This window comes from Mus caroli, unplaced genomic scaffold, assembly GCF_978045245.1.
Source record: "Mus caroli unplaced genomic scaffold, Mus_caroli_1 scaffold_7, whole genome shotgun sequence".
NCBI lineage: Eukaryota > Metazoa > Chordata > Mammalia > Rodentia > Muridae > Mus > Mus caroli.
In genome coordinates, this window is record NW_028227262.1 from 11,731,897 (window position 1) to 11,875,523 (window position 143,627).

Sequence of the window (143,627 nt, forward strand, 5' to 3'; positions counted from 1 at the left end):
TATCCCAAATGTAAGTTGAAGAATGGCGTCTGTTACAATAAGGCTCGGCTTTAAGCACCTGACTGCACTTGAATCATCAAAAGCTAAAGCATTCCAAATCGGTAAAAGGAAGTGCAGCTGGGTCTCACCACGCTTGTTTGCTGGAATTCGTCGGAGATTTCAAGGGTAATGATTCTAAAGACTTCTAAAGTGTTTATTCTCGGTTCTAACACTTGCTTTGAAAGCCCAAAGTGGAATCAAGTTCATTGCCCACTGTGAAGGGATTAAGGGATGGTGTCACGGCCATCTTTCCTACTCCTACTCTAGGATATGAAGACCAGAGTAACACATAACACTCCTGGGGTTGCACAGGGATACAGCCCTGTGGCCAGTGGGTTTGACCGGCTCAAGGATGCACTCATAGAGTTGAGGACAAGTCTTCCTTCACAGGCATGGTTCCAGTATCCCAATCTGTATCTTGATATAAGGTCTCAATTTCCAGTCTTAAACTGCAGACTCTTTAGTTTGGCAGCCTAAAGCAACCCAATCAAAGGGTGATCTACTCAGGGCACAAGATCAGCTTGAGACACCCCCTTGATGGCATGTTTCAGGACTGAATTGGCTCACAATTCACCTAACTTCCCTTTGCTAAGTTGAATACAGAAGTCTCCTGGGATGATCAGATGTGAAGGAAATTTGGGTCTTCCTAGGTAAAAAAAAAAACAAAAAAACAAAAAAAAAAACACTAACAGATTTTTCTTCACTCTGAGACAGTCTCATCTAATCCAGGAGGGCATCAAACCCCATATGTGGCCAAAGATAACCTTCCTCTTGCCTCTTCTTCCGCAAGTGTTAGGACTATAGATGGATACCACCATTCTTGGTGTATGTGGTACTGGGAATCCAATCAAGGGTTTATGCTTGCTAGGCAAATGCACTTCCAACCGGGCTACTTACCCAGTTCCTTTACATACAGTGAATTTTTCAAGCTTTACCTCATTCCTGTCAATCTTGGGAGTAAAGTACAATGTTATGTTACTACAGCATCATATTACTGATCAAATTAATTGAAAACATTTCCCAAAATTCCTCCAGAGAAATTAGTGCCATAAAACTAATGATTTGAGCTTGTTTTGTTTTAAATTTAATGTATAAGTGCATTTTGCTTAATGTGTATCTGCTCATGTGGAAGCCACATGCTGGTACCCACAGAAGCCAGAAGAGGGCATTGGATCCCTTGGAACAGGAGTTACAGGTGCTTGTGACATGGGTACTGGAAATCAAACCTGGGTCCTCTCCAAGAACAGCAAGTGCTCTTAACTGTTAAGCCATCTCTCCAGCCCCAAGATTTAGTTTCTATAAAACAAATTTTAGGCCTGTCTTTTCTCCAGATTCCTCTTTGTTCTTACTGCTTTTTGTTTGAAAAAGTTTTAGTTCGTTGTAAGGTCACCGTCTTTCACATATCTTGCATTAAGCCTTTGGTCCTCATTTGTCCCATTAAATAAGATCTGACCAGATGGATACCCCTCCACTTTCTCTCCTGAGCAGGTTTTGAGCAATTAAATATGATTATTTTTACTGCATATTTTATGTATCAGCCAGATGTTATCTGTGGTCATTTCTGGAAGAGATCACTCTATGGAGGTTATAAAATACTTATTTTCTTTTGGGAGACAGAACTCCTGAGTATGATCAGGAAACCACATGAAATTGATTTACTCTTGTATAGCTTGTTCCAGGGACAAAATAGGCCAAATAGCTCAGCATCTGTGAAAGCAAAGGTCTATTCAAAATTCCCTTCTTCATAGCTTTGCATTCTGCTTGCGTTGTGTGAGAAACAGAAAACAAACAGACCCCGTCTGTGTGAATATCTGTTTCCCACTGTACTTTGCAGCTTCCCAAAGAATTGATTTGGCCTCTGGAAGCTGTCTGCTTACGACACAGTAAAGTGGTGGCTCACGCAAGACCTTGCGTGCAATGACTTGCCACGTGGACACGCTCCCAGATGTCCCTGACAGTTTCTGCACAGCGCTTTCTGTTTTTTTCATGCAAGCTAATTCATCTGCATTTCTCATTAGCGTCGAAATGATCCAGAATTAAGCCAAGAATCCGTAATTGTAAAACCGCTCTGTGATTACACAAGTCATTTTCTCCCCATGTGGACACAAATTAGAACTCAAATAATTTTTCCTAAAACAAATATAATCTCTTAAAAAATTGTAGAACTTCAGGTCATCTAAAATTATGACATTATAATCAACAGAAACACTCAACCACGTTTATCAAATGGCTAGGCAGAGGCGGCCTCTAACACACTAAGTCAAACCGAAGTTACTGCACAATCATAATTTTGAATAGTAGGGTAAATCTAAAGACAAGAAGAGCATTTCAGTTTGAAAAACCAGACCATGTCCTGTCAAATACCTCAAGATGTGCTGGTGTGGATTCTGGCTTCAGCTCAAGACTGCATCTCACTGTGTAGCCCATACTGGCCTGGAATGCTCTGTGTAGTCTCCTTGTAGACTAGGATGGGTCCGATGTCATTGAGACGTGCCTCCTAAGTCCCTTTAAGCCCCCATTTCATATGAGTGCATTAAGAGTAAAGCTTAGGCCTATCATGTTTAACTGCAACACTGTGACCATTTGAAGGGGAAGAGAAAGCTTGTCCCTATTAAACTGAATCTTTTCACACAGAACATGGCAGTCATTCCCAGCCTGGGTAAAACATCTCTTCCCAGGACTCAGAAGTACACAGGTCTCCTTATAGGAAAACATGGTCACCTTAGAAATGACCTGTTCCCGAGTTTAATAGCAACGGCCATCAGCTAGGACCCATTACAGTCATCTGCGCAACATGTCGATAAACAGTTAGGTAAGAAGGACCAAGCATGTCTCATGAAGTGTCCCAAAGTCCTTAGGACAAATTGTCCCTGAAAATATAACATTATTTACCTCTGGGCCAGGCCATACTCAGCAGCTTCTGAGAGGGTTGAGAGACTCACCAGTCTTAGTTTCCTGCACACATCACAATTGTCCACAGGGGTCAGTTCCAGTGGATGCCTCACATAAATTAAAATTGAAGATAATGATGCCCGTTCACTTGATCAACTAAAATGACCAGCTGGGTTTAATGGGAGGAAAACAGAAACCCCACTGAAATTAGAATAGTTCTGAAGGTGATGGGTGTAATTATTTTCCATAATGATTCTTCTCCAAAGGTGACTGACCACTGTGCTGGCGAGCACCAGGGCCGGATGGAACATGACGAATCTGGATGCCGCACTCAGAGCTAAGGCACAAGCCAGGCGTCAACGCTGCGCCTCGGTGCTGGGGAAAGCAGGCCTTCTTTTCCGCTCTTGTGTTAGTTGTTTCCTTTAGTTAGCGAGGTGCTTTGTGGAAATTGCTTAATTGACTCCCGAGAGGCAAATTCTAATTTAGATCGGTACAAAGTGTTTTCTCTTTCTAGCCATAAAACATTTTCTTGGATTTGTTCTAATTATCCTTGGGGGTGACATGATCTTGGGTCTGAAAGCTGTGTTATGTCATCTGCCCTCACCCCTTCCCTTCACAGAGGCAGACACAGGGCAAAGGATGCATAGACTGGACTGAGGTCTTAGAGAGAAGCAGAGGCTGGGCTGGACATGAGTGCAGGAGAGGATGGACAAGACTGACTAAAGCCGGTGTGCTTCTGCTCATGACACCAGCAGAGGCATTCAGAGGAGGGAGAGGAGGGAGGGAGGGAGGGGAGGAAGGGAAAGAAGAGGAAGAGGAGGGAAGGAAGGAGAGAGAGAGACAGAGAGACTCAATGAAGAGACTCCTTTTCCAAGGCTCAGCTTCTGCAGGTGGTAGAGATGTCACAAGCTGACAAAAGCTAGGGGGAAGAAGGAGCCACAGAGCAAAGGGACATGCAGAACATGAAGCCAGTCACATGTCACAGCTGTTTGTGAGTCCCTAGCTGCATGAAGGTGACCCTCAAAAGTAACTGCCGGCGCAGCAGGATTCCCATCTAGCTTGCTGACAACCTGTTTGCTTACTTTTGGAGTCCTGGGTATCAAAGTCCAAGGCTTCTCTCACAGGCCACACAAGCATGCCATCCCTAGACTGTGGCTACTTCTCCAAGCTTGGCCTTACCTGTGTATGTGCACACACACACACACACACATGTATGTATATGTGCATATGTGTGTGGGGGAAGCGGAGACCAGCCATTGTGTCCTTCCTTAGATGCAGTTTGACTGGTTTTTAGACAAGAGCCTGTGACTCACTGCAAAGAAAGATGCCTGGCCACGGCTGGAGTTACAGGCAGATGCCACCACATGCCCAGCTTTTATTTTTCTTCATTAAAAGAAATAATTTAAAGAGATAAAGACAACAAAGACCACCAAGCCAGGCAGGAGGTGCTCCCAAGCCAGGCAGGAGGTGCTCCCAAGCCAGGCAGGTTGATGCTCCCAAGCCAGGCAGGAGGTGCTCCCAAGCCAGGCAGGAGGTGCTCCCAAGCAGGGCAGGAGGTGCTCCCAAGCCAGGCAGGAGGTCCTCCCAAGCCAGGCAGGAGATGCTCCCAAGCAGGGCAGGAGGTGCTCCCAAGCCAGGCAGGAGGTCCTCCCAAGCCAGGCAGGAGGTGCTCCCAGAATTTTTTTTTTTTTTTCATTTTTTGAGACAGGATTTCTCTGTAGACCAGGCTGGCCTTGATCTCATAGTGATCCACCTGGCTCTACACCTGAGTTCTGGAATTAAAGATGTATCAACACTACCAACACTACCAACGCCTCCCCCTGCTGGAAGGATTTTTTAAGCTCCAGCCCATACGACCCACCCCCAGGGCACCACCGAAAATACACAAAATAAATAAATAAGCACAGAGATTTTTTGTATTTAAAAATTCAGCGATATCCACATTTTCTTGCAACATCACAATCTCATTATCAAAACAATTACTAAATGTTTAGTATAGCACAGAGAGTCAGGTGGACACCCGGGGCAGGGCTCCACATTGGTAGGCAGCACAGGGGGGCAGAGTATCCCCTTGCAATAGCACCCATTCTCATTTTTATCACAGTTTTAAATGTATTTATTATGTGTCAGAGGTAGGGGACACGAATGTGTGGATGTCGGAGGCCAGCCTTTGGAGCCGGCTCTCCCCGTCCACCCTGTAGTTGCTCAGAGCTGAACAGGTGTGCCAGGTTTGGTGACAAGCACCCTTCCCTCCATGGCCCTGCCTGCCCTAGGATCTCAGGTCTCAGGCAACTTCACTTCACTGTACATTCAGAATTTTCTGCAGTACAGGCTACTAGAAACATTTTATTCTGAGTTTTTTCAGAGGAAATCTTCACAAAATTAATAAATGCGGACCTCCTGGTAGTGAAGACCATTTCAGCCTTTCCTGATCTGAATCCACATTTAGATTCAGCTGGTTTGTTTCCCTTTATTGTTTTGAGTTGATTTCAGGGGAGATCTTAATGGGGAAAGTCAGTTAGCTGTTCCGAAATTACATAACCTTAGCAATTATGCAAAAACATTTTTTTTTGAACAATTTGTTGTAAGATGCTTTTCTGGGCTGGCTGCTGACCTAAGACATCGGAAGATCATGATAAGCCGCGTAGCGTCCAGTCACGTGATGGTAAATCTGTGAGGAAAGCCAGTTTCATTAATTAATAATTAAGCAAGCATACACATTAAGTAGTAATTACACTATTGCACAATAGTAACTTCCCTCTGTGCTGCGTTAGCATGCCTTTCAGCAGAATTTACACCTGATCTATATAACCGGTGCAGCTTCCTTTGCAGGAGGTGGCGACTCGCTCAGTTCTGACGTGGTCAGTCTCCACTCCTTCCAAGGACAGTATGTCTTCACTCACCTGTCTCTCGATGTCTAAGAGCAGAGAACTGGCCCCTATCCGGAAGAGGTCAGGCGTCAGCCACTCGTCCCCTAGTTCCTCCTTGACCAGGGAGAGCCACGCCAGGGACTCCTTTGCAGTGCGGATGCCTCCTGCAGGCTTGAAGCCCACCTAAGGAGGAGAGAAGAGCAGCCACTGTCACCAGACCGATTTCAAAAGTGTCCCCACGAATAATGAGTCTTGCGTCACCCTTTCCTTCTTAGACTTTTTCACCTCAGCAAAGGGAGGGGCCTATTTCAGCAGAGCCTTACCTGAGCAAACTTCAAAATAACTTTTCCAAGACAAATGGGAACTGGGCCATTGCTTCTGAAGGGGCAAGAATGAGGGTGCATGTCACGCCATAAACCCCACTGTCTAAATCTGAAGAAGCCAAGGGAAGGGTCAACAGATAAAATACACCACAGGTGTCCATCCAGTCTACACTGATCCAGTGAGCTTTCACCTGGAGGTGCAAAGTACGTGAGTACTTAAGATGGGATCCGTGTGGCCACAAGGTCAACCTGATCAAACTGCCAGCTGTCAGCAGAAAGAACTGACAGTTGCTTCAGTCAACTGAGGTGCAGGCGTCTTCTCTGAGGCTGTACGCTCATGGAGTTCTATAGAGCAGGCCGACCATTAGTGTAGGCATGGGAGAAGGTATATGGGGATGGTCATAAGCCAGCCCAGTTCATGGCTGTGAGTGATCTTGAGCCCATGCTTTTTCATAGGACGTGTGTTCAGTTCTCAGCACTCATGTTGAGGGGCTCTAGCTCCAGGGGTTCTGGTGCCCTTTTCTGGCTTCCTCAGGCACCCACACATACAGGATGCATACAGACACACAGGTATGTATGCACACATGCACACATAAATCTTTTAAGAAAAACAGGAAGACATAGCAGAAATCAGCCAATTTAAGTTGTTTCTACATTATGTCTGATATCCATTAGAAAAGAACAGGTTATCAGGCTCCTGTCAGCCTGCACTTCTTGACATCCACAATAGTGTCTGGGTTTGGTAACTGTCCTGGCTGGTTTTGTGTCAACTTGACACAGCTGGAGTTATCACAGAGAAAGGAGCATCAGTTGGGGAAAGGCCTCCACGAGATCAAGCTGTGGGGCATTTTCTCAACTAGTGATCAAGGGGGAAGGGCCCCTTGTGGGTGGTGCCATCTCTGGGCTCGTAGTCCTGGGTTCTATAAGAGAGCAAGCTGAGCAAGCCAGTGGAAGCAAGCCAGTAAAGAATATCTCTCCATGGTCTCTGCATCAGCTCCTGCTTCCTGACCTGTTTGAGTTCCAGTCCTGACTTCCTTTGGTGATGAACAGCAATGTAGAAGTGTAAGCTGAATAACCCCTTTCCTCCCCAAGTGCTTCTTGGTCACGATGTTTGTGCAGGAATAGAAACCCTGACTAAGACACTGTGTATGGGATGAATCCCAGGTAGGACAGTCTCTGGATGGCCTTTCCTTCAGTCTCTGCTCTACCCTTTATCTCTATATTTGCTCCTGTGAGTATTTTGTTCTCCTTCTAAGAAGGACCGAAGCACCCACACTTTGGTTTTCCTTCTTCTTGAGCTTCATGTGGTCTGTGAATTGTATCTTGAGTATTTGGAGCTTTGGGGCTAATACTCACTTATCAGTAAGTGCATACCATGTGTGTTCTTTTTTTTCTTTCACTCAGGATGGTATTTTCTAGTTCCATCCAATTGCCCTGCAAGAGCCTTACAAATACAGAGACAGGTGCTCACAGTGAACCATTGGACTGAGTGTGGGGTGCCCGTTAGAGGAGTTAGAGAAAGGACTGAAGGAGTTGAAGGGGTTTACAACCCCATAGGAAGAACAACAATATCAACCAACCAGACCCTGCAGAACGCCCAGGGACTAAGCCATCGACCAAGGAGTACACATGGCTCTATCTATATGTAGCAGAGGATGGCCTTGTCAGTCATCAATGGGAGGAGAGATTCTTGGTCCTATGAAGGCTGGATAGATGCCCCAGTGTAGGGGAATCGGGGGCAGGGAGGTGGGAGTGGGTGCGTGAATGGAGAAACCCCCTCATAGAAGCAGGGGGAGGGAGGATGGGATAGGCAGTTTCCCTTGCGGGGGGGGGGGGGGGCTGAGAAAGGGGATAACATTTGAAATGTAAGTAAAGAAAATATCCAAGAAAAAGCAAAAGAAAAGAACAGGTCCCATGTATAATAATCTCATGATGCCCTGGATTCGCCTGTCCTAGGAGTATAACCATCCAAACGAGTGGACAAATCTATACCCACAAGCTGCCAAGCCACACTGGGGCTTTCTTCAGATACATCACACTAGCAGGAGGCACCACGAATAGCATGGAGCAAGGAGCCAAGGAAGCAACAGGGAGCTTCCCTGTGAACTTGACCACTGCCGCAGAGCAACCAGAAGCCTCCCTATGAATCTGACCACTGTCCCGGAGTAGTGTCACGAATGGAGCGAAGTGGTTCCCTGCCTCAGTAACACACAGACAGCTAGCTCAGCAGGCGTAGGGCACTTGTAGCCATTGTTGAGGAATGGCAAACAACCAAATCACATGAAGCCTTGAGCCGACAGCAGCATGCATGGCGACAGAGGAGACTCTGCAGGTTGGACAGTCCTCCTAAGAGATTTTCTATAAATATATTCCAATGTCAACAACACTGTTCAGTTATTCTTTTCAGAAAGAAGTTCTTATATAAGTTAATATTCTTTAAGGGAGAGAATATAGAAAGCATAAATCTGTGATGAACTCAGTCATGAAATATTAAACTGTAGCTTCTCAGGGGCAGCGCCAAGTGCAGTCTGGGAAGGTGGGCTTTTGTCCCATACCACGGGGCCTTTCTCTTAGCCTTGCTGTCAACAACTTAAAGGCCATGCCTGGCTCCCAGGTGTATAAACAGGTTCTCCTTGCTGGGTATCGAATGTTACAAAGCAAACGGGATGTGTCCTGTGCTTGGTCTTTGCTTAACATTAAGGAGGGCAAGAACAACCATAAAGAAAGTATATAAAGACAAGCCAAATAGCTCTCCAAACTCCAGCCTGGACCACTTGCTCTTGCCTTGCTCTCTGATGCCTGTTTTGTGCTGTCTGAAAGCTGTCCTGGGAAGGGACATGACGTTTACACCTGAGAATTCCCACAGGTCAGCATCGCCCGTGATCACCCACTCAAGAACTATTCCTTTAGTTCCCAAAAATATGCTTTACCTCTAAGATGCTCATGAAAACACATGGACACCAAGGGAATACTGCAGCCCCATGGCCACTAAGGCTGAGAGCCTGGGAACCCACGTGCATAGGCAGCTGAATATCTGATTTTGACATCCTTAGGCCAACGCTTTATCAGAAACCTTCTGTGACCCAGCAGAAATAGCTTGCTGAACGACCTTAGCAAGGAGTCCCCTGGGCCTAACTGGTGGTGACAGTTACAACTGGAGGGAAAAGATGAATCTCTCCTCACACAGCTTCTCTTTGAAACCAAACCAAACCAACAATAACAGGAAAACATTCAGTAAACTGACAGATCTGTACCAATGCTGGAAGACCACCAAGTAGCGTGCAGGTGGGATCGGTGTCCTCTGCAGACAACAACGGCTACTTCTCCTACCTGTGCATACATGTGAGTTCTTTTAGAGAAAATTCTAGGAGAGATTTCCTCTCACAAGGAGCACATTCCATGGCAGTCTCTAATTCCAAAATAATTCTAAGCTGTAGTCACTTATAGAGTCCTAAAGACATTCTGTCCGCAGGTAAAGCATTAAAGGTCTGCTTGAGGGGAGGTCTAGGTGGCAGAAATCAAGATACTGGTTTTTAAAAGATGCCCCTCATGAAGGGAAGTCTCATTATATTAAACGCACACACACACACACACACACACACACACGAATGCACACATAGACACCTATTCAACTATGAAAAAAATTTCTTAGATAATTTGTGACTAGGCAAGCAACTTGAAGTGAAAAATCCAAATTCTGTTTTTAAGAAACACCTCGTATGCATTTTCCCTTTTACTTCGTACATTTCAAAAAATCCTGTGTTATTCTTCGAAAAGCTGACAAAAGGTAGCATATACCCTCCTCAGCTCGACACTCTTCCAAACAGCACGTCCTCCTTCCATAAAACACACACACACACACAAAAATGGATATTTAATTCAAGAGCTACAGGACGGAAGCTAGCTTTTCCCTGCTGTTATGCGGCATTTCATTATTCTGTTTAATAAGTTCATCTCCTCGAGAATTTTCTCTTCACCTCATATTATTAAAAGTAATAAGTTTTTCTGGACCGGGGGTTTCCCAACAGAAAAACCAATTTACGTGTGTCCTTCAATAATGACAGGAGAAGATGATTTCCCATTATCCTGCCTACTTTTCCTATCACCACCACAGCTTATCATTCAATAAATGTTACCCCACGATTCTTTCCATTCCGGGAGGAAGTTAAATCTCTATATTAACCTGTTTTCGCCAGCCAACGCCTTGCCAGAAAACCTCTGTGTCGCTGCACAATTAGTTCCTTAAAGAAGGCATTTAGGAACCTCTTGTCAGTGCTGAAACTGTCTTCAGTTAATAAAAGGACACAGAGTGAGTTTACCTCTTGATCACACAGTGCTCCCACACTCATACTCACACTCACTACGTTAATCACACGCCTTCCCCCATTGAGTTGTTCTTTTGTAATGAAAGATAAATTAAACATTTATCTTAATAAAGGCGACTCATTCACACCTTCGGCATAGGGAGCCCGTTATCCTGTGGGCTGTGAGAGGAGGGTTATAAATAGCATCCTCTTCACTTTGAAGGAAGGTTTGCTGGCAACAACTTACCTTGTTTCCAGTTTTCCAGAAGAAATCTCTAATGGCCCGCAGCATCACGATGGCGACCGGGAAGGTGGCGTTTACTGTTTCCTTTCCGGTAGAGGTCTTAATAAAATCTGATCCTAAGACAAAAGCAAGGAAAACTCCCAGGTTAATTAGGAGCTTACTCTTTACACTTAAGTCACTGAAGGAAATGAGTTGTGTGCAGCCCATCCCCAACTCCCTAACCCCCCAGTTCCCCCCCCCCACCATGGAACACTTTATTTTTTTGGTAATTATGTGAAAATACTAAAATGAAAAGCTCCCTTTAAAATAACTCTGTTTCTATGTAAAAGCCAGAAGAAAGGGAGAAGACATGTACATTGCTGTCTCTGGGCACACACAGCCACTGCAATTATACCCCTCAGCAGCAGAAGCTGTCACGACCAGGCCTGTGCAAGACTGAGCCGTCATTCCTCAGTTATGGATGAGACCCTACTCTTCCTGCTAAACTTCTTGCTGCTGGGTCAGTTCTGGGGAGGGGCAGTCATTGTCATTGGTTTAATACCCATGGCTGTGCCCAGCAGGCACTGAGGGACAGTTCTAAACCCAAAGTTACATGACCCTGGTCAAAATTTGTGGGTCACAAACAAAACCTGGAAGACACTAACGTATGAAAGGGAGGAACAGATGGTTGACAGAGGGTGTAGGGCAAGAAGCAGGTAATAGAAGGGTGGGTGGGGTTTAGGAGGTGGGTGGGGTATAGGGATGGTGGGCAGGGTTTGGGAGGTAGACAGGGCATAGGAAGGTGGGTGGGGTATAGGAAGGGTGGAGAAAGAGTAATAATACATCACACACTTGTATAAAATGAAAAAACATTCTGTAAGAATTTTGTCTTTCACCACCAGATAAATTAAATTAGTCACTCGATGGATTCTCATAGACTCTGGTACTCTTGCCTCTATATTTCACAGCTAATTAAAATCAAGTTGGTTTGTTTAATGCATAACTGAGATGAATAAAAACAATTTTATGCCCTGTGCTCACTACCATGTATCTTGACATGTCCCACGGCACTGTGGCATGCTTCCTCACTCCCGCTCATTCTCTCACACTCGGAGGAGAGCACACACGCAGCACACACACAGAACAAATGCAGCACACACACGTGTGACAGCCCCAGAACTGTCACCCACCGGCTGATTTCTGTTGCACTAACAAAGCAGACCTCCCACACAGATGAGGATTTCACGGAAGATAGGGACCCTTTCATAGCTGGCAGATGTTCCCCACAACTCCCTTCTCTTGAGTCTTAAACCTGTTTGTGTAGTTTCCAGGAACAGCAGGAGACACATGATAACAGCAGCAGGGATCAGCACCCCAGTGCTCCATGGGGGTCAGGAGCACAGCAGAGCCTCAGCACTGTTACCAGGCACTGATACAAGAACGATCTTCAAAGAGGCCACTGGGACATGGAGAAGCTAAGTAGCTCTTTTGAAGTCACATGGTACAAAGTCTGTCTGTCTCACTCTGTTTCTATCTCTGTTTCTGTCTCTGGCTCTGTCTGTCTCTCTCTCTCTCCCCCTCTCTCCCTCTCTCCCTTTCTCTATGGGTGTGTATGAGTGATTTCAGCTAAACCAGTGTACCTTAGTTTATCTGTTAGAATTGTCCCATTTATCTGGGGCCACACAGTCAGTCAAAACGGAAACACCTTCCTTCACGTGGTACCTAGCTCAGCAGTGCTCAAAACCCAACTCATCCATGCACAGTATAGGACCACCATATATGGCTAGAGAAGAAAGTTCTGGGTGCTACTTCCTAGAAGGGTGAAAACCAATCACGATGCTGTATACTGTATCACACACACACACACACACACACACACCACACAAACACACATACACACACATTTAAAAAGCTAGAGTGTGAGCTCTGAATGCTTTTATTCACCAGGAGAAATGACAAATGACTGAATACATATATTCACACAGATCTGAATATCCCAAGGAGTATGACTACTGAAATGTCACATGGTCATTCTATGTTCATTTGTCTCATCTTAACTGAATTGCATTTTTAGATGAAAGAAGCCCATGTTCTGGATCCCCAACAAAGACCAACTGAATCAGACTTTGAGAAACACACACATACACTTGGGTGCAAGTTCACAGCTCTGTCCAAGGAATCTGTGCAACAATGCTTACAATTAATTTGAGTCTCTCCAAGTCTATCGAAGAAATGTGGGACAGAACATGAAAAACAACCTAAATCTTCCCTTATAGTTGTTTTGAAAAGATACTTCCAGAGCTATTCTGTACACTGGAAGACTCAATTAGACACACCTTTATTATACATGCTGGGAAATGTCCAAGCAAATGCACACTCTTCCCTCTAAAACCATGGCAACCCTGGAGTATGACACGAAGGGTTGGGAGTCAGCCTGGTGTCCAGCTCTGGCTTACACAGTAGCCATGCAACTTCAATCTTCCTCCTTTCTAGAATGGGTCTGAAAATCCCTACTGCTTCAGAGAGTTACACGAGGCATCAGAAGGGATAATATATGTAAAAGCACCCAAGTCCCTCAAGGACTACAACACACAAACGAAGCAGAGGCCTTAGGTAGGGCCTCTGTGTTAGCATCTGGGCAGTGGCCCCCAATCTTTCTAAGCAGCAGAGATTATGGGTCATTCTGCAGGGAGAACAGAAAACCAGAATGCCACGAGAAATTTAGACAGGAAAGAGTGTGTTCATGAGGGTTTGGAGGTCACAAAGACTCTTGGGAATCGAGCCAGAATAGCATGCAGAGTGTGGCAGGGCTCTTGCTCACTGTGCTGACTCCGATCTGCAGGGAGAAGGGAAGAAGAAAGAACAGTGGGGAGATAAGGAGCGAGGCACAGTGTTGGCAATGAAGGAGCCCTTTACTTCAACCTTCCAGCCTTTATTGTGGATTTCTCATGAACATTCCTTAGGAGCTCAGTGTGCGTGTGTGTGTGTGTGTATGTGTGTGTTTAAGACTCTCCTTTTAATAGGTATATTTAGACCATTAACATTTAAAATGATCATTGATTCTGTTGGATTAATATCTACCATGTTATATCTCTTCCATTTGTTACATTTTTTTAAATTTTCATACCCCCTTTTGGGTCTTCTCTGACTTCTTTGAAGATTCTACATGATTCCATTTCATTTCCTCTCATCATACCAATGATACTTCTCTCATATACTATTTAGAGACTGCCCCAGAGTAGTTAATACACACTTCATCCCAGTCCATAGTCCACACTACTATGCCTTTGCCTTTTAATAAAGAGTTCCTAAATTGTTTCTTCTGTCTGTCAAAGTCCTGCTGTTGCTCACTAGAGTTCCGAGTTTCCCCCGGAAGGCCTTCCTTTAACACTTCTGTGGGGAAGGTCAGCTAGCACTGCCTCCCTCAAGATCAGAGAAGAGGGACAGCACCACTGTTACAGAGCTCCACTGTTACGGACTTCTTTCCCTCACTCATTGCTGACCTGGTTTCTGATGAGAAGTGTGCTGAGGAAATTTCTTGTCTGTTGGGGTCATTTCCTTTGTCTGTTGGGGTCATTTCCTTTGTCTGTTGGGGTTATTTCCTTTGTCTGTTGGGGTCATTTCCTTTGTCTGTTGGGGTCATTTCCTTTGTCTGTTGGGGTCATTTCCTTTGTCTGTTGGGGTCATTTCCTTTGGCTTGGGTAGGTAATGTGTTTTCTTTCTCTGGCTTTAGGTTTTCAAGGTTCCCTGCTGCCTTTGATTTTCCCCTATTTGTATATGCCATGGCTAGGAACAATTTTCTTTGTCAGTCTCTGGCTTTCTTAAATCTGTGATTTATGGCCTGTCCTTAATTTTGGAACATTTCTAGCCATTATACTCCCTCTATACAGTTCCTCCCTTTCTCTATTCTCTTTCTCTTTCTGATACTGGAATTACACCAGCATTATAACTTCTGAAGTTCTCCCCACGTTTTTGGAGCTTTTGTCTTTCCTAAGGACTCTGTCTCTTTACAGTTTAGTCTCAGAAGCATCCATCAACCTATTGTCACAGTCACATGGAAAAGCAAGATCTGGAAGTATTAAGGACCATGCTAGGTCCTTCCTTCCTAGACATCAGGTGCGAACTGAAATTAGAATGCATAACACATATGGTATATATAAGGAATGCTACGGAATATGTCAGATAAATATGATGGTCAGAAAGAACTGCAATGTTTGAATTAATCCCTTCAACTAGACTGATGCAGGGACGATGCATGGGCGCCATTTGTTACAGACAAAACTGAAAGAGAAGGTCTGTGGGAGGGCCTGGCCATCAGACATAACCACTGAAATACACAGAGATGGCACTGCCTCCACGTAAGCAAGCTGTTAGGGGACACAGTGATTATATAAACATATGTTTTAGGGGGTGCTACTACTGGCCTAGGGACAACTCCGCATATGTGAAGCCCAGGGTTTCATCAAAGCTTCTGTTATGTTTCTTACATTAAAACCACTATAAAGGGTTTTGAACCTGCAAACATCTGGCTTCTGTCCTGAGGGCAACATGAGGTCTGATCACATGACTCCAGGGTTTTCCAATGCTGCATTCACTGTCTGTCTTGGAAATCAGGAAGAAGAATGGCAGAGAATCACACAGCATACAGTTCAGGCATTTAGGAACTGGCTTTCATTAGATTTCAGGAAGAAAAAAAAAAATCAAGATTTGATTACACCGAATATTTTAGAAAATACATTCTGTCAGTGCTTTCCCACTGCTGAAGAACACTGGACTCTCTAGTGAGACTAGGGAGCCACACTTTAGTTTCATTTCTCATTTTAATATCATTTCTCCTGCCCTTTGCTAAACAAAACTACCTCAGAGAAATACATGCTGCTTTCAGAATCATCAAAAGCCCTAAACACAATCAACTCTCCTCAGAGCACATGTGAACCCAGACACAGCCAAACCTACCTCAGTGTGAGTTTAAACCCAGCCACAGCCAACTGTACCTCAGAGCACTGTGAACCCAGCCACAGTCAACCCACCTCAGAGTGAGTGTGAACCCAGCCACAGCCAAACCTACCTCAGTGTGAGTTTAAACCCAGGTACAGCCAACCCTACCTCAGAGTGAGTGTGAACCCAGCCACAGCCAACTGTACCTCAGAGCACTGTGAACCCAGCCAGTCAACCCACCTCAGAGTGAGTGTGAACCCAGTCACAGCCAAACCCACCTCAGTGTGAGTTTAAACCCAGCCACAGCCAACCCTACCTCAGAGTGAGTGTGAACCCAGCCACAGCCAAACCTACCTCAGTGTGAGTTTGAACCCAGCCATAGCCAACCCTTCCTCAGAGCTAGTGTGAACCTAGTCATAGCCAACTCTACTTCAGAGCGTGTATGAATCTGGCCAACCAGACCTCCCTCATGCTGAGTTTAGGAGCCAAAACCTTAAGAGAAAATACCTCCCCATCAGCATAAGCTATCCTACAGTTGGTCCACAAGTTTAATGACATGAACTAATGCCAAAACTAGGTGGGAAAGGCCTGAGACGGTCAGGAGTGGTCCAATCAATGGACCAGTGCTCAACTGTGAGTAGCTGAAATTAAAATTAATAATAAATACACTGCTTTACATAAAACTGTATTTCTTATTTTTCTCATTTGGCACCTTTAGCTCAGCTCTCTTCTTGTGGTCTAAGGCTACTCAAAGCTTTCCTGCAGCCTGTAATTACAAGTCTCCATGGTACTGTTTCATTAAAAACTTCCATTAAACAACAGCTGCCCCTGTATATGGTCTTCTAATCAATTTGGTCAAAGACAATGACTTCTAATCAGCTGTTGATAAAAATAGAAGATGAAATTTTAATTCTAATAGATTAACCACAAACTCAAGACAGTCTTCAAAATCCATCTAACTCGACCCTCCAGTGGATTTAATGACTATTCAGCAACTCATTACTAAATAGAACAAGACGAACATTTTCCAGTTCATTAAAGAAATGTACTATGTATTTTTGCATTGTCCTCATGATTCGTTACAGGGAGTCTTAATTACAAGATAATGGATAATGGTTATTAAATGCAGACTGCAGTAATGAAGCCCTATTCATTTGCGAGCCTCAGAGACTGCAAAGGGAGGAAAATAAAATTACTAGCTTCAAAAGATTAACGGATCAAATTATTATTCAATTTTCAAAATCTCATTCAGACTTCATAGAAACAAGAAGAGATTAAAAACTAGTATTAAGACCAAAGTAGTACATTTACAAAAATAATATCTTAGGGCTATTGCTGCATAATAAGCTTCAGATGTGATTATTTTTTAAAGTATAACTAACAATGGGAAAACATACATTTTTATTTCCTGAACAAATCTTATTTATGATCCAGGCAGTTTCTAGTAAGACCTGAAAGCCTGGGTGCCCATGGAAAATGTGCTTCAATGCACAAAGGGGAACACAATGGGAGCTGTTATTAACAATGTGTGCTTTACTAATGAAAAATAGGGTTTAAACTCGACTACTGCCGGAGAACGCCTGTCCCTAAGCGAAGTCGCATGGACCCTACAATAAGAGCCGCTGAGCACGCTGTTCATTAGCTTTGTGCTTCCTGTGGCTCCCTGAGAAGTTACCCATTAGAGGAAGTGGGAAAGGTTGTTTTTTTTTTTTTTAATGGTGATTTTTTTAACACTAATTTACACTTACAATCCACAATGAGATACTTTTTAAAATAAACAGGATGTATAAAAATATGAGGCACCAGATTAAAACCTATTAGACTCGTTTGTTCCATATGAGCTTAAAAATAATTTAGGGTGAGAGATAAAGATCCAATTTCATGGTTGAAAAATGTCTAAAGAAGGAAGTTGGAAGCAGCAGTGGAATGCAAATCTTCAATCTAAGAACAGTCGTTCCACCAAGATGTGGGCACGTGATCCATAAAATGTCTTCCCGTGGGAGAAAGGGGAAATGTCTGGAGAGAAAGACAGACAGATGGACAGATGGACAGACAGACAGACAAGCAGGCAGGCTGGATGGCAGGCAGAAAAGGAGAAGGTAGAGGAGAAGAAAAAGGGAGTGGAAGAAAGGGAGGGGAGGATCTTTTCTCTTCAGTTCACTCTCTCTCTCTCTGCAGACACAGCAGTGACAATGCTTCTCCCTGGGTCCAGTCCATCGTATGAGTGAGGCGGCCCCGTAAGAAGTCAGGCGTACCCAAACAGAATGGGAACCAGAAAGCAACTACAATGTCAGGGTTTGAAATCTCTCTAAAACACCAAGGGTGTGCTTGGCTCATGGAAACCACATGCCTTGAAGTTGGTCTCCTCCAAATAAAAATGAAGATGTGGTCACTGAGAATAATACAAGACAGCGTGATTCAAAACAGACTGTGGAGTAGAGGCCCAGCCTGCATTGTTCTTGGTAACTAGTAGTAGTGTTGTGGGGACATTGAACCGTATCAGCAGCAGTCTAGACGGGCTCGTGGCTCAGCGGGTCAAGTGACTGCCTAGCATGGGGGATCCCCAGTACCACATCGGGCCAGGCTCACACCTGCAGCGCCAGCATTTGGGAAGTGAGCCGGGAGCATCATGGGAAGGCCCTCTCTGACTTCACAGCCATTCTGGCTAACATGAAATCCCACTATCCAGCCCCACATGGGAGTGGGGGCTTTCAGGGATAGCTTTATACTCCAGAAGTTCCTTTTAAAATATTTTGTTTAAAATAAATTTTGGAACCGTGACTACACTAGAAACTAGTGAATGACCAATGCTGCAGCGTAAGTCCTAAGAGTGGACGTTGGCTGCATAAGTCCTAGGAGGGACATCAGCTGTGCTGTAATCTTGTAAACACACTAAGCTTTATTGTCATGGCTGGTTTGCAAATTTCAAAACAGACAAGCTTTACTTAACTCAAGTGGCCAGTCTGATTTGTTCAGCATTTTGAACTATGAATCACAATAGTGAATGTCTGAGGTCTCAAACTTTTCTGTCCATAGTCTCTATTGTTATATATTGTTAGTTGTCCAGAAAATAGGTGTAAAAATCTACAAAGAATTTCCAAACTAAAATGTTGGGGTCCCCACCCCCGCCCCCCATTTTAGGGTTTCTCCCTCTCCTTGCCCTGTCCTTGCCCTCTCCTGTGTGAGGCTGAGGAAGGAGAGCCATGGGGACATCTGGGACAAGAACAAAGGCCCTGCCATAGGCACCGAGTGGACTACAAGAAAATTATGAGGTCACAGGAACGAAAGAGGAGACAACGGAAACTAACTGCAGAGCCAGAAGTGGTTACCCAGCCCTGTGATCCTCGTACTCAGGAGGCTGAGGCAGGAGGACTGCATGTTTGAGGCTACTCTGAGTTAGGTAGTGTGAGAACCAGCTGAAGAGAGAGGGAGGGAAGGAGGGACAGAGGAGGAGCTGGGGTGTCTCCACTATCTGACAAAGGAGAAGCACACACAGTGATGAGCTACATAGTTATCTGATCTCGCATTTTAAACTGTATCTAGTATTCTCTGAAATTTCCTACTGATTCCAAATATTGATCCCAGAATGCAGTTTGATTTACCTATTTTATTGATCTAGATATTTGGAATTGTGTAATGTTTGCTCCAGGTAGAAAGGGGTCAGAATTTGAAAACATTTACCCATAGGAGACTAGGAGCCCCTGACAGCATCTAACTAAGCTCTCTGTCCAGGAATTGGATTCTGTTCTCTGTGTGCAGTGGCCACAGAGCCCTGTGTCAGATTCCCTTGGACCTGGAGTTACAGGAGTATGAGCTGTCCAACATGGGTGCTGGGAATTGAACTCAGGTCCTCTGAAAATACAGTGTATGCTCTTAACTGCTGTGCCATCTCACCAGACCATCTTCTTTTTTGAAAACTTACTTTGTATGCCTCTGTGTGTGTGTGTGTGTGTGTGTGTGTGTGTGTGTGCCTCTGTGTGTGTGTGTGTGAGTGTGTGTGTGTGTGTGAGAGAGAGAGTGTGTGTGAGTATTTGAGTGAGTGTGTGTGTGTGTGTGTGTGTGTGTGTGTGTAGGTTGGTGGACAACATTGAGAGCTGTTTGTCTCTTCCCACCATGGGTTCCCAGACCAGGAGCCCATGGTGTGTGTGGCAAGGCTTACACGCCCTCAGCCATCTTGCCAGCCCCACGAGACGCTTCTTTACAGATCTCCGCTCTATCAGCGGACGGCCTGACTCGAGTTATATACATTGTCTTTTCCCTTGTAATAACCACATAGGTTAGATAGAATCTTTATCTGTCTCTGTCATATTACCTTTTATTTTTTTTCCAAAGAGCCCACAGCATTACAGGGAAGAGGCAACAAGAGTCACAGTGATTAGATCAGTACCCCCTGGTTGTAAGGAAAGGCCTGGGTACCCACAGCTTTATTATACAGGTGCAAGAGTCTGGATGACATGGAAGCGTTGGGTACTGGAGAGATGGCTCAGTAGTTAAGTACTCCCTGGAGAGATGGCTCAGTAGTTAAGTACTCCCTGGAGAGATGGTTCAGTAGTTAAGTACTCCCTGGAGAGATGGCTCAGTAGTTAAGTACTCCCTGGAGAGATGGTTCAGTAGTTAAGTACTCCCTGGAGAGATGGCTCAGTAGTTAAGTACTCCACTGCTCTTCTAGAGGACCTGAGTTATGTTCTCCGCACCTGTATCTGTCACTCACAATTGCCTGTTAATGTCAACTCCAAGGGAGCTGATGCTGTCTTCTGGCTGGGATGGGACCTACACTCATATGTACTATAAAGACAGATGACTAACAAGAGAAACTAATTCTTTAAAAACAACAAAGTGTTTTGCACCATCAGAGAATAAAAGCACTGGTCGACATACACCAAATGACAGCAAGCAAAGCACCGGCGTCAGCATGCTTTGTCGCTGGCCATCCCTCCAGCTGACCCTCTAGCTCTGAGGACTCACTGGATCAGGTGATGTCCCCAGCGATAAGATGACTCTGAAGACATCTTAAAATGATAAGACTATACCTGGCATAGGCTTTCTCTGCCCTCACGTTTGTGGTGACGGGAGAGGGAGAAGGAACCCCCACGCGAGGTGGAAAACTCACTGGGTTATCACTATGCTTCGGAGAAGGAGAGTGAAAGAGAAGTGCCTTTTAACAAACTAACAAGTAAGGTGTGCTTTAGACAGCTGAACTTCATTTTGATTGTGCTTGCGACTGTCATGAGCGAGTTTGGAATGTATAGTATATATTAGCATTAAAAGTCAGGTATGCTTGTGTGGAATCTATTAACTCGAGAGAAAATTACTCAAATTGAAGGAATAGCTGCTTAAAATGGATTTAGAAATACATTTTACTGAACAAAGCCAGCTGGAAAATTAGGCTACTTTATCAGGATTAGAAAGTGCTATGAATTTTAAACACAAAGCTTTTAAAAACAATGCACTACATATTTGAGATTATCATACCTCAATGTCATCATGAATCTTTTTTTCCCCAACAATTGATGATGAGTCTGGAGAGTTGCTTTGCGCAGTGGCCTGCCTTTCACAAAGGAAGCTGTGTTAATTTTTCTGTGGGGAGCTTTATCTCCGGGCGATGGCTCTGAGGCACCTAGAGAACTTGTCGGCCTCGCATTAGCAGATCTGGAGATGGGTGATGCCTGCGGAGCTCTCAGTGTAAGGCCTTTACTGTACACAGCTCCCCGGTGGCCATCTGCTGCGGGGACCGTTCACCAGCCACTCACAGAGACAATGCTAATTCCAAGTTATTTTCAAGTCAGAATCATGTCTCTTACCTTACGGCTTGTCACACCCCCCTTTTATCTGCATTCCTTCCTACTCAGCTACCACCAGCGACTATGGTTCTCCAAAAGTGGGGCTGGCAGATAAAGAAAGAAGGGGAAGGGCTCTGAAAACCTCACCTAGTGGATGAGTGCAACCAGCAAAGGTCACCTGAAGCTTGAGACAGTGTGTCAGGTGGATCATTCACAATTCCTGAAGACAGGGCCGGAGAGATGGCTCAGCAGTTCAGAATACATCTCGCCCTTGCCGAGGCCTCAAGGTTAGCTCCCAGCAGCCATGCCAAGGAATTCACAGCCATCTGTAACTCAGCTCCAGCAGATACAATACTCCATTCTTTTCAAGCCTCCAGTTAATTTTTGATATGTATTTAATATTGTGAAGACTACCTGTAAGGACTGCTGTTGAACGCAGGCATTATCTCTCCCGCTAAGGTACATGTATTCAGAGGGTACGTTTCGTGCACTTAAGTGACATTATGCAATATCAAGACCCGAAGGGCATACACAGAGGACTTAAACATGTAAAACCCAGTGAAGAAATAGCAACTCAACTGTTACATTTGTTATTGAGACGGGAAGCAAGATTTGCAGTGATAGACCCATAAAGGAAAAAAGACACCTGGGGTGACAGACAAGCAGTAATGTCCCCACATCTGGAAGCCACAGACTCGCTCTTCACTCACAAAAGGCCTTGAGTGGGTTTTGGTTTTGTTTATGTTTTTTTTTAATCTAATGCCTGGGAACTAATGATTACAAACTTTTTTAAACATGAAGATCTGATGAGCATCAAAAGCGGGCTCTGATGAGCATTAGAAGATGGACAGAGGTAAGTGGTTCCATTGTGAGCTGTGCTGTGTGGCTGGGGAAGCGGCTCAGTCAGTGAGGTGCTCACAGGCAGGCACAGGGACCCAAGGTTCATCCCTGAGCACCCACACTGACAAGTAAGCTGGGTGGAGACCCGCACCTACAGGTCAGCGCTGAGAGAGCAGAGACAGGCAGAGCGATCACTGAGGCCCACTGGAGCCAGCCTAGCAGAACTGGGAAAATGCAGGTAGAAAATGAGAGACTGCCACACAAGAACATGGTGGGAATGACTGAGGAAGATACTCGAGGTTTACTTGTGGCCTTCACACAAACACATGCCCTCACAGATGCATGCATACTCATCAACACACACACACACACACACACGTGTACACACAGGCACACCTGGGGTCTGCCCAGTCTGAGATATGAATTCCACCTAATAATATTTGACTGTTCCAACATACTGTTCTCAAAAGCATCTCCAGCCTCAGCTGGCTCTGACAGTGGTGATCAAGATTTATCAACATGCAGGTTCATATACGTAGGAGTAGCACACCATGCGCGTCTTCTGAGAGCTACTTCAGAGCCAAGCTTTACCTGAGCGTGTTCCACATCTATCACTAAATCCTGTAGGTACCTCAGCCGCCATCACTGATGAAGATGCAAACATCCCCAGACACTACAGCTGAACAACAGTGCATTCTTGTCATGAGATTCGAACAGCGCCTTCTTTAATGCAACACCCAGGCTTTTTAATACCATAGTTCTCTCTGTTCCGTAAACCAGATAACTCACTGTTCTGCAGAAATGATCTCTGCTGTATCAACTCTGCCCCTATCCCCCACTTCCCTGTCAGAACTCTACCTGGGCCAGGCCAGCTGCCATTACTGTGGCTCTCCCCCTGTTAGGAGCATACACACAGGATTAGAACTATGGCAGCCTGCTTACCAGCATGGGAGAATTACCTACAGAGTTAGAGCACTGCCACACCCGACACGGGCAAAGCACCAGTGACTGCCGCATCTCCAGGCTAGCTCTGAAGCTGCTATGGTCAGGATCTGTGCCACACCAAACCCTACGAGACTGTCTACTGGACTGTCCACTTTTCTTCTCCAGATCTGGAAGTTCAGTGACTCTACAGCTATTCACTTTCAATGGGTGTCACATTCTGTGACTGTATTCACACATACCACGCACAATCACACACACAAGCACGCATGTCCTGTTCTGCCTCACTCATGCCCATGCAGGCCCGCAACTCTCCACTCTGTCTTCACTGGGAAATCATTGAAGCAGCACGGTCCAACTGAATATACTGTGGAAGGAAATGCTGGTACGTGGATGTGAGAGCGCTAACATAGTATTGGGAAAAAACGGACAGGTAGAAGCCAAGTGCAGCAGGACCTCACAGGAACTGCTGGAGAGTCAAGGAGGAACAGTTCCACATCCCTGTCTGGACAGCTCCTCCAGGACAACAGGGACTCTGTCTCTTTTTGGGCGGCTCCTCCAGAAACACAGAGCAGCTGATGAAGAGAGGATATGAGTAAGACTCTGCATCAGCAGAAAATGGAGGAACCATGTGCATTCACGTCTGCAGAAGCCACTAGACCAGAAAGAGCTGAGCGACAAGGACACTTGAGGCTAGTGATGACTCACCATCCTGCCGTGATGCACAAGGGGCCCAGGGACAGGATAACCTTAGTGATAACTCACAGGGAGAGTCTAAATGGCTCACACCGGGAGGGCTTCCATCAATACTATGTAAGCCAAGAAAGCTGGACTTGGAAAAACTAATATCCCATGTCTTCCTTCACACATAATATCTAGACTTGAATTTAGACACCTGTGTGTGCATGCGTCCTCACATGTGTGTGTTATGTGTGTCCATGCATGCATGTGTCTGTCTGTCTGTGTGTGTATGCAGGCATGTGTATGTCTGTATGAGTGCTTGCATGTGTGTGCACATGTGTCTGTCTCTGTGTGTGTGCAAGTGTGTATGTGCATGTGTGTGCATGTGTGTGTACGCATATACTTGTGTATATGTGTGCTCAGGACCTGAAAGTAGAGGGGACACTGAAAGGAAGAGAGGTTTGGGGAGAGAGCTATCATCTATCAAACACGCACTATGACAGCAGGAGGAACTTGGGGAGAGGAACTAGAAAGAGAGGGAGACAGACAGGACAGTAATGATGGAGAGGATAAAGTGTCACCAGGTACACCAGCTTAAAACACAAATGGCCATAAGGGACACAACTTCCTGACCTACATTCCATACGTCCAGCTGTGCACTTCCATAAGCATGAGCTTTTGTTTAATTACTTTATTTAATAAGCATTCAGCATCCATTATGGAACAAGCCCTACTTGAAAAGCTTTATAAATCACCTGAAAGACCTTCAAACAACAACGAAAGCAGTCCTGGGCCACTCTGGGGCTCTACCAGGGCCATCTTCCTAGAAAAGTCTATAAGCAGCCAAGGGGAAAGTCTTATTTTAAGGCTGACGTAGTCAAGAGGAATTTCTAGAAAGCCTGGGTGCAGCAGCAGGAGAGCATTCCCAGGTTTGGGGATGGTCCAAGACCGCCTCTGCCTTGCTAGCAGGATTTGTGAGGAGCTGTTACTTGAGCCTGTGTCGTGTACTTCACTATGATCAGTCAGCCTCTGGCCCTGGCTGGAGACAAGTGAGGGACACTGTGCCAGGCCATGAAGAGCTGGAAAGGAGGAGTCAGGAGCCACCGTTGAGACTCCATGGCAGGTTTCTGATCCACCAGGGCCAGCAGGAGTTCCTGACTGAAGAGGGCTGGGGTGGCCCCCCACACAACCAGGCCTGCTCACGCAGAGACCACAGTTCTGACTCTGCATTCATGATCCTCCTCATGGTTCCAGTCAGTGGAACTGAACAAACCTGGGGTATATCATCTCTGTTCTCCTTTTCCTAACATTACCTTTCTGTGGTCAGTGCAAGGACAAATGATATCTGTTGCTGATGTGAAGAAGGGGCAGGAAGAAGGAAGGGGCAGAACCTAGGCTCTCCACTTACCAGGTTTTGGTTTTATGAGACAGGTCTCCAACTGTAACAAAGGTTGACCCAGAGCTAATTATTACAGCCCAGACTGGCCTCAAACTCCTGACAATCCTCCTGCATCAGCCTCCCAAATCCTAGCATTACACATTGAGCCTCCATGCTTGCCCAGCGTGGACTTTATTGAAATATTAATAAGCGATCCTCAGAATGCACGCAGGCTGAGCATGGTGTCTCCTCCAAGCTGGGGTGAAGCTCGACAGCCTTCGGTTGTGTGGCTCTGACACGTGGGACTGCAGACACCAGCCACACGAAGAGGGAGCAATATTGAAAGTGACTCCAGGGGAGAGTTTCCAACACTGTCCTACCCACGTATACCCACATTACACTCGGAAGAGTTCTGAGTGCATTGCAATGGCGCCTGCTCAAACACTCATCCTCGCATGGAGCACATCTGTGTACAGGGCCTGGCAGGACTAGTAAGCTTGGGCTCTCCTCTTGGGTCTGGTATTAATGAGGATGAGAGAAACTCTGCCAGTCTAATGTGAGTTTGGAATAACAGGCTTAGACAGACACGTGGAGATCAGAGGACAATTCGAAAGAATCAATTCCTTCCTTCCAATATGTGTGTTCTGAGGATTGAACTCGGGCCATCAGCCTTGGCAGCAAACACCCTTACCCACTAAGCCTTTTCACAGGCCCATAAGCCACATTCTTTCAGGGAAGGGAGGACACCCCGGCTGGCAGGGCTCAGGATCCCCCGAAGTTCTTAGACCGTGACAGCCCTTTGTTAGAATGGATGGTGCTGAAATATTGCTTACCAGAACACAACCCAGTAATGGGATTTTAGCTGGAAGGAGCTCCCCAGGTACACGAGCTTCCACTCTCCACTCCACTGCACTTCACTCCAGGGACACATGCTTCCGTCCTCCACTGCACTGTACTCCACTGCACTCCCCAGGTACACGAGCTTCCGTTCTCCACTCCACTGCACTTCACTCCAGGGACACACGCTTCCGCTCTCCACTCCACTGCACTTCACTCCAGGGACACACGCTTCCATTCTCCACTCCACTGCACTTCATTCCAGGGACACACGCTTCCATTCTCCACTCCATTGCACTTCACTCCAGGGACACACGCTTCCATTCTCCACTCCACTGCACTTCACTCCAGGCACACACGCTTCCGCTCTCCACTCCACTGCACTTCACTCCAGGCACACGAGCTTCCGCTCTCCATTCCACTGCACTTCACTCCAGGGACACACGCTTCCGTTCTCCACTGCACTTCACTCCAGGCACACGAGCTTCCGCTCTCCACTCCACTGCACTTCACTCCAGGCACACACGCTTCCGTTCTCCACTGCACTTCACTCCAGGCACACAAGCTTCCATTCTCCACTCCACTGCACTTCACTCCAGGGACACACACTTCCATTCTCCACTCCATTGCACTTCACTCCAGGGACACACGCTTCCATTCTCCACTCCACTGCACTTCACTCCAGGCACACACGCTTCCGCTCTCCACTCCACTGCACTTCACTCCAGGCACACGAGCTTCCGCTCTCCATTCCACTGCACTTCACTCCAGGGACACACGCTTCCGTTCTCCACTGCACTTCACTCCAGGCACACACGCTTCCGTTCTCCACTGCACTTCACTCCAGGCACACAAGCTTCCATTCTCCACTCCACTGCACTTCACTCCAGGGACACACGCTTCCATTCTCCACTCCATTGCACTTCACTCCAGGGACACACGCTTCCATTCTCCACTCCACTGCACTTCACTCCAGGCACACACGCTTCCGCTCTCCACTCCACTGCACTTCACTCCAGGCACACGAGCTTCCGCTCTCCATTCCACTGCACTTCACTCCAGGGACACACGCTTCCGTTCTCCACTGCACTTCACTCCAGGCACACGAGCTTCCGCTCTCCACTCCACTGCACTTCACTCCAGGCACACACGCTTCCGTTCTCCACTGCACTTCACTCCAGGCACACAAGCTTCCATTCTCCACTCCACTGCACTTCACTCCAGGGACACACACTTCCATTCTCCACTCCATTGCACTTCACTCCAGGGACACACGCTTCCATTCTCCACTCCACTGCACTTCACTCCAGGGACACGAGCTTCCGTCCTCCACTGCACTGCACTCCACTGCACTTCACTCCAGGGACACACGCTTCTATTCTCCGCTCCACTGTGGAGCTTCAGGAGAGTCTCTCTCTGATTTTGACGTTGCTTTCCTCTGACCAATCCCAGGCCATCCCCAACACATGCCGCTGACTTTATACCAAGCTTGTAGAAACGTGTTCTACTGATGAAAAGAAAGAAACTTGACTGATACTTCAACTCTGTCTTTTCGTCAAATTTAATTTGAGCTCCGTAGAGCAGGAAACCAAACCCTCGGCTCTTCTGTTTCTTCTTTAACTCTAAGTCCTAAAACAGCATCACGCATCGCAACAGCTTACCAAAAGTCCCCGGAACCCCTGCACTAAGAGATGCTATGCTAGGAGACGATCCTTACAAACCAATGGTTCAAATCTCGATCCTACAGTCTCCAGCCGCAGCTCAATCCTCATTTATAGTACCATTTCTTTAATTAAAACAAAAACAAAACCACCTTGCTCTTCTGAAGTAGAACTATTATGAGGGGAGTTCTACTACTTCTTGTTACCATATGCAGAGCGCATTTGTAGACATCCTGTTGTTTTAAAGAAAAACAAGTATGGCGGTGGGCAGAAGTTAAAGTGACCAGTGATAAAGACCAAGGGAAGACGGTCCTCTGCTTCCTTGGTGCAGAGACACTGGAGGCTGTCATCTTTGCAAGCTTCCACGTTCCCTTTTTAATGTATTAACAAAGAAGAAAACCCACAGTATTTACCCATAATCTCCCAATAATGGTTCCAGAAAGCAAGAGACATCTGGGTTTATAAAGGAGAGGAGGAAATAAGATGTGGTGGGAACTAGGTTGTCACCAGGCAGGAAAGAGTTCTCTGATTTTATTTGGATTTGTTTCTGCAGTGGCGCCCTTCGTCTTACGTGAGGTCTCTGGGGGAATTATGTGAGGATTTTTTGTTGTTGTTGTTTTATCTTTTCTCTATTTGTATCTTTGAACATTTGGTTTTAAACTCAGATCCAAGTTATCTGCATGCATTAAACTGCTAGTTGACAGCACAGATAAACCAAGTGCATTTTCCTCTCTTTAATTATTAAATTGAACAGTTTAATAATGCAATTCTCCAACCGAAAAATGGATTGTATTCCAAAGCTCATAAATGCATGGTTGGCTGAAATCAAAATGTATTTCTCCAGACTGAGGTTGGCAATAAATGCCAAGCAACCCAGAACCCAAGTTTCACTCCTGCGGAATGTTCAGGCCTCCGAGCCCTGTAAACTTTGGACAAAGAGTTTACTGGGGACACAGGAGTGTCAGCAGGCCCATCTCTGCAGCTCATTAAGCCACTGTCTCCTACGAGGCTAGGGCTGGGACATTCTGAGATTTATAATCCCAGCATCTGGGAGACTGAGGTGAAGGCCAGCCCAGGTTACATCACCCAACACAAATACTTCTGTAGCCTGCAAGCCACTTCTGGCTCTGGGGACAGGAAACGGACACTTGGTCTTTGAGACCCCCTCGGCTCACTGCCTGGCCCTTCTCAGGCACTTCTCTCTCTGATGCCAGCCACCCCATTGTCCTCCTACCCCAGAGCTGTTACTGCACTACATGCAGGCTCAGCTCATTCAGAAATTGCTAATAACTGCTGGGTTCCTGGGGTCTCAAATGCCTTGAGCTCCTCTAACAGGGTCCTTTAAGAGGATCAAACCATGTGGCTACCACATCACATGTCTCCCTCTGTGTCCCTAAATACATGTTCCCTTCTGGCCTCTGTATGAGCTGCTCTTTCTCAGAACCATTTGTCTTGGATTAAATAAACAAATAAATAGTAAAAACAAAACAAACAAACAACAGCAATAAAAGAAAAAAAAATCATGGAACTTTTTCATTCTACCCTTGAAGGAACAAACAAGATTAATGGTAAAGTATGTTTGATTATAGGGAGGAACCAGCAAGAACATGAAATGAGAACTGAACTTCAAAAATAACCAGCAGAAAAACATACTTAATAGCCTTTCAATTTAGGACACGCCAACTCTACTGGAAATACCTAAAGGTGGTTTTACAGATTTTTATTTTACGGCTTGGAAAGGCATTAAGATATTGAGTACTGTAGAATAAAGCCGACTGCTTTCTAGTCATCCGATATACAAGCTAAGAAAAGGCCTCGGCGTATGACGGATGTAGTGATGGGGATCATTGCGAACGCAGAGGTAACTTGCATGCTTTTCCTTTCTATTAAAAAATAAACAGGCACACTTTAATTATTCACTAGGCATGCTAATATCAAACTGTGATGACAGTGAATATCCTACCAACAGCTTTGTGCCACTTCGGTGCAACATGATCTATGTTCCCTCCCAACCCGTGGACTCTTTGGAGCCTCCTCGGCTGTCCCTGCCCAATTTAGCAGCTTATAAGCACAGGAAGCTGACTTTCCCATGCCCCACTTGGTGATAAATTTTTCACAAAAAGCAAATGAGCACACTCATCCCTGGGTCGCAGTGAGGAAGCATCATCCCAAGAACTGGAGTCAGAACCAGGCGGGCCTCTCCCTCCTCCTTCAGCACCGGCAGCAGATCTTCCCTTGAATGCATATGCTGAACCTCATTCACGTATTCTAACTAGAAAAACGGCCTCCTACTTACCCTCGTGGCTTTTGCTAGAATTTATTTTTTTAATGTATTGTTTTCCCTTGTTACATAAACAGAAAAGTAAAAAGTGGGCCAGTCTATGCCTCATTCTGTAATAAACCCAACCACCTTGGGCTGCGGATGTTCTTACATGGGGAAGCAGAGGCCTTGGTTCTTAGACAGTAAACAATCTGGTTTCTCCCAAATCCCACGTCCCAACAAAATCACTCTCGGCTCTCTTGCCTCTGCTCCCCTATGGCCATTCCTAGCTACTATTGTTTTTGCTTCTAACATGTTTTGGACGGTTAGTTTTCAACTGCCGATTTGACATACCCTAAAACCACCTGGGAAGAAAATCTTAAGGAATTGTCTAGCTCATGTTGGCCTGTGGGCATGTCTGTGGGGGTCTGTCTTGATTGTTAATTGATGTGAAAAGTCAGAGCCCACTGTGGGCAGCGCCATTCCTAGGCAGGTGATTACACACTGCAGACGGGAATGTAAACACATGGGCCAGCATGCACTTATTCAACTACTCTTGACTGTGATGGACAGCAGCCTAGAACTGTAAGCTGAATAACCCTTCTCTCCTCAGTTGTTCGCTATCAGGGTATTTTATCACAGCAACAGAAATACAAGCAGGACAACGCCCCAAGTCACTCCTGCTCTGCAGGGCTTTCTTAGCTTCATCTCCTGGCCAGCCACACTGTTACCTCCGTTTCCTCAGCTCCCATCTCCAACAGAAACACACGTCACTGCCAAAATGCCAATGCAACCATTGTCCACCATCACGAAGAGTCTGGAGTTAGGGGATTGCATCTTTGTCCCAGGTGCTGGGCACAGGAGACATTCTATAGACCCCACTGACCGAAAGAATAAATGGAGGAGGGATGACTTGCTAGTCCAGTGCTCAGTCCTCAAGCTAAAAGCTTTCCCTGCCCCTACTCTGAGGAGCCTGATTCCTCAGATAGTTCTCAGTTGTAAAATGCTTTCTGGCTGACCTCCCACTCTCTAGCCACACCTTCACCTCTTCCCCACACACACTGGAGGGACATGCTGCCTCTGTATATCTCTGCAACATAGATCCAGTGACTTTCCAGCCAAAAGGCCTTCCTTCACATCTGTCCCCAACAAGAGTCATAAGAGTTAACAGCTTTGTGAGTTCTTCCTTCCGACTCCCTCCCAGTGGGTTAGCAGGAAGAGATGCAGGAAAACAATGGCCCTGTGGCCCCTTCCTTCCCACAGAGCAAACCACTCTCTCTGCTTTTATCTTGTATACAAGACCTAAGAGATGGCTAACACCTCACCTCACGTGCTGGCTGCCCAGTCTCCATTTACCCATTTTCTGTCTCCCTTCTCTCTCATAAGCCTTCTCAGTCCACATAGCCCAGAATGGAGCAGGACCCCAAACAAACCCCACACCCAACATGGAGAAGACAGGAAAAAAAACAATGGTCTGTTTGTATTGCAGTGAAGGACAACAACTAGGTAAAGATGAGTGTCAGCTTGTGGTTCAGAGTCTACACTGTACTACAGCATGGCTGATGTAGGCCAAGCCCTTGGACTGGCCTAGAGACCAGCTGACCCGCAGGATGGGATCTCTCAGGGAAAACAGGTTCAGCCTGCCAAGCAGGCCACTTACAAAAGCAGCTTGGGAAACAGATTTGTTCCGTGCGGGCTACCGAGAGTCCTCCTGTTCAAGCTTGAGACTTTTATTGGTTATTTTATGTATTTACATTTCAAATGTTATCCCCTTTCCCGGTTTCCCCTCTGCACCTCCCCCATACTCCTCCCCTTGCTTCTATGCCGATGCTCCCCCTCCCACCTCACCGCCTGGCATCTCCCTACACTGGGGCATCGAGCCTTCCTTCACAGGACCAAGGAATTCTCCTTCTGATGTCAGGCTCTTTTTAAATGACTATTAAACTGCAGGGCTTGGAAGAAGGAGTCCTGTCCTGACCAGCGGTTCAGGATCCTGCCTGCTAAACAGACGTACTCATGGCCATTTCTGAAGTACTTCAGAAAAAGCACTAACCGCCCCCTGCCACGCCCACCCTGGTAACTACACCCAGCCACGCCCACCGAGGACCCACGGGAACACTAACGATCCCACTGCCATGTCCACCCAGGACCGGCTGACACCTGATTCTCTGGCAGTTGGATTTATCAACAGTGTAGCTATGAAGCTCTTGAGGAAATCCTCATAAAAGTCTCGCTAAAGAGTGTTGGCCTAGCCTGTCCCCCTCAGCAGCGCTTTCACCGCCTACACGGGCTTGATATTTTAGTCCCTCCTGAGCTCGGACACTTTTGTATTTCAGGTTTTCTCGTGGTAGAGTGAGAGGTTTGAGGTCAGTGAACTCTTTAAAAACAAGCAAAACAACATTATTTAGACATTTTTCCATTTTAAAGATTCATTCTTATTTTGCGTGCATGAGGAGATAGACACGTGTCTATGTACCACGAACATGCCTGGTGGCCTTGGAGGTCAGAAAACAGTATCAGGTCCCCTGGAACTGCAACCACAGATGGCTGTAAACTGCCATGTGGACCGTGACAACAGGGCAAGTGTCCTCTGCCGGAGCAAATGGCTCTCTTGATGGCTGAGCTACCTACCTCTCCAGCCCGCCTGTTTGTTTGTTTGTTTGCTTGCTTGCTTGCTTAACAGTTTACAATCCTAACAGTTTTCTAGGCACTTCAGCGTTAATTATCTATCTACTTATTTAACTCTGGCTAGGGACTGAACCCAGGGTCTTGGACATGACAGACAGGCCCTCCACCACTGAGCTGCACCCCCAGGCCTCCACCATCTACCTACAAACATCCACTTAGACTCTGTGACTGGCAAGTAACAGGGAAATCGATGAGTAAGCGAAGATCTCTTTAGTGACTTACACACAGAAAACGTGGCAGGCGGGATTCCAACTTGAAGACCCCATTTCCCACTTGCCTAACTAGCTCCCGGGAAGACAAAAATTACATAGGAGATCACTGAAGTTTATGGGCTTTTAAAAAGCCATGTTAACATTTAAAAAGAAAAGGGGCTCACGCGGTACCTCCCTCCCTCTGCTTCGCAGCTTCCCTTGGCTAGCATGACTTTGTTTGTATTCACTTGCATTAGGGCCAGGGTCACAGACAGAAACTGTGGATTTCCGGAATGCCCCTTCGCTACCTAAGTTGTTTCACTGAATGGCTTGCTGAGCAATTTAATACAGAGGGTCTCTCTCTTCTTTATTCTAGAAATGGCAGTACAACCTTCCGCTTGTGTCAGCCAGTTTTTCCTCCAGTTAACATAACTTTCTACATTTAAAAAAAAAATACATCTTTCTTCATTTATTTGTTCTTATGAAGTAAACCTAGAAGCCTTCAAATATTTTTTCTTTGAAATCAAATAAAGAAATATTCATCCATGCAGAAGAAAAGAGAGCACAGGAGAGTCCCCGGCTCTGCTTTATAATATTACGGCACGTGGTGCAGTCTCGTGTCTGTATTTATTTCCAGTCATTTAGTTTATGATGGAGAATAACTTTTGATTACTGATGCTCGCAGTATTATTCTCTCTGTCTTGGACTGTTTGAAGACCTGTATTTTATTACAAAGTCCAATAAAAATAAAGTGAAAAGCCCACAGGTCCCCAAACTGCTTCCTGGCCGGGGCTGTACGTCATTCGTTTCCAATCTGGAAGGAATTTCCTTCCCCTGTAAGTCTCTGTCGCTTGCTCATAAGCAAATTTATCTCCTAATGCCTCCTTCTTTATTTTAGCCATTAATCTCCCATTGAGAGTCCTACGAAATGCTTTCTGCAGATAAAAATATTTAATGTTTACTAGATTTCCCCATTCCACACAACATATATTGCTTAAAGGGGGCAAAATCAATCTTTTCTACCTGAGTTCAAGTTTGTTAGTTTGATGCCGCATGTTTCCCTTGGAAGTAAGAAATCCTATTTCTTTTGCTACAGGTTGAATTATGTCCAAACAAAAGATGTCAAAATTGTAACCTTAGACTCCTCTTCTAGAAGGTGAGCTTATTTGGAAATGGGGTGGTTGAGTTGGTAATCACTTAAGAAGAAAGCACACTGAGTCAAGTGTCCATTGTCTGGCTGGAATCCACAGAAGAGGCTCAGGCACACAGAGAGAAGCCGCCTGACGGCAGAGGTCAGGCCAGGGAAGCTGAGTGTGACCTTATCTCCTTCCTGGAGTTCTTTATTTCATTCAGCAAAAGTCAGCAAGGAAATGAGTGAGACTGAACCTGCGGAAATGCCTGTTGTAGGAGTGGACGGCAGGCAGGGCGTACGTGGCGGGCGGGGCGCACATGGCGCGCCTGCATGCTCCCCAGATGGGATAGCAGGTTGGTGTTCACCCTATAAGAGGTTTAACTTCCTGGCCTAGTTTAAGGACGTATAAACAAAGTTACACTTCAAAGCCCAGTCCCCCAGGCCCTCATACTTCCGCACCTCTCTCCCTGTGTCTTCCCTGAACCACACATCAGCTTGAGCCTTTTTCTTTCCATCAAAAACCCAAATCAAAAGTTCTTCATGCCCTCCCCTCCCCTCTGCATCTACCTGTGAGTCTTACAAAGTTCCACGACACTCCACTGCTTTGCAGTGCTTCAAAGCTGTCTTGGAAATACAACCTCTGGGTCAGAGTTTCAGGCTGCTAGCCGGGGCCGTGCCATTATGAAAGGCCACTCCATTATAATGGAACTGTGACCATTGCCAGAAGTACGGTAACTTAATGCCCTAAATTATGATTATGTGGAGTAACTACGTCTAGATTCTTTCCCCCGCCCCCAGAGCTGTTTTGGGCACAACCTGCCCTGTGACTACTTATCAATCACGTGATCTGCACAGAGACCCTACTTTTCCTCTGAAACCTACAAGGAGGAGGCCCACCTCCTGCCATGTGGGCTGCACTGTCCTGTGAGCCCCTGCAATGTTCTCTGTCTGTCTGTCCATACCACTAATAACTGCTCTAAGAAATCTCTTACCCCAAAGGGCAATCTGCCTCAGTGTCCTCCCTGACTCTCTCACCCGGCCTTTAACCCAACACAGCTATATTCTTATGCTTTCTCCAGTGGTGGAGTCTCACTAACAACTCTTCGTTTTATAAGTTAAACATTTTTACTTAGAAAACATGCGACCTTGTTTTAAAAAGACATTAAAACAAACCAGGCTGCCCCACCATGGGGATCAGAATGCACCATCTGGAACAATACTCCTTGAGCAAGGAAAACTTGCAGTACATGACAGGGGGGCTCAGGGTAGCTTGTGACAATCTTCTGGTGTCACTCGCCATTTGAATCATATTAAAGCTTTAGGTAGTAATTGGCTCTTAGTCACGGCACGGTTTTGGTTTTTGTTTCTTGTGGTCCAAGTTAATCTCCCGGGACTTTCCCGGTTCTTTTAAGATTGAATGACCTCACATATTTATTTTCCTATTTCTCCGCTTCATCTCACTGTCCCTGCACTACTCTCTTCTTAGTAGGTTGGATTTCAGATCAGCTAACCCCTGGCTCCTGCTCCTCCCTGACCCCATTTTTATTTCCTCTGCTTTGCAAAATTCTAGCCGAGTTCAAAACTCCTTGCCAGTTCTGTCAAGGTGCACCCTCCTGCGGGCCCAGGTTCCTCCAGCAACAGGTTTTTACGAGTGCTTCTCTGCACAGATCGGCATCAGCAGTTCAAGCCTGATGACTTTACGACTGCATCTCCACGCTTATTTATCACGTCTGTATTATTCCTGAAGATAAGGTCTAGAATAACCTGGAGGAGAGCGTGTTAGCTGTTGCCAGGGAGCAGACGGCCCCTACCTTCCCAAAGATAAAGGCAGTTCTGCATCTTCGCCTTCTCAAAGTGTGCAGCGTGCAGCTGCTGGGCTAGAATCCCTTCACCTAAGCACATCAGCTTGCTTCCTGCGTCTGTTTTCTCTAAGCATGACACTTCCTATCTTGCCATCCTTTAGGGACTCGATGAAAGCCAACACAGCCCCTCTTCCCCCACTCCCATGTTTCTTATATTCCCTCACCCGGGATCTTCCCTAACTCCCACTTCTCTCACCAGATTCCCACTCATTCAATCAAAGGTCCCTGCACATCACCCCCTCCAGAAGCACCCTCAATTCTCATCTTCAGACCTTGGGCTGGGACCAATGAACCTCTGGTGCAGCTGTAAACGAACTGTCCTTTTCACCTGCTTCGTGTGTGTGTGTGTGTGTGTGTGTGTGTGTGTGTGTGTGTGTGTGTTTTCAAGACAGGGTTCCTCTGTGTAGTCTTGGCTGTCCTGGAACTCACTCTGTAGACCACGCTGGTCTCAAACTCAGAAATCCACCTGCCTCTGCCTCCCAAGTGCTGGGATTAAAGGTGTGCCGCCGCCACTGCCCGGCCCTTCACCTGCTTCTTAAAAATCCATTTCCACTTCCCTTTCCTGTGCCCGGCTGAGCCAAAGCTGCCCAACAACCGAGAGCTATATGCCGTTCTGTTTGGCTACATATCTGAAGAGCTTGTACGGCTGCCATCATTTCTGGGATTCAGGAAGAGACTTGATAGGTTTGCAAGTGCAGAAACCTGGATGATAACTAATGGTGATTCGTAACCAGATTCATTTTATAGATCTCTTTTCTAGTGAGTTCATATCTAACATTTTCATCAACCCTCAAAGCTCTGGGGCGGATACAGAAGAGCACAGCTGAGCATCACGTACACATCTCCTGGAGCTTCAGTCAGCAGCTTCTGAAAAGTGTCGCTCTGAACAACACCGGCCACAGCCTAGCAGGAAGAGTCAGCTGTGTCCCCTTTCTTACAATAGGATAGCGTGGGAGTCATGCTGAGGTCAGTGGCTTGCAAGGTTACTGTCTTAGAGTTTACAATGTATTCTCACACCTTAATTGTTGGATAACACGTAATTTAATTGCACAAGGTCAGGTCATGCAGGGAAAAACAAGAGCCCTGATCTCCCCCTGACTGCACTCCTTCCCGGGACTATTCTGACAGAATACTAACGAAGAGCCACACAAAAGTAGGCCTTGAGTCACTTAGGCGACTCTTGCTCTGCTCTCTGAGGTCATCACGAGATCCTGCACACAGCACAAACTAAATGCACGCTATTTTGGCTCACGGGCCTGGAGGCTGGAGCGTCCAAGAACACAGCATTGGTGAGGACCACTGTGCTGCTTCATGGCAAGGCAGAAGAAAGCACACAGGCAACATAGACAGAGAAGAAAAGTCAGCAGACACACAGCAGGCTGCTCATGCCTGTGAAAATGGCATTCATCTACACATAAGGGCCTATGTGGGAGCCTCTTAATACTAGCAGCTAGGAGGTTCAACTTCTGCCCAAATGTGACAGGAGGCACTTAGGTCACAGCAGTGCTGTCCAACACGCACATGCCTTGGCTAACTAAGGTATTATTTGTAATGACGACCAGCACCACACTAACACAGTTAGTTCCATTTCTCTGCCATAACCTGAATGGTGCAAGTCACAGACTTGTAACAGTTTAATTTAAAGTAACGGTCAAAGCTGTTGACGGAGGATTCCAGACATATCAGAGTACCGATGGACTTGCTCACCAGTTAGTTATAGCTAGAAAATGGCAGGAGATGTGTTCAGGCACTGGGAAGTTGGGAGCTGAAGACACAGCCCCTGAGATAACTCAGATGTGCAAGTTAACTGAGAGGCTCTTTACATCAGCTGCTGTAAATATGTTCAGATATATACACAGGAAATACGATTCAGTGAGTTTAAAGACAAGGGCTCAGCAGAAGAGTGAAATGTTGTAGTTCAATGATAATTCCAAAATAAACAAAGAGAAAAACAAACAAACAAACAACTATTCCAAACCCCAACATATACACTGGCATAAATTTTACCTGGCGGATTGAAAAGCAAACTTGAGAATCAAAATAAAGGGCAAGGCACATGAATAAATAAACATGCTTTCGTAATTCCTAATTTTCTGTTTGGAGAACAAAATGATAATGATGGTGAGGATGGTGATGGCGGTGATGATGGTGATGGTGATTGAAAGTTAACCACGTAGGACTTGAGCAGCCTATGGGACAATACCAGTCTGTCTTACACTTACACACTTAGGATCCTTGAAGGAAAGACAGATACCATGGGGCAGATATTTCTTAACAAAATAGTTCTAGGGGTGAGAGATATGTCACAGTGACTACACACATACACTGCTCTCATAGACGACCCAAGTTCAGTTACCAGAAAAGCACTCAAAATTTAGACACCAAAGATCTCAATCTAAAGGACACTTTAACATTCTAAATGATAAGAGAACTTATGAAGGAAGCTAGAAAACACTTTACCTCATGATGAACAAAAGGAAAAAGTTAGGTCTTTGGAAAGACTAATAAAATCGACAAAACTCCTGCAAGACTCTATCAGGAGAGGAGAAAAATAAAAATTAAAAAGCAGCTGTCAGGGTGAAGAATGAGCTGTGACTACAGACCCTACAGACATCAGACTAGGACCACGGTATGAACAACTTCACAACCACAATCCTAGCAGCTCAACGCATCTCGGTGGCAATGGAGCAGGTGTCTGTAAGAAAGCTTGCAGTCTCTCGGTTTTTCATTTGGTGGAGCAGCAAACAAAATGGTAGCTACAGTGTGAGTTACAGGATGTTCTAAACTGACGAAGCCCGTGGATGTCCATACGGCCAGCTTGTGCTGCTGGCGAGCAGGTGAACCGCATCACACTGACCTTAGAGGGTCTATGGTGCTTTGAATGGGAACGGCCGCAAAGGTTCAGTGATGTGACTGATGAACCCCCGATGACGAACAGTTTAGCAAGGAGGAGGAGATACAGCCTTGACAGAGGAGGTGTGTGCCTGGATGTGGGGTCTGAGGTTTCCCAAGCCCTTGCCAGGCCCAGACTTAAGCTCTTCCTCTGGACTTCTGTCCCCACAGCTGCCGTCACACACCCAGCCAAGGCAGGAGTGGACTCCCCCTCTGAAACTGGAATCCCCAGGTAAGTGCTGCGTCTTATGAATTACCTTGGTTGTGGCATCCTCTCATGGCACTAGAACAGTAACTAAGAGAGTCACTCAGAATCTGCCGGATGACAGCAACGTTACCTCCTGACTGCAGTAGTCAGATGCAGGTGACTGCACACGGTCTAAGCTTCTCACACCGGATGGACACTTAACACATTCCAGTGAATGTAAGCTCAGCTCAATGAGATTGATTTTTTTTTTTAGTCAGAAAAAATAAAGTATTTTTATTTGGGATTAGTCTGTGCATTATATAGAAAACTAAAACAAAAATACAGAAACTCACTGAATTTGGAAAATACTTCAGTTCCATTATACGTAGCAGCAGGATAAATACAGACTGGGAAGCAGGCTAGACGCTGTAAACCATAAAGTTCACAAAGACAACGAACGTCCTTCCTGAGAGCCGCTGCTTCTGAAGAAGAAGCTGCATTGCAGTGGACGTGAGCCAAGCAGAGGTCAAACGCGGACTGCGGGCCTGCTCGAGCTCTGGGACCTTAAGAAAATCTCCATCAACTCGGGGGTGATGACAAGATCAAGGGGCATTAAAAGCATTCGTCAGCAACGGGGACATGGAACTCAGTGGCAGAGCACTTGTTCAGCAGGTGCATGTGCACACAAACAGAAAACTTAGTGTGGCCCTGGAGGACCAGAAAGAAGGGTCCCAGGAAACTGAAAACAGACCTACTGTGCAGTCAAGCACCATAACTTCTGGGTATACAGCCAAAGAAATCAAAGCCAGCACAGACAGAGAAACCAACATGGTCATGTTTACTGAAAGACCGGAGCCATACTAGATGTAAAAAAACAAAACATGGAAAGCAGGGTATATACACACACTGTAAGGCTATTCGGCCACACCCTCTCCTATGTGGAGTCATGTGCTTCTCCTATGAAATCAGAAGAGAAACTATTAATGTGGGGGAGGGAAGACCAGAGGAAGAGACAGTAATTCTCACATATAGAACACACACACACACAAGGCAGAGGGAAGCCACCTGTGAGGAGGTAGGAGGACCACGAGAAACGACAGGGAGGGAGGCCAATGTGAACAGAGCCCACTGGTAACGTGTCTGCAGCTTCACCACAAAGCCTGGTATTTTTCGACACTAGCTAAACTCTAAACTAACAATGTAAGAAGACCAAACTGAGAATGAATCTGTTGATGTACCCCACAGCTACAGGCTCAACAGGCCAGTTAAATGGTGAGGCAGAGCCCATAAACACAGCAGAGGGCAAACTGCACAGAAGGCAAGGGCAGCAGCAGCTTCCAGCCAGTTTTCTCTGGGCACAGCGGATGGAGACAGCCTAACGCCACCTTCCCTCTGGGAGCTGCTTGTGCAGAGGGTCCACAGCTGACCTTTCAGAAAGCCCATACTTTCTTCTGGATGGTGTTATACCTGTGGTAAGAGACACCTCAGGCCAGCTCAGTTGTGGCCCCATCAAGTGCCTCGGCCTTGCGAGCATGCTGACACGGCAGCACCCTCAGGGGTGTCCCACAAATGGTTACTGCCATGTTTGGCTGCAGCTCCTTGAAGATGGCCTCAACTTTTAGTTTGTTGCCCAGACTAGCAGTCTCTTCCTTGGCTAAGAACCAGAAGGGGACCACATGTCTAGCTAACACAATGAATGGCCTGAACCAGGGAAGCCAGGCACCTTCATCCCAGTGTTAGGGCCCCTAGGGGGCACCTCAAAATCAGCACAGTGAGGCGTGTCATCGAATAGAGAATTAATCAATTAATCGAAAGGATATGGAGTTCTCAAGAAGATGAATCAAGCGGTGGGGAAGGAAGTGATGCCGGACACTGTCGTGGCTGTGCTGAAGTCAAGCGTGCTGAGGACAGAGGCCTTCGAGGCAGGGGCCCAACATGCACAAGGACACAAAGGAAGCTGAGTCCAGGGGTGAAGGGGAAGGAAACAGGAGAAGACACAGACAGAGAGCCGGGAAGTTACACTCCATGGGGGAGGGGGGGCATTTAACAGCACAGAGGAGAGAAGACTAGAAAGGGCCAAAAGTAGGGACGGAGAACTAAGCTGAAGTAACCCACTCGGGAGGGTTTGCCCAGGACAGCAGCTGCAGCGTGGAGAGAGATGCAGCAGGCCACAAGAGTGTCTGAGGAATCCCTGGTACAGTGGAGGTGAGAAAGAGGCCGGCGGAGCTCCAACCAGAGCGAATGTGTCTGCTCTGTGCAAAGCAACAGGTCAACCTCTCTCTGAAAGTAAGAAGAACGCCCCCTGGATTCTTCTTTATATTAGCAGGAACAAAAGCAGGGGCCACTTGAGAAAGCACAGACAGGTCTCAGAAAGATGCAATGCTAAACTAAATCCTCTCCAGCACACACTGAGGAACAATCAACAAGCACAAAAGGCAATTTGCTAACAAGAGCGCCATCTACTGCTACATAGGGAGAGCGCAGCAAAAGAAAAATGCTACAAACAAACAGAAAAGTGGACAGAGGCCCAAAGTCTCCATTCACAAATCAAGGGTTTACGGTAGCACTTGCAATACCATCCAAATGCTTGTCTTTCCTTGTTTCTCCTAAAACCGTCGACCCAGTGGGAAGCGGGTCTGAAGACACGAAGCTTACCTGCCATCATCGCTACCAGGCTGGCTTTGTAGACGTTGGTGAGAGAGCCCAGTTCGCCCGTAGCTAGGATGGTTTTGAGATGGGCCTCGCCGCAGGCCTTTCGAAACTGAGTGACCTCATCGTAGAGAGCTGTGAAGGAAACAATTGCAGCGTTACAAAGCAGGCAGGCGGGAACAGCATGGTGGCTCTTTAGAGCCAGGAGGAACCCACTTCGGATTTATGAAACATAAGACATTTGCCACTCACTTACTAAACATCACCCCAATTTAATATCACCTAGAGCACTCTGCTACAGTTCACATTCTGCTTTGAGCAGTGCCTGGTTTGCCACCATAAAACTGTTCCCAAGCTCTGGGCCTGGGGTCAAGAGTCATAAAGCCTCTTAAATACCATTATGAAGACATGCAAATTACAAATAATTTCTACTTTTTTCCACGTGATTAGGACCTGAGGGAGAAAGTAAAAGCAAATTTATCTGCCATACATCTAGCATCCAGTTACTATAGCACGAGGAAAAGATATCCTGCGGTTCCTATCCATTCTCCTCCAGAGGCAGCAGGCTCTCTTGTTAGTGGATAAAGCAGACCTTTTCTGATACAGGATACAGGAAGAGCTCATTGGCTACCACTGTAGACAGTAAGTACATGAAAACAGGAGGAGGAGATGGGCTGGCAGGTGCACTGCAGGTATGTGAGGAAAGCTCACCCTAGGGGTGTGCACTGAGGTAGCTGTCAATCACCCAAGCCCTACGTCACTTCCAGAGCTCCAGACAGAGCCTGCGACCAGACCAGCCTGGTAAGTAGACTAGACAGAGATGGGTCGACAAAGCAGCCAAAAACACATGGCAAATCCAAACTGAGGGAAGCGGCTGAAGGAAAACCAAACAGTTCAAAGAAACCAAAGCAAGCGAACACCAACTCGGAAACAAAACACAAACGAAATACACACAAAATTAAAAACATGTAAAAGAAAGAAAAGAAATATCAGTAAAGAGGCAAAAATGTTAGAAAACAAAACCAATGTGTTTCAAAAGCTACTTAAGAGGCATCTGTCAATGACAGCATGGGCTTTAGCCTTCTCCCCCTAGCCTACCATCTATCTGATTCCCCAAACTCAGGAATCAGAAAATCTGCCACGATGACCAGGGTGGCTTGTGTGTGTCTTAGGGGAAGCTGGTTTTACACACAGGATATCTGGTGTTTGTCACCACCAGATTGTCCTCATAGAAGGTCTGAGGTGACAGCCCTGTCTACCTCCCTTCCCCTGCCCACGTAACCTGACTCGTGGGAAAGCCATGTGACCTAAGTGCCCACCGTGACAGTGGAGTGTCTTAAATCATAACCCTGAGCAGGCAGTAACAATTTACATCCTTTCCACTCAGGAAGGGGAGTCTAGGGTGCAAGGACCTTTCTGGAAACTAAATCTAATGAGAACATTGTTCTTCTAGAAAAAGTGACAGGATGACTTCTGGTCTAAAAACCCAAGAATGCTAACCCGGTTAACCTGTGACTTGAAATTCTGTGGTAAGCAAGTAACAGTGGGCTCCCTGCTCCACAGCCTGACAGAGGTGAGCGGAAGACTGCAGATGTATCATTTCCTGTAGGACTCAGGCAATATTGTATTCAGTCTCGGTCCTATCCTTAGAGTACACTAACCTTATAGTTATTATAAAGATGAGGAAGAGGGAGAGAGAGAGAGAGAGAGAGAGAGAGAGAGTGCTGTGAAGTTTAGTATTAAAGTATTTTGGTGAAATAAGTTTCCATCTTGTCTGATAAAAATCAAATCTAATTTCATAACCTAACCCATTCCCCTTGAAGAGACAAGAAATTCTGCTGTATGGGTAAAAATCTTTAAAGATATTTAACTATAGCTTTTGTTACAGTGAACTTTGATCTGAATAACAAATTCTTCAACTATTGATTATGATCATATTTATGGAAAAAAAGCACTGCAATTCTTTTAGTGACCATTGGATTTATTTACTGTAGTAAACAAACCAGAAGAACAAGATGTGGTTTTATGACCAGCAGCTAGAGGGTGTGGGGGAGCCCTGCTGTTGAGGTTGTAGTCCACCATGTAGGGATAGCTCTCTGAGCTTAGTGCAAAACCGAGAACTCCCTTTCGGGGCGGGACTTCCCTTCTTCTGCTTGGCCTTGGCTGGACAGTGTCTCTGAGCAGGTACGGGGCCTTATGCGGAGAATGACCCCGGGCAGAGCTCTCTGCACGTACTGCACACAAGTCCCGCTCTAGCCTCCCACCCACGCGATAATTAGCTGCTGTGTTATGGCCAATCAGCCCTTTCCACCCATACCTCTAAAAGCCTCATATCCCTGCCCCTGGAAAGATGAAGTAGAGCTGTCTCACTGAAGCTGTCTCCCTTCTGTTACACTCACGATGCCACTTCTGCCCTCACAGGCTGGTGGCCCATGACCCCGGAGGAAAGGGAGACCCACAAGAGGGTATGTTCTTTAACTCAGAACCCAAACAGAAGGGATGTAAAGGGGCCACCTCCGCATCCGCGCCCTTCATTCTCAACGTGCTAATTTCATGACGTTAGCCGTATCATGTGTTCCTGAGAAAGCATCTATAGCTTGGCTTTATTCTATTATTCTGTGTACTCAGAACATATGCAGGACCGTGGAGACCCTGTCCCAAGGGAATAAGACAGAGAGTGATGAACACGGTCTCTCATGGAGCCTGCAACTCACTCCCTGGCTAGCCTGGCTGGCCAGTGATGCCCAGGTATCTTGCATGGGTCCGTCCATCCATCCAGAGCTGGAACTGCAGTGGGGAACACCAAGGCTTGCTTTACTATGTGGGTTCCAGGGCTCAAACTCATACCCTTGTGTTCAAGCCCTTACTGTCTGAGCTCTCCCTCCCTCTTCCTGCTCCAATCTGGATTCCTTGAATAGAAAACACAACCTCTTTGGAAAGAGCCTCAGGAAGCAGCCTCGGGAAGTTCACCATATTATCCCTTTCTTCTGTGTGTTTATTATGCTTCCGTCTATCATGCACCCGTGCACAGGTACATGTGAGCCTCAAAAGACAACTATTCGTTCTTTATTTCCTCAGAAAAGACAAGACTCTAGAGCTAGCACAGCTGCTGCTCTTTATGGGTTGTGGAATTGAGTTAAGAGTTTCCTGCATTTCTCTAGCCTATTTAGAGGGGCTAGCTTTTTTCACATACCTTTGGGAAGAGTCAGTAAAATAATCCATGTGACTGCAAGAGAATGGGGCAATTCATAGGTATTTATTCTTTAATAATAGCTCCCCGTATGTTTTCTTATATACGTCCAGAAATGCAACAATAACTTTACAGATGAAAATAAACTAAGAATTGTCCTAAGATTTACGAAAGTATAGTGAGAATTTACAAGTGTTACGTACAAGAAAACCAACCACTTCACCACAGCGCAAGCCAAAAACACCCAGAAGATGCATAGCTAGTGTTCATGTAGCTTATGGGCTGCACACTGATATTAGTGAGAGACACTGGGAAACCATGACACTTGTCAATAAGAGACCCTGACGGCTGAAATATAGCCCAGCCACACTCAAACTATGCCTCTTACCACACTCAGCAGATACTTATCTCAGGGTGCAAATGAGGAAAACAAGCGGGGGGAGGGGGGATGGATGCCCCTCCCCATGCCACCCCCCAAGGAAAGGACAGAGTAGGGGACCGGTCTACTGTAATTGCTACTTGACTATGTGAGAAGATGTTACATGATTAACAGATAAAGAGAAGAGATGATTCTCTGTGAGGTTCGATTAAAGAATAAGAAGCCTTAAGTTTCAAAGCATCATCCTTTCAAAACGCTGAGGGTTTCCTGTGCATCACTGGAATGACCCCAGTATGACAGCTGACCGTTTCTGAAATGTAGAGGGATCCTAAAATGTTATCACTAGTCCATAATGGGACAGATGAAAACTGTGTCTTCAGATTCTAAATAAGATTGTACTGCCTCAGGCTGGAGAAATGGCTCTGTGGTTCAGAGTCCTGGGTGCTCTTGCAAAGGACGCAACACCCATACGGTGTTCCAGCATCCATAGGGTGGTTCCCAAGCATGCATAAGAGGATCTGATGGTCTCTCCTGACATCCATGGGCACTAGACATGCATATAATACACAGACATACATGTAACCACAATACTCATAAACATAAAAATTAAAAATTAAAGAACACGCTTCCTCAAATACTTCCAGCAGAGAGCCCAGTACACATGGACACACACACACACACATGCACACCCCACAAGTGCATTCTACAAATGAAATTCATTTTCCAGAAACACACTGAAGAACTTCCCAAAGTAACAGAGCAAGCAAACTTAGACTCTAAGAAGAGGCTGGCCCTCATCCAATTGTAAATTATTCACTTTATAGTTGTGCACTGGAATCCTAACTCCCATTCCAGGGTGCAAAAAGTTTAAAGGTCATTCAGGAACATAAAACACTTATTTTTTTTCATCCTATATAAACTTTTGAAGGCTAAAGAGTCAGCTCCCCTGATAATGTGTACGCTACAGACGCTTGAGGAACCGAACTCCTGAATACACATAAAAAAACAAGCCAGGGGTGGGCCTTCCCCCAGTAATCATCACAGCACTGGTAAAGACTGGAGGGTCCCCAGGGTCGCTGCCCAACTAACCAAGAACAATCAGCAAGCCAATGCCAGAGAGGGGCCCTGTTTCAATACATAAAGTGGATGGCATCTGAAGAGAGACACCTCGGGTCGTCCTCTGGCCTCCATATGTACACACAGGAAAGCACAGATGTGTCCCTCACTGCAGAGAGAGAGAGAGAGAGAGAGAGTGTGTGTGTTTTTGAATCCCTCTGCCAGCCCTCTGGCAGAACAATGCACTGCAGTGCTCAGAGTTTCTATCAGGCCTTCCCAGGCCCCTGTCTCTAACTAGTTACGTCACTTGACAAAGCTATTGAACATCCCAGGGCTCCATTTTTCTTCACTCCACAGCCATTGTTCAAGTTGTGAGAATAGATGTAAAAGTAATTGTTCGGATGATTATGAGGGTAATCAACTAATTATGCTTCTCTCACATCCACCTTTAATAACAGGCACGTGGAAAATGAAGATTAAACTCTGCCTTACTCTAAAAGCTAAAGTCTTAGAACTGAGGGCACTGGCTCGGAAAGACAACTCGGAAACTGCCTTGTAGCAGATCTCTGCAGAGATGGCAGACACGAGACAGTCCCAACTACCCAGCGCCTTGAGAGCAGAGACAGGCAGGAAAACTAGAATTTCACAGCAGGTATGGGACACCCCTGAAGGATGCGGAGGGACTTAGTTTGCCATGGAGAGTGATGGACACTCTACCTAGTGAGTTCTGGGAACTCCAGTAGGATTTGTTGACTGCAGTCAGCAGTATTAGGCCAGGGAGATGTCCAAAGAGCTTCAAACAAGTTATATACAATGGCACTGACCATGTGAAGGTTGACCAAACAGACGGCCATACTGAAGGTCATGGGAACAAGGTTTCTTGTAACATTAAAGGACATAAATATGGGAGGGTATGTGCATGAGGACAATACCTCAGATATGAGATCATAATAGATTTTTCTGTGAATTAGAGGCCTCTAAGATAGATAGATAGATAGATAGATAGATAGATAGATAGATGGATAGATAGATAGGTGGATACATGGATAGATCGGTAATACATAGATAGACAGACACACACACACATACACAGAGGAATAGGCAGACAGACAGAGAAGAAACAGCTATAGATATGTGCTTATGAATGTTGTGACTATGAATGTATTCACACAGTTGCTAGATCTGGCCACTGAGTGTGCACAGAACATCAGCATCTGAACAGTGGTCAGTGTATCTGGTAACAGTGGTACCCAGATAAGAGGACCCAGGCTTCTTGGAAAACAGCTGTTTCCAGGCTCAAGGCTTTAAAGAAAGTCAACGACGAGCCTGAATCACCTTTTATAACAAAGAGAAGTTCTGCAGAACGAGGGGAACATTGAAAGGACACAGCAGCCAGTCTGAAGTGGCTTCCACTGGACAACTTTCAGACAGCTTGAGTCTGAAAGTGATAACAACACTATGACTGGGAAATGGAAAGACGACAACGAGGGGAGGGAGAGAGGAACGGGGGAGAGTGCAGGGGAGAAGGTGTCTGCATAGTCATACCCATGGCCCAAGAGCAGAGGAGAGACTGAGGGAGGGAGTGGCCAATGGGGGCTTATTGTTTGTCAGTATGAATGAACTGTGTGTGTGGGGGGGGTGAGTGTGTGTGGTGTGTGTGTGTGTGGTGTATGTGGGTGTACATGTGTGTGCATGCGTGTGTGTTTGTGTGTGCATGTGTGTGCATGTGTGTATGTGTGTATGTGTGTGTGCATGCGTGTGTGTATGTGTGTGCATGTGTGTGTGTGTGCGTATGTGTGTGCATGCGTATGTGTGTATGTGTGTATGTGTGTGTGCGTGCATGTGTGTATGTGTGTGCATGTGTGTAAGTGTGTGCATGCGTGTGTGCATGCATGTATGCATGTGTGTGCATGTGTGTGCATGCATGTATGCATGTGTGCGTATGTGTGTGCATGTGTGTGTTATGAAAATGCCATGGTTTACCTGCACTATTATGTTTGTCAATTAAAATTTTAAAACTGCAAAAGGATCAAAAAAGATTTAAAAACTGATAGTAAAAGATTACTACCAAGCTAGTTCAACAGAAATCTATGAGCCTTATGAAAGGGAAGGAGAGAAGGGACAGGGAGGGGGACAGAAAGAGAGGCCGGAAGGGAGGGAAGCAGGCAGGAGGAGGACGAGTGTAGGAGGAATGATACAACTGGGGAATTGCCACTTGGAGACAACTACTAGAATAATAACTGAATAATTATCAAGGGATGGTAAAATGCTGGATAAAAGCTGGATTAGAGGTGGGCTATTAACATAGTCTGGGACGATAGCTATTCATTGTCTATATTTACATATTTACATATTAAAATGAAAAATGCTGATTTTATGATGTAGAAACTTGACAGAAGTCATCCTAGCTCAGTAAAACTTAACATCCTCAAGAGCCAGACAGATTAACATCCTGTGACTCTCAAAGAACAGTGGAAACCTCAGGCACTTATTCACAAATACTTAACTTGAACCTAATAAGAAGAAAACACTAAGCAAGTCTGACTTTGGGGTGTATGTGTTTGAAATAGTCTCATGTAGCCCATGCTGGACTCCAACTTGTTATATAGCTGAGGATATCCTTGAACTCTCAATCCTCCTGCCACCCACCTCCCATGGGCTGGGACTGCGTGGAAAAAATCACCACGTTTTATGAGAGACAGGAGCTCAAAGCTAGGGCTTTATGCATGCTGGACAAGCACTTTACCAACCAAGCTACATCTGGAGTCCCTGAAAGACAGCTTGTAAATTACTAACAACAGGCCTGGCCTCCTCAAAAAATAATAATAATAATAATAATAATAATAATAATAATAATAAATAAAAATTAAAAAATAAAAATAAATAAATAAAAACAAAAAAACAAAACTGTCAGGGGCGGGGGGTGCTGACTCACAATAAAGAAGGAAAAACAGAGGTATAATGACTGACGTAGATCTAATCTTGCCACTGGGCACCTAAAACTCTGAACAGAGCCTGTGCATCTAATGTTGGACGTGAAAGAGCGCTTTGCTCTGGCTGGGTGTGATCTTGCCATCACTTCTTGAGAATATACAGTGACGTATTTAAGGGTAATAAGTCAACAGGAATACAAATTAGTCTCAAATAGTTCATAAAAATTATAGTTATGTAACACACACACATGTAAAAAAACAAAACAAAAAAAAGCCAAAAAAACAAGAACACTTTTAGGACAGGAGAGGCTGGCTTTACACTTGAGCTCTGCACACTATTTTTGTGATTTTTCTATATGGTTTAATAAAATCACTCAGAACTAAAACTTAAAACAACATACGATATTTTCTATGGCTTGCAAAGAACCTAAGTATTTTTCTGACACAGGGGGGCTTTTGTGACCATCAACTAGTCTATGGTGCTCCAAGTTCTTAAAACAGGGTTTTATATGGGACATATTTTATAATCTACTTACATATATATATATATGAATATATGCATATATATACATATACACATAGATAAGATAGATGATGATGATAGATAGATATGTTTATGACATAATTTTCATGACCGTACAGTCTTCCATTATACAGATATAAAATTGTACTCAGTCAACCCCTGTCGTTGTTTTTGGCCGTGATAAGCAATCCTGCAGCGACGTCCCCACAGGAAGGTCTCTGCACAGCTCGTCATGCTATCCCCTAGAGTCTTTATTATTTTTTTCTGCTCACACACTTCCAAGTAAAATATGTTCATTGTTAAAAATTCAAACATTACAAAACTGAGAATTCCTCATTTAAAGAGAAAAGAAGAAAAGAATGATTCTTGCCACGTACCAGAAAAATAATAATTTGGAAGGTTATTATAAAAGATGACTGACAAATGAAAATGGAATTCAAACACCCCAACTGCAAATTAGTCAGGATAATGCAAAATTTAACAAAACACACACAGCAGAAGCACTGGCAGAGTGATGTCACATAAAACCCCATAAGAAATGTTTTGACTTATAATGAGGCCTTCAGGATTTTGAAGGGGGTGTACCAGAAGCCCAGGATATATCACACTGCTGATACTTAATCAATATTGTTGCACAACTCACGGGAGTCTGCAGCCTGGCCCTGGGGCCCCTCCCACCTCCACCAAGCTGGTGAGAAGTAGAAGTCAGAACCTAACCTCTGCCCAACAGGTGAGGCTGTGTGGGTGGAGTCAGAGTCAGAGGCCGGCCTGCCTGCGTATGTGCATCTACAGATTGGGGCCGGGGGTAGACAGAAAGCAGAGGGTTAGGCTGCAGGGTGATTTTGTTTTCCTTTTTTCTTGCTTACATCTATTTTTCAAACCGATAAATAAAAATACAAAAACTGTACCAGTTAATGGGGTGCCATGAGATATTCTGATGTATGCATGTTCTGTTTGATATTTATGTCCATGCAGACATAGCTATGTCCTCAGACACTTGCCATCTTCTCTTTTAGCTTTTTGAGATGCAGAACTTAAATGTTGTCTACAGGCGCCTGACCATGCAGCCACTTCCTCAGCTTCCTGCTCCTAACTCCCTAACCACTGAGGGGCCTTTCCTTCAGCTCCAGGACAAGGACTCTATTTCGGCAAGGCAGTGACCCCCCCACCCTAGCCCTGCCCAGCCCTGCCCCTCCACCAGGAATATAGCATTTTCTTTTCTAGTGTCAATCTCACAGCAGCTGGGAATGCACAACATTTTCTGGAAGAGCATAGCTCTAGCTGTAGAAAGCAGCGCTAGTGTGTCCTGCACATCTGGAGCCGTGATGTGGGTAAGACCCCAAAGCTTCAGACGTTGTGATTCCTGTCATAAAGTCATAAAGCTCTGTCCTTTTGTTTCCTGTGATTCAAAGGCAGTTTAAAAAATAATTGCTAGTGAACACATCTAAGCAATTATTTTTTTGAGTGCCAGAGAGATGTTCAACACTGCATAAGAATGTCCTGAAAATAATGCTTCAGATAATTATATGTACAGTAAAACACTTAATATAAAACTGTACAGAAACCTTTCATACCAAAAAAAAAAAAAAAAGTCACAAGATGTTCAAGAACATGGTTTCATTCGCCAGAGCAATTAATTAAACTTGTAAGGGTAAAATGGAGATGGGCTTACTAAATCACCCAGCAGTAAAATAACCTAGAAGAAATAAAACACACACATTTTTGCCAGCACTATTGAAGTGCCAAAGACTCATAGCGTAAAAATAAAACCCATAAAAGCCTCTGGCTCTCTATCTCCCGACTCTCTCCGTTATAAACAACTGGAAACAGAGGAGCTCGAGTAAGGATTATGTGACTCTACTCCCGAGAAGAGTCTATAGATTTAGAAATAGCTTTTCTGGTGAGCTATTATTATTAATAGCTCTATAAAGGAAACAAGAATAATTTCTTTTCGGGGATCCCCGTTCTTCTGTGAAAACCTAAAAATAAGTAAATCACAAAAAGCAGATTGATTACTGCTCAGATTTCAGGTCCCTAGCATCTAGTTCAGATGAGGAAAGGAGAGACACGCTGGCTGTGTTCTTGGGATTTCGTTCTCTCAAACTGAACCAGACAGTGTTGGGTGTGCCTGCTGCAATCTAAGCTTAGAGAACCACAGGAGGGGTGAGCAACCAAAAGACATGGAGATGACGAAGCTGTGGCCACAGGAGACAGACAACACTCACAACTGCTTCACTGAACGACTGCACCAGAAAAAGCCAGTGTTTGAACCACCTAGGAACCCTGTATTCTGGTATCCCATGGACTCTTGGTCCCCAGGCCCAGTGAAGGCAGTGCCAGTGCTAGGCTCACAGAAGTAGAGTAACGAGTAAGGTACAAATGGAAGAACTGCTCCGGATCACTGGTAAATACCACAGGCATCTCTGTGAGGCAGAAATGAGACCAGACCGCCCCTATGTATATTAGCTACAGAAGGCAGGCAGTTATCAAAGTCTTCCCATAAAGTGCCGAAAGCTTTCTCAGAAAAGCAAACTAAGAGAGGTGTTGGCATCAGCACTACCATAAAACACACACACACACACACACACACACCACAGTAGTACGTGGACCCTAGTACAGGAGTATTACTGACACTAAGAAAGCCAGAGACCTCAAGAGATTCTCACAGGAGCAGGAGCCTCGCTCCCATCATATCCAGCCCGCAGTTCTGGCTGTACCAGAATCGGCCCAGGACCGTGTGGGAAGAGATCTGGATTGAGAACTTAGGAAATCCTTGTCAGGTAATTCTGAGAGCCATCAGTACCATCTTCACTCTGTCTCAGGTGACAGACAGACAGACATCCGGCTGCATGGACAGAAGCCCGTGAAGTCATCTCAGGGCAGTACAGTGTGAATGAAGTAAACATGGCTGATAGGAAGAAGCTAAACAGAAACGGACTAGGGTAAGACTGAACGAAAAGTGCTATATAAGTAGAGACCACAGCAGTCTGTGCTGCTCAAGGTAGGGTAGTTACCTCAGGGATTTCAGTAGCTCCTGCACACCTCACCACACTCAGGATAACACGGCCACCAACGAAAGCATCCCGAATAACCAAGAATGCACTAAATCTAACTATGACTTCCTTAAGTTAGTGGAGGGTAAGTAGTTATTTTAATGCATTTCTTCCTTACGTGGCTAGATTCCCTGACGTCAAGGGGACTCTGATTCTGAGTCTCTGGTTCTCTGAAAATGGTGATGAGTGAGTGTGCAGACAGGAGTCGCGAGCAACAGAGGGACCAGGCAGATGAGGATGCTGGTGCCCAGAGCTCGGGAAGCTGACATGGAAGACAACAGAACAGAACTTGACTCTCTAAGAATGAGAAGTGACACCAGGACAGAACCCCTGAGGGAAGGCAGGCGGCATTCAGGAACTTGGCACCAAGAAAAGGGGACACTGAGAAGTTAGAGGGAACCTCGGGAGTGTGAAATCAGACACAGTCAGGACCAAGTGTTCTAGGAGGAAAAGGCAGCTCACCACGTCAAACACTGAATAGAGGTGCATAACAAACAAGGGAAGAACATGGGGGCCGAGGGAAATGGCAGGCCGCTGTCCTCACCCTTAGAGCCTACCCAAAGCGAGATGTGGGTTGTTTAAGGATTCCAGCGGTGATGGGGATAAAAGGGAGATGTGTCATTAATGAAGGGGAATGATGACTTCAAAGAGGAACACTTAAAGGCGAGGACAGAGAGGGAGAGGCTGGGAACTTAGAGATGAGAGGACCTGGGCATGCAGGCGACAGTCAAGAGCCGCACAGCAAAGACCGAGAGCCACACAGTAAAGACCACAGGTCTGAGGCCACAAGGACTAGGCAAGAGCCAGACATCTGACAAAGTAGAGACATCAAAGGGAAATGAAAGACGGAGCTGGGGAGATGGCTAGATGGTTAAGAGCACTGGATACTCTGGCAGAGGATCGGACTTCTATTCCCTTCACAAACATGGTGGCTCACAACCACCTGTAACTCTAGTTCCTGGGGATCTGACATCTTCTTCTGGCCTCCTTGGGCGCCAGGCCTGCAGGATATATGCAAATACATTCAGGAAAAAACACTAATATAGATTTTAAAAATATATAGAAAGAACGGGAAGATAAGAGTGGGGCTGTGTTGGTTTCAATGAGAATGGCCCCAGGGATTCACTCATCCAAATGCTGAAGGGCTGCCACCATTGGAAAGGATCAGGAGCTGTGGCTTTAGAAAGTGTGTCACTGGGGCTGGGCTTTGAAGTTTCAAAAGTTCAATCCATGTACAGCAGCTCTCTTTTTGCTGCCTGTGGTTCCAGATGTAAAACTCCCAGTGACCTCTCTGGCACCATTGTCTGTCTGCCCGCCACCACTCACCCAGCCATGAAGGACTAAATCTCTGAAACTAGAAGCCAGCTTTTGTTTACGAGAGTTGCTGTGGTCACGGTGTCTCTTCACAGCAACAAGAGACTAAGCCAGGGAGCTCATATCCAGTCTCCTCCCAGAATCTGGAGCAAGCGCCATGGAACCACATGCCTCTGGGCTGTGGGACGTGGTCTACTGCTGATGTGACTTGCAAAGTGTTAACAGGTAACCTTTACTGTCCACTGGCTGGGATCTAGAATCGCTCTAGAAATAAACACCTGGGCACGCGTGTGAGAGAACTTCTGATGAGCCTGGGTGACTGATGAGAGATCCACACTGGATGTGGGGAGCAGTAGCTGTTCTTTGGGGTGAGCTGGGCACTGCAGTCTCTCCCCCTAAATCTTGACTTTAGATTTTGCTGTGATTTCTCTGCCACAATGGACTGTGAGCCAAGCCAGGCCCTGTCTTTACGGTAAGGGGATTTCACTGGGTGTTATGCTGCAGTGGGAAGAAAATGAAATAATCCCTGAAGCAACTCACAGAACTCATAGAGGGGAGGGCCCAAGGCAGGAAATGGGACAGCCTGCTGGGCACGCCCACCAGCGCATATCACAGAAATAATGAGAGGCTTTTAATCAGAAAACCCCTAATATAAAAACAGGGCACTGAAACACACAATGTAAAATCAAGCTGAGAATCAAAATTAAGACAAAATACTGCAGTGGGGAAAGGCTTAAGTCACTGCTGGCTTTTATTTAAAAATAAATTTCTAGCATTAAATGTTCCTTTTCCATTTGGTTTGGGTCAAGAGGTTATTAACACCATAGAAAAAAGTTAATGGAAAAGTATGGTCTAGGACAACAATGTATTATTATATTTTGTGGAAATGCCTACTTTGGGGAAATTATTATCTCAGAAACAGCCATCCCTAAGTCTGTGAAGGAGAGCCAATTACATCAAAACCCACCTCCTATTGGATTTCACTTTTCAATTAACAGAGCTTGAGAGACAAGAACACAAGTTATAATATAAACTGCATGTCTGTGTCTTCACCTGCTTGCAAAAGACATAAAGAATGTACATCTGGATTTACTTAAAATATGCATATTTACATTATCCACAACTCTGAAATCATAACTGAAAAACTATGACCAAAAGCTTATAAGCAGAATTCACAGAAACAAGAACATATATAAAATATGACTTTCAAGAAGGATTAAGGATGCCCAAAGCACACACAAGCAGCAATACAAATGGGCACAAGTAAAAAGAGATATTTGGAACTGTCGAGAACAGTAGTATACATAGGAAAGGGGGAAGAAGTGGGAGAGACGTGAAATGGTGCTAACTCTCCAAGCTGGAAAGCAGGTAGCCTCACTCGCAGCCAGTGTTGGAAGCCATGTAAATGACTTAGTTCAAGAAAGCAGGATGCAATCAACAAGATGCAGAGGTTTTCAGACGTGACCTTTCTTTCCTTTCCCTGGGGAGGATGGTGAAGGCTGGATCTTCGAAAGCCACCTTAGGCAATGGTGTGTTCCTGCTGCGGTGGTAGACACACACACTACAGAACTGAGAGATGGAATTGGTCCAGGTCTCCGACATAATTCTACTTCCCTCTGAATGCCCTGTGGCTAGACTGAGGACTGAATTTTTGTTACATCATAAGTAAACAAAAATCAGTTAATGGGGCCAAACAGTGGAATAGGTTTGACAGAAAATAAGTTTACAGATATATACTATCAAATCTCCTCTCTGGTACCCAATTTCAATATCTGCAGTCTCAGTTAACAGGAATCAACGTAAGGTCTGAAAGTACTAAATGGAAGGTTCCAGAAATAAACTGTTCATAGGTTTTACAGGGCGGCTGTGGTGAAATCTCATGCTGGCTATGCTGTTCTGTTCACAGTTACTGAGTCACTAAAGCCATCACAGTTATCAGATGAATATGTCTCCGCTAACAGTGACACAGAGGCCAGGAGGATGACTCGAGGGTTAAGAATGCCAACAGCCAAGCCTGGTCACCTGAGTCTGATCCACAGGGCTCACATAGAGGAAGGAGGCCAACTCCCAAAAGTTGCCCTCTGGTCTCCACAGCCGAGCCCTGGCATGTGTAAGTCCCACCCTCCACATATACACAAGTAAACAAATGAATTAAGTGATCTACTGACCCCCCCATACTTAGAAATATGTTTTACTTGGTATGTACATCTATCAAGAAACAATATATTATCTTGGCATTAATTTAGTTTCATCTAAAATGTTAAATTACTTGCCATGGTAACTTTTTCAGAGAGCATTGTATTTATTTTAGTTATTAATATCCTCATCTTTAGGATATAAGATATATATATATATATATATATATATATAGGAATAGATAAAGTTCATTTGATTGTTTCATACCTCATTGTATAACAGCATCCTGTTACTAGGATGGACATTATCTTCTCACAGCTTGGCATAATGGTGAGACACTAACTCTACAGATGAATATGTAATCACATTTAAGGTAGAAAAGGGGCATTTAATAAGCTTAATACACTAGTACACATCCTCACCGTCCACAAATATTAACGTGAAAAACGATAACCTCCCCAACGTCCCAGAGTAAACCTTGCCTAATTAGAGGCCTTGCCTGGAGTGACTTATTTACTGAATAACGAAACAGTACAAAACTGTAGGAATTCTTCCAAAAGAGAAGCAAATTAATAATTTTTAAACTGGATTTGGGATGACTGTGCCCCTAACTACACAGAGAGTCATAACCTGTTCCTGCAGACAGAGGAGGGGTTACACTTACAAGGAAATCAAGAGGGACACTCTTAGCCATGTTCCTCTGACCACTGACTTGTGACCTGGAACTTGATTCCTAAGCCCTGCTGTGTTCCGTTCAGATCTCCCCATGATCCACCAGAAGGGCTGGGGCTCCCAGGGAGCAAGGACCTGCACCCACCTTCCCACTGGCCCATCAGCACCAACGTCCTGTTGATGACCACGTCGATTTCAGTAGCTCCATCCTCCACGGCCAGTCTGACCTCTTCCAATCGAGTCTTTAAGTGAGTCTGTCCGGCTGGAAAGCCAGTGGCCACTGGGAGAGATTTCAAAGAAAGAAAACAGAGGGAGAAAATGAGGGAGGGGAAAAAAGGGACAAACTTCAACTGGTCAGTTTGTAAGTGCAGCATTGAGAAATGAGGCATGAACGGTACTTAAACGTGACTCACGCCACACAGGACAAAGTTGGAGTAGCGGGATGAGTGCACATACATGTTCAGAGACATGATACATGTCTCTCTGGAAGACCTGGGGTGAATTTGCTGCAGAGATGTTTGCATGGGACGCTGAGTAACTATCAACTAAGTAAATATCAGCTGACTGTCTTTTTTCATTCACCCATCTCTGATTCTACACAGGGTCTGTTGCCCTTTCCTTCAGTTATCAGGTCTGCTACCACAGGCCAAACACATCTCCCTGTTATATAAGTAATGGGCTGAACGTCCTGAGATGGTGAAAATACTACGGTCTACAGAGGCACAACTTCAAATATGTTGGGAGCCCTCTTGGAGAGGCTATATACAGACATGCACATGGAGAGACGGCTCAGGGGTTAAAAGCACTGGCTGCTCTCATGAAGGACACAACTTCAGCTGCTAGCACCCACACGGAAGATCTAATGCATTCTTCTGGCATCTGTGCACATTCACAGGACTTGATGCAGAACCCATGAAAGCACAAACGTATATGCATAAAAAATAAATCTTGGGGGCTGGAGAGATGGCTCCGTGGGTAAGAGCACCCGACTGCTCTTCCGAAGGTCCAGAGTTCTAATCCCAGCAACCACATGGTGGCTCACAACCATCCGTAACGAGATCTGGCGCCCTCTTCTGGAGTGTCTGAAGACAGCTACAGTGTACTTACATGTAATAAATAAATAAATCTTTAAAAAAAAAAAAAATAAATAAATCTTAAAAAAAAATATATAAGCCGGGCGTGGTGGCGCACGCCTTTAATCCCAGCACTCGGGAGGCAGAGGCAGGCAGATTTCTGAGTTCGAGGCCAGTCTCGTCTACAAAGTGAGTTCCAGGACAGCCAGGGCTATACAGAGAAACCCTGTCTCGAAAAACAAAACAAAAAAAAAAAAAAATATATATATATATATATATATATATATAGTACATCATCTTTCCTTAATGCAATAAGAAGCTGATCTTTATAAGATTTCCCTTTCTTCTTTTTTTTCTTTTCTTCCCTTTTCTTTTCTTCCCTTTCCTTTTCTTTTCAAGACACAGTTTTTCCATGTAACCCAGGCTGGCCTTAAACTAGCAGCAATCCTCCCCTCAGCCTCTAAAGTGCTAGAATTGCATGCATGTCCCACCACACCTGGCTCAGACTGTTTACTGAAAGCACCAGGATCTCCTTGTAGCCTTTTAAAAACTCGAATCTAATACTATCTGTCTCCATGTGTCCATCCGTCCATCTGCCCATCCACAGACACATGTTTTAGGAGGCTTTTTTAACAGTCTGTTTATTTTTCATTTATTCATTTAATATGTGTGTGCGTGTGTGTGTGTGTGTGTGTGTGTGTGTCACACATGAGGTCAGAAGACAACTAGGAGGAGTTGGCTGTCTCCTTCCACTGTGTAGGCTTCAGAGATGCAACTCAGGTAGCCAGCCTTGGCAACAGGCACCTTTACCTCACTAGTGGCCCTTCTGGGTTTTAGGGCCCTGGTTTTCACCCTCGCTTACTCTGTACTTCCTAGGTTTGTTTTTGGTTTTGACATCAGCTAATTCATCACCTTGAGGCTGAATGTGTCATGCTCTGTTTAAAACCGTCCAGAACTGACACCGCCATCAGAATAGAGCCCAGGCCACCAGCCGTTAGCATCCTGCCCAGCCTCCCCTCGCAAGGCTGCCTGTCCACAACTGGACTATCCATTCCCTGCTCTGTTTCTGTGCCTTTCCCTATGCTAGCTTCCATGTCACTATCAATCCCTGCCTTAGCAGATGTCAGCTTCCCCTCCCTTCTCAATGCCCAGTGCACCCATCACCTCTGCTGGGATGATCCTTACTGTGCAGCCCCAGCCTTGGCTGAGGGAAGCATTCTCTGCTCAGTATCATAAGCCACACACATGCGACGGAATGCAGAGACTTGTGTGTGCATGACACAACCAACACCGTGACTATAAATCTGATGGCCATCATAAAAACCAAGACATGGTTCTATACTTTTAGGACTTAATGTGTCAAGGTTTAGAGTTGGTGGTATTTGTCTCTTTGATTTTGAGATCTTACTACATGGCCCAGACTGGCCTCAAACTCAGAAGTCCTCCCCCTGAGCTCCTGAAGAGATAGGGCTCTACATGTGTGACATCATGCTTACTTTAATATCTACATAAATTTACTACATAAACTTAGCACACATTAAAAATCACAAATCAACACAACTAAGCCTATGAAATTAATGCAATCACAGTATAAATTTATGGGGGATAATCCATGCTCAACTGAGCTAAAAAAAAAAAACAAAAAAAAAACTTGAGCTATGTTGAAAAATCACAAGAGTAAAAGTCTTACCTGAGGCCACAGGGATGCTGCAGCCTGCAGCCTTCAGCGCCTTCACAGCGTCGCACACCCGGGCGGGATAAACGCAGACTGCAGCTGTGGTGATGCCTATGTAGGAAGCACAGCAGCCTAGTTTAAGTGGAGCTCGGCTCGCACGCCACACCTTCAGTTATCATTTCTGGGACAACACTGGCAGAGAGCAAATGAGAGGGACAAATGCTTGCCCCACATGGCTGCAGTAAAGGGGAAAAGACAGGTGTTTGTGTTTTGTTGTAGAGCCCTGGGGATGGAAACCGAGGCCTTGAGCACTCAACACCGAGTTACATCTCTGGCTCTAATAAGGTAATGTTCTAGTGTCAACTGGAAAGAAATGTAATAATGCTTTCAAAAGCTATGGAGTTGCTTAGGTCGACTGAGAGCCCACGGACTGTCTGTGATGCCTGCACTGGGCTAGCTCAAAGACTTTCCCTGCAGGCACAGCAGCTGGCACTGCAGAGCCAGGAAGCACATATCTACGCAGAGGATATCTGCCTCCCAAAACTGGCCCGGCAAGTGACTACACCTGTGACCCTGGCAATACCTCCCGGGGCCCCAGGTCTTGGTTTTCTCACTTAGAAAACAGACACTACCTCCACCCCTGCCACCCTACTTGATGCCCCAACCACCACTAGCCTGTCTCCTCCACCTTTCAAGTTTGAAAGCTCAAAACTCAAGGCAGTTTTTCAACAGTTTCTCTTGTGTACACTAAGAGAGTGATAGGAGTTATTTTTGTTTCTTTGTTTGTTTTGATTTGTTTTAAATTCTATTGTAATACACAGTACTTCCCATTTGCATTTTATTTGCAAATGCATTTCTTTGACTTAATCTGTGATGTGCTCATTAAGTGACAAGACCAGCCTTTTCTCTCACAGCTAGGGAATCCAAGCCTGTAATTCAGAGCCACTAGACAGAAATGATCACAAACTGAAGAACTGAGGAAACGCTCCACCAACAACTTCAATTCATAGGTGCAGAACCTGATCTGGAAACAGGGCTTGGTGGCTCTTTAGCTTTGGCCTGTCTGCACACACAGAAGCAGAGGTGTACCAGGGATTACCACAGCACAGCAGCAGGTGACCATCAGCCCCCGAGCTCCAGGGTGAGCTGCGAGCAGGTAAGCCCACGTGCACTGTGCACAGCCTCACCTTTGTCATCCATATTTAAAGCTTTTAAGAGGTCTGCCCGGATTGGATATTTGGCTTTGTAACAGAGTCGTTGAACGTTGGAAAACGTGTCATCGCCAGAAAGCGTGGTAAGATCTATAAACGTGACAGCTTTCAGGAGCCACGCAGCCTAGAAAAGAAGGAAAAGCAAGGGAAATCAAAAAGAAAATTCACCTTGAACCCAGTTAGAGAGGAGAGAAACAAGAGAGAAATGGGAGGGTTCACAGCCAGTGGCAATGCTACGGTAAGGCGCTTTCTGATACAGCGTATAAAAGGAGCTCAAAATTGACCAACGGAGGCCAGCAAGATGGCTCAGCAGGGAAAGGAGCTTGCTGCCAAACCTGAAGACCTGAGTTCTAGCCCCAGAGTACACACAATAAAAGGGGAGAACCAACTCCGACCAGTTCTCCTCTACTTCCGTGTGTGGTCCAGGGTGCACATGGCACACAACACATGCACACACATACATACACACACATGCACACACATGTGGACACACAGAAACAATTTCAATTTTAAATTATTTTTAAAGGAATGGCAATCAAGATGAACATTAGCCAGAATAGAACAAAAGAGCAGACTTGGTCTATTTTTATCAGAAACTCCAACTGAAGCCTCCACTCGCTCCTGCAGTTACTCACGCCTCCAGCTCATCTGTAAAGAGCCAGCCAGTGTGGAACATAAGACACAACATTTGTGAGTTCACCTTCTTTCCAAGGACCCAAGGTGATGCAGTATTTTCTGAAATCTCTAAGTCCCTTGTTTTTTAGTCCAACCCTCATAGTCTCTAACTCACTCTAAAAAAAATTTCCTTTTATCTTTTCAACCAGGATGGGCAGATGGGACATGTCGCTTTAGAGACCTCCGTCACCACGTTCTTTCTCTCTTGTGAAATGAACTCTGAAGTCCTTTTAGGCCTGCACAGCACATCTGTGACTGCAGTACACTAAGGAATGTGCTGACTGGAAGAACGCCACCAAATGTCAGTTTTAGAATTTTGAAAAGTGATCTATGAAAAGAAATAGGTAAACTCTCCTACCTCGGGCCTCAACAGTGGACACACCAGGTATAGGTGTTTACGGCTTGAAAATTAAATAGAAGATAGCCAAAGAAAGCAGTCTAAGAATAATAATAAATGTGTCTCGGAAAGATGCGATTTAATTCGCTCATGAATAAAGATGCCTCAAATTCATTTGCGGTTTGGCCACTCAAGAATGATAAGATTCTTAACTTGTTTGGGTAAATGCGTTATCTTTCTCCAACCCATCATCATCATATATGAATTATTAAAATAAGCTACGGACAGCTGCAATCACTTAAGTCTAGATGCATCTTGAGCGAAATTCAATACTGTGGCCTCGAGGGAAGGGGCGTGCATGGGAGGGTCGGGACAGAATGCTCATGAGGACCCGTACCTGCCATTCCTTCTTCACGCTTCTGCGAGCCTGGATCTGCTGGGCCCGCCTCAGCACGGCCGCGTGATTCACTTGAACTTTGGAGACCCAGCTAAGATCTACAAAGGAAAGAGCGACACCTGTAAGTTTTCAGGGCTCCGCTGTCATTTCTAGTGCAAGGGCAAAGCTTCGTTCATTATCAGTCATCTTTTAAAACACATGGGTTTGGGAGCGGCAGGATGGCTCAGTCAGTAAAGCATCTGCATTGTATGCCTGATAAACCTGACTTCAATCCCTAGAGCCAATATAGTGGTGAGAAGAGCGAAACTATTACAAGTGTTGCCCTTTGGCCTGCGCACACACTGTGACAGACACAAACCTGACCATACACGTACACAAAATGATAATTTGGACAATAACAAATACACAACCTTGTAGAAAGCCTGGTCATCACAAGGTATACTTCATGCAAAATCAAATGCATCTGAAACTACAAGAGGCTGTATTGATTAATTACACACACAAGCACAGCAGTAGGTGTGCCCTCCCTGGCACACACGTCTCCCCTCTGACAGAGAAGACTGGGTAATTGTGAGTGTCTAGTCCAGGAGAGCAAATGATTAATAAATTCTTAAGTGAATTAGTGAATACTTAAAGGCATCTTTGATCACCACCCACTTACCGACAAGATTAATATCTGCTAGATGCTGACAGGAAGCAGCCCATCAAAAGAGAATTTTTCAAAATGTACTACAAATAACAGTGTAGCAGGCATTCAAAACCAGGGAAGAAAAAAAAAAATCCCACCCAAAGCTGCAAGAGATATCTCTCTGGCACTACTGCTTCAGTGCGACCCAAACTGTGTTGTCAATTTTGTTTGAGCCTTGCTATACACAGCCAGTGGACCCCCGTGGAAGGTCAGCGAGCTCTCCGGAAGACACAGCACTTGGATGCGTCTCTACCACAGAATGTGGATGGGATTCCTCAGTAGCGGGAGAACTGCTTCCTGTACATAGTTCAGTGTGAGTCGTGGTCTCCCTCTTGGGAGTCCAGGGTCTGGTGCCCATGACTATCAACTCCACCCAGGGGGCCTCCAGGAAAGCTAGATGTCCATCTGGTGACCTGCTGTAGATGACCTCGTCTCTACATCACTGTCCCTCCCCAGGAACCTCGTGGTCTTTAAAAAGAGTCTTAAAAGACAATCGCCACACAAACTGTCTCTGCCTAACTACTTATTAGAAAGGACCTAAGTGAAGGAGGATTTACTCTGGCACATGGTCACGTGTCTCTGTGTATTTGGAAATAACAGGGTTTCAGGGGGATCTTGTAACAACAACAACAACAAAAAGTGTTCACCTTGTGGTCAAGGAGGAAGCAGAGAAAGTATAACCGAGAAAAGGGACGGCAGCTGTTATAACGGTTCGGAGGGTAAGGATAGGCCTGCTACCAACCCTGACAACCAAAGCTCAATGCCTGGTACACACATGGTAGGAAAGGAGGGTGGATTCTGGAGCTATGTCCTCTGACTTCTATACCTAGCTATGTGGACACACACACCCCCCACAGTCAAAGAAAGGAAGAGAAAAAGTGAGGGAGCACAGCGGGATGCAATGCTGCCAGTGACCCACTTCCTTCAGGGAGACCCACCTGTACCGTTTACTACCTGTCATTAATTCCATCCTATGAATTTTGAGTCCATCAAGGGAATGAATGAGTTCACTCACTCATTCATTCATTCGGTCAGAGACTTTATGATCTACCTCCCTCTGAGATGCCCTCACAGACATGCACACAACGGTTCTTCATCAACCCTTTTACACTAAGACCCACACCTGATGGCCATCACACTCATTACTAACACAATCCTAAAGAATTCACTCATCACAAAGATGAGATCTGGGACCACCAGGACAATTAGTAGGTCTTCATCAAAACTACTCCCCTCCCCTCATTTCCAAATGTGTGGATTCCTACACGTACCAATATTAACAGGGTAGAAACTCAAAGTCTGGGTAAGAACGAGCTATAGGAGCACTATCATTCAATATCACTAAAGTAGGGACCACGTTCGGATGGTGTGTTTTTCATTTCTGATTAAATTATTTTGTCAGCTGAAATCATTTAATAAAGCAGATTTTCAACATTTCCATCCATCTGTTCTGCTCCTTAAAATATCACTTTGTCTTGCTTCTTTGCGAAGCCAACTCGAGAGAAAACAGATGCCTGGGTCAGGCAGCCTCTTACCCCTTATCCCTACCAAAGAGAGAGTGGATTCAAGGCAGAGCCCCGGACAGCAGGATTAAATAGAGACGAGGATGCACACAACTCTTTTAAGACCTAGAAGAACCTAGCTCCACCCAAAGGTAGGGGAGGTTTAAAAGATTAAAATCAAAAATTAAAATCAAAATTAAAAAAATAAAAAACCTGGCCAACTGACCACCACTACAGGTGACTGAGTGCATGGTAAAGACTGTTTTCGGAACAGCAGAACTGATTGACGCACTGGAGCCAAGAGTTGTATAGAATCGTAAGGCTCATGGCCAGAAGCTGAAGCCAGCCAACGCAGGGCTCTTCCCTCAAGGCCCTCACTCCTCTCCACTCCTCAGACCTACAGTTGGTGGGAGCTCTCAAACAAACCTCAAGGGTCCACCAACCAACCCTCTGCTTTCCTCTAGAGAGCCGTTCCTCCGGTTCCCTCCCCCAAACACTGGGCTCCAGTGTCCCTAAACAACCAGCAGTTTCCCAAGTTGGTGTTTTATGCTGTCTCTGGATCTTGTGTCCTGTTTCTTCCTTCTACCTAGAAGGTCCTCCCTTACCTTGTATAAACAATGAACCCCCACCCACAAAGACTCATTTCCGGAACCAAGAACAGAGCTCAGTTGGCCCAAGGCCTTGACTTGACTAGCAGGCAGAAAGCCACATAAACTAGCCACAGTGCATACACTTGTAATTCTAGACCTGGGAGAACAGAAGGGTATAAGGTCATCCTCAGACAAAACAGAAGATTCAAGGCTAGCCTGGGCTACTTGAGACCTGTGTCAAAAAGGAAAAGAAAGAAAAGGGAAGGAGAGAGGACTCAAGGGGAGGGCAGAGGACGGGTGGTCCCTTTCTCTGGGAATCCTTTCTAAGGTTTACAAGTTGCACATTCTTTGTGCTCTGTTCTTCGAGGTGACTTTGCCAGCTGCTTCCAGTCCCACCCCTTCACTTGGAATAACACTGACAATGTTCAACACGTTGTACCTCCAATGGGTCTTTAAAGTCTCAAGCAAAGTACAGGACCCTGGATGGCATTCAAGTAAAAGGAGGACTTCTCCAAGTCCAGAAGCCTTCTTCTCCTATCCTCCCCAGGTCACAAATGACTTTGGATCTGCAGAAGAGAAAAATGACAGGCACCCAGACGGAAACCTGGGCACAGTCTCCTTTTAAAGTTCCCTCCGATGCTCTGCAGCTGAAGTTGGAACCCATGAGGCTGTGCTCACACGCATGATGCTCTTTGCTACAGGTCCCTGTGAAACATCTACTGGAGAATATAACAGAAATTACCTCTCCCCGTACCAGCTTTGGCTGCTAAAAATACCATTAATGGCCATAAAATTACCCAGCCCCATATTTAATCCAGCCACAGAATTTGCCTCTGTGACCTCCCATGGCAATGAATTATATAAGTGACTATCTCGTTTTATTAGCACTTCATTTGCTACTCTTTAATTTCGTCAAATAACCCCTGTTCTCGTATTATAGGGTCTGGGGAAAAGGAAGGACTGATTGGCCTTTGTTACGTCCTTCATAACTTTTAATTTTTCATCCAAGTACCCTTTAGCGTCTCCTTGCCAGGAGAAAAGAGTCTAATACACACACTCTCATCAGGACCATAGGATCTTCTGCTTCGGAGGCCAAGAGGGGTTTCAAGTTCACACGTCTTTGGGGAGAACAGACACGAAACTAATTGGAAGGCAGCACTGCTCCTCAGCTCACGCTCCGGTGAAGAAAACGCCACCGTGTTCCTCAGATTATCTCGCTGGTGACGTTCAGGCCCCTTGGTCGGATATTAATTTGTTCTCAAGTGCATGTCTCTTACTTTTCTTTTTCTGGTTCCAGTCTCAACGAACACAGGGAGGTTCTAGCCTCACTGGCACTTTTATTCTGTTTGTCTGGGGCCCTCACAGGATCCCTAACCCACACGATGTGAAATAACAACCGGACAGGATGAGAAACCTGTCCACTTAGCCTTTGTTCCTAAGAGTCAAAACTGAATCACGATGCTTTGTTTGACACAGCACCCTCCCAAAGTGGAATAAATGAAATATCAAATTTCCCATATTCTTCTAATTCTAACTGTTCCCCCCTAAACCTGCTTCTGGTGCTGTCTCGAGTTTGTTGCTTGCTGACACACACTTGCACATTTTAACGCTAGCTCATGTTCCCAAGCTCCCTTCCTAGCTGGACTCACCCAGCTGTCTGCTATTTTGGTATTGTTTTCAAGTCTAATTTGTATCCTCCCAGGAACCGGCCACACCCTCCCAGCTGTGCAGGTGGTCAACTCAGAAACAGCTCACCAATAAATGCTTGTACCGTCTCTATTCTCACGAGTTAGTGTTGCTATCGGTCTCTGAAACTGGTAAAGTATTTCATGATCATATCTAATCAGTTGACCTTCACCTTGAAAAAGTTCGGCTAGAAACTAAGACACCAGGATGCTACTGCTAACGTCAGACTCAAATTCCACAGTAAATGAGAAGAGCTCACCTTGCCCAGTTGCTATCCCCAAAATACAGAGATCAGTAACTGCCTTGTAAGCCCCATCCTTAGCTGAGGGCAGGTGAGATCCATCAGGAGTCTTCCGCCAAGAGCGTCCCACCTATCAGACTTGGAGGCAGGGGTTCAAGGGCACCTGTGGACTTTCTGGCTCTAGGCAGATCTGCTACTCCTCTGCTGTTAATCTGGTCATAAGGATCCAAATGATGAGAACCCAAACCCCCTACAACCAGGCAGCACAAACCGCTACAACCCAGAGGGACCTTTCTAAGGATACAGGTCTGCAGCTGTTGGCACCTAACCTCAAATTTCTATAGAGCACACTTTCACCTACAGATATCAATCCAAATCTGGTGAGGAATAAATCTGTATTGTATATCCTTCTAATAATCAAACTTAAATGGTTAGTGCCAAGATAAAGGCTGACTTGATCTCCCAGCTCTGCCTCTGTGGCAATCTTGTCTGTCCTCTCCCATGAAGCTGGCATTTCTGGTGTGTTTCGTAACCATACTTAGATGGGTTATAGCACTTTCAGAATATTGTCAAGTAGAAGTTACCCCGGGGTCACATCACAAGGTAACCCCAGCCTGTCAGCATCTTTGAGCTTGACGTGTTCCTCCTCCCTTCCTCATCCTCCAATCGTCCCTGAGACCTCATCCTCCTCTCCATCCCCAGCTATTGCTGCTCTGCCTGTTCAATCATCAGTGGTTAACAGAAGGGTGTTCTGGGCACTGAAAAACCCTGGTGTTCTATTCTGGCATTTTCCATATAGTTGTGGGGTCGGCCATTTCAGATCCAGTTGTTCCCAGGATCCTTAGGACTGCTCCTTCAGTGACCTCCCCAGAGAGAGCAGTAGCATTGGTTATACAGATAGAACCACAGCTCCTAAGCAGAGTGAGGGTTACATAGAGGGCCTGTGAACAGCACCATTTCGCCATTTAGCACAGCAGTTCTCAGCATGAGGGTCACCTAAGACCATCGGAAAACACAGATATTTACAATATCCTAACAGTTTTTACAAGACTCATGACAGTTACTTACAAGGTTCATAACAGTTGCAAGACTACAGTTAGATAGTAGCAATGAAAGTAATCTTGTGGCTGGGGATCACCACAGCACGGGGAACTGCATTAAAGGGTCGCAGACTTAGCGCGTCCAGAGTGCAGGTGCTGTGTAAGAGATGTGAGAAACACATCCTAACAAGGCATCACAAGGGGGCGCCACCCTAAAGAAACACAGGAGAGCCGCGAGGCAGACGTGAGGAAGGCTGGAAAAGCACAATATGAAACAACTTACCTGGGGAAGATCAATGCTTTCGACCAGCATTTCCCCAATTGCTTCCATGGCTTTTACTAGACCTTTCACTTGAAAATATATAATGAAAACTTACCTAGGTGACTGGAACAGAAAGATTACTGTGTTAATGGCTCTCAGCTGAGCAGAGACCGGAAGATCAATCTAGGACAGCAGACAGGAGCCAGTCAACACCAGTGCCCCAAATGAGGACAGGACAGAGATGTATCTCATGTTTAACAGGTGTGAAGGTCTGGGTTCCATCTGAGTAACCCAAAAAACCAGCCATGGTGGCACAAGCCTGGCATCCCAGCACTCGGAGTGTGCAGGCAGACAAGGAGGGTCAAGACTTTAAGGCCTTTCTCTGGTCCTGAGGTATGTGAGACCTTGTCTGTAAATAAATAATAAACTAGAAAAATAGCAGCATTTACCAGCTGGCCAAACAAGATGTCACAGCAGCTGCCCAGGATACCATCACTGCCTCAACAGGAGAAGCAGCACTGACCGCTTGTCCTGGCCTCAGCCCAATCATACAAGAGACACAGGTGTGCTGAGCAGTGTCAAGCAGGACCGGCTGCGGAATATGTAAGCTCGAAGATTGAAGGAGGACCACAATGACTCCTTGCAGACTAAAGGCCATGCCGTTACCATTCATCCGTCTGTAAATCTGCAATCAGTTACCTAAGGCCAGGCTTTCCAATATCGAGTACACACACGCACCCCTACCAGCAGCCTCAAAAAGTGTATTTAATGAAAAATGTAACTGTAAATTTCCATTTCTCAGGAAGATTGATTATCTGTAATTTGCACGTTTTACAAGCATGTACCTCAGAAAGCAAAGGGCTAGCACTGACTACAGAAAGACCTAATGTGTTGAAAAGAAGGTAGCTACTTCAAAACTTGCTGCAAAGACAGCTGCAGTCTAAAGAATTGAACGCATCTTTAGCAGATAATAACTTCTAAGTCCAACCTTCATCAAGATAAGTGACCAATTTAAATATTGCTAATTTTCCAGGGACCAGATAAATAGTTAGAAACAGAATTCCTAAGCCAGTTTGGATTTCCAAACACGTAGGATTTGTTGCTAATGTGGCTTTGCCTTGATGCTGCAGGTTGGTATGCCAGGCTAGTACTCTACCACCTGCCCACAACCCTAGCCTAAATATGCAATCTTCCAACAAATGTGCCCTAGGAAAAATACTTCCCCAAGGTCCTAAATCCATTGAAGCGGCCAGGAAGGATTTTCCATTACTAGGGACGCAGGGACAGACAGATCTCTGTGAGTTTAATGCAACAGATGGAGTTCCAGGCCGGCCAGGGCTATACAGAGAGACTCTTATCTCAGAAAAAGAAGGAAGGAAGGAAGGAAGGAAGGAAGGAAGGAAGGAAGGAAGGAAGGAAGGAAGGAAGGAAGGAGAAGAGAAAAAAAAGGAAAGAAAGAAGGAGTCAGTAGACCACAGAGAAATCCAAATGGATGGATCTGGCACCCTGTTGTGTAAAGATTCAACACTCAGTCCTTTGAAAAGGTCTGACGGATTCTTCTTCAGAGAAAACCTCTGTAACACTTCCCTCTTGATAAAAGAATGCACAATGGAACTTGATGGAGCTCCCTAAGTTACGCCTCTCCCAATGCTATCCACCAGTGTGTACCATTCACGGAGCCGCCTTCTCTGCTGCAGGTTCTGCAAGCTAGTTTACATACTGTAACAGACCTACATAGAATTAATTCTGTGAAATAGCATAACTCCTATTTAAATGCTCCAGAGTAGGGTTAGCAATAATAATAAAGTCTATTTAGGCTTTTTTTTTAAAACCCTAGAAATAACTCAGAAGCATGCTGGTGGAAATTAATGATCACATAATGTCTGTACCAATGGGATATATGGCCACCACACAGCACTGAATAACCTGTCCTGACCACACAGTACCCCATGAAAATCTCATTTCAGGAAAGCCCTATTATTCTTTACCATGAATTCAGGGTAATTCATCACCTCTCTCAGGACCAACCACTTCAAAGTGTAACCTCCATGAAAATATCCTACATAATAGATTATGAATAAGATCTTATGAGGACGTCAGCTCGTAGATCCTAAAATTTGTGACTTCATATTATCTCTGACACCTGATATTTCCAACAAAGAGGTTTTAAATGGCCTATTGGGAATCACTATTCTTTTTAATAGAAATTCACATATTTGCACCTTGAAATCATATCTGTTTAGGTATTTCCCCCAAATTGCTGTTTACAAGTAATCATGGCCTACTTAACTTTAACTGTCAACATTGCCCAGACTATAGTTACCTGAGGAGGGAATCTCAATTAATGGATTTCCCAGACCAGACTGGCTTGTAGGCAGGTCTATGGCAGAGTGTCTGGATTGTTAGTTGATGTAGGAGGGCTCAGTCCACCGTGGGTGGGACCATTCCCTAGGTAGATCATTCTGGGCTATATAAGAAACCTGGTTAAACATGGGCATGAGGGAACCAGCCAGCAGCATTCCTCTATGGTTTCTACTAGAAGTTCCTGCTTGAGTTCTGTCTTAGTCAGGGTTTCTATTCCTGCACAAACATCATGACCAAGAAGCAAGTTGGGGAGGAAAGGGTTTATTCAACTTACACTTTCCACATTGCTGATGATCACCAAAGGGAGTCAGGACTGGAACTCAAGCAGGGCAGGAAGCAGGAGCTGATGCAGAGGCCATGGAGGGATGTTCTTTACTGGCTTGCTCCCCCTGGCTTGCTCAGCTTGCTTTCTTTTTTTTTTTTTTTTTTTTTTTTTTGGCTTTTTGAGGCAGGGTTTCTCTGTGTAGCCTTGGCTGTCCTGGAACTCACACTGTAGACCAGGCTGGCCTCGAACTCAGAAATCTGCCTACCTCTGCCTCCCGAGTGCTGGGATTAAAGGCGTGCGCCACCACGCCCGGCTTGCTTTCTTATAGAACCAAAGACTACCAGCCCAGGGATGGCACCACCCACAATGGTCCCTCTCCCCTTGATCACTAATTGAGAAAATGCCCCACAGCTGGATCTCATGGAGGCTCTTCCCCAACTGAAGCTCCTTTCTCTGTGATAACTCCAGCCTGTGTCAAGTTGACACACAAAACCAGCCAGTACAAGTTCCTACCCTGCTATCCCTCCATGATGAACTACAATCAATAAACCTTTTTCTTCCCAAAGTGGCTGGACAGTGGTGGCACACTCCTCTAATCCCAGCACTTGGGAAGCAGAGGCAGGTGGATCTCTGTGAGTTTGAAGCCAGCCTGGTCTACAGAGCAAGTTCCAGGACAACCAATGATACACAGATAAACCTTGCCTCGAAAAATAAAAACCAAAAAAAAAAAAAAAACAATAATAATCAAATGTTCCATAGACACCTAGACACCAGCTTACCAGTTTCATGTTCTCCTTGAATACCTCGATTGGTGCAAACACACATGCAAACACACACATATACACATAAACATGTATGTACACACAGAGAGACACACGGAAACACATACACACATATATGCATTCACATACATAGAGAAAAGGAAAGAGGCTTGAGAAGAAAAAGGAGGGAATATAGGAATATTACAGGGATAATAGAAAAAGGGTAGATTATTGAATCTACTCTTCAATTTAGAACTATTATTATTCTCAAAATGAGGTTATTTTTGTTTACACTGACATGGATTATTGTATACTAATACATGTTTTAATGTTTTATTGGTACAAATCTTTGTTTATTGATACAAATTTTAAGGTTATTTTTGTTACAACTTATTATGCATACCTATTTTCAACTCTTGTATAAGGTATTGGACCTTTGCAACTCATTTGAAAATGCAAGTTTTAGTTCCAGGCCTTTTAAAGCTATTAAAATCTGTATAGGGTATTTAAGAAATACAAGTTAATAGTCAGACAGTCAAACTTATGGACATGTCAGATACTAGTCTATATCATCACATAAATATACCTCCTAGGTTGAACAGATAATAAATAGCTTAAAACATGCAACTCTTGCTTGTTCAGATATGCTATAAATAGATATGTGGTCTTCAAAAACTCCAGAGACTCACAAAATGTGGCATTTAAAGATTTTTTTATTATTAATTTAAGGTTTTTTAACATTGAGACATGACAGCTCCAGGCAGCACCCCATTTAACTTGTAAAAAGAGATGTGTATCAAAGGTCCCCATTTGGAGACAGCTTCATTTGTATCAAGCTAGCCATCAGGCAAAGAAAATGCCCTAACTTCATCTGCTGGCAGAATGGACAAAACTTGAACATAGGCAAAATCAACTGCCAAGCTATGCCAAGACTGGGTAAGCAAGTCCCTCATAATTCCTGCTTCACAAATATGTCTATCAGATCTGCTGGGGCAGAGCGCTGGGAGACAGATGCTCCAATGGTACAGAGAATATTAAAATATTACAGAGAACATCCTGACGGTCCAGGAGGTCAGCTGTCTCTGCCATTTCTATCACTTTTGGAAGTTGCCTGTCTGCACTTCCTGCATACTCGGGCAATATTTATTCCTTCTCGGGTCTCGGATGTGGTTAAAGACCAGATAGCTATAGACTCACAACTAAGATTAAGTTGTTTAAGATTTAAGAAAATGTTTTTAGGTTAGAAATTTAAGTTATGACAGAAAATGATTTAAATACAAAACACTAAATTCACCAAGATAGGATAGATGATATAATTCTTTATCCAAAGTTACCAAATACAGACAGACTAGACTTTATGGATGTAACTCTTACCTAATACTTTTCATAAATGTTTCATTATGTTCCTACTTTATGTTGCTTCTTATTGTAAGAGAAAGACCTTTTTTATTTAGACAAAATGAGGGAAATGTTTAGGTTGGTCAGGTGCTGCTATTTATTCAAATGCTAAATTCTGTACTCCTAGATCTAGAAGAGGGAATGCTCATGTATACCAGCTTTTGTTTTACAAACCTTGCTCCCCAAGTTAACTGGTCAATAAAAGGCTAAAGCAGTAGAGAGAGAAGACAGGACTTCCTGGGAAGGAGAAAGGGACTCTGAGAAGAAAGACAAAGGCCCTTTCACCAGTACACATCAAAGGAGACAGACATGACCATGTGCCTAGAAGGTATAGCTAGCCGCATGGCTGGATGGGGCTAGATGGTTAGGTTAAGTGGGCTAGTTGAGAGTCTGCCCAGCTAAGGCCTAAGCTTTGAAATATTAAAAGGTCTCTGTGTGATAATTTGGTGAACTAGCTAGTCAAGGAATAACTGCTGCCATAACAGTTTCCAGCTTCAATCAATACATACAGAATATTAATAATCACTTTATATGCACACATAGAAACACATATATGCATTCACACTCATTGACAGACACACATACATGCATGCACACATACACATATGCACACACATACATATATGCATGCACACACATATATGTACACAGAAACATATGCATACATATATGCACACACATACATGCATGCACATATACACACAGACACACACATGTATGCACACATGCATATATATGCATGCACATGTGCATATATAGACCATACACATGCATGCACACACACACATATACATATATGCATGCACACACATGCAGACACACATATATGTACACAGAGACATATGCACACACATATATGCACGCACGCACACATGCATGCACACGTGAACATATATGCATGTACACACATACATATATACACACATATGCATGCAAACACACATATATATGCACACACACACACAGGACACTCATAGGTAGAAGGAGCTAGAACTGTAGACATACCCCTCCAACAGCAGGCAGCCAACAAGTTCTAACATCCCAACTACAAGCAGACAGGGCTTGAATGGATATCATTTCCCAAACAAACAAGCCAGCCCCTGCTGCCTTACTGCAAAGTGACAGTCCAGGCTGCCTGTGAGTGTGTGTTCCTGGACTGAATTAGAGTGGAAATCACCACCTGCTGGGCACTGATTCAAAACACTGTTTCCCAAAGTACCTGATCTCTCTTTAGGAGGAAGTTCTTTGTGACAAGGTGGGCAGGTTTCCCTGGCTCTGTGACAATCATCAAAAACCTTAAAGCACGGTCCCCTCCAAAAGGAAGCCATGCCCACTAAGAAGTCCCCTGCCTTATTGTGACAGTAACTGAAAGGATGGCGGCTCCCTGCTGCCAGCCCCACTGACCTGGTGACCCCCAAGGTGGGGGGGGAACCACATGACCAGCTGAGCTTTGTTCCACTCAGAGAAACCTGCTCCAGTGCGCAGGGCAGGGTTTAGCAGCCAGAGAAACAGAAAGAGAAGCAGTCGGTGGGGGCTGGGGGGGTGGGTGAGGAGCCCTTAAAATTGGGGGTACAGAGAACAGTGGACAGTAAGAACAAGAACGGCATGTTCCACAGACAGCAGGTGGGGTCCCCTCCTCCACATGTTCCCTTCCGTTGACTATGTTAACCTGGACCACAGTGCCACTTTTGCAGCCGTTTAAGGCTTTCTTTAGAGGGTCAGGCTTTCACACTTTTGTGAGAACCAAACACTCTATTACCCTTCCCACACCTTTACCGAGGGAAGAATCCACGATAACAAGAGGCTGTCACATCCAGAAGCAAAACTCCCCAGTTCTCCTGAGGGCCATCCTTGACATCACCTGACATTAAAGTTCTTATTGGCTAGAGATTCAAACAGGGTGACCCATTTGTGTGGCCACAGAATGCCACACACACACACACACACACACACACATTATCCAAGACCTAAATATAAAAATGGTTGAATTTTACAGCAATTTTCTGTTTTCTGGCTTTGAATCCCTATACGAGGGCTAAGGACATGGATAGGTCAGATCGGGTGTTTGCTTCGCATACAACAGGAAGTCCTGGATTCCACCTCAGCATAAGACGAAAGCGGGAGAAAACTTCATCAAAGTGAAGATTTTAAGCTTGACCTCCAAGACCAGTGACGGTTCAGGTCCCTAGGCATTCCGAACTGTGACAGCAAGTCTCAAAGTCAACCCAGAGCCCATGATGGCCTGAGTAGTCCAGAGCCCCTGTGGCATGGAGAGCAGGTGGGAGGAGCCAGGGGTGGGTCCCAATGACTCATAGAAGAAGAGGAAAATCTGGGTATACTAGCCAGGCAGAGGGAGCCAGAGGTACACCAGCCATGGTGAAAGGTAGGGGACGTCACTCGGCTACTGAAGTGCTTTCCTAGCATGCAGGAAGCACAGGCTTGACATCAGAACATATGTGATGCTGAACATGTAAATCCTAGCTCTCAGGAGGCAAGGAGGATGGTCCGAACTTCAAGGTCATTTGCAGCTCCGTACAGAGCTTGAGGTCCATCTGGGATGCATGGGTCCCCGGGCACACACAGAAAGTTGGGTCATGAATGGTACTGTAAGCAGTATTAGTGACACAGAGGCCTAGCGAACAGAGCCCGTCTCCAGGAAGGTAAACTTCATTACCACACACACCACTTCAGCACCAGAGAGTAGAGCACTTCAGGGGATTGGAAGAGACCAGGGTGCCTCCAGGGAGGAGTGGAGATCAGGAGAGTTAATATTTCAGAGGAAATAGAAAAGCAGCCAGAATTTTTGACTGGCAGTGATCACTCATCAAGTTGATGGTGACCTAAGTCAGTCTTCTGGGGTGGAATTACAGATTGAGGACACTGAAGCTCAGACACTCAATTACATGTTCAAGGTTACACACTATCTGCCAGGGCCACTGGATTCCGAAAGCCCAAGTTATAACTAAACGGTTATATACGTAATCACTGGAGTGGGCTGGACAGACAGCTCAGCAGGCAAGCATATGTACTTCTGTTCTAGAGCCGCAGAGCCTGATTCCCTGCACCCATTTCAGAAGACTCAGAACTGCCTCTAACTCCAACTGCACTGGGATCCAGTGACTCTGGTCTCTCTGGGCACCAGGACTTGTGTCACAAACAAACACATTGAAAAAAAAAAAAAAGTTCAAGGAAGATTATATGTGTTACCTGAAATGGAAGGATATTATAGAGGAACCAAGTTCAAAAGACAAACACATTTGAGATGATAAATGCAATCTATTCTATTTGAACAAGGAGTTCATGGAATGAAGCTTTTCCTGGAGTGGATCAAAGTCTTGAAGCCCTCACAACACAGCGATGCCATGTATCACATGCCTGGGAATAGCAGGAAGGGGGCAGGGAGCCCTCAGTACATCTCTAATGGAAGCAAACATTAAGAGGATAAACAGGGCCCTGTCGGGTAGAGGGATGAATACAAAATACAGGCTCTGTGCTCGGATGGCTCCACTGATCAGTGAAGCGCTTGGCTTTGCAAGCTCGAGGCATTGACTCCAGACTCTCAGCTTCCACCTAGAAGACCAAAGCACTGTGGGGCACACATCATCCTAACCAAGGTGAAAGCAGGAGGCTCCCAGGATCTCGCTGACCGCTAGTCTAGCTGAAATGGTGAAGTGGAAAGCAACTAACAGAGACACCCAACACTAAAATTTGAGACATCTAGAGGGAAGGGCAGGGTAGTACAGAGTCTAGTCACATTCAGTCAACGAGAGGGCAAGAGGTGCAAACTGACCGGTCTGGAAAGAAAAGCCAGAGAGACTTGCCACCAGCAGGACAAGAGGAAGGAGGTCTAAAGGACAACCCAAGAATATCAGCCTGCACAGCTGCATGAACGACCACCGAAGAATCACATGGCTCAAAATACAGAACCGGAAGAACCCTCGGAGTCTGAGAGACTGTACACCCATTTCTTTTTTTTTTTTTTAAAGATTTATTTATTTATTATATGTAAGTACACTGTAGCTGTCTTCAGACACTCCAGAAGAGGGTGCCAGATCTCGTTACGGATGGTTGTGAGCCACCATGTGGTTGCTGGGATTTGAACTCTGGACCTTCGGAAGAGCAGTCGGGTGCTCTTACCCACTGAGCCATCTCACCAGCCCCACCCATTTCTTTTGTTTCGAACATAGTTTTTAGAGTAGCTTTCAAAATTTCAAAACCAGCGAGAGGCACAAAGATGCCCCACACGTCCACACAAGCGTAACTTCCTGCGTTATCTACATGTGCCTCAATGGTAGCACATCTGAGACTTGTCTTACAGATCAGGAAAGGACAAGCCAGGGCACAGGAGTCCCTGTTCAAGGTCAAAGCCACCTTTATCCTTACACAGCCCAGCAGAGATTCTCTGATGAATTAGCAGAAGTGTGGCTTCAGTGTGGCTGGTGAAAGTTAAACTGGGAAGGGAACAGTACTAGAGAAGGAAGGGGGTCCTAAGAAGGCAGCACAATAGAGACAGAGTTTCTCTGTGTAGCCCTGGCTGTCCTGGAATTTACTCTGTAGACCAGGCTGGTTTCGAACTCAGATCTGCCTGCCTCTGCTTCCCAAGTGCTTGTATTAAAGGCGTGAGCCACCCCCGCCTCACTGGAGAGATCCACTGTCTTTCTTAAGAGCAGATAAACAAGGGAGAAACTAAGAGTTCCCACAGGGTGTGGTGCTCTTTCGAGGACAAGCGTAATTCCTGTCCTTTCAATCCTCTTTGGTCCAGAGTATCAATCAGAGTTCTAAAAGCACTAGCACTGCTCTTCAGGGCAGCACCACCCAAGGGACACGATGCAATTCTCTGAGCGGTACACTCATATTCTGCACACTGCACGCCACTCTTGAGCAGTGCTATACAGAGCATTTCAAAAAATCATAACAAAATACAGAAAGCCCTGCTAAGCCATAGACACTTTATGTTTTAAATGACTCGTGTGTACATCACTGTGTGCTACTACATTAGTAGGCGTGTGTGTAGCGTGGCTCACCTGTAGAGGGCAGCTGGCTCCCTCCTTCTCCCGTGAGACAGATACTTATTTCTCCCCCCCCCCCCCATGGATTTTTAAGAACAGAGGGTAACTCCCCTGGCTCCACCTCCTACTGTTGGAGTGCTGGGATTACAGACACATGCCTGTGGGATTTTTTTTTTGTTTTGGTTTGGTTTTTTTGGTTTTTCGAGACAGGGTTTCTCTGTGTAGCCCTGGCTGTCCTGGAACTCACTTTGTAGACCAGGGTGGCCTTGAACTCAGAAATCCGCCTGCCTCTGCCTCCTGAGTGCTGGGATTAAAAGTGTGTGTCACCACGTCCGGCTCTGTGGGATTTTTAATATAGATTCCCAGGATTAAAGCCAAGCTTTGAGGCACGGTGGCCAGTGCTGTTAGTCACTGGGCCACTTCTTGATTCGGCTGTGACATCTGAATGAACTGCACACCCACACACACACATACAAACACATCCCGACTCTGAACTATGAGGACAAAAGTGTGACCCGGAGGTGTTCAACCAAAACGCTCACCGGAATCAGGATTCTGATCAGATCATTTCAGTGGTCCTTCTTCCTTTACAGAGCAAACCTGGCATCATTAACTAGTGTCTAAGACAACCCTGGCACCAGCCACGAGGAGTCCTTTTACAGAGCAATTACCAGCAGCTACTCTCTGCCTGGCATTTCTTTGGAGGAGGAAAGCCCGAGTCTACAAAGAGAGCAAGGAGTTGGGAGGTGAGTGGCTCCGAATTTTAAAAACTATGTACGGTTGTTGGCGCAGAGATTAAACATTTATCCTCCTCTTGCGACCACTTTGGTTTCCAGGGAACCGACTGTTTCAGCGAGGCGGCAGAGGAGAGGTACACCCACAGACGCTCGCGACACACACCAAAGTCGACTGAAATTTTTCAAAGTGCCTTTTCATGCCTTTAATTCAAAGATGAACACATTTCAAGGTGACCCAATCCTCAAGCGACAGACAGTGGTTTGAAAGGACCAGAACTCTCCGCTTAAACCATTTCTAGTGACATGTTTCAATAGCATCCTCGAAGGGCTCCGTCTGCTGTCTCATTTAGTAGTCTTTTTTTCCAGGCAGAGGCGTCCCATTTTCAATGAAGGCTTGAAGTTTGTCTTTCCTCCTAATAATTAAAATCCGCAGGGCTTAGGTACTTTTATTAAAAAAAAAAAAAATGTGTTTCGGCGTGACCAACCACAGAGGACCTTTAATTATTTAATTATACAACAAACTCTGATTATTATTTTATAGTTTTCTATTTATCAAAACAGTAATAAAAGATAGCCTCATGTGTAGGCTTATAAACAAAAGATAGCAGACTTCAAAAGCAGAGTAAAAGTGTCCATAAAAGGACACTCAACTCAAAATGCAGAAATGTACAGTCACCATACTGACTGCGTGATCTATACACACAATTAGATAATTCTATCTTCTTCAATACATTAGTCACCTCCACCACAGCAGAATAAGATTACACTAGAATCTGAACACTGAGTTCCTTGTTTTAAAAAAAACATCTTTTTGCTCGATCCCTGTGCACAAACTATCCTGTAAGCGACTACATGAGGAAAGCAGTCCTCCCCTGGACAGGTGGGGCTCCATCTCTTCCTGTCCTCCTGTGGTTCTGAGGTCATTTTTGTCAGGTCTCAGGCAGTTCAAATATCCAGAGCTGATCTCAAGCTGGACAATAGGAGGATTTTTGACAGATAAAAGCCAGCGTTCCTCAGGAGCTGGTGAAACAGGTTTTCTGTGCCACAAAGGAGTCATTTCCCTGACCCCTGGCGGAAGGGACATATGGCTCTTGGCACATCAAAGCCCACACTGGCCGCCAGGCTCCCTCAGTATCACAAGGACCTGTTATACACACAGACACACACACCCGCCACCCCCCTCACCTCCTCCACACTAAACTCTCTCTAGCTCACAGGTTTCGCTCCACACAGCTACTCATCCACCTTAAGATCCAGCTAGGCTCACTGGTCCCTCCCTCCCTTGCTATGCGCTCTCCCTAGGCTCTGCCTCCTGCTCTCTCCTGAGCTCCAGCCCCAGCTCTTGCCCCATCTCCTCTATTCTCTCCGGTTTCCCCAGCCCTGGCCATGTCCAGTCGGCTTTCTTTTCTCTCTGTTCTAGACTCTTCAAAATAAGAACCGTCCCTTAATAATGGAGCAGTCAAGTTGGGGGTTTCCTTACTCTGCCCCCTCAAATACAATTTTGTTCCTTCCTTTGTGGTGGTTTTGCTTCTTTTAGTTGAGACAATGTCTCTTAACTATCCCAGGCTGGCCTCAAAATTGTTAACCCTCTTGCCTCCACCCCTTAGTACTGACATCCAATCACAGCACTGGGACAGCAAGCTCGGCCAACACCTGAGTGACCTTTATTGTCCTAGCTATTCTGGCTGAGAGGCCTGTGCTCTTAGAGTTGGGAACAGGTCAGCTACCCCTGGGATCAGTACCCTGGGGCCACAGAACAAGAGGTATCCCACACAGGACTCTGCACATCTCGGTGCCTATAAAGACTTTTTTTGTAAAATGCACTTTGGCTCCTTTTGCCTTTCTTCCTTGGACAACCGTCCTAAACCACCAAAGAAAAGAGGAAAGGAGGTGAACAAGATGGGCATCTGAGCCACTACATTTGGACAGGGCAGCCTCAAGTCCAGAGTAGGGCATGGAAGCCCAAATAGGTAAGGAGGGCAGCCATGCATACAGCCACCTGGAGTCCACACAGGAAGGGAGAAAGGAGCTTCCCAGGCTCCTAGTCTCACACAAGCTCTTACAAACACAAAAATAAGAGACGACATAGGGGAGCCAGAACCCCTGTTATCACAACTCACTTAATGAGCAGTCTAGGCCAGGCTTCCTATAATCCTAGCCCTTGAGAGGTGGAGGCAGGAGGATTAAGATTCAAGGTTACACTCAACTAAAAGAGTTCTAGGCCAAATTAGAATATGTCAGATCGTTTCAGGGACTGGAGCAGCAGCTTAGTGGTTAAGAGCACTGGTTGCTCTTCCAGAGGACCTGAGTTTCAGTCCCAGTACCCAGATGTCAGTTCACAACTGCATGTAACACCAGTCCCAGGGGAGACAAGGGCACCCATGTGGTACATAAATGTAAATGCAGATAAAACACCCATACACATAAAAATAAATAAAATTAAAATTAAATTAATATTAAAAATTTTTAAAATACTATCTCAGAAACACACATAAATATATATATATATATATATATATATATATATATATAACTTCATAAGTGCACAAAGGTAAAAGATGAATGGATATCCCATTTACAATCTTTTTTAAAAGGACTTTGAATTGGGCTGGTGGAGATGGCTCAGTGGTTAAAAGCACTGCCTGCCCTTGCAGAGGACCCAGGTTCTAGTCCCAGCACCAAGAGCTCACAACGGTCTGAAGCGCCAGCTCCAGGAGAGGTGATGACTTCTTTCAGCTTCCAAGGGTACCAGAATGTACATGGCATACAGACATATATGCAGGTAAACCACCCATATGCATAAAACCAAAAACCAGCCACCTCAGAGCACGATGGAGTTAGACCACAGCAAATGGGGGAAAGACACAGCCACCACCTGTGTAAAAGAAAAGCCAAGTGAACGTCCTGCCCAGGGTGCCTGCTCGCAGGGTTTGGTTTCTCAACACCCTTCTTGCAGAAAGACTGGACTTTGAGCTGCTTTGGCTTCATCCTTGTATTCCTTTGTGCTACACCGAAATTATTCTTTGTTTTGAACACCCTCAACCATAGCTATATATGTACCACTTGTTAATAACAGTGTCTGTTAAACTGTCACAGTTTCTTCACAATTAAGATCTGCTTGAAACTTTTCCCTTAACAGAAACAGACTGACATGAAGCAAGACATTGCGAAAATGTTCCCCAGTACAAAATCCCCACTTTCCAGATACCTCTGACGAGGCACAAATTTGAAATGCAGTTGTTGCGCTGGCTAGCTTTATGCCAACTCAACATTAGCTAGTCATCCGAGAAGGAGGAACTGCAACTGGAGGAAAAAATGCCTACACAAAGATCAGGACAGAGTCAGGCCTGAAGGGCATTTTCTTAATCAGTGACTGATGAGGGAGGTCCCAGCCTACCGTGGGTGGTGCCATCCCTGGGCTGGTGGTCCTGAGTTCTATAAGAAAGCAAGCTGAGCAAGCCAGAAGGCAGCATCCTTTCATTGCTCCTGACTCCTGCCCTAGTTGAGTGCCTGCTCAAGGCTTGCTTCAAAGACGAACAGGGAGAGAAATAAGCCCTTTCTCCCCCAACTTGTTTTTGCTCATAGTGTTTCCTCAGTTATAGAAATCCCAAGACAAAACCACTGTCCACCACCATTACTGTGAGTTGCCTTTAAAAACAGATGTCGAGCCGGACATGGTGACGCACGCCTTTAATCCCAGCACTCGGGAGGCAGAGGCAGGCAGATTTCTGAGTTTGAGGCCAGCCTGGTCTACAAAGTGAGTTCCAGGACAGCCAGGGCTACACAGAGAAACCCTGTCTCAAAAAAACAAACGAACAAATAAATAAATAAACAAATAAATAAAATAAAAAAAAATAAAAACAGATGTCATCAAATGGCCTTTGACTGACATTCAAACCCAGAAAGGCAGGGCACTCATAGCTCCTGTCCACACACAGCTGCATGGACAGGTTTCCCCAAACAGTAAGTAAAGATGTATTCCACTGGTCCACATGTGAGGGCCTACCGTCTGCCTAGGTTACTTGGGGAACTAAAGAAAAAAACATGTTTATGGACATTTTAAGGAAAGGTCTAGAACATGTTGGTTGACAGACCCTGGAGGGATTAACAAACGACCAGCATGGCGGTTTCCTGAGTGTGCTCCAGAACCACCCAGACCCAGACGATTGGACCTCCATGTTCCGCTATCACAATCAGAGCATCCCTGTTTGGAAAGCCTCTTTTATACATCCCCTCCTGGGAGAAACTTTCCTTGCAGAGTTCTCGTCCTAAAAATCAAGTTCAGGGCCAGCCAGATGGCTCGGTGGGCAGACGATTACTGCCACACTTAGACATCCTGAATTTGAAGCTTGGCTGGCAAAAGGTGGAAGGTGAGATAACTGTGAAAGCTGCCCTCTAATCTCCAGAGGTGTGCATGCCCATACCCCCACCCCCACCACTACTACACACACACACACACACACAAAGTAGACAAATAAATTTGATTTTTAAAAGCTGTCTTAAAGGCTGATGAGATAGATGTCTCAGCAGTCAAGAGCTCTTCCAGAGGCCCTGAGTTCAACTCCCACATGGCAGCCATAGACCATCTGAAATCCAATCCCAGGGGATTGGATTGCCCTCTTCTGGCCTCAACAGGCATTGCATGTGTAATGGTAAACAGACCGTGCATGTACAGGCAAAAACTCACACATAAAATAAAAATAAAATGAAAAAAAAAAAAATGTAAATAACAACGACTAATGAATTCTACTATCTCCCTGGTGATAACTGCATTTTCCTAAAATTTTTGAAATACAAATGTGTTTAAATAACGCTAATCTCTTTTTAAAAAGTAGTGTTCATTAAAAACATTAAGATGTCTTTAATCAGCAAAAAAGCCACAAAACTCATCCATTAAAGCAATGTTGAAATTAATACAGAACAATTTTTTTCATAGTACATATATAATTCACGTGATTTACTTTAGCAGGTTAGATTACAGCTGTGTCACGCCTAAGGATTAATACCACAGCACACAAAGACTCTTGCAATCGATGTGATTATAACAAGAACAGTAAGGAAAATATAATCTACACATGGAGGTGTGAGTGCACATTAACTATTACTCTAAATAGCAGCTGTTAACGTCTAAACTGTTACTTTGCAACACAGGAAAGATAGTGTTTTGATGGCTTTTTGAGTATATAGTCCAGGCTAACCTGACACACAACTGATGCTGGGGTTACAGGTGTGTGCAACAGCACCCAGCCCAGGACTTACACGTTAAGAAAGTAAAAATGGCCGGACAGTGGTGGTGCATGCCTTTAATTCCAGCACTTGGGAGGCAGAGGCAGGTGGATTTCTGAGTTCAAGGCCAGCCTGGTCTATAGAGTGAGTTCCAGGACAGCCTAGAGCTACACAGAGAAACCTGGGGGGGGAGGGGGGGTAAAAATGGCTTAATTGCATCTCCTGAAAGCTGAAAGGAAAATTTGAAACTTTAAAAGAGCTGTTGGTGGGGGAGGGGGATTATGTTACATCCTCAACCTTGTACAAAGATGCAGACTCGCTTCACCTTCAGCCCTTAGTCCATCTTCCAGGGTCACTGCTAAAGTTTACATTGCAGGGATAACGTGTAAGCCTCTGTTGGAGGGAGGGAATAAAGTGCTGTGAACTTAGTACAGAGACTACCTGTCAGGCATGCAATTCTAAACACTTCTAAAGTCTAGTCTGGCAAGTCCCTTCTGAAAAGAGTGACCATGTGCATCACTCACAGCCATTCAAAATCAGTCCCTATGAAAAGAACTTAGTGCGCTCATTATCCTTGCTTATTCAACACTAAGTGCCTAGAAATCTACCAGAGGCTACAAAGTATCCCCTCCTCACACTATCCAAACCGCCTTCAGACAGAAGTAGCTTCCTAATAAATAACTACTTTACAGACGCCGGTACATAAGCACAAAGTGAGTAATTTACCCAAAATCACACACCTAAGAGGGTCCAGGATACAAAGCAAACAAACTATTATGCAAAGTTAAGTCATTGACATTTGGCTCAGTCACGTTTTTGCTACGTTTGAATTACAGACTTTTAAATATTTTTCCCAGAAATATCTGAACTAGTATCAATAAGGTGAAAAATAGTTTTAAAAAGAACATTTTGTCTAAGCATTTAAAATCATTTTTAGCAGACGGCGATGACCACTCTTCCACCAGCACAGCCAACTTTAGGAATGGCTACGTGAGTCCGGCAGTAAATGGCACACAAGTACCCGGCAGGCTTTTCACTCGGGTTGGTTTACTGCGACCACAGAGCTAGAGTGCAAAGATCTAATTAACCCTTCCTTGCTTCCGCTTAAAGGGTTAAGACTGCATAGAGCCTGGCGGCAGGGCTGTCCCCGAGTTCTGCCTCAGTTCAGGTCTCCGCCCTCCGGGGACCGCCCTGGGCCCCCCCATCCCCAACCTGGCGAAGGGGAGCGCAACCCGCTGGCCCTTACCGAGCTCTGTGCCCCGGCAGTGAGCAGACATTGTGGCCACCGCTGAAAGCCAACCCTTGCTCCGGGGCGCCACACAGGCCTGGCCTTCCTCCTTCCTGTCAAGTCCCCGCCCTGAGCCACGCCCCTTTTGCAATGCCCTAAGCCACGCCCCACCAAAGCCACGCCTCTTCGGTCCTGTACCACTCAAACTTTTCTCCCTGCCAGCTCCTGGGCTTGGAGCCCAACCAGGTCATCTCCCTACCTGTTCCCCGTCTTTCCGGGTCAGGCCTGTGACTTGAGTATGCCCCAGCTCCAGAAGTCTCCCAGACCATTTTAAAATGCTTACAATGCCAATTGAACTAGACAGAATCAGACTTAGGAAACTGTAGGATCATGTGAGTGGCAGGACTGGATCCCTTCTTGCATGAGCAGAGCAATGGAGCCTTGGACCCGAATTGTGGGTAGTGTTCCAGAGCCCTCAGGGGACAGCAAAGGTAGTCTAGGAGCTAGAACGCACTGTAATTTCTAGTCTGGACTCAGTGAAAGAGCAGCTAGGACATAAGTTTGGGAAGACTTGGTTTCTTATTTTTGCTTTTTATTTTTAAAGATTTATGTATATGATTACAGTATAGCTGTCTTCAAACACACCAAGAGAGGACATTGGATCGCCATTACAGATGGTTGTGAGCCACCACGTGGTTGCTGAGAATTGAACGTAGTATTTCTGGAAGAGCAGTCAGTGCTCTTAACGCTGAGCATCTCTCCAGCCCTTTCGTTTTGTTTTTAAGACAGAAAGTTTGCTTTGTAATCATGGTTGGACAAGAGGTTGCTGTGTTGAATCTCCTGCTCCAGATTCCAGATCCCCACTGCTGGGATTACAGGCAGATGCTACATTCAATAAAAGGTCCAGCTTCTTTCATTTAGAAAATATAGTGTTTTCATTTCGGGTATGTGCAAAGGCCAGGCCAGGCGGCTCTGGACCAACAGTTAGTCAGGAGCTGGGAAGCATACTTAAGTCTTAAGGAGCACAAGCACTCTCAACGGCTCAGTTCTCTCTTCAGGCCTGAAAAGATTTTAACTTAGTTCTGTGAGTAACTGAGTATGTAACCTAGGACACACTACTGGCCTTTGTGAACTTCATTTTCCTTATCTGTAAGAAAGGATCCCGACAATTTCTTTGCTTTCTAAAGTTGAGATTCAGTGATGATTTTTTTCAGTCTGGTTTCTCTGAATTACTCCAGGTTCACAGTCTAGGGGGCTAGCCACTCTATCTGTACTCACATGGACCATCTCTGCTGAGCTACAAGTTTGTCTGAACTACAAGTTTCTCTAGTGAATCAATTGCTCTAGTACTTTCATCTCAGGAAAGTCCTGCCAGAGATGTACATAGACCCAGAGACTTAAAATTTGAGAATTAAGCAGCAATCTGGGAAAGAGGTCTCTAATGAGCTCAAACTATTTGTAATTCAATTCTACTTAGTGACTAGAAGGTTCTAAGACATAAGTCTACTTACTGCAAAACTGGGTGATCAAAATAGGTTTGCATGCAAAGTTGTAGTTTATAAATACCTGAGGCCATGATGAATGTAAGTTATTAATGTAGTGTCAGATACACAATTACTCTTCTAGATAGAAACCTGCTTATTTCCCTACCGAGCTGCCTCTAGTCTGGTCCACACACAGCTACTTCTAAATATTTTGGATGTATGTCTAGGCCATATTCATAATGCCACTGTTATTTTCACTTAACCTTGCAAAACTTGGAGCAGGCACTACAAACCTGGAGTTTATCAGAAACCAACTAGTTCACCAAGAACGCCAACATCTGCATAGCCAAAATATTCATGTCTCAACGGAGAAACCTATAGAATTACCCTAGTCACAATGACCAAGCAATCCTAATATGTAGCTATCTCGTGTGGCCTGGCCATGTTCATATGTGCACACATATGCACTACCATGTCTGACTTTACACGTGGCTGCTGGAACATGCATAGCACACCCTTTACTGACTAGGCTGACTTTCCAGTCCCCACTTTACATGGAAGTTTCAGCCCCACTTAAAGTTTCAGCAGGCTATGAGAAAATTGGCACACTGTCAAGGAATTATCTACCAACACCCCCAAGTGTCCCAACCTCCTGGTTCATATTCTAAAGCCTTTCCTACAGTGTAGATTGCAAGGCTGAGAACCAGGCAAAGGCGGGAGGTGGGAGACAGCAACATCCAAGACCACGGGCAGCATGAGGAAGGATTAACTTCGAAGGGAGCTTCCAGGAAAAGCACACAGCCACATGTAGGAATCAAACACACACGTAGGGTCATCCAAGCCTTTTCATTTGAGCACCTGACTTTAAGGTAGCATCAGTCACTAAAGAAGCTGAGAACAGGTTCAGCTGAGGAAAGACTTCTAGCAGCTGAGGGCAGAGGTTTCTCCTGGTGACTCTGACTCAAAACAGAATGCAGCTTGGCCAGCACCTGGACTTTGCTCAAGTGAGCCTTGTTTCAGCCTCAGGACACTGCGATCTGTTAATAAGCATGCTGGTTCAGGCTACAAACGTGCTGTAGCAATAGGAAAACAATGGCACAAAGTAAGAAATGCCCTTAATTTATCAACTTCAGGAATCCAAGCGACTTCCATTACAAAAGATGCATTCAATTTTATTTAGGGTCAGACTCTCAGTCTAATCTTGATACATTAACAATACTGCTACAGAGCAGAAAACCAAGCATGTTAAACATGGACACAGGAACACCACTGCCTGAGGCTCATCAATGTCTGTGACGGGCTTCCCTGGCTCTCCCAGGAACTGCCTGTAGTGCCGCCAACTTCTAGTTGTCACAAACTAGTCGAGACTTTTTTCTTCTGATCAAAGTATTAAAGGTCACTCAAAAGATAAATTACAAGAAAGCAAATTAATACAAGCTGTTCACCTGTATTTCCAAATTACTAATTTAATCTCTTCATATTATAAAATAAGTAAATAAACTACAAGTTTATTATCCAATTTATTAAAGGTTGACTTTTTGAATGACCCAAGTTTAAATATGATAAAAGTTTGATATATCATAAATACTGAAAATTAATGATTAACCAACCCAGTTTCATTAAATCATGTGGCTATTTGTACAACCGTGTACAACCGAGCAGATGTTAGACTACGTACAGCAGTTTTTCAGACATTTTCAGAACTGAGATTTCAACTTCTTTACTTGCTCTTCCTAAGTGTTCTTCTGTTTTAGTAACTAACATGCATGTTCAAAGAGACAAGAAAAGCAATTGTATCCATCCGGAAGGAAATAAATGAACACCCAACAAAAGATATGAAAATTTCAAGTTTAAATAATTGAATTTCAAAATTAGGAAATGTTTAGTTCAGACTCTGTAACCAAACTGTCTTTGCTATGGCTGGCTGTGTATGATATAGAAAACTTGAATAGTTAGTTTTAGTATTCAAATGTATCAGAATTTCCCAAAAAAACAGAAAAATTATAATTTTATAGGCATTTTATTTAGATAACTAAAAATATTAGCTGTTCTGAAGCAGTCCGTGTACAATGAAAGAGATCAAACCGGTTACTTTATCATGTATTTCCTCCTCTTCATCACTAGGCAAGGAAAAAAAGGCGTTCTTCTTTAAGGGAAAGTCAGAAAAATAGGCCAATATATTTTTCTTCTTCATAACATAAACAGCTACAAGAAATTTAGGTGTAAAATGGAAATTGTAAGTTGGCTTTTCATTCCAAACAGCAGGCTATGGCACAAGGTGAGCACAATCCTCCTGCCTGCACCTCAGACACTCAGCCATTTTCACTCACGGGCAACACTGAGTAGCTGTTCGTGCACTGGAGCTAACTCATATGCCCCAATATTTTCTGCCCTCTTTGCCACAGGCAGAGAGTAACTCTGAAGGCGGATGCTTGTCTCTGCTTGTTTAGTCCATGAACATATGGTTTCTGCAGCACACGTCTGATGCTCAGGCCTTAACTTCAGGAGTTGATGAATAGATGGAATCTGAATTCTCTGAAGCAATTTCTTCTGCATTTAAAAGACAAAATCATAGTCAATTTAATAAAGGGAAGAAGAAAATCTACATTTCTGTATAAGGAAGAAATGACAAGGTCTTTTCAAATATGCTGAGGTGAGGAGGAGAGAACAGACAGCTACTAAACATGGCATTATCCCAGGGCTCCAAACACCCAAGCAGAGCTCAAGCCATTTCACCAATTGTTTATCCCCACCCCTTGTTTAACCCCACCCCTCTCCCTTCAGGATAAGCTTTCACTGACTCCAATTACCCAATCAGTATTTCATTAAATCACGCTTTTTCGGGTCCTGTAGTAATCAAATACTAGTATTTAAGGCCACCCAGTTCAAAACCTTAACCATTAAACACTGCTTCCCAGGAGGCAAGCTCTAATAGTATCAAAAGCAGGGGTTAACCTCAGAGTCTGTGATCACCTCTTCCCTTCTTACCACCAAGCTACAAACAAGCAACGGCCAATCTACCAATCTCACCATTATGCATCAAAGACAAGCCCACCTTCCTTCTGTTCTTGGTGTCTGTCCCATAGCTACTAACCTAGAATCTACTGTCCCTAGTCTAGCCTCTCTCCTCTCACTTTGCCCTTACTCTTGAGGCTGGACAGTAGCATTCTCCATGCTGGTTCCCTTGCTTCTCTTCATCAACAGAGCATCCTCAGAACATCCCTTTGCCTATCATCAACAGAGCATCCTCAGAACCTCAGCAGGCAGCCTGCATCCTGAGGTCTGCCCCCACATAAATGTCCGTTGTGCAGGAAGGGCTCTTCCCCCCCCCCACCCCACCCCCCGTCACGGTTAGGAACTGTCTAGGGAGCTCTTAGACCCCTTCCTGCGTGCATGGGAGGAGCCCCATCAGTCATGCCCACGTGCACGAGACCTGGGCTCCAGAGCTAATGCTTACGCACTCGAGTTTCAGCTTCCTATAATGTAGTTCAACTGTGGACATTTATTAAGTTTCTTTTGCCATGGACCAAAACGCTCATACACTGAATTTTTACATACCCAGGGCTCATAGAAAAGTTCATTAAATTTTATTTACCCAGCTCTTCCTCTGCTGTTTCTGGAAATCCAATCTTTGGCTTTGCCAGTTCCCCGCTGTCTTCCTCTGTGAAGAGAAAAGCGGTGGTGACTGACCATGAAGGAGGGCAGGTTCCCACCAACACACACAGCACACTCCCTCTTAACAGTCACTGTGATTCTAAAAGAGACATCTCAAAGTCACCTTTAGTACAACAGCCACTCTGGAATCAATAACAAGTATTTGGGATTTTTGTTTTGTTTGTTTTTTAAACCAAAAACATGTTTTCAGTGGTAAGGATCAAGTAATACTATAAACAATTGGATGGATAACTTTTAAATTCTTCATACTGCCTTCTACCAAGCTTTATTTCTATTTTTGTATGGATGCTCTTGAAACCACTGGGCCATCTCCCTAGCTCCTTTGTAATAAATGTTGAATTCAGGTCATTCAATTCATCACATAAAGGACATTGCTCAGTTAGAATCGTGACTTCATTCTGCTTATACCATATTACATAATTCAAAATCTAAAGGAAACAAACTCAGTGAAACAGAATAAATGATACAAAATGTATGCATTATAATTTGATAACTTTGAAGAGACGTCCTTACCAGGAAGCACACATTTCCACAGGCCATAGGTCTTTCCTACCACAGTTTGCCACAATCTCAATGTCCCATCTTCAGAACCGCTGGCATAGAGTTCACCATCAGGACTGAATCTCACACAGTGAATGGGACCAAAGTGACCTTTGTAGGATTCTGAAAACAGTGAAGAACAGGGATATCAGACTTAAATAAATGTAAAGCTATTGGGGTAAATACTGATGTTCTACAAAAGATACTGTCTATTCTGCTGGGAAGATCATCTCTACCATTTCCCTAGAATGAGCCCTTTCCAACCCAGTATGGCAGAGGCAGACTTGTCAATTTTCATGGATTCATGCAGATCTTGTCTGAGAGACCTTGGATCTGACGACCTGAAAGAAAGGGTTGGACTACACTCTGACGCTGTGGACAGCATTACTGCAGTTTCTGTGTACTTTTATACATTAATGTAGCAAAGAAAGCAATGACCCAAAAAAGCTTGAGTTCAGAGAAAGGTGATCAGGAAACATGAAAATAAAGACCAATAAGCACAGCAGCACATACTAAGCATTAGCAGGGCAGCCCTTTTCCAGGTTAGCTCAGGACCAACCAATTTAAACACCATTTCTGCCTGGCACACACTATAGGTTATACCTGCATGCGCAAACTACACCAGACTCAGAGCAAACTGAGATCAGCACTCAGCATATCCTCCCCCAGATTGAGTTCTATAGCTATGCCCTGACATCCAACAAGCAGAACCATGTCTTACAAATTCAATGCAAATGTCTAACTCGGGAGGAACAATATCATACCTAAGACCAATCCAGGGAACAAAATGCAGCTGAGGGAAACAACGGCCCTCTGCCATCTTTCCTGCAGCCTCTCAAGGTTCCTAAAGGTATTATTCACTATACATCACTCTTTTGACTGTATGCCGACACAGACTGTCTTTCAAAGGTTTCATAACCCACTACAAATTGAGAGGCTGTCAATAAAGACTTAATTCTATAGGCTAGAGCTCAAGTCTGTGAACTTCATCCCAGTTTCTAAGTCCTGAATTCACACCTGCTTTTAGAGGAACTAGTTCCGTCCATGTCTACGGAGGGCCACCAGATGGAGCTCTTTTACACTCTATCCTTATTGCCTAACCAGGTCATCTAGGCTTCCTAATTCGACCACAATGCTGAGACACAGACTCAATAGGGACCTTACTGACCTTACATTTTAATATGAGAATGTATAGGTCAGGAAGGTTTTTCTTTTTTTTTTTTTTTTTTTGGTTTTTCGAGACAGGGTTTCTCTGTGTAGCCCTGGCTGTCCTGGCACTCACTTTGTAGTCCAGGCTGGCCTCGAACTCAGAAATCCGCCTGCCTCTGCCTCCCGAGTGCTGGGATTAAAGGCGTGCGCCACCACGCCCAGCTAGGAAGGTTTTTCTACTGCAGGAAAACTGACTTACGAATCTTCCACATATAATCATATGCCTCATCATCTTATTCTGCAGTTCCCTCAAGCTGAGTGGCCAGAGAATAAAGCCATCCAGTAGAGGGACTGGGATGGAATTACTTGTCTACCATACACAAACCTCCTGGACCCAACCCTTACCCACAACCCCAAGTTCCATGAACAGAGACCGAGATGAGAACAGCCGCATCCAAAATATAACATCTGTCCATCTCTCTCTCCTTCACACAGTCTGGGTCAACAATGCTAAGGCTCTCCTCCACCCCAGCCCAGCCACAGCTCTCTCAAGCTGAGAAGAACGGAATGTGTGACTGAATCATTCTAGAACTGACTTAAGCAACCCCAGTCCACCTGTTTTCCCCAAGGAACAAAACTGCTTCCTGTTCTTTGTGTCTAAATCCAGCTAGCTAAGTTCCTTGGGTGGAAACCATAATACTTATGTACAGGTAAGAAAAAAAGCAGCTTATACACAGAAAAAGAGATTTTCAAACGAAAAGCAAAACATAGTTGGACTTGGTAAGTAAGCATAAAAGTAGTGTCTTAGTCAGGGTTTCTATTCCTGCACAAACATCACGACCAAGAAGCAGTTGGGGAGGAAAGGGTTTATTCGGCTTACACTTCCATGCTGCTGTTCATCACCAAAGGAAGTCAGGACTGGAACTCAAGCAGGTCAGAAAGCAGGAGTTGATGCAGAGGCCATGGAGGGATGTTCTTTACTGGCTTGCCTCCCCTGGCTTGCTCAGCCTGCTCTCTTATAGAACCCAAACTACAAGCCCAGGGTTGGTCCCACCCACAAGGGGCCTTTCCCCCTTGATCACTAATTGAGAAAATGCCTTCCAGTTGGATCTCATGGAGGCATTTCCCCAACTGAAGCTCCTTTCCCTGTGTTAACTCCAGCTGTGTCAAGTTGACACAAAACTAACCAGTGCCAAGTAGGTACTGAGTCTTGCTCTTTGACCTATCTAGCATACTATTACACATACTCTAAAGTTAGGATGTGTTTGCTTCAAATTAATCATACATCAGCCATTCTACTTAAGAACTATGAAACTTAGGGAAATAGCAAGACTCCAAAAAACAAACTAATAATATTATATATAACATGTCAATAGATAACTAATATATTTTAATATTTTACATATTACTGTGTTAAATTATATTTTTAGATTTACAAATTAATTTTAAATCTGAAGTATGAAACATATATTAAAATAAAAATTATATATAATAAATAATATTCTATATTCTAATCCTATATACATTACTCTTTCTAAAGGTGCCTGGATAAACCAGTGAAGCCCACCATTCTCTAGAGACTCTTGGGGATTCCCTGGCTGAAGAAAGGAGGCTGAGTGAGCAGGATTTTGTTATCTGTTCTCTCCTTAGGAAGAACAAAATATCCTTGTATATGTTGTGTATTTGACTTGAAATAGAAATAATCCATCCCAATAAAGCATCCGAAATCAGTGAACTGCAGAACATCAGCGTAAAGATAAGGCTCAATTAAGAGGAAATGAACTCAGTATATTTTGTCTGAGGGTCTATAATTCTATCCAAAATGGATGAAACACCTTTGTTTTTGAATGTATGAGTTTTGAGTTTTAGTCAGCTGGAAAACTTACTTTCAATACACCACAGGTTAATACCGAAGGCACTCATAATATGTTGACAGTAAATTGAGGCAGTGGCTCTCAACCTTCCAAATGCTGCAACCCTTTAACACAGTTGTGGTGGTGTGGTAACCTCCACCAACCATAAAATTATTTTTGTTACTACTTTATAACTGCATTTTTGCTACTGTTATAAATCATAGTATCTATGTTTTCCAATGGTCTTCAGCAATCACTGTGAAAGGGTCATGTGACACACACAGCCTTAAAAGGTGGAGGAGAGAGAGCGAGCCTCACCTAATTCCTCTCCACTGTTATAATCATACTTATACAGTTTAAAGTCTTCTCCACCCGCAACAAGAAATTCCTTCTCTGGATGAAGAGACGCAGAATTGATGGTCGCAGGAGCTTCAAAGGATTTAATTGGATCCAGACTGTGAAGGAAAAACACAAAAACATAGATGTCTACAAAAAATTTAAAACTGAATAAATAACTGTCTAGCCACATTAAAATTATTCCTGAATGCTGAAACCCAATGCACAGTAAACATAGATTCAGCTAAGTGTAAATGGATTTCAAAGGAAAAAAAAAAAACCACTAACGAGCAAGAGTTCAAAAGATTGCTATAGTGGTATATCCAAGTGGATTTCATCTCAGGGAGACATTGAGTAGTGGGAACTCCATTTTCTGAACAGGAGACACTTTCTGGACATCAGTGTCTTGGCTGGAGACAGAATCAGTATGGAGTCCAGATCTTCAACTCAAGATCCTCCTTGCCTTAGCCGCTCTCTGGGGTCAGGTTTATAGACACACAGTCCAGGAAAGAGTTTTGTGAGAATTCTCCAAGAAAACTAGAGTCTCATGACTTCAGTTGTTTTAAAACATGGAATTGTTCTTGGAATGTGTTGCTGTTGTCCTCCCAGGTGCAGTGGGTAGCAATGTCTTTACTTCAGATTACTCATTATTGCTTGTTGCTATTATTCAATTACATGTCTAACTATCCGTGTGACTCTACAGTTTGAACTCAAAGATAACTTTACTCACGTGACCTTTGTCCTCAGAGTTTATAAACTGTCTGATGCTCTGAATAAAGTTGTCGACTGCATGAAACTTTAGTCCACCTCCTTCATCAGCTCCGTTCTCCCAAGTCCCACCCACTTAGAGCAGTGACAGATTATTTTTCTTTTGAAAATGTTCACTCTATTTTTTCTACAAACATGCATTATTTTAGTAAATACAAAAGGGTCATGCAGGCCAAGCAGTGGCCTATGTCTGCATACCAGCACTCAAGAGGCTAAGGAAAGAGAACCCAGGGCACCCTTAAAAGTCAAAAGTCAGGGTCAGGCATTTGCCTAGCAAATAAAGGCCCAGGTTGAAGGCTCAACGCTGAAAAAGTAAATAAAAGCATCAAGCTAAGTGACATTTTACAGTAGGAACTCCTACAGTACAAGGGATGCCAAACGTTTTATAATTGTTCAGGGTTCGGCTGGGGCTCAGGCTTCCATTCCCCAACACATGAAACTGCTGTCAGTAGCTGTTTTTAACTACGGAGTGAAGGCCGTGTGGCGGTTTGAGTAAGAATGACGCCTGCAGCCTTTCGCATGGTTCCCAGTTAGACTATTCTGACAAGGATTAGGATGGATAAAGGAGGTGTGTCACTGCGGGGGAGGGGGGCTGAGGTTAAGAGCCCATGGCAGATCCAATCTGGTTAGCTCTGTCCATCTCTTGCTTGTGGATCAGATATAAGCTCTCAGCTACTGCTTCCATGCCATACCTGCCTGGCTCCTGCTACGATGGCCATGGACTTACGCTCTGAAAATATAAGCAAGTCCCCCAAAGCACCCAGTTAAATGTTTCCTTTTATCAGTTGCCTTGGTCCTGGTGTCTCTTCACAGCAATAACTGAGATTAATCAATCGAATTATAATGAAGCTGTATTTATCAGTGCACTTACTCCCCCTCCCTTTTCCTGGGGGGGGGGGGGGGGGGGATCAACTAGTTTCCTTACCAGCCCTTTTCAGTTCAATCCTGAAAATTACTTCAACATAGACCATCAATCAGCACATAGCACATGCACAGAGTCAGGCATGGTGGCATATAACTTACAGAGTGGCACGGTGGCATATAACTTTAACCCAGCACTCAGGAGGCAGAAACAGGTAAATCTGAGTTCGAGGCCAGCCTGGTCTACACAGAATTTCATGACAGCCAAGGATACACAGAGAGCCCCTGTCTTTGGGGGTGGGGGAAACACACACAAAAACTCTGAATGTAGCTTACAGCCCAGCCCCCGTGTTTCAAATACTCAACAGGCCAGTTACTACCAAATGAGATCTGAGGCAAGAGTCTATAGCAGGAATGCATGGTCCAGAAATGAGCAGCTACACACTGAGCAGTTACACGCTTTAGAACGTGTTTGTCTCCTATTCGATGAAGCTGAACACTGGAGTATTCTTACACCACATCATAAGACTCCTGTCAGAGGAGAATGTGGTCTAATCTTTACAGAAACCCTCTAAGCACCAAGGCTAAGAACTGCACAGTCAGTCCTACAGTTGGCTCAACACTGTACTCAGGATTCCAGTACTGACAACAAAGATGTACCACAATCAGTTACAGTGCTCAGGGCACTGAGACAAAACCTCTTCCAATTTAATGCACTATAACCAATAAAAATGTTTTAAAGGTGTTTGAATGGATAAAAACATTTTTAATTAAAAAAAAAATCAAGATTATGCATCATAGTGCTAATAATTAAAAGAAAAAAACCAAAGTGTGCACAGGTGTGCATACACGCACAATGAATGGGTTTGCGTTACTTCCCTCACTGTGTTTAGATCCTAGGGATTCAAACCCAGTCTCTCAATCCATGCTAAACAAACACTCGCACTGAGCTGTAGCCCCAGGCCTTGTCTCTTTAAAATTTTAATTAGAAAATAGAAAACAGGGGGCTGCAGAGCTTGCTCAGCAGTTCAGAACACCGACTGTTCTTCCAGAGGTCCTGAGTTTCCCAGCAACCACATGGTGGCTCATGACCATCAGTGATGGGATCTGATGCCCTCTTCTGGTGTGTCTGAAAATAGCTAGTGTACTCATATAAATAAAATAAATAAATAAATCTTTTAAAAAAATAGAAAACAATTATCACAGTGATTTCTACCTAGTAAGGAACATACAACATCATGCCAATGGTTCCTTTGATAAAAACAGAATATAAAATATGCTAATAAAATTATCAGGATATGTATTAGCATATTTTATATTCTGTTTATATCAACTGCCATGATGTTGTATACGCCTTACTATGTAGAAATAAATATCACAGGTAGCTGAAATCTCACTAATTCCTGATTACAGACTGCTCAACCTAAGAGAGAGTTGTTAAGAGGTGTGGGAACACGTCTGTCTGTCTGAGTTACACAGCACAGGTAAGAATCTGCCTTCAAAAGAATCACAAAACATTTTGGTACAAGCCTTCCAATTTTTTTTCAAGATTACTTTATCTGTATGTATATGTGTGTATACACACACACACACACACACACACACGGCACACATATGTGCATATGTGTGTGTACATGGGGATGCCTGTGGAGGCCACTGGAAACCAAGGCTGAGTTACAGTGACTGTGAGCTACCTAATGGAGGTGAGACCTGACCTTCTCCATAAGAGGCCCGATCACTGTTAATCAACAGCAGAGCCAGCTTTCCAACCCCTTATTTTTAAAGTCTCTTTCCCACAGAAATAAATGAAGAAATGTCTTGGACAGACATACCTTACTGCACTATGAAAAGCAATAGATCGTCCGTAAGTAATAACCAAGATCTCTCCTTCAGGAATATACTCCATGCTGCTAACAGACATATTAAAATTCAGAGATTTCACTTCTGTCATTGTGGCATGATCCCAGAGCCTGCAATTGAATGAGCAAATGAATGAGCACATAAGTAAATTATTTATTCAAATAGCCAGAAAAAAGCTTCTTTTATCTATACATAAACCCATGAGGAAACGATCACAGCTGTAATGAAGCAATTTTCATTACAAATAGGAACTGTGAGTTTCTATGAAATATAAAACCTGTGTTAGGCTGTGGGTAAAATACATTTATAATACATTTTCCTAACACATTAACAACACTATGTTATAAAACACCTGGTTCTAGCTTAACTAATCTCAACTGTTGCTTTGGTCTATCTCACAGCTATGCATCTTTTCACAAAATACATCAGTTCTTAACATACAAAGGTTAAAGGGCATCATGAATCCCCTCAGGCAATCTGCCCTTAACTACACTGGGAACAGCTATATAGCAGCAGCTTTAATGACTTCCTGCATCTACTCCAGGTGACGATAATAGTAAGTCCACATCATTGTGACTTATATTGACTTAAATTTTAGGTTACACACATTTTCTACATGACTATTAAAAGTATTTATAAACCACAAGGTAAAATACTTTTTAAACTTTATGTTAATGAAGAAAAATTAACTTACCGAACAGTTTTATCATCCGCTGAAAGGATCTGTTTATCATCACTGCACCACAGAGCCTTTTTAATACCAGAAGTGTGGCCACTGATTTCCTTAGGTTCTTTAGAAGAAACAATTTAAAATGAATAATACATATTTGGCTTTCTAAACTGAGCAATACAAAAACAATGGAAAGTTACAACACTGGGACGGTTTGTCTATGCTAGGCCCAGGGAGTGGCACTATTAGAAGGTGTGGCCCTGTTGGAATGGGTGTGGCCTTGTTGGAGTAGGTGTGTCACTGTGGGTGTGGGCTTTAAAACCCTCATCCTAGCTGCCTGGAAGCCAATATTCTGCTAGTAGCCTTCAAAAGTTAGAACTCTCAGCTCCTCCTGCACCATGCCTGCATGGATGCCTGACATGCTCCTGGCCTTGATGATATGGACTGAATCTCTGAGCCTGTAAGCCATCCCCAATTAAATGTTGTCCTTATAAGAGTTGCCTTGGTCATGGTGTCTGTTCCCAACAGTAAAACCCAAACTAAGACAAACATACTACTAACGGATAAAAACGTGAGCCCAGGAACAACAGTATATTAAGCTAATCCTCATATTAAATTTAACTCTAGGACCTTTGTCAAAGTCACTGTTGGTAGTAACTACTGGTAGGAAACAAAACACACACACACACACACACACACACACACGCAACAGGAAAGTAGAGGAAGGAGAAAGGGAAATTTTAAACTAGCATAAGCAATTCCCGTGAAAGAAACTTCACTTCTTCATCTTTACAATGGGGCACAGAAGTCGTTACACAGTGAGGATCAAGTACAAACATGCACTGAGTGATCAACACTGTCTTAGGGACAGTCAGAGCACCATGACTTGCTATCACTTCTGCTGATCCACTGGAAAAAATTCTTCAAAGCACAGCTGTGAGAGGTGAGGATGAAAAGTGTCCATCCAACCCTGGACTGTACCTCTACTGTGTCACACAAGCTCAGCATCACTTTGATGCATTAAGAAGTCCACCAAAAAGTAAGCAGAGGGAAAACTGCCCAGCAGATAGATGATGCAGTCAGTAGTGTTCAGTATAGTCTACTACGTTACAAATGCCTTTCAAATAGAGTGACTGCTTAGTCACAGCATACTTCTTAAAACTTATGTCAGTTTTGTAATTCACAAATAATCCTGTCTTCACCTACAGAATGTTTCTTTTGAACAACCAATACAGCTAAATGGTAGAAAGCCTAACCCTTACCATCCACACCATAGTCTCAGCATCCTCTCCTCCGGAGGCCACACCAACCATTACCCTAAATTTAGCAGCATTGCTCTAGTACCTTTACAAAACCTAGCATCATGAAATGAAAAACCATTACCATGGTGATGCTTTACAGTGCCAAAAGGCTACGAGCTCTGCATTAAAATAAGCCAATATTAAATGAAATCTGCATAGAATAAGAAAAGGCCTGACAGGATATTCTGACAAAAGATATTAACAATGAAGGAGAATAGATAATGGATGTTTCTTTCTGCTCATTATCTTAATTTTCAAATTTTAGAGTTCTTTAGTCGCTACCTAATGGAAAAGGAAAAGCACAAAGGGATGTGTAACCTGCTCTTACCGGCTTCAGGTTTGTTCAAGTCATATATGCGCAGCAGTTTATCCTGTCCCCCAGTTAGCAGGTAATTGCTATCCTGAAAACAAAAAAGAAAAATGTTAGATTAACCACTTTAATCGTTAATTAAATATAATCACCAATACAGACACAACTGTAGACAACTACTTCTAGAAGACATTGTCAACTTCTTAGAGAGTTGCTAAACTCAAGTCTCCCTCAACTCTACTGCCCCACAGGAACCGCCTTGCCAGTCTGCCACTGCCCCTCCTCCCCTCCCTGCAGCACAGGAGTTACCCAGTAATACTTCTTTGACCTCAAATGAAATTCAAGGCTTTTTGCACTATGCAAGCAGTGTACCACATTGAACTACATCCCTACCCAAAATTCCATTTTCTCACACCTGTGTAAAATCCACAGTCTTGACAATGTGCTTATGAGCCAGGGTCATCAATTCATCTCCCGAGACCGCATCCCATACTTTGCTAAATGTAAACATAAACAAATATTAACATTAATACAAGATTAAATATAACAGTAATTTTGATCAATACAAAATAATTATATGCATAATATTTACAAGTGTATTATGCATTTGACGTAGTGCTAATTATTGGGATACTTAATTTATCAAAAGCCTAAAAGACAATTTTCCCATAGGACTTTTTACCTTTTAATTTTCTTTGACATTGAAAAAGAATAATTCATGCAAGATTCAAAATTAACCTAGCCTAGTTTTTAGCTTAGAGCTGTAATTTTATATTTTTACCATATCTGCAAAATATCTTAGCCAATTCAATTCACCAAGTCATCCTTTTATCTAGCCACAGGCCAGAGCAAAATATAAAGAACTTCTCTGATTTAACAACTTTAAACAAAGCTTTTTTGTTTGTTTGTTTTTTGTTTTTGTTTTGTTTTGGTTTGGTTTTGGTTTTGTTTTGTTTTTAAAGACAGGGTTTCTCTGTATAGCCTTGGCTGTCCTGGAACTCACTTTGTAGACCAGGCTGGCCATGAACTCAGAAATCCAGAACTGTCTCTGCCTCCCGAGTGCTGGGATTAAAGGCGTGTGCCACCACGCCTGGCATTTAACAACTTTAAAATTTTACAATGTTAGACCTTGATACAGATCAGATAAAGCTTAAATCAAGATGTAAAGATTAGGTGCTACAGGGCATAATCCCTACACACTTTACAGTGCTGAGACAGGAGATTCTGCGGTTAGGTTAGCCTTAAATACTCAGTGAAACTTTTCTCAAAACACAGACAGAAGTAGAAATAAAACAAAAGCAAACCAGCCATCTCCCCACTCCAAGTACATAAGGCTGTGAGTGTGCACATACAAGCTATCATGCCAAAGTCCAGAGATTCCAAATAGAACCGAGGTCATCAGGAGCAATCAGAGGTAGGTACGCCAAGGGCCAGCAATGCGAAGCATTCGGCATGAACAGCATTGGTAACATTTACAAATCTAAGAAATAGGAGCTGGTGATCCAATAACTATTTACATGTGTGGAGTTATATAAAAAGCATGCTTGAGAGAAATAATGTCACCATATTTCTCTTATAGCCACTCCCGTCTCTTCTATTATAGTTTAACCCTCTGCCCCAAGCTCCTTCTCTTTCTGATTCTAGGCACCCAGGGTTCTAACCGTGACCCACTCCTCAGACAGGCTGTGTATTTTCTGAAGCTCCACACAATGCATCAGTGTCCTCAGTGTTCTTTGCATACTCAGTTCAAATGCTGATCTCTCTCTACTCAATTTCCTTTCTTCAATAAGTATTTTCTTCATTCATTTCTGCTTTTGTTTTGTTTTGTTTCCTTTTTGGCAGGATCTCTCTGTGTAGTCCTGGCTTGGAGCTGATGCATCCCCAGACTAGTCTCTAATTTGAGATCCTCCTGCCTCCACCTCCCAAATGCTTAGGATTAAAGAGGCTTGTGCTGCCACATCCAACAACCATTTATTTTTAATTTGCTTAAATCAAAGATGGCAACACAAGCAGGGCGTGGTGGTGCACGCCTTTAATCCCAGCACTCGGGAGGCAGACTTTCTGAGTTCAAGGCCAGACTGATCTACAAAGTGAGTTCCGGGACAGCCAGGGCTGCACAGAGAAATCCTATCTCAAAAAAAAAAAAAAAAAGATGGCAACACATTGACAACTGCTCCAAAGTGTGAAATTCTTTTAAACAAGCAATCAATAAGGCCATTTTCACTCTCCAGGCTCTGGTCTACTAGCATATACAGCAGCTCTTAACACTGCCTTTGGGCCATCAAGATGCTTTTGTAGGCACAGAAGCTGACAACCAGAACCAGAGCCCTCAACCCATACCCCCAAAGTTGTCTTCTGGCTTCCTCCACACAAACCCCCACACACAAGAGTAAATTAAAGTTACCTGCATTGATTTAAAAGCAAAGGTGACTACAAAGCCAGGTGAGTAACTATACATCAAAAAATTATATAACATATGACACATGCCTCAATGATTAAGGAGAATCATGTCAGTTTGATAATAGATGTAAAACCCAAAGTAAGAACAGGTAAAGTGTATTATGGCAACGGTTTAGTCCATCTCAGACTGTATCAAAAGACAAAGGGAACTGAGATGAGGCGATGTATCCATTACTACAGTGACTGAAGACTCTGTGTGTGTGTGTGTGTGTGTGTGTGTGTGTGTGTGTGTGTGTGTGTTCCAAAACTCAAGCCTGGCCAGTGTGATCCAGACCACCCTCCTGCCTGCTAAAGACAGTCTCTTGGCTGCCTTCTGATCATCTTGGCTCTTCCAGCACCAACTCTGCCTGCATGCTGCCATGCTTCCCACTATGATGATAATGACCTGAACCTCTGAAACTGGAAGCCAGCCCCAGCTAAATCTCTAAGAGCTACCTTTACCTTGTTGTCCCTTCACAATAAAAAAACCTAACTAAGAAACTGAGGATCTAATGAAAACTAAGAATCTTTCAGACAGCCATCTCTAAAACCATAGAAAGCACAAAGTAAATTTGACGTCCGGTTTTAAATTATCTAGAGCCAGTAATAAAGCTGAGTGAAAAGGTGTCTGGAGACATCACTGTACAGCACTCACTAAGTGTACAAGACTATCCGTGAAGGACATCAGCAACACCCATGGTCCAAACTGTGTAGCTCACCACGTTCCTGGTCTCGATGAAAGAGACATCAGTCCTTGAAACATCTCAAGTCTGGGGATGCAGTGAAGACAAGGATGCTCAGAGCCAGGACAGAATCGTGGCGAGATCAAACACCATGTAGTGTCTATAGCATCCGCGGAGTCAGAACCTCATGCCTAACTGTGAAGCTGGAGAATCTGGCCATGTCACCACATAACTCAAACAGAATGAAGTTAGCCATTTTTGTTACACTTACGCTGTGAAGTCTGCAGCTGCTGTAGCAGCTTTGGTGGCATCCTTATTCAATGTTGCACCCCAAACAGCACCTTTATGACCCAAAAATGTTCCAATCCAGTCTCCTGTATCTCCCTGGCGGAGCATGGGCTTGCCATCTAGAAAATATTTTCAGACATCTGTGATTTAGAAGCATGCAACGTAATATCAAATCCTGAGCAGCAAACTACCGGAAAACCGTTGTTCTGACTTCTCCCACCTACTGCCATTAAGCACTTGTTGGGGGGGGGGGGGGCGGGGGGGTTTCCCATCCTGGTCTGTGCATATGGTCTCAGTGACCTAGGGGACTAAGGAGTTGTGGCCACTCTTCCTGGGAAGCATAAGCAATTCTGGGACCGAATAAGAGGCCTCCCTCATCACCTATGCAAACTCGGATTAATTACAAAGCAACTATAAAGACCTGGGAAACGCTCTTCCACAAGACCCGATTCCGATTCCCAGCGCCCACACGGAGGCTGACAACCGCCTGTAACTCCAGCTCTGGACAATCTGACGCCTTCCTCTTGGGGCACCCCTTCACACAGGTACAAGCATGCACAAGAGACAACACAGGCACACATGAATAAAAACTTCTGAAAAACCGTGGGCTGGATGTCAGTGACATGCGGTGTCAAAACTATCTAGATAGCCGCTTTTTACTTTGGACCACATAAACCTAACGTACACTTTCGTCTGGGGAAAAAAAAATGAGGCTCACACCACAAAGGATGAGACAATGAGTGAGAGGACATAAAGGGCACTCCTCTCGGCCTGGCCTAATTTCTCCTTCCCGTAAATCCTTGGCAAACACAATGTAGTTGTGTGGATAGAAAGACGAGGTGTTGGGGAGCACTAACAACGGCGGGGAGGAGGGACGCATAAAGCCCGGCCGGGGGCGACCCTCTTGTCCCAGCAGCGCGGTGGTTGTCGCTGGCAGCCACGACCCACCCACCCGTCGGCACTCGGGAGCCGCGGCCGTCGCGGGCTCAGCTCACCTTTGCAAGCGCTGATCAGAAAGTAGCCGTAAGGCGTGATGCCGCTGAAGGCCAAATCCACCACGGGCCGCGTGTGGCCCGAGCAAGTGAGCGGCGTCTGCCTCATGGCCATGGCGGCGGCTAGCGCGGTGACGCGGAGCGGGGACCGAGGGTCGCGGTCGTCCTCCTTCTCTGCCGCGGCGCCTCAGGCTGCTTGAGGCCCCCGCACTCACGCCGAGGGAGGCCCGCTCCGGAGTCCCCGCGACGCGCGGCCGCCAAGGGAGGGACAGGGAGGGAGGGAGGAGGGGAGGGGAGCGCCGGAAAGCCGGCCTGCCGCCACTCACCGTCCCTACCGGTAGCGGCAGGAAGTGACGTCGCCCGACGCGGCGCGTCAGCCGGAAGTGACGACCGGCGGGAAGGCGGTAGCTCCCAGCAGCGCGGCGAGAAGCAGTGTGCGCAGGCGCGAGCTCGGAGACCGAGCCCGTGCTGCTCCGACGTCACGCGCGCGGCGTCCAGTTGCTACCCAGTGTTGGGAGCCGCCGAGTCCGTCCCTTGTAGGATGCTGTTGTAGAGTTGGAACCTTCTCATTGCTAAGCTACAGACACACTTTTCCATAATCATCTCACATCTAACTGCCTACCCAGTAGCAACCATTCTCTCGCTCTCCTTCCCACTCCCCTCCCGGCACACACCGTCACAACTCACAAACAGTAATGACTTCCCTAATAGAATGGTTATGCTAACAACATTTATATCCTGGTGACAGATAAGTGACTGGCGTTTAGTGGATGGCCAGCAAGTGCTTATTTGCAAGTGGGAAATGTTCACTTAGTGCTCAGCAAGGATCCGTGACAACCTAAAGGCTAACGGGCTCTTTTCAGTGGCTCTAGCAACTATTATTACTGCGGCTGGGGAGGGAGAGACCCCAGTCTACTGAGCTAAAGTTCTTGCCATGTAAGTATGAAGTGTGATACCCAGTACCGACAAAAAAAAAAAAAAAAAAGCTATACATGGTGTGATACATGCTTGGAATGCAGCACTGAAAAGACACCAATCCCTGCCAGCCAGCATAGCAATCAGTGAGTTCCAAGTATGAATGAGAGACATCTCAAAAACAAAACAGTGTAGATGCATCTGGACCAGTGAGCCATTCTTCAGTGAGAGGCCTGAGAGGAGGGACCGACCGGATCAGAAATAAAGAAGACAGGAAAGTTGGGGTCAGGAGGTTTTGCATAAAACTATGTCTTATGCTAAGCTAATTTTTAAAGATGTACAGCATCTTATATACTGTTTGTATGGAAAAAATGGAACAGAAAAACCTATCATACAGTGGGACGAAGTCATCAGGAAGCTAACCAAGCAGTGTTGCACAAAAGGAACACAGAACACTTCATGTGTGCCACAGACCACGCACACACTGGCCTGGGACTGACTACTCCAGTCTCTTTAGGAGGAAGTCAGGTTCTCACAAACTGAAATCTTAACTCTGGAGGGCCTGGTTCCAGACTTTGCTATGTCTGACCCTGGTCAAAGACATAGAGTTGGTATTCCCTTTCCGCTTTCTGGGAGCCTCCTGTATCAGCCTGGGGCTCCTAAGACTGACTTCTGCCTACCGCGCATGCACACACTACCTTTTAAGTGCATATCAAGCATCTGGTAGCATTACAATAGACACTGTAGAAGTGACACATAGAATAAATCCCTTCTGCATGAAGAGATCTATCGATGGCAAAAATGCTCTGTACATCAGTGTGAAAGAAATTCCACAAATAGGCTATCTGAAAATAAATGAAGGCGGATGCCTACTTCATGATAGATAAAGTATTCACACACCATGGTTATTAAGTTGGGATCTTATTATGCTCATTGTTAATCATACCTTTGGGACTTGGTCATCTGTTAGGGCTTCTTTAAAGCCCTATTTTATTCTGCTTTTAATTTTTTTGTTGATATACAGTCATTGTACACGGTTATGGAATATAGTATTTTGATTATTGCAGATCAAATCAAGGTGCTAAGCATAGCCATTACCTCTAAGGCTGTGACTCTAGTGTCTCCTGGGGGTTTGTTGTAATGGAAGGTTCTGTCTGCAGGTGATAGTACAGGGAAGCAGGAGAAATGAAGAGGCCTAATAAGTCTTTGAAATAGGCAGGGGAATGTAAGCTCGCTCACTCTCTCTCGCTCTCTCTCTCTCTCTCTCTCTCTCTCTCTCTCTCTCTTTCTCTCACAAACACACATACACACACAAACACACACACATACACACCTTATATGGCAGTATAAGCTCTTCCACACATTTTTTACTGTGATTGCTAAAATGAAAAGAAAAAAAAAAAGATGAAGCCTGTTTGTGCATGCTCACAGCATGGCACAGGACTTCCTACTCGTGGATAGCAGAAATACCTCTTTGTGACCTGTGATATTGAGCTTATGTCAAACCACAGGAATATCTTCCCCAGGACCTGGTCATATGATGCTACCTTACCCAAATAGTGATTATGCCACCATAGGCATCCCAGTCTACCCACACTCAAAGGTACAGGCAGATTGTACAGAGCATCTGTGCTTGGGGCTGGACTCTTAAGGGCTATTTTAGAATTCTGCCTTGTAGTGGCTATTCTTGGTTGTCAACTTGACTATATTTGGAATGAACTACAATCCAGAATTGGAAGGCTCACCAGTGACCCTTATCTGGAGGCTTGGAGATCCTTATCTGGATCTTGGTATGGAGATCTTGAGACATAGTGGCTATGGATTCCAGAAGATTAAATCTCCGAGTTTAAGGAGATTTAATCTGGGCTACACCTTCTGCTGGAGACAATATAAGGACACTGGAAGAAGGGAGTCTAGCTCTTGCTCCTTCGCCTGCTTGCCGCGTGAGACTGAGTAACTGCTAGATCCTTGGACTTCCATTCACAGCTGCGACTGAACCATTGTTGGGAATTGGGCTGCCGACTGTAAGTCATCAATAAATTCTTTTATCCATAAGTTCTGTGACTCTAGAGAACCCTGACTAATACAGAAGTTGGTACCAGGAGTGGTTCTAGAGTAACAGAAGTACAAGGATGAATCTTTTAAAATACTGGAATTGGCTTGTTGAGCCACCAGCACTTTCAAGTACTGAAACCTCTCCAGATTCTCTCCCTCCTGGGAGCTCAGAGAATTTTGAAGACCCATGGTTGAAATTATATTTCAAACTTAAAGAAGCTAATGCCCTTGATTTTCTTAATGATTTAGGTGATTCAGTGCACAAAGCTTTCTACAAGATGGGGAAAAAATCAGAAAATGATTTTACTGGCTGGCTGCTCTTAGTATCTGGGGAAAAAATGATGAATGAAAGGAAGGAGTTGTGTGATAAAATCGAAAGGCTCCAGACACAAGTAAACGATCTAAAAGTTGCTACTCCTGTTACAATGCCATCTGCTGCCAAGCATGCGCCTATAGCCTCATGGGGTGTTCCCTATGATCGACTGACCGAAGAGGAAAAGACTAGGGCCTGGTTTACTGATGGCTCTGCACGTTATGCAGGCACCACCCAGAAGTGGACAGCTGCAGCATTACAACCCCTTTCTGGGACAACTCTGAAAGACACAGGTGAAGGGAAATCTTCACAGTGGGCAGAACTTCGGGCAGTACACATGGTATTACAGTTTGTTTGCAAGAAGAAATGGCCAGATGTACGATTATTCACTGACTCATGGGCTGTAGCCAATGGATTGGCTGGATGGTCAGGGACTTGGAAAGATCACAATTGGAAAATTGGTGAAAAAGACATCTGGGGAAGAAGTATGTGGATAGATCTCTCCAAATGGGCAAAGGATGTGAAGATATTTGTGTCCCATGTAAATGCTCACCAAAAGGTGACTTCAGCTGAGGAGGAGTTCAATAATCAAGTGGATAAGATGACCCGTTCTGTGGACAGTCAGCCTCTCTCCCCAGCCATCCCTGTCATTGCTCAATGGGCACATGAACAAAGTGGCCATGGTGGTCGAGATGGAGGTTATGCTTGGGCTCAGCAACACGGGCTTCCACTCACCAAGGCTGACCTGGCTACAGCTGCTGCTGATTGCCAGATCTGCCAACAGCAGAAACCAACACTGAGCCCCAGATATGGCACCATTCCTCGAGGTGACCAGCCAGCAACCTGGTGGCAGGTTGACTACATTGGACCACTTCCTTCGTGGAAAGGACAGCGTTTTGTTCTTACTGGAGTAGATACTTATTCTGGTTATGGATTTGCCTTTCCTGCACGTAAGGCCTCTGCTAAAACCACCATTCATGGGCTGACAGAATGCCTTATCTATCGTCATGGTATTCCACACAGTATTGCTTCTGACCAAGGAACTCATTTCACAGCCAGAGAAGTACGACAGTGGGCCCACGATCATGGAATTCACTGGTCTTACCACGTTCCCCATCATCCTGAAGCAGCTGGCCTGATAGAAAGATGGAATGGCCTTTTGAAGACGCAGTTACAGCGCCAATTAGGTGGTAACAGCTTGGAAGGCTGGGGTAGAGTTCTTCAGAAGGCAGTATATGCTTTGAATCAGCGCTCGATATATGGTACAGTTTCACCCATAGCCAGGATTCATGGGTCCAGGAATCAAGGGGTGGAAAAGGGAATAGTTCCACTTACTATCACTCCTAATGACCCTCTAGGAAAATTTTTGCTTCCTGTCCCCATAACTCTAGGTTCTGCTGGCCTAGAAGTTTTGGCTCCAGAGAGGGGAGTGCTCCTACCAGGAGCTACAACAAACATTCCATTGAACTGGAAGCTCAGACTTCCCCCTGGTCATTTTGGGCTTCTAATGCCCTTAAACCAACAGGCTAAAAAAGGAATAACCGTGTTAGGAGGAGTGATAGATCCAGATTACCATGGGGAAATTGGATTACCTCTTCACAATGGAGGTAAGCAAGATTATGTCTGGAGTGTAGGAGATCCCTTAGGGCGTCTCCTAGTACTACCATGTCCTGTGATTAAAGTCAATGGGAAACTACAACAGCCTAATCCAAGCAGGATGACAAAGGACGCAGACCCATCAGGAATGAAGGTATGGGTCAATCCTCCAGGAAAAGAGCCAAGACCTGCTGAGGTGCTGGCCGAAGGTGAAGGAAATACAGAATGGGTAGTAGAGGAAGGTAGTTATAAATACCAGTTAAGGCCACGTAACCAGTTGCAGAAACGAGGATTATAAAGTAATATGAATGCCCCATTGTAAATTTACAAATGCGTTTGCGATTGTACGAGGGATAGTTATATCATGTTAGGCGTATTCACAACCTTGTTATTGTTTCATGTAAACATGGGATATTATTTGTGTCAAGTTGACAAGGGGTGGATTGTAGTGGCTATTCTTGGTTGTCAACTTGACTATATTTGGAATGAACTACAATCCAGAATTGGAAGGCTCACCAGTGACCCTTATCTGGAGGCTTGGAGATCCTTATCTGGATCTTGGTATGGAGATCTTGAGACATAGTGGCTATGGATTCCAGAAGATTAAATCTCCGAGTTTAAGGAGATTTAATCTGGGCTACACCTTCTGCTGGAGACAATATAAGGACACTGGAAGAAGGGAGTCTAGCTCTTGCTCCTTCGCCTGCTTGCCGCGTGAGACTGAGTAACTGCTAGATCCTTGGACTTCCATTCACAGCTGCGACTGAACCATTGTTGGGAATTGGGCTGCCGACTGTAAGTCATCAATAAATTCTTTTATCCATAAGTTCTGTGACTCTAGAGAACCCTGACTAATACATGCCTATAGTTGAGGATGCTTTTGGAGAAGACCAAAATTCTGCCAGGGGCCAGCCCTGGTGGGATCTTCTTTCTTGTTGGTTCTTCTTGAGGCAGCAGAAAGGAAGAGTGTCAGCAGAGAGTAAGACTTTGTCTTAGGAGGTACAGATTAATCCGAGGCAGACCATCTCAGGAAGATCACCTGCTAGTTAATAGCTTGTCCTATTATGGCTCCTGACTTTGTCTTAGGAGATACAGGGGTAAGACTTTATCTTACAAGATATTTAGGGTTTCTGTATAGTAATAAAAAGTTTACTGTTCTACTATGCGACTGTAGCTGACCTGCCTTCTGTGCTCCTCCGAGACCAGAGACTGTAGTCTTAGGCACTTAGCATCTCACCCTAAAACAGCAGGAGGTTAAGTAAAGGATTAATAGTTAGAGCCTTTTCCCTTTTGTCCTGACGCCTCTCGCATCAGGAAAGTTTGGAGCAATAAACTTCTATTGAACCAGGAGAAGAAAACAACATTTGCATAGGCAGATATGCATAAATGCACATAATGTCCTATACTGATTCACACATGCTCATTTATACATTTCCATTCAAACAAGTTGGGTTCAGCGTGCATGCATTCTCACAATTACATACACACACACACACACACACACACACACACACACACATCCACATTTACATATGTGCATGAAGCAAAAGACCAAGCACCAGGGCAGAAAGAACTCACTCATTCTGGATGAAAAATGCGCTCCAATTTTTATTACATACAGAAAGAAAAGGCTTCTACCCTTTTAATGCTAAATGAATTAAACTCAAGTTTGTAAGAAGAAAGCTTTGTTCCTTTTAATAAGACTAAGCCTGCCTTGTCCTTACCATGGGACCTGTTCTGACTCATGATAAGGAGAAGTTTGTCTGCTCCTTCGGCTCTCTGCCGCATCTTCTTTTTTCCTCGTTCCCTCTGCATCCTGCACATTGCTCTCTTAGTATTTTATGTTTACCTATAGTTTCTAAGTTATTCCACTCTGCACTCTCCTTCTAATCTTGCTCTTTCCTCCTGCTCTGATGTCACAATGATGCTCTAACTCCCGATGCCTTTTCTCCCGATGCTGTGCCTGTACTTCTAAGTTCTTCTTGAGTCCAGTTCTGTGTAAAAAGTGTTCTGTCTAACAACTTCTCCTCAGCTCAGTTCCTCATAACTCAGTTCTGACTCTTTTCTTTGTCCTCGGCACTTAAAACATCTTTCAGAATACATGATCACATGTTTAAATGTCCATCACAAGTTCACACACACAAAAAAAAATCATAAATTGAAATAGAAGTTTACAACAGAGAATGTTTACATGAATATCCATTAAAGTAATTATCTGGCTAAACATCCCCATCACCTGTCACAGCTCCAGGTTCATTGAAAGTCGAAAACCATAACTAAGTTATTAGTGAAGTTTTATAGATAAACCCAGTCAATATTTTATCTTCTGTCCTAGCACCGATAAGAAATCGTTGGTTGCCTTTTTTATGACCTATGATTAAATGTTTTACAAACTCTTGGAATGTGCTTTGAGTAGGAGAAAGTCTGGTGACACTTGGGAGACTGGCAGAGTTCTCATTACATTGACTATCAGAAAATGACCTAGTGCCGGGCGGTGGTGGCACACACCTTTAATCCCAGCACCTGGAAGGCAGAGGCAGGCGGATTTCTGAGTTCAAGGCCAGCACGGTCTACAGAGTGAGTTCCAGGACAGCCAGAGCTATACAGAGAAACCCTGTTACGGAAAATACAAGAAGAAGAAGAAGAAGAAGAAGGAGGAGGAGGAGGAGGAGGAGGAGGAGGAGGAGGAGAGAAAGAGAGGAGAGAAAGAGAGGAGAGAAAGAGAGAGAGAGAAAGAAAGAAAGAAAGAAAGAAAGAAAGAAAGAAAGAAAGGAAGGAAGGAAGGAAGGAAGGAAGGAAGGAAGGAAGGAAGGAAGGAAGGACCTAGTAATAGTCCCAATATAAAAGAGCTTAATTTTAGGAATTCTTATAGGATCATCATTAAGACTTAAGTTATCTATTTGCCTATATAGCATCACTACAAGACAGTACATCTTTGTAGATCTGACTCTGCTCAAAATGGGTGGGCTAATACCTAGTGATTGTTATATATGTTTAATAATAACAAGAAAAGCATATTAATAGCAGGAATCTTTCCTAAAATGAATTCTCTTAGGTCCTTGCCTATAAGAGCAAATCTGTAGCAGATTAATCCAAAGCAGACCATCTCAGGAAGATCACCTGCTAGTTAATAGCTTGTCCTGACAGAAATCAGTTCCTAGCACTCACACCAGGCTGCTAGTTAATAGCTTGTCCTGACAGAATTCAGTTCCTAGCACTCACACCAGGCTGCTCACAACTATCTATAACTCCAACTCCAGGGGTTTGAATACCCTCTTCTGGTCTCTGGGCAGCTGCACTTATATGCACATACCCACATACAGACAAGCACAAGCACACGACTAAAAGTAAGTCAGGAGGACTGGTAACTCATGTCTGTAATCCCAGCACTCAGGAAGCAGAGACAGGTGGATCTCTATGTGTTGAGGCTAGCCTGTTCTACCTACTGAATTCCAGGCTGGCCAGGGACACAGTGAAAGACCCTACCAAAAAGAAAACCTTTTTAAAAATTAAAATAGTCATAAATTATGGCTTCGGTTTTACATGTATGTGATACAATTAAAATCGCTGCAGTAAACACACAGGTCAGGTACACTAAGGAGTGTGGGGGGGGGATAGTCAGAAATTATTCACTCAACAAACTTTCTCTGTGGGACTAAAACAATCCTCTGTGGTCTGCAAAAAGTCTCTGGGGCCAGTGAAAGGGGGAAACACACACACACACACACTTGGGGGATGAAGCAAGATTCCTACAAGCTCCAACAACTTCTTTTCTTGTTCCACACCTTATATATACCAGCAAAATCTTCCAAGTAATATAAAAATTACAATGTGCTTACATTCTATTTTTCTTCAAGTGAAAGATTACAATAAGCATACATTTAAAAAAAAACTATCATGTTCCCAATACAAATATTTTACACATTGTATGTGAAAAACAAATTATTCCCAAGAACCCACATACATTGGTACCTGAGCAACTTGTTATAGGTTAGCAAAGTGTAAGCAAGCAAGGTAGTTTTCTCAGCCAGTTCTCTAACGGCAGACTGCAATTTGAAGTTACAAAGAAAGGATCAATTATTATTTATCTTAAAAAGTGATCTTATTAAAAAAATCCTTCAAGAATCACCAAATATAAACATATATATATATATATATATATATATATATATATATATATAAAACCAGTCATTTCTACTTTAAACCCTCAGGGTGCATATCTACATATTAACCATTTTTATCAAATCGTATCAGGAAGCTGAGGGCAAACGTGGGTACAAGAAAATAATCACCACCTCGATCACCAGCGCAGCTTCAGCAAGAGAGGCAGGTCGGCTAGTCGGGCTGTCAGTGTTCTTGTTCCTGACCTAACACATCCATCACCTGATTGATTATCAAGAGTGTGCCTTTCTGAACTTTGAACTGTTCCCCTAGATTTTCTAAGTCAAGGCCACTCAAAAAAGCATCTTACTCAAACTCTACTAACAATCCACATCTCTAAATTCTAAAATGGTGGTTGAACCATTCATCCACTCCAGCCGCAATGCCTGAAAAAGAGCAATCTCTATGGGTATGAGTGCCTACAACACTGCCCCGTGAGAGGCTGGAAACACCCTCCAAGTTTTTGTAAGACTCGTAATTTATGAGGGATGTGATGACCGTACAGGAAACTCACAACACCATGAAGTCCTCAGGAACTCTGAAGCTCTTCTGCTGTTCCTCTTGCACAGCCCCCAGCACACATCCCTGGTACTGTTGTGTTTTCTTGATGATGTCTTTTATTTGCCTCCGTAGGCAATGCAGTGATCCCTGTCATCAGTAATCAACTATTCACTAAACATCAGTGACTCTTCTGACTCCAGATCACCAAGGCAGAAGTGCCATGGAGGAACTCACTGTCTATAGAAACATGAGGCACTTCACAGGGTCTCACTCTGTAGCCGGGGCTGTCAGCTGGTTTGTAACAATGTATCAGGTGTTTTCTTTTCTCCTCTGTCTCATTAGGCTTGTCTTGGATATATTTTTATAACTTTACCTGGAAAATTAATACACTTTTTATGGTGGTGGGAAATGCCAAGTTCTGCTGCCAAGCAGAGTGAGAGACCTAATATAGACACTTGGAGTACTTTTTCTAAACTTTGGTGGTTCATCCTCTGATGGAAAAATATTTTGCATTTATTTAGTGTGCATATGTGTGCATGTACACAAATGTGGAGGTCAGAGGACAACTTGAGGGGACCAGTTCTCTTCTTTAGCCATGCAGAAATAGAAAATCAGCTCATAGATTTGGTTGCAAGTGCCCTTACCCACCAAGCCATATTGCCAGCCCTTTCTAGATTTTAAATTACAGGGCATGGTCTCACGTATATGAGGATGGACTCAAACGTGCTGTGATGAAGATAATCTTGAACTTCAGATCTTCTGCCTCTCCCTGACAGGTGCAGCAGTCACGGGGGCCTGGAGACGGAGCCCAGCGCTTCATCCACGCCAGGCAAACTCTGAACAGACTGTGGCACATCTTAGCCCCTTGTACTCTGTTTGTTAGTTTTACTTTAGACTTTGAGTCAAAAACATGAGATGTCTGAGTAACTGAGAATGGCCTTAGCCCCTCTTGATCCTCCTGCCTCCATCTCCAGAGTCAGAGGGGTGTTTTTGATGAAAAGATCGGTTTTCATTTGCTGTTTTTGTTTTTAATGGACATAATGGATATAGAAATAGACTCTGTGGGATAAAATGAGATCCCCTTTCCACCAACATTCCTCGCATACTCCTGAGAAGTAACAATACATCTATGTGATGCATCTACTTTCCCTGGATAATTCACAGGTGCGATTTCTAATCATAGTAATCGTTTATGTAATATAGGTGTCCTCAGGAAAAAAGGAGGACCTTAGTCATGTCTTCCATGGATGGCTTTTGAGAAATAAAGTCATTAATATGAACATTTTGGTCCTTAGACAAATCAGGAGAGAAAACAGACGCAGCCCTCACTAAAGAACAGCCCAGCATCCAGGCAAGGGCTCAGCAAGTGTCAAGCGGGAACCAGCAGGGACCTTCGGGCAAACTCAAGTGCTTCTCTGGCTACCCAGTATAAAGGATAAAGCAGTCCCAGGAAGGGTGTGAGAAGAGATGTTTAAGAATGATAAACAGGGTTGAATGAAGTGATGGCTTAGTGGTTAAGAGCACTGACTGCTCTTCCAGGGGTCCTGAGTTTAATTCCCAGCAACCACATGGTGGCTCACAACCATCTACAATGGGATCTGATGCCCTCTTCTGTCTGAAGAGAGCAATGGTGAATACATAAAATAAATAAATAAAAGAATGATAAACAAAGGGTCACCCTGTGAGCGGTCCCTGCTTCTGCTTTTCCTCCTGTTCTGAAGGAGCAGGGACAGGGGGCTGTGGTTGTAGCTTTGGTGGTAGAACATTTGTGTGGCATACAGCCTGGAGGTTTAACCTCAGCACAGCAAGAAGCAGAGGAAGAACTAGCCGGATGAAGTCACAACTCTCAGGCTACCTTAGGTAGTATTGCTAACTCGAGGAATACCTAGATATACCTGAGAATAGAGAATCTCAACCTAGGAATTGTCTCCGGCAGATTGGCCTATGGGCATGTCTGGAAAGTATTTTCTTTATTGTTGATTGCCTTGGGAGGGCCCAGCCCATTGTGAGCTGTGCCGCATCCGGGCCTTGCTTGCTACACAAGAGAAATGGCAGAGTAATGTAGGCTAGTAAGCAATAAGCATTCTTCTTCTGTGGTTCCTTCCTTGGCTTCCCTGGAGGGTTGGCTATAACTGGTTCCTCCCTACATTGACATTGGCCGGTGTTTTATCAAAGCAACAAGAAAGCAAACCAGGACGCAGGCTCTTTACATTAATTGGCAATTATTATCTAGCTGTGGGGCAAAAGCAGCCCCTTAACTTGCCCTCTTGGCCACTTGGTTTTCTCTAGAGATGGAACAGTACCCCTTAGAGACCTTCTCAGCCCAAACAGTACTGAAAGAACCCTTCCCTTCACCTGTGGCTCCCTAGGTCCGATCAGGAGGCATTTGAGAGGGGACAATTCCATACATACCAGAGAATGTGGGTATTAGTGCTGCCAAGCACAGAGAAGGTGAGTGGAGGAAATGCTAGTAAGTCTGTGCCTGTTCCCAACAAAGAGAAAAGCATTAAAAATTGGGAGCCATCCTGTAGCCCAGAGTTTCTTGGGAGCAGTTACTGCCTTCTTTGTGAAGGATGTTATGAGGGCTGTTTCTGCATGTGTTGGGCAGGGTGGGAGTTCTGTGGCATTGTGGGGGAGGAGTGGAGATGGAAACTGGATTTGACTGCTATACAAAGACAGGACTGGCTGCTAACAGGCCAGGAAACTGTGGCCTGAGGGATTTGGGGTAGAACACAAGTAAATGGGAAGCCAGTCAGAAGCAAATCTGAAAGGCCAACTCAACGGTCTGCGTACTTCCTTCTGCAGGACTAACAGAACAACCAGATGAGGGAAAAATGAGACTGGCAGGGATGTGGAGATGGCTCAGACAGTCATGTGATTGCCTACAAGCGAGAGGATCTGAGTTTGATTGCCAGAACTTTAAAAATCTGGGTACCCTGAGGTAGGATAAGAATCCCAGTATCTAGAAGGGAAGACAATCAATGCCCCAGGATTTGTCAGCCTAGACTAATGGATGAATTCCATAAAACCAAGGTGGCTGGCCCCTGAAGAACAACATTCAAGGTTGATGCCTAGCGGGCTCACACACATGCACGCACACAGGCACAGTTTGCAGTCCTACCTACTCCTTCACACAGTGGAAAGGTGAAGTCCGGTAGTTTACGTACAATTACACCTATTGCAGGTATTTATAAAGGGGCAAAGGAAATTATGCACAGCCTCTTTGCACCACTGACATAGATCTAAAGGGAAAGTGATTAATACACATCGCTGCCTCCCACACATCCAGCTCTCCAGGGTACCTGGCTCTATTCTCAGGTATATCTAGGTATTCCTCAAGTTAGCAATACTACCTAAGGTAGCCTCACATACTGTGATCCCGTATCCAGGCACCACTAGAGAGCAGGCACCACAGCTGCCTCTCTGAACATACTGTGATCCCGTATCCAGGCACCACTAGAGAGCAATCCTCAGTTATATATATATATATATATATATATATATATATATATATATATATCCAATTCATTGCCAACCTGTGTCAGCCCTAGTCATTAAGTAGCTACAACACAGGCTTTTCTAACTCATACCATTTCCTATGTGATAAATGCTATATCCTTCTCGATGGTATTTCTGCCTCTAGTTTCCTCTCTCTGTAGTCTGGGGATGTTCCCATCAAGAGGCACAACGGTAGTGTGTGAGAAACTCGTAAAAACAACCCAGTCCCTAGATCTTGACTTAATTGGCTTGTACTGCTAACTGGTAAATAGCCTCAGCAAAGAACCACCCTGGGTAGCTGTCTGGCCTAGAACTCACTGTCTAGAGCAGGCTGAGAACACTCAGGGTTAGAACACTCCTGCATCTGCCTCCCAAGTGTTAGAATTCAGAGCACATGCCAACACACCCAGAAAGAGCAAGTTTAAAACCCACTGGAGGCTGTTCACACGTGTCAAGATATTCAACAGCTGTTGTTTCTATCTGTACTCTAGTGTGGGATTACTGTATTATAATTCTGTGGCTTGTGACTACTGTTGGGCCAGTCTAGTACCTCAGTTCCCAATGGTTGTGTGAGTCATGTCACTGGCTGGCACTTCTGTAACTCCTTCTCTTTTCCTGGTTCGCTTTAGAGCGAGAAAGGGTGTCACTCTGTAGCTCGGAACTTCACTCTGTATTCTGGATTGGCATCGGAACTCACAGCAATCCTTCTGCCTTGGCCTCCCAGGTGGGGATTGTTCTCCCAGCCACTCTCCTGGTCTATAAAGTTCTAAACCCATTTGCCAATGGCATTTAGCTGCTTTTAATTTCCTGAATAAATGGCTATTCCATTTACTCCCACGTAAGTATATTTTATGACCCAGGTTAAATAAGCTCATTCAAACTTTAGCGTACTTTAATTATATTTTTAAAACATATAGTGTGGCATTAAAACTTTAAAGTAGTACTTAAAGTCAAATATTTTATGATGTCGATTACATGAAAATGTGAATTGATATGAAAAAGGCCTAGTGAATTCATTACAATGCTCTCCGAGAGTCGTAAAGTGAGAGGCTTATAAATTTTGTTCATATTTTTCTGTTTTAGACATACATTACACCTTTAAACAAGAAAAATATAAACTATTTAAATATTTTTAAATACGCCATGCATTACTACATCTAAATGTACTTGACTCTTGGATTCTTTGATTAGTTAATGGCCCGGTGAGAAATACTACCTAGGAATAAAATTTTACATGAGGTAACACAATCACAAAAGAACTCACACAATATGTATTCACTGATAAGTGGATATTAGCCCAAAACTTAGGATACCCAAGATATAAGATACAATTTGCTAAACGCATGAAACTCAAGAAGAATGAAGACCAAAGTGTGGACACTGTGCCCCTTCTTAGAATTGGGAACAAAACACCCAGGGAAGGAGTTACAGAGACAAAGTTCGTAGCTGTGATGAAAGGATGGACCATTTAGAGACTGCCGTATCCAGGGATCCATCCCATAATCAGCTTCTAAACGCTGACACCATTGCATACACTAGCAAGATTTTGCTGAAAGGACCCAAATATAGCTGTCTCTTGTGAGACTATGCCGGGGCCTAGCAAACACAGGAGTGGATGCTCACAGTCAGCTATTGGATGTATCACAGGGCTCCCAATGGAGAAGCTAGAGAAAGTACCCAAGGAGCTAAAGGGATCTGCAACCCTATTGTTGGAACAACATGATGTACTAACCAGAACCCCGGAGCTCTTGTCTCTAGCTGCATATGTATCGAAAGATGGCCTAGTTGGCCATCACTGGAAAGAGAGGCCCATTGGACTTGCAAACTTTATATGCCCCAATATAGGGGAATGCCAGGGCCAAAAGAATGGGAATGGGTGGGTAGGGAAGTGGGGGGCGCTATGGGGGACTTTTGGGATAGCATTGGAAATGTTATTGAGGAAAATATGTAATAAAAATATTAAAAATTAAAAAAAAAAAACAAAAAAACCTAGAAGGACAAAAAAAAAAAAAAAAAGAACAGTACAGGTCTGCAGGAAAGATTAGCAATTTTCTGCCCAGTGGCGACTTGGCCACAAATGTACAGCCTCACCTGGATGCTCAGTTGTTTCTTTGAATTCACAAATGGGAAGCTGTTAGGAGCAGATTTGTCTCAACAAGTGAATAAATAACATTAAATGTCAAAAAAAAAAAAAAATTTTACATGAGCAAAAGTGAATTTTCCCCGTAGCCACTAGATGGCGATCATTCAACATCTATTACACAAATTGCTAAGGCCAACCTTGCAGACTGTCTGTTTGATTGACAAAAATATTTTCATCTTTCAACTAACAAATTATAATGTCTTGCTTACATTTAGAAAATTTTAAATGCTCAATAAAATGTCGTTGGAATGATTAGACCTCAAATGGACCTTTCACAAACACTTCTTGTTTATTGATACCAACTACTTTTACGCAATTTGACCCAGATGCCACTTAGAAAAGTGGCAGAAATTCCTTTCATCCTGGAATTCTCCTTTGTTTATACTCTTGACCTAGGCTTTCAGGTGATAACTACCACATGATTACTTAATTTAAGTAGAGAAACTCAAGGTTTAGGTCTCTGCTACCCTGCTACAAATGTATTTTCATATTGGCAGGAACCTGAAGGGTCAAGTACGGGTCAAGTGGAGTCAAACTTCCAAATATCAGAAGATGGTAGGGAGAAAGGCATGCACTTGAGGAATGTCACGACACACATCTGTGTCATAGTGATTCTGAGCTGTGTCTGAAATAATGTATTCGTGGATATTACCAATGAATAGTCCTAAGATTTCACAGAATAATCAATTGGAAATACACTTTAATTTTTAATTTTTTAATCATGCATATGTGTGGCTGTGTTAACGTATGCATGAGTATGGGTGCCTATAAGGCCAAAAGAGGGTACCATATCCCCTAGAGCTGGAGTTCCCGGCTGCTGGGAGACATCTGACACGGGGTGCTGGGTACAGAACTCAGGCTCTCTGGAAAAGCACTGAGTGTGCTTAGTGCTGAGCCATCTCCTCAACTCTAAGAAGGATGTTTAGAAATCTGCATTGCCGATTGCATAGTAGCCCACACCTTTAATCACAACTCATGGGATGCAGAGGCAGATAAATCTGTGGGTTGGAGGTCAGCCTGGTCTACACACTGAGTTCCAGGACAACCGGGGCTACACAGAGAAAACCTGTCTTAAAAAAATAAAATAAAATCTGTATCCCCATTTTCCACCGTTTTTGCATCTAGCGTAATGCTAAATATCAACGAAGTCTCTAGTGGTCTCTAGAGCTGTTTTTCTCCTTTCCTTAGTCTGATCGCTTATCAATGGCATGCCTTCTCCTTGTTAGATTCGCTTTGGTTGAACAATGTCCCTAGCACTGCATCCACTTACTGGTAAACAAGACTTCGATGAGTCAGAGCCGGGAGACGCAGAGCTGGTTTTCTGCCACGTCAACTGGCTTTCTGCTTTAAAAGTGTGAGAGGCGTTTCTAACGTCTAGATTGTAGAACTGGATATACATTCCAAGGGTTATCACTGCTGACCAAAGAAGAACACATAAGCACAGAGTGATTTTGTTAAAAAGACTTATTTATTTGTATTTTATGTGTACGAATGTTTTGCCTGCATGTATGTCTGGGCGCCATGATATAGGTGCTATGCCACTGGAGGCCAGAAGAGGGCATCAGATCCCCTGGAACCAGAGTTACAGCCACTTGTGAACCCTTGTGTGGGTGCTGGGAACCGAACCCAGCTCCTCTTCAAGAGCAAGTGTTCAAATGTTCTCAATGACTGAGTCAGCTCTTCAGCCCCTAGAATTTTTAAATTAACTTTTCTGGCATATATATATATGCCAGAAATGTTATTTTATATATATTAAATTATTACCCCTAAAAGCCCAAAGAAAAGCTGAAATCACTCATAATTTTCCACCTCTGATAACGTTTCTTAGAAATGGCTATAAAACCAGTTTTAAGTGGTTTTGTTTCCCCTTTATGTTTTCTGGTTTGTTTGTTTGTTTGTTTTGTCCAAAGTCTCACACCAAAGTTCAGGCTCTACTGCTGGGTTAAGCATCCAACTCCAGTTGTGGTAAATGTGTGTAACCTCTCTCCAATCCCACACTTCTCCTGAGGGCGATTGTATTGTTTAGATTTATCATTGTGAATGATTTTTTTTTCTTTTTTTCTTTTTTCTTTTTTTTTTTTTTTTTGAGACAGGGTTCCTCTGTCCTGGCTGTCCTGGACTTGCTTTGTAGAGCAGGCTGACCTTGAACTCACAGAGATCCACCTGCCTCTGCCTCCCAAGTGCTAGAACTAAAGTTGTGTGCCACCACATCCAACATATTGTGAGTGGTTTAAAAGTAAAGGAAAAAAAAAGGAGGGGTGATCTTAAATTAAATTTCAACCTGTATTTAAGAACAAACTGCTTCTGTCTAAATCAAAGTTTATTTTCTAAGTGGGTCTGTGGTGGTGCCTGCCATAAATCACAGCACTGGAAAGGCAGAGACAAGAGCATCTCTGTGAGTTCGAGGTCAGCCTGGTCTATAGAGCGAGTTCCTGGACAGCCAAGGCCACACAGAGAAACTGTCTCGAAAAACAAAGAACAAACAAAAAAGTTTATTTTCTTTTGTTGTGTTCAGAGTTTATGTTTAAGTGTTTTATTAGTATCTATTACTTATATGCATAACGGGTTCCCTTAAGACAATTTCATACATGTGCATACAGTGCTTCATACATGTACTCACAGTGTTTCATACATGAGCATACTGTGTTTCATACTTGTGCATACAGTGTTTCATACATGTGCACACAGTGGCTCATACATGAGCATACAGTGGTTCATACATGTGCATACAGTGGTTCATACATGAGCATATAGTGGTTCATACATGAGCAAACAGTGTTTCTTTCATACATGAGCATACAATGTTTCTTTCATACATGAGCATACAATGTTTCATACATGAGCTGCAGTGGTTCATACATGAGCATACAGTGTTTCTTTCATACATGAGCATACAATGTTTCATACATGAGCTGCAGTGGTTCATACATTAGCATACAACAGCTCATACATGAACTACAGTTTTCATACATAAGCATACAGTGGTTCATATATGAGAATACAATAGTTCATACATTAGCATACAGTGTTTCTTTCATACATGAGCTAAAGCTTTCATACAAGAGCATACAATGTTTCTCTCATATTTCCTCTCCCTGCATGATCTCTTGTTTGTTTCCCACTTCAGCTAATCCTTCCCACTTAGTCTCACTTCCACTTTTAAAATATGTTAAAATTTATTTATTTATGTCTCTGTGTGAGTGTATATGCATGCGTGTGTGCATACATGTGGAGGCCAGAAGGACTCCAGCATCCTCCTCCACCACTCTCTGCTTACCCCTTTGAAGCCATCTCTTTCTTGAACCTAGAATGAATTAGCTTGGAAGCCATCAACCTCCAAAGATCCTAATGACTTCTACCCCTGAAGCCCTAGAGCTGTTGTGACAGGTGTTTGTGGGGACTCCCTGCTTTTTGTGAGGGTTTGGGGATCTGAATTTATGTCCTCACTTGCGGAGCAAGTGTTACTAACCATTTAGCCGTCTTTTCCTGTCTGTCCCTTCTACACCCATCACGTTCTTGCTCACCCACAATATCCCTGCTCCAGAATGTTAGTCATCTCTGTTCAAGCAGTCCTCCTACAGACAGCCCTCATTGCTTCCACATGCAGTACCACTCTCTACATACATACCTCTGCATGAAGACATGGAAAAAAAATAAAGTGAGAGAGCCAGAAGGGAAAAATTTACAAGGTAAGAAACATGGCGTCAATGCTCACAGAATTAAGTGCCACTTCAGTTTTTAGAGCGTAACTAACTTAAGATCACATGTCAACATTCAACACGAATGCTGTTTGCATTCTAGTTCTAACGATTTCCTAATCTATTCAAACAAACAAACTTGAAAATGATACCATCGGTGCTATTAATTGCTACATGGTATTAAAATGGCTGGGTTTAAAAATAAAAGAAGCGACCATAGATTTCCTTTAAAACCACACCAGTTCATTTGTTAGCAAGACATTTGTGGAGCCCTGAGATGGACAAGAACATCAAGCCTGTCTTGCACCTGGGTGAGGGATTCAGAGAAATATACAACTATACAGGCTTGATAAGTCTGCTGAACGAGTGCCGCGGCCTACGGGGTGGTGTTTTGGAGACCAGTGGGAGTGCAACATAGAAAATCCTCTGCTTGCGTGGCACTTATATTTCACGATGGTAGACAGTGGGGGAAATTAAATAGTATGTATGGTCTGACATGGTTGTAGGAGCCATAGAGAAGATAATGGCTCCGGGGCCTCTTACTGATGTACTCACATTTCCATGATGTCTTGAAGGAAATAAAGGAACAAGCCACAGAGTTCCATACATGGAGAACACTCCAGTGGCGATGATGGCATGATATCCAGCGAGGTTTCATGGAGTGGTCACAGAAGACACGGTTAGGAGAGCCAGATCTTCATGACTCTCAGAAGAGCATGTGCTCTGACTGAGAGGAAGAGACCAACTGGAAGGTTGGGATCTAAGGATGGGACAGTCTAACTAGATGGACATAGGAAGATGCTCAGGATCCACAGAAGAGGGAGAGGATGGGAAACTGGGTCAGTGTGACAGCAAAAGAGATGGCGAAAGGAAGTCGGCTGCTACCCGCTGTCAAGGAGAGCTGGTGGAACAGATGTCGCTATGAGACTCAAGAGTTTTGTTTTATATTTAGGGGTGTGTGTGTATGCGTGTGTGTGTGCATGTGTGCATGCGTGTGTGTCTGTCTGTGTGTGTGTCTGTGTGTGTGTGTCTGTCTGTCTGTCTGTCTCTGTGTGTGTGTGTGTAACCTGTATGCTGTCTTATTTTGATTTTTATTGCTGTAGACCATGACCAGAAGCAACTTAGGGAATGAAAGGATCTATTTCACCTTTCATCTACAGTTCAACATGAAGAGAAGGCAGGGAAAGAACTCCAAAAAGGAAGCTGAGGCAGGAACTGAAGGAGAGGCCACGGAGGAGTGCTACTCGCTTGGTACCTCTGGTTTGATCAGTTTGCTGTCTGTGTCCCAGGACCACCTGCTCAGGGATGGGCACCACCACAGTGGACTGGATACATTGACATCAATCTCAATTAAGAACACGCCCCACAGGCTTGCCTATAGGCCAATCTGATGGCAGCTTCTTTTTCAGGTGAGGTTCCCTCTTCTCACATGACTCCAGTTTGAGTCAAGATGACTAGAACTAGCCAGAGCATATGTGTACATGTTTGTGCGTGTGTTCATGTTTGCATGTGTCTTATCCACACAAACATACGTGCATGTGTGCACGTCAAGACCAGAAGTCAGTGTTAGGAGTTAACCTCAGTTACTTTCTACCATACACACACACACACACACACACACACACGCATGCACATTGACTTGTTAAGTTTATTTGCTAGTTTCGAACAAGTATATAGAACACATTCTCGTTGCTTTCCCTGTCCCCTATTTTTATCTTCCTCCTATCCCTATCCCTCCCCACTCTCCCCTACCAGTTTTCTCAGATTGATCAATTTGCAATGCCTCGCTTATTCGCCGAGTTTAGCCACAGCCCTCTTTGAACACTTGTGGATACACAGCTGAAGATAATGACTCTCTCCCTCTCAGAATAATCTCTCCATGGCCAAGAGTTAAGCAACAAGGGGCAGGGCCCCCTTCTTCCTCCTCCCCAGTCTGTCCTGGCTGTTGATGTCCCCATTCTTGTGAGGACCAGGGGCAGGCAACAACCACAACTGCTCTGAGACCTGTCGTAATATGCATGGCCCATTTGGAAGCTGGCATTTTCCAGCCCTGCTCCCTATCTCTGGCTCTTTCATTCTCTCCGGTCCTTCTTGTACAATGTGACAACATTCGGATGGTCGTTAATGTACTCAATAGGGCTGAGCATTTCATCGTCACTCACTCTCAGTTCTTTGAACAGCCTTGAGTCTCCGCCATTACCATTTTGAACTGGCATGGAAAGCTTTTTGTTGAAGCCGAGAATAGCATTTGTCTGTAGGTAGAAACACGATTATTTAGACGGCAGTTTGTTGCTATGTCAACTTGGCTAAATAACAGAAATAAGTTCCCCTTAGAGCCTGTGACCTCCCCAGCCATGGGTTTTTGACTAGGCATAGATTCCTTTGTACAGAGTGTTCCCCAAATTCTGTCAGAGTGATTGGTTACCCCCATAGCAGTTAATCCAGAAAGGCATATGTGTGAACATCGTTCCTGTCAGCTAAGTATTACAGTCTGAGGGGTTTGCAGCCGGGTAAGATCACTGACGCCATTTCTTCCCACCCCCACCCCCACTCCCCAGCAGTCAGCAGCACCTTGCAGCATAAAGAAAGCTAGCCAATGGGAGCTTCCTGCTCAGTTCCTGCCTGACTAGTGTTTATCAATTAGTTATTGTGTCCTCAGCCTTCCTGCGTTATCATTTAGTACTGCTGAGCAACCAGGGGGAGTGGCAAGAGGCTGAGTGATTTGAGGTGGAGGTGGGGGCTATGAGGGCTCACTGACTGACAACTCAGAAGGAGGCAGCCCCACCTGGCGCTGGGCTTGGTTTTGTCTTGTTTTTAATAGTCATGGCTTCTAAGGAGCAGCACTGTCTAGCCTTGCCAGGCATTGCTCCCTAAACTCTTTAATTATTTTACATTTATTTTGTGTTCCTGAATATGTGTGTGTGTGCAAGTGTGCTATAATTCATGTGTTGAGGTTTGCACGGGACAACCTGTGCAAACTCTTTGTTTTAATTATATTTTTTAACTGAGTGGCAAGACAATAGGTTTGCATATACCCCTTTCATACATTCATAAGGACCCTGTCCTCTGAGCTCAGGATCCTCAGGCCTCTACATTAAAGTTTGAGACAGGGCCCATTCACTGTTTGAGACAGATTTCACCAATTTGACCAGCCAGGCTGACCAGCAAAGCCCAGGACCTGCCTGTGTGCACCACCCCAGCACTGAGATCAAAGACACAGGCCATGTCCAGGGTTCAACACAGCTGTTGGCATTTGAACTCAGACCCTCTGCCTTACGGCACTTAGTAGGCACTTTACCAACTGAACTGCCTTCCCAGTCCTCAAGATTTTTTTTTTCTTAAATGAGAAACCATGACTGGTCCCATGTAATTTCTTAAACATCAAGGCTACAGGCTTATGGGAAACGAATTTACTTCCTGTCCTTGTCTTGATATAGATCACGCCATTCATTGGTGGGAATGCCTGTAATCATAAAACCTAAATGACAGCATGACCTGCTTATGTGGTGATAGTCAAGCTGCCTTTACCAAAGGCCAAACATTTGGGGACCAAGTCGAGGCACCAGGTCACTCACCAGACATTGATATGTGTTTGGCAATAAGGCAAATGGAAGATCATGTCTGTGATCTAAATGCCTGTGGTGCAGTGTCTTAGCTGCTCCCTGGTGAGCCACAAAGAACAAGGATTCGTGGGGAATTTGATATTCTCTTCCAGGTAGAGACTATACTAGCTCTGTTTCAGTTAGGATTCCAATAGTTACTCAAGGCTAGATGTGTGTAACCAGACTGGTCAGTCAGTGGACGTGCTTTGCTGGGATAATGATGGCCAAGGAAGTGAGGTGGAGACACTCATACACAGTGGTCCTTGAATGTCACAGATCTAAATCCTCAAAAGCCATTACTTATTCAGTTCAACAAGGAACTTTGGGACATAACACTTTTATTGACATTATCATAGCCAGGTCCTGGGAGCTGCCTAAGGGTTTAGGAGTAGGGTAGTGCATTCTATAAAAGAGAGGTGTGTGGTGATGAATCTGTACCAAGTGAGACGGGTGCTTTGGATTGGGGTCATTGGAAAGTGTAGGGAAATAAGCTTCATTGAGGATGTGACAGTTGCATGTGGCAGTAACACCCAGGACCATACTCCACAAGCCAGCTGCTGCCAGCCACTCCATATACAGATATAAAAGACTTTATTCACTTCCTTCTCCCAATTTAGAATAAGCAGATGAGCTAGTAGTTGAAAGCAATCCATCTAATTGTGAAACTCATTTTTACGGAGACATTTCACACTGGAAAAAAAAAAGATCATTGGTTTATTGGCTGACTGTTTCTCTGACTTAAGCCTTTTGTGTTGTGTGTCAACCAAACAACTCTAACCATGAAATTGTAGCTCATCATATCATCCTCGAAATGTATGAATATAATAAAAACATTCAAACCCATGGTGTGTGTGTGGGGGGGGGAGACTCAAAGCTATGCAGGCTGCTAGGCAAGCTACATTGCAAATATGTTGGCTTGCTCCTCAAAGGAGTTTATTTATTTATTTATTTATTTATTTATTTATTTATTTATTTAGAAATTGATATCATGAAGTAACTATGTAGGGGTAGAGCCCAGACTCTAGGCTATCAGGCTAAGAACAGCAAATCTGTCCACAGAGTCCACAAAAGATCTACAACCACTGGAAAATGAATGTGGGGGTTGTAGACTGACGAGTGTTTCTTTGGAAAACAAGACAGATGACTTTCTAAAATATAACTTGTATTTGGAATAAAATGCCAACTTAACATTGTTTGCTTTAGTATTTTATGAAATAATAAAGTTTGCAACCCTGAAGTGGGAGACCCACGTGTTGATTAGCTGGTTTCAGCACTGGCCCTTAAGGCAGCAGTGTGTTGCATTTTCTGCAGCTATGCTGGGTTCGGAGTGAGGCTGCATCTGCCTTCCCTTGAATAGAGTGCTTTTCAGAGCTGCAAGTTTGGGTTCTCTGGTGCCCAAGAGTCATCCTTCCCAAAAACAAACAAACAAACAAACAAACAAAAAAAAACCCTAATATTTTAAATGACATAAATGGCAATGCATAGTTTGCACTCCAGGAAATTGGTGTCAACTACAAACAGGACACCTTAGCAGAAAGAAGATAAGCTGGGTCTGATTATCTATGTGAGCCACCCCACTGTTTGAACTATTTATTCTTAAAAGACATGCTGGGAACTTGTTATGTGCACACTCCATTACCTTCTACAAAAGCTGGAGAGAAAAATGACACACTGATCAACAGGGGCAGAGATTTGACCTCCAGTGAAGATGCTGCTATAGAAGTGTACACACACACACACATACACACACACTCATAAACACATTCACACACTCACACACACATTCACACATACACACATACACTCACACACACATTCACACATACACACGTACACACAATAATACACACAGACACATTAACACACATACATGCACACATTCATACATTCACACATACACACAAATACACACAAACATAATGCACAGAAACACACTAACGTATGCATACGCCAATATATACTACACATTAACACACACATACACACACAGAGAACACATTTGCTCTTACAATATAGAAAATGAGATCATTTTGTCTACTATTGTTACACATCCAGGGATAGAGCACTGTTAGCCCAGGGAGAGACAGGCAGACAATTGCTGTTTAGAACTGAAGAGCCATATGGGCTGTCTTTGGATTATGCGGATGATCCAGAATTAACCCACAGAGAGTGACTTGGTGCGTTAGAACTCCTAGCAGATTGTGGATTTGAAAAGGCATTCCAAGAGGCAGGGCTTATCCGTGAGGCCTTCCCCAACCTTACTGCTATCCAAAGGCTAAAGGCTTTGTCCCTGTCCTCTAGAGCCCAGGCCAGGCAAGGCCTTGTCAGTGTTTTAAGGAAGATAAGGTCACTGAAGCAGCATGCTTATGTGTTTGCTGTTTGGAATATTCCTCATTAGAATGGAAGCTGTGGTGTGGTGATGGCCAAGACCACAGAGGGACCCCCCAAAGGTCACAGCTGAGCTCACAGTTGACTGCGGGAAGCAATCTGCTAGGCTCTGAAGACTTCCTACCTCCACCCCAAACTCAGCCTCCAGAGGAACTACCCAGTGAAGCCACCCAGCTAAGCCTGCCGGGCTGCAGATTTCTGGGCAAAATCAGATGTTTGTTCCTGCTTTTAAGGATCGGTTCTGTGAGGCTATAGATAATGGCACACACAATGGCCTGAGAACTGTTGTTACAGAGAGCTGCTTTGGAAAATGGTCCTTTAATTCCAGAAAGCGGCAGCTGGTGACTACAAAGAGATGAAGTCTTCCCATGAGGACTGCATCTGAATTTCAGTCTTTTGACAGTGTTAAAGTAGTGTTCAAGATTTGTTTTTTTTTTTTGGCTGTGCTCTAAGACTTGTACATTGATATACATGATAATGAAAGCTCCCAGAAAAATCTGCCACAGTGAGATGATTATATAAGGGGAAAAAACGTTGAGAAATACTTGTATCTGAGGACTGCAAGGAAGAGAAATCAGGAAAGCTGGCAGAAAGAACTGGCCTGAGATTGAGATCCCTACGGTGCAAGGGAAACGGTGCTTCAAGGAGGCCCTTGTTTGAGTCAAAAGACTATTTCTGTTATAAACTGAGAATTAAAAACAGACAAACTGGCTGCAGTGGTACAAACTTGTAGCCCTAGATGCTCAGGGCTCTGAGGCAGGACTCCCATAACCACACACACACACACACACACATACAAATAGAGATGGCTAAATAATATGTGTTAGTAGGATAAAGGTAGAAACAAACTGACTTTGTACGTGCATAATACAGAAGTAGCGCACATACATTCTTCATTTATATAAGTAGTTTCTAAATGTACTTGAGTGATGTGATAAGCTTTACACGTAGAAAGACAATCCCGCTGGCACAATCCTTTAATGCACTCAGGAAGTAGATGCAAACCAGCTGGCTCTGAGTTTGAATCCAGCCTGGTCTACACAGCAAGTTCCAGGTCAGCCAGGTCTATATAGTGAGAGAGTGTATAAAATTTTTTAAAACATACAATAGCATAGCATCAATATAGAAAAGATATTAGTAATTAGATTTGGGCATTTCGTGGTAGTCCAAAGACAGTGAAGACCTGCCATATTGATTAGAGTTATGCGCTAGAATACAGAGAGGATAGATGCTATGATGGTGAACATTGATTGTTAACTTGACAGGGCCTAGAATTATTCAGGGGACAAATCCAGGGGGCTTTCCTCTTAGGGAATTTCTGCACTGGTTTCCTTTAACTGGGAAAACACACTCTTTTCTAGCACATTCCACAAGGTGGGGTCCAAGATCAATAAAAAGGAGAAAGGAGATGGCTCAATGATTAAGAGCACTTTGCTCTCGCAGAGGACTTGGGTTGGGTTGTCAGTACCTACTTCAGGCACTCATAATTGCCTATATAGCTCTAGTTACAGAGGATCCTAACCCTTAGTAAGTGCACGCACACATGTATGCACACACGCACGTACACACACACACTCACATACACATACCCATGCACACACACTCACATACACAGTCATGTACATACACACTCACACACACTTACACACACTCATGCTACACACTCATGCTACACACACTCATGCATATACACACTAACACATGCACACACACTCATGCATGCACACACTCACACACACATTCACACATTCACACACTCACACACACACAAGAGTTAGGGAATCTTTAAAGAGGAGAAAGCCAGCTGAGCACCAGTGTTGTTCCCTCTCTCTGCTTTGCGACCACTGGCACTACGTGACCAAGATGCCTCGTGTGCTTGCTGCCGAGCCTTTCCACATCATGTTTGACTGTATTCTTTTTTTAAAATTTTTAATATTTTTATTACATATTTTCCTCAATTACATTTACAATGCTATCCCAAAAGTCCCCCATACCCTCCCCCCCACTTCCCTACCCACCCATTCCCATTTTTTTTGGCCCTGGCATTCCCCTGTACTGGGGCATATAAAGTTTGTGTGTCCAATGGGCCTCTCTTTCCAGTGATGGCCGACTAGGCCATCTTTTGATACATATGCAGCTAGAGTCAAGAACTCCGGGGTACTGGTTAGTTCATAATGTTGTTCCACCTATAGGGTTGCAGATCCCTTTAGCTCCTTGGGTACTTTCTCTAGCTCCTCCATTGGGAGCCCTGTGATCCATCCACTAGCTGACTGTGAGCATCCACTTCTGTGTTTGCTAGGCCCCAGCATAGTCTCACAAGAGAGAGCTATATCTGGGGTTGAATGATGAGCCGGAAATAAACCCTTTCTTAACTCTCTTTTGTCAGGCATTTTGTCAATGCGATGAGAAAAGTAACTAATATAGGTGTGTACATGAAATCCATCCCGGTAGCAACTGAAGATGAGGATCTTCATTTCTTCAGCATTCAGAATTAATGAGCCAGAGGGAGGTGGCCTAATGAGGGGTCTTTGGAGGTCTGGTAGAGTCCTGGTTGGGTAATTAAAGGAATACTACTACTACCTACCACCACTACTATTACTACTAGTAATAATAATTATATATATTTTAAAGCCTGGGAGACTGAAAGTAGAAATGTCACTTATCGTGCCCAAAGGTGATTCGAGCTGGCAAGAGATGCATAATGTCGAGGAGTCTTTAGTCTGTAAACTCAAATGTGTTTACTAATAACTCTGTAGCTATGAAACTGATTTAACCAATACCAGACGAAATACTTGGTCTTTTTTTGTTTTTACATAGCAACGTTTTATAATGACCCAAACTTTCCATAGAATAACTCACCTTTCCATTTTAATTACGTCAGTAAGCATTTCTCAACTCGTCTGCCCACTCCTATCTTCCCATGTGTTTCAACTGCAGGAAAATAATCAGAAAACATTACTTTTCCACGTCTTACTGCCCCCCTGAGTGATCGGGTCTTCTCTCGATGTCAGAACTGGCCTCATTGTCCCTCATACAGACAGCCATGGACTGGGCTCCTAGCCCAGGATTTTTTTTTTTTTTTCTGCCGAAGGAGACTCCACGTTATTGGCTGCTTCTCAGAAGATCTGCAGATGTTTCTGCTAAAGTGTTAGTCTCTCGAGTCAGAATGCATCCAATGGAGGCAGAGTTAGTAATACATTCAATTTCTAAACCATAGCCTAACAGGAGAGAGAGAGAAAGCAAACGATTCCTAAGGGCATGGGGGAAAAACTCCTTCAGTAATGACTTTTCCGTACAGTGTTTCCTTAATTTTAAATTCATACCTCTACAGAGATAGCCTGTCACAGTTTCAGCAAATGAAACAGCAATCTCACTTTGCATTATTGTTTTGGTTTTTTTGTTTTTGTTTGTTTTTTGTTTTTTGTGTTTTTTTAGAAAACTAATTCAATAATCTCTAAACCATAACTGTATAAATCATTCAAGTGACATCCTAATTATGTTGATTTAGCCATTTTATTCTGATGATTCTAAGTTTTATCTCTCTCTGTTTCTGTGCATGTGTGTGTTTGTGGGTACATGTGTGTATGTGTGTGTATGTATGCGTGCATGTGACTGTGTGTGTGTGTGTGTGTGTGTGCGCATGCGTGTATGTGTGTACCGGAAACCAGGAATCAATACTGGCATCCTCCTCTATTGCTTATCACCTTAGTTTTTGAGACAGTGCCTCTTGAGAAACCTGGAGCTTGGTGTGCAATCAGACTGCTTGTTCAGCAAGCCACTGAGGTCCACCTGTCTCTGCAGTGGGGTTCCAGTTGTATGCTGCTGCATCCAGCTGTTTATACAGATGCCGGGGACCTACACTTAGGTCCTCATGCATATGCAGCACACACTTTACCCACTGAGCTATGGTCAGTTTAGAGCACATGGATTTTCTTTTAAACAGAGTAACAGAAGTCTGAGATTATCTGGTACCAACTATCAAAAGGGACTTTCGGTGTCTGCTAAATTTGTTGGCACTTACATGGCAAGGGGTCAGACCAATAGTGGGTTTTGTTGATACAATTGAATTTGTCTGTTTGCTCATGTACTAAATAAACACGTTATCAGTGTTGATCTTTAAACACTGGACTCTGCAGTGCCTCTCAGAGTTGCTCTCAGAGTGGTTGGTGAGGGCTGAATGGGCCATGGCATTCAGCACACCAAAAAAGGAGGGAGGGAGGGAGGGAGGGAGGGAGGGAAGGAGGGAGGGAGAGAGAGATGGAGAGAGAGAGACAGAAAGAAAGAAAGAAAGAAAGAAAGAAAGAAAGAAAGAAAGAAAGAAAGAAAGAAAGAAAGGAAGGAAGGAAGAAAGGAAGGAAGAAAGAAAGGGAAAGAAAAGAAAAAGAAAGGAAAAGAGAAAGAAAAGGAAAGAAAGGAAAAGAGAAGAGAATGGTGGCCTTTGTAACCTGAGACTTTGCATTGCACCCTGGGTCACTACCTCAATGTCATATGTTTATTGGAGGGTAAATATAACCACCCACTAGAATTTCTTATAACCAGTCCAACTTTTCAATCTAAAATTATTAATGAGGAATGTGTTCACTTTAATATATACTATAAGCTATAACCTACTAGAATTATTTTCTAATTTATGATCAAGTTCTACTATTTAACAGGGCTTGAAAAGTGTACGATTTACATCACACATTGGCTCTGACTGTACAGAATAGCAGAGGCAGCACTGACCCTTTTCAGACTGCTCCTGTGTTAACCTGGGTGCAGGGAGAAGTGGTCACCGAGACAGCAGCAAGCAATTGTGTGGGTGCTATGGAATCACTGTGTTCTAAAAGATGGGGGAGGGTCCAGAAGCAGGGCAAACTATGACCCAAGTCTGATCTCTGGTAGAGGAGGTAGAGAAGGAAGGTTGCTTGGAAACCTTTCAGACTGTAGAACTCTCCATGGGAGGTTCAGCAGGGACAGGGGAGCATCAAGGAGCCAAAGCTGAGCAAGAAAGCACTTTGCAGCAGCAGTCAGCCACGGCAGCTGGTCGTTGGCAAGAAGCTGGAGGGTGCATTACCTGTAGTGTGCATTGCCTATAAGGTGTGTAGCCTGTAGTGTGCATAGCAGTAGTGTGCATTGCCTGTAGTGTGCATTGTCTGTAGTGTGCATTGCCTGTAGTGTGCATTGCCTGTTGTGTGCATTGCCTGTTGTGTGCATTGCCTGTAGTGTGTACAGCCTGTAGTGTGCATTGCCTGTAGCATGCATTGCCTGTAGCATGCATTGCCTGTAGTGTGCATGATGTGAGTTTGTACCTCATGTCACTGCTCCAGTCTTTCCATTCATAACTTGCCTTGGACTACAAAGTGTGCGGGGCACATTCCAATGGCTGCTACAGCCACATCATCAATGCCTCCCAGCCTACCACTTTCTGATGTCTGCTCCTAAGCTTAGAGTCCGGTATGAGCACCTGCTCACCCCTCAGCTGGGAGTCACTCCTGAGAGGACAGTCTCCTCCTGGCCATTCTCCCAATACAAGCCCTCAGTTTCCTTCTTCCCCATTGCCTTCCAGAGCCAATAACTAACTAATTCTATTGATCAGCCGCTCCCTTTCCTGCTGCTCTTCCATGGGCTTTCAGGGTTACTGCTCTGGTTTGCACCCCCACACCTCTACGGCACCTTATCCACACTGCTGGCCTCTCCACAGACATGCCCCTCCATCCCTACCTCTCTAATCCACTTAAAATGTTGTTGCCAAGTTCATCTGTCTGGAAGGGTGGTTCTGGTTATATTATTTCTGTTCTTTAAAAAAGTCCTTCAGTCGTTCTTTTTTTTATTTATTTAAACAAAATAAACTCTCATACTGATCTATAGTCAAGGACCTTCATGGCTAAGGAAGCTTTTCAATTTTCCCTCTCAAGATTCTTTTTAGACACGTCATAGCCCCCTGAGTTAAAGCAGCTACACAGTTATGCTCGGAACTTCCCTACCTTTATGAAATCGCCTCGGGATTTGCCTACTTTTAAAGCCTTCAGGTTATGCTGTTTAACCAGCCACCCAAGCCTCGAGTGTTACTTGGGAACTTTCCCCAAATCTCTTAGCTGGAAATTTTCTATTAGAGGATATTTGCTAGTCCATAAGATACTGTTTTTAATGACATTTTTGTTATGGAAGCGGGGAGCAAACATTTTCAAACATAGTGAAATTGGCTTTGTGTGGAGAGAAACTGTTGAGTCATGTAAAAACTGAGCACTGTAACCAGCAGGAAGGCATAAACTTTGCATATGCAAAGCTTTGAAACCTTAGGCATGAATAAAATCATAATTAGGGGAAGGAGGGATGATGTTCTGTTGTCACCTAATGTTTGTTGTGACTCTTCCTGAGGAGACATGACTGAATGTCTCTTTGCCTCCGATAGGCATGGATGACAGATCAAAGTAGCAATTCCAGCTGAGTCCAGCTCTACAAACCAGTGAACTTTCAGGCTTGCAAGGGTGTAGGGGAGGAGTTACAGGGAGCACGGATGACCCTCGAGTAGCAGCATCAGCAGCAGGTCTCATCTCAGCATTAGGATAACCTCACAGGAGCATCATGGGTTCAGTAAGGTTTCCATCTCCTATATCCCCTCGCACTTCTGCCCCAAGCGGAAGTCATAGGCAGCATCAGTGGGTGGGTTTGGAGTGAGCTCCTGAGATTCAGATCCGATGGCTCTCCTGTACTCAGTCTACAAGGGAAGGTTAAATCAGCTGGTCTGAGGAGAGTCCTCTGACAATAAGCTGATCTGCTGTTCTGATTTGACGATAAGAAAGGCCACGTCACGCCCTGTGAGCAGCATACCGCAGTTCTGATCTGTAGCAGATACAGCAGTCCTGCATAGTCACCAGGGACCGGAGACTGGGTAACTAAAGCAAATGCTACTGAAGTGTCCCACAAAGGGCTTTAAATGCTAAGCCATGGTATAAAATATCTTGGCTGAGTTATTACAGAGAGCCAAAGTATACAGAGGAGCCATATTTTGTTAAGAACAAGCCTCTGGATGTGGTGCAGCATAGGTGCTATCTCAGAACTTGGGAGACTGAGACGGGAAGAGCGAAAGTTCAAAGCCAGCTGATGATATGGTGACTCTGAGTCCAGCTTGGGTTACATAGTGAGACTGCCCCAATCAAACAAATATGTGCACGGACAAAGGACAAATTATAAATCACAATAAATAGGTGGACAAAATTTAACTTTTACATGAAGCTAATAGTTGCTGAAGAGTATGTCTGGCAAAAATCATTAAGTAAACACATATATTATAAAGCTTACTTATGTTATATAGTCTGCCATATATAACTGTTCATATTAGCGATACAGTTAAGAATAAGGGTTCAAAAATAAACTAAACAACTGTGTGATATTCATATACTACATACATTTAAATATTTTTATTTTTATTTATGTATTTCCTAAGAAGAACAAGGATTAGAGATGTAGCTCATTAGGTAGAATGCTAGCTTAGCATTCATTGGAATCCCAGGTTCCATCCCCAGCATTGCGTAAACTTGATATGATGGCACCATCTGTAGTCTCAGTACACAGAGAGGAACAGGGAGGTCAGAAGTTCGAGGGCATCCTTGGCTACATAGTGAGTCTGAATTAGCTTGGGTTACAAGATAGCCTGTTTCAAAAGAAACAAGAAAAGAGGGAGTCAGGGAGATGGCTCAGCCCACGAAAGGTCTACTGCAAAACAACCTGGCTGTGAATTCTGCAGGCCAAGCACTGGTAGGGTAGACTGGCAGATCTCAGAGTCTGACGGCCAGCGGCATATCCGAATGGTATGCACTGGGGTCAATGAAAGACCCTGAATCCAAAAGTACAGTGGAAGATCAAGTAGATGACACAATGCAGATAAAGGTGCTTGCTGCCAAGCCCGATGGGACCAAGTTCGATCCCCAAGACCTATATCATAGAAAGAAAAAGTGAATTCTCACAAGCCCCACTGGGTGGCATTCTCCAGGGTAAGCATGGGAGCTGCTGTGGCTTCCCGTTCTCCTAGTAATCTGCAAATGGGTGCATGAGAGAAATAGGGTGGCTAGAACAGGCGATTGAGGTTGGTTGGACAGAGGGAGAAATGGCAGTGTGGGCTGAGCAAAGAGCGTATGGGAAAGCCATCACAGGGGGAGAAGAGCCTCCGTAGACAGAACAGTGGGACTCGAGCCGAGCAGGGTCTGCATGTATTAGAACGCTTCGCCTGTCATGCTGAAGAGCTTGGGATTTATTTTTAAGCCGTGGGAAATCACTCGAGGGAATAGAAAGATAAGGCTTGTCTTCTAGACCATCTTGCTGCAAGGAGGTGATTGGCTGGGGTGTGGAAGGAGATGTTTTGATGTGGGGGCAGGGAGAGCAATGAGGAAGCTGTCCAGTTCAGTGTAATGGACAGGACCCCATTAGTGTTTGTCCGAAAGCCAAAGCAACAGGGAGGAAGGAGAGCGGGAGGGTGGTGAGGATCTGGTAAGTATCAGGAAACCGGAAGCCATGGGAGCCAGTGACTGACTTACCCGGTCGGTCGCAGGAAGGGAAGGCAGCCTAGGCACACTCTCACAGGCTCGCGGGCAGTTCCACACCTACAACCCCAGCACTCAGTAGCGGCAGCAAGACGAGGAGTTCATGGCCTCGCTGAGCCCAGCCTTTCATTAAACAAGCAAACAAAACCAAATATGAGTTTATGATAAGCTAATAGCCAACACTAATCACTTGCTGGCCCCCAAATCTATTGCATAAAGCACATTTTCCTCCAAGAAGATAATAAGTAATTTTCATATGACTCAAAATTCCAGAACACACTGCCTTACTCTACCTCTCATCAGCACACTTATATAGATGGAGCAAGTCTCTTTATTCGCTGTTAAAACCTATTTCTAATGGGGGAGGGGAGGGAGAACCCTCCTTCCTACACAAGGTATCCCCTGAGTCACCCAGATCTCCTCATCAGTTTCAATCGGGGATCCTGGATCTTTTATTACTTTCAAAGTTACCTTTTAAAAGATTTTTTTTTAATGTACGTGTGTGTGTGTGTGTGTGTGTGTGTGTGTGTGTGTGTGCCTCATGTGTGCAGGCCGCATTGGATCCCCGGGAGCTGGATTAATAGGCAGTTGTGAGTCTTATGACTTAGAGGCTGGCGTCTGGAACTGGGTCATCTGGAAGAGTAGCCGACCCGCTTAACCTCTGAGCCATCTCTGTAATTAACTGCAGTGTACTCGTCTCAGTCCTGATACCTAGGATTGAAGACCTTGGGGATAGCAACATAGAGAACAGACATACATATGAGAAGGTTGGCGTGTCTGGTCATTAGCTCCACCCCTCGAAAGCATAAGGACACAAGTTTCACCCTTAGACCCCCACGTAAAAAAGCACAGATTTGTAATCCCACCTGGGGAGGTGGAGACAGGGAGATCGCTGGGCTCACAGAGCTGCTATCTTCATCTAAAAGCTGAGCTCCAGGTCAAGCAAGAGATCCTGGCTCAGGAAAACAAGGTGGACAGAACTGAGAGAAACACCTGAGTGTCACCTCAGGTCTCCACACCCATCCATCACTGCCCCCTACATCGTTCCCCCTCCCCCAAACCATGCTGGTGTTGGCCTTGCTTTCCCTGAAATAATGGGGCTCCACCTCTGAGGTCAAACATCTCAAATAAAGATCTCAGGATCTTTAAAGAAGCAAGTCAGACACCCCAGAGAACCAGAGAAGTCACGCACCATGCACGTACAATGTAGTCACCCCAAACCCTGGAGCTGATGCTGGAATGATCTGTGGAAAAGGCCAAGATTTAAGTGTTTGGCCTCTCTCTGCAGAGATCCTCTTGACACATCCAATGACAAACAATCCAGGGCTGCCAAGGTTTCTGAGTCAGTCAGGAAGCAATTGTTGAAACCTTTCCCAGGGTCTCAGTATCTTTGAGTGTCAGTATGTGAAAGGACAGGAAGTTGGAGAAAGGGCAAGACTGCAGAATAGTTTCATGAAATACTGAATTTTTTTGTCACCTAAAAACCAAGACAGTAACTTCAATTTATTTCACTCCTAAGACATACCTAGTGCTACTGATTTTTTAAAAAAATATTATTATAAATTCTTATAAATAACCAAAGAGAGTTTGCGACGTACGTTGTTGATTATTGCTGAGTGTTGAGAGTTTCCCTGTCCTTCTGGATGGTGAGCACTTTCACTTCCGTAAGTTTGACAATGAGGTAGGAAAGTTTGTATTTCACCAACCAGTAGGAAACAGAGCCCAGAAGTGTTTAACTGTACCCCGCTAGGCCCTTTGACGTTGGTTTATTTGATTAACTCAATTTATATCCATTAAGATTTATGAGATGCGTCTTCATTTTTCCTTGCTGTGCCACAAGAAACTTTTTTTTTTTAAATTTATTCACTTTATGTCCCACTCACTGTTCCTTCTCCTGGTCAGCCCCTCCCACAATCCTTCCATACTCACCTTCCCTTCTCCTCTGAGAGAGTGGAGGTCCCCTACTTGGTACCTCGCCCTCTGCCCCCTGCCTCCGCCTCTAGCACATCAAGTCTCTGCTAGTGTTCCGTGCATCCTCTCCCACTGAGGCCAGACAAGGCACTCCAGCTAGAAGAACATATCCCACATACAGGAAACAGCTCTTGGGATAGCCCCGCTCCAGTTGTTCAGGACCCACATGAAGACCAAGCTGTACACACGTGTGGGCAGCGTTAGGCTAGCCCATGTATGCCCTTTGGTGAGTGGTTCTGTCTCAGAGAGCAACAAGAAACTTACCACAAACTTTTCAAGCTAAAATAATATGTATTAGTTCATTCCTCTGTAACGTAAAATAAACCCCTGGGCCCAGCAATGATGCCTAGGGGCCCACGTAGCTAAAATCAAGGGCATCACCACAGGTCTTTTCCTCGGTAGAATCTGGTGACCATGGTTGGAGAGATGAGGCCTGACAGCTAGCATGATAGCGTATCACATAAAGACACTTGTCACCTTAGCTTACAACCTGAGCCTGATCCCTGTGATCCACACATGGGAGAAGATTGAAAGACTGGCTCTTGAATCTGAGGTCAGAAAAGCCTGAGATAGTTGAGGGGTGTGGCGTGGCATAGCATGGCATGGCGTGGTGTGGTGGTGGTTAGGTCAGCTTTCCCTTGCTGGCATTTAGCAGAGCATTGACATCCATCCTGGACTCATAGAACTTCCCACGCTTTTGGTTTTGTTGGTGGTGGTCGTCACACAGCCTCCTCTCTTCCAGCCAGCAACAGTGACTCTCACTTGTGTCCAGTGTCTCTCAGTCAAGGTCAGCCTCTTTGTAAAGATTCATCTAATTGGACAAACCAACTAGAATGCTCTCAGCATCTCAGTGCTGACCACTTTGAGATCATGTTTATATCTACAAAAGGACTTCTTGGCGGTGCCTGGATTTGCACCTGATGGGATAACCGAGAGAAGATGGTGTGGAACCAGAGGGGGGGACAGTTGGGGAGCAGCCTACATCATCTCTGCCAGAGGTCCATTGGGGTCCCCAGTAACTGGGGGGTTGAGTTCTGATACAGACTGAGGAAGAATTGCTTCCAAGCTCACACAGTACATTAGCAGAACCTGTCTGTCTGCCCATTGAATTGAAGGTGTGTTGCTGCTGCTGCTGCTGCTGCTGGCTAGTGGAAGGAAAATCTCTCACCTGTCCCTGTTCACAATGGAGTCATAATGCTTGACTGTCAAGACCAATGAATGAGAGAATCCCCCAAATCCAGTGTCCGCTAAGACTAGATCTTTTGGTTTTGTTTTGTTTTGTTTTGTTCTGTTCTGTTCTGTTCTGTTCTGTTCTGTTCTGTTCTGTTCTGTTCTGTTCTGTTCTGTTCTGTTTTGTTTGAGACAGGGTTTCTCTGTGTAGCCCTGGCTGTCCTGGAACTCACTTTGTAGACCAGGCTGGCCTCCGAACTCAGAAATCCGCCTGCCTCTGCCTCCCAAGTGCTGGGATTAAAGGTGTGTGCCACCACACCCGGTTTAAGACTAGATCTTATCTGTTGTCTAATCCCAAGAATAGCATCCTCTCAGCATCCTTGTTTATTAGGGTCAGCAAAAGTCACATTTTCATCTCACACACAAGGAGCAGAGTTTCTAAAAGTAGTCGCTGAAGGTCATGTTATAATGTGTCCGTTACCAAAAGTCTGTGCTCAGTGTTGTGGAAGAGTTTAAAAATTGAGTGGATTTTTGAGAGTCCAGGGAACAGAACATTTGCCTGGAGCATTATCAAGGGTGCACTTTGGACAGCAGAGTCCACAAAAATGCCACCCAGTGGTTAAGACAGTATCCTTCAAACCCCAGATCTGATATATCACTGGAGGCTGAATCCTAGCTGTGTCCTGGATCTACTGCAACTTAACTTTTTCTTGTCTTAGTTTCCCTCTTCTTGAATTAAAGATGATGATTATATCCATCTCTGGGGTGAATATGAGGAGTCGGGAGGCACTGTGGTAACCACAGCCAAGCGTACTGTAATAGCATTAGCCGTGGTTTCTACCGCTGTTTATTTACTTCTTGATGAATCTGATATCTACTATTCACCTACTTATTTAAATCTTGGGTAGAGATTAGGTGTCTTTCTGCCATTTTCTTTTCATGGTATACTTTCTCTAACAACTGTACTGAGATGTAATCGATGCCACTCGCACAGGAAGTTAGATATGTGCATGCACGAGGGGTACCACCATCAGGATCAAGATAGATAATCAGAGCCAGTCAACTTGACAGATTTCAATGTATTTGTGTGTGTGTGTGTGATGTGTTTATGCTAAGAAGTGTGTACTAGCATAGAAACTCATTTAACAGTGTAAAGTGAAAGGAACCATTGTGTTACTTTGTAGAGCAGATCTGTAAAATGTACCCGTCTCAAAATTTTCTATCATTAAGCAACAGCTTATGGAATTTTACATCATTAAAGCAACAGCTTCGCATTTCCCACTGCCTCTGGCTCTCACAACCACAGCATAGCATTTGCTGCTCTAAGTTTACCTGGAAACCCTTCATGAACAAAGTCACCCGGTGTCTATGCTTCTGTGACTGGCTTATGAGGTTTCTCTCATGTGGGGATTTGGTATAACCTATCCACGTGAAGATCTGGTAACGCCTAACCGTGTGAGGTCTGATAAGGGCCATCCATGTGGGGATTCGGCACGGCCTGTTCATGCGAGGGGCTGCTCCATCCTCTCCATTTTTAACAGCTCCCTCTCTATGCAGTCGGTGGGGTAATGTGGTTATTTTGTGTTCTCTCATCATTATGCCAATTATACTTTTCAAACACTTTTAATTTGCAGTCTGCTAATAGGACTCTTGAGGAAAGTGAATGTTAATTAGGTCTCCAGTGACACATTTTAATTATACGTCTCATTCTGTAGCTGAGGTTCAGTGGTAGACTGTGGTAGTGGGTAATCAACCATGGTGAACAACTGTATGGTCTGTAGTCATGTCTGTGGTAGCAGAAGAGCTAGGGAATTTTCCTAGTCTGGATGTTGGAAGAAAGGTGACTTAAATTTACTGAATTAAATCGAGCTCTGTTTCGTTCTACCCCAATTATCTGGAAGTAAAATGAGGAAAACTTCCCTCTCTATTCTGAGGTTTCAGAGTTGCTAAGGAAACAAGGCTCAGACAAGTTAGACAGACATAACAGAATAAGGGATGAGGCAGCATCAAATTTGGTTATCTGAGAGATATGAGAATCCACAACATGTCTTTTTGTCACATTAGTTTAGTCCATGCGTGTTCCTGTGGGAGTCAATTCTGTCTTTCCAGCAATGGGGGTGCAGGAATCAAACTCAGGTTGCCAAACTTGGCATCGAGTGCCCTTATCCAGTGGACTATTATTATGCCAGCCTGAGATTTCAAAGAAGAGAGGGCAGACTGGGAAGAGCACGCTAGAGTGACCCCAGATAGTGTTGGGTTGGTGGATCGACCCAGAGAAGCTGAGAGCTGTGGAAACATTCCGGCTTGGATAAAATCTCCAATTAGGGTTTGCTTTAACTTTGATCATACTCTGTTTCCAAGACAGCAAGGGGCACCGAATGAAGGCTGTTTACTACTAGAGGATGAACGCACTGGACTGCTAATCACTGTGAGCTATTCTGATTGTCACTAGTCCAAAAGCATGGATAATGCACTGTTTGCTTGAAATATATGGAAAATAATGACACATGAGGGGTGGCCAATACCACAGACAAGCTATTCATACCAGTTCTAATTTTCTAGGTTTTTTTTTTTTGTTTGTTTGTCAGTTTAAGGAAAACCTTAGTAATGATTTTCCCCCAGCCTTTAAAAAAGTGTAGCTATCCTAACATATAGTTACAAATAAACACAAAGGCAAGGGTAGAGAATATTAATT

General features: G+C 44.4%; 2 protein-coding genes across 2 annotated transcripts; both read right to left on the reverse strand.

Annotated features, from left to right (window-relative positions):
- Positions 1–4,825: 4,825 nt before the first annotated feature.
- On the reverse strand, positions 4,826–85,318 carry Dera (deoxyribose-phosphate aldolase). The gene is made up of 9 exons (XM_021164758.2): positions 85,209–85,318; positions 62,194–62,291; positions 60,761–60,908; positions 59,589–59,684; positions 56,971–57,105; positions 41,576–41,704; positions 10,676–10,788; positions 5,835–5,984; positions 4,826–5,602 (listed from the first exon to the last, which is right to left on the reverse strand). Exons 1-9 carry the CDS (start codon positions 85,237–85,239, stop codon positions 5,546–5,548), a joined length of 957 nt encoding a protein of 318 aa, XP_021020417.1. The 5' UTR covers positions 85,240–85,318; the 3' UTR covers positions 4,826–5,545.
- A 3,185-nt stretch (positions 85,319–88,503) lies between these two features.
- Positions 88,504–104,748, reverse strand: Strap (serine/threonine kinase receptor associated protein). The gene is made up of 10 exons (XM_021165325.2): positions 104,403–104,748; positions 103,391–103,526; positions 100,413–100,494; positions 100,016–100,088; positions 98,411–98,507; positions 97,689–97,826; positions 94,210–94,346; positions 90,863–91,012; positions 90,270–90,335; positions 88,504–89,224 (listed from the first exon to the last, which is right to left on the reverse strand). The coding sequence occupies exons 1-10, from the start codon at positions 104,512–104,514 to the stop codon at positions 89,163–89,165; spliced, it is 1,053 nt and encodes a 350-aa protein (XP_021020984.1). The 5' UTR covers positions 104,515–104,748; the 3' UTR covers positions 88,504–89,162.
- Between the last annotated feature and the right edge of the window lie 38,879 nt (positions 104,749–143,627).

What these genes read in the sequence shown, in the direction of transcription:
- Dera (XM_021164758.2), bottom strand. Translation starts at nt 85,239, where the DNA reads ATGTCTGCTCACTGCCGGGGCACAGAGCTCG. An exon ending in TTTAAATATGGATGACAAAG is followed by an intron (nt 59,685 to 60,760) that starts GTGAGGCTGTGC and finishes CTTCCTACATAG; the next exon opens with GCATCACCACAGCTGCAGTC. An exon ending in TCTTAGACATCGAGAGACAG is followed by an intron (nt 5,603 to 5,834) that starts GTGAGTGAAGAC and finishes CTTTCCTCACAG; the next exon opens with ATTTACCATCACGTGACTGG.
- Strap (XM_021165325.2), bottom strand. Translation starts at nt 104,514, where the DNA reads ATGGCCATGAGGCAGACGCCGCTCACTTGCTCGGGCCACACGCGGCCC. An exon ending in AGACTGTGGATTTTACACAG is followed by an intron (nt 100,089 to 100,412) that starts GTGTGAGAAAAT and finishes TTTTGTTTTCAG; the next exon opens with GATAGCAATTACCTGCTAAC. An exon ending in GCGGATGATAAAACTGTTCG is followed by an intron (nt 97,827 to 98,410) that starts GTAAGTTAATTT and finishes ATTCAATTGCAG; the next exon opens with GCTCTGGGATCATGCCACAA.